At 41.4% G+C, this 144,179-nt stretch overlaps 2 protein-coding genes across 2 annotated transcripts; one reads left to right on the plus strand and one right to left on the minus strand.

The window, feature by feature from the left end:
- The first annotated feature begins 13,771 nt into the window (after window positions 1–13,771).
- Window positions 13,772–86,762, plus strand: TAOK1 (TAO kinase 1). Its single transcript, XM_063450004.1, has 20 exons — window positions 13,772–14,099; window positions 48,928–49,155; window positions 51,357–51,428; window positions 52,834–52,935; window positions 53,415–53,460; window positions 54,314–54,410; window positions 56,949–57,062; window positions 58,992–59,083; window positions 59,851–59,944; window positions 62,580–62,661; window positions 68,888–69,055; window positions 74,114–74,317; window positions 76,201–76,335; window positions 78,381–78,617; window positions 78,875–79,003; window positions 79,862–80,065; window positions 80,271–80,510; window positions 82,325–82,537; window positions 83,233–83,415; window positions 84,162–86,762. Exons 2-20 carry the CDS (start codon window positions 49,024–49,026, stop codon window positions 84,621–84,623), a joined length of 3,006 nt encoding a protein of 1,001 aa, XP_063306074.1. The 5' UTR covers window positions 13,772–14,099; window positions 48,928–49,023; the 3' UTR covers window positions 84,624–86,762.
- An 18,034-nt stretch (window positions 86,763–104,796) lies between these two features.
- ABHD15 (abhydrolase domain containing 15) lies at window positions 104,797–116,666 on the minus strand. Its single transcript, XM_063444234.1, has 2 exons — window positions 115,725–116,666; window positions 104,797–105,322 (listed from the first exon to the last, which is right to left on the minus strand). The coding sequence occupies exons 1-2, from the start codon at window positions 116,579–116,581 to the stop codon at window positions 104,803–104,805; spliced, it is 1,377 nt and encodes a 458-aa protein (XP_063300304.1). The 5' UTR covers window positions 116,582–116,666; the 3' UTR covers window positions 104,797–104,802.
- Window positions 116,667–144,179: the final 27,513 nt, after the last annotated feature.

Raw genomic sequence — 144,179 nt, forward strand, 5'->3', positions numbered from 1 at the left:
CACAATCCATAACGGTACTCGCCAGGGATGCCCACTTTCCCCAGTGCTCTTCGCATTGTCCCTAGAACCACTCCTACAAACCCTCAGACTTAATAGGGACATAAAAGGAATGAAAATACGTGAGTAAGAATATAAAACGGCGGCATACGCAGATGACCTGCTCCTCACAATTACAGAACCAGCAACATCTCTGCCACCACTCCTAGACGCCCTAAAAGCATAAGCCGAGGTCTCGGGATATAAACTCAACATCAACAAAACAGAGGCTCTCCCAATACACATAGACCCCACCACCAAGACAGCCATACACAACATATACCCATTCGACCTTACTCTTGATCATATCAAATATCTGGGTATAACCATCCCGGCAGACCTGTCCCTCTGCTATGACCTGAACTACACACCCACGATCCAAAACATCACCCGCGACATAGATAGATGGCAAAACATGCCGATATCCTGGCTAGGACGGTTGGCGTCTGTCAAGATGAACGCCTTACCGCGACTTTTATACCTGTTCCAAACTCTCCCGATCCCAATACGCCCCACATACTTCAAACAGCTGCAGACAAAGATTGATAAATTTATATGGGCCAACAGACGTGCCAGAGTAAAAAGACAGACCCTATACGTACCTAACAAACAAGGAGGTCTGGGCCTCCCGCACCTCACTCATTACTATCAGGCTGCACAGCTATCACAAGCACAGAACTGGCACGTTCCACCAGGGGTAAACAGATGGGTCGACCTGGAACATGACATCTTCGGCAGGGATTTCCCCTCCATGTATATATGGCTACCCAAACCAGCGAGACCCCCCCTCCCTCAAACATCACCCGCAATCCTAAATACTATCAAGGTTTGGGATAAAATCGCACACAAATGTGGGCTGACAACCCAACCATCTCCGCTAACCCCCATACTCCGGAATACTCAATTCCCACCGGGCATGACGCCCAAAGATTTTACCCGCTTCGAAGATAATGACCTCACTAGGCTACACCACTTCTACAAAGATGGCCATCCGATCCCATTCACAGAACTTCCGCAAAACACTCCTTTTCGCACCTTTGACATGTTTCGCCACATACAAATAAAAAGCTTTCTGGAAACTCCGACAATAATACGGGGGGGACCAGAATGAAGACGCACTTTGAAAAACAATGCCTACAAACACCAGCACGCAAAGGCCAAATTTCAGAGATATACTCATACATAATACAACACATTAAAGACGGAGCACTCACATACGTGTCGGCTTGGGAGAGGGATATAGGCCAGCAGAAGACCCATCAGACTGGGACGATATTTGGGAAGCTACAGCTACCATCTCAATATGCGTTAACCATAAAGAACAAGCTTACAAGACGCTCATGAGGTGGTATCTCACCCCCTTAAAACTCAAACAGATGGGCAGGTCAGACAACAACTCATGCTGGAAGGGCTGCGGACAGAAAGGAACGTAACTTCACATGTGGTGGGAATGTCCCCACACAGCACAGCTATGGCACCAAATAGCTACCATGGTTTCACAGGTCTTGCACACAAACATCCCGCTGGACCCATGGATATGGCTCCTGTCCAAACCCTTGGCAGATACTCCACGGGCCCAAAATAAACTCATCGCCAAAATTGCTCTGGCCACTAGAAGAGCAATTGCAGAAAAATGGGGGAGCCCGGATATCCCAGTAATGGAAACAATCAAGCGGAAAATCAAAGACACCATAAAAATGGACGAAATGTCCGCTTTAATTCATGACACAACAAAACACTTCAACAAGATCTGGGATCCTTGGTTCTATGAATTCCCAACCCTGCCATAAGTAATAGGAAGGGGAGAACCCCCACACGCTGGCACAACATACACACTCACCACCAGTCAAGGGCCCTCCCATAACACAACCCTCAAAGCACAACCTAACCCACCACTCACACAGCTCACAAACCACCCCCACGGAGGGTGACTAATTGATAAAGACCTACACTCGAAACCACAAAAACAATAACAAGGGGCGCACTCACCTTGGGTCCACGCACACAAAAGGGGGAGAAGCTGAACTCACGGAAAGGACCACTCAGTGCACACGACAAACAACCACCCACTAACCAAGGGGGATCAGGGCAAAAAGGCCCACCCCAAGGGATGCACAATGATACCACAAAACACCCCAAATCGAAACTCCAACACAAGCCAACACCCACACACATGACTAACCAACAACATAGACGACTACACACACACCTTCCAAAATGCTACACAAGCCCACCACCGACGCAGAGACAAACAAACAAACATCAGACACACCCCCCAACCCAAACCCTCCCACACCCACAGACACCAAAGAGAAGTGCTACAACCTAACAACCTAAACCAACCCCCCGCAAATTCACACACACAAAAGGTACCAGACAAACTAGACTCAAAATCCAGTAAGAGGATACGACATCAGAGCAAAGACAAAAGGGCAAAACATCAGGATATCCTACCCCCCCCCTTTTTTCTTTCTGTACCCCACCCCAACCAATAGACAACGGAATGACGATACAGAACACGAATGAAGCAATGGGCAAACAAACACATAAAGCAAACGCCCAAAAAGATCTATGTAACCAGATGTATTGAATTTCGAACGACAAGAACAACCAATGCAAATGTTGTATGAAACATAATTGTCTACCCGTAATTGTCTACCCCCCTTTTTTCTCTTCTGTACCCCTACCCCCCCAAAAAACTGAATCTTCTACAAATAAAGAATATATAAAAAACAAAAAAAACAGAGCTGCAATAAAGGTTGTTTTTATGGCAGTTTTAACTATTATTAAAAAAACAAACTATTATTGGTGGCTCGTACTGTTGGTTAACACGCTCGTGTGCATTAACATGTGAACGGCGAGTGCCGTTCGGACGTACGAATGTACAAATGTTCTTTTGCCCTTTTCGAGATTGCCCTTTCTTTTCAAATTGCGCTTGCGCTGATTCATCAGATGGGCTGTCCCTATGCGTTCCATGGAACAGGAAAAGCTTTTGTGCGTTCAACTTTACCGGATGTATCTCTTCTTTGCCTTACCAAGCATTTATTTGTATTTTTTTGCTTTTGTTTTGACTTTTTTATTTTATTATTGTCTCCTGTCTCTCCCACCTTTGACACACAGAGGTAAGCCATGGATCATTGTATGTATAGACATTGTGTGTAATCTGTATGACTAGTGTTAATTACTTATGTTAATGAATTTTAATTAAGTGAATTATTAGTTAATTTGTTTGCACTTTTGATATATATACACTTAATTTTGCCTTGTGGTGTTAGCTTGAAAAAAACCTCTTCGGATGTCGAAACGTTGTTGTTCTTTTTTGTTTCATTAAAACTGCCTGCTTCTGTAATACTTTGTCTTGGAAATATCTTTGTTGCCTTCTCAAAGAACGTGTCACAAAAATGTATGGATATCACACAAAGAAAGTAACACAAATGAGTGAGCGCTATAGAAAATTGGGTAGTTTTATGTTAGAATAATTATAGGGGACATATTTACCTGACGTGATTTTCTACTCGCCAGAGCTAAATTTTCACTCTGCAATGGCTAGTGGCAAGGGAAATTTTGAGCCTTGGACATAAAGTCATAAAAAGTATAGAAATGAATAGCTGATAGATCTCAGCCAATGAGCTAAGACATTTGACAATGGCAGTATTGGAAGGGAGCTGTGCTTGGCGGTACCCAGGTAAGAATTCAAACCATTCATACACTGCTTGACTCCTTACAAAAGGGGAAAAATCAATGCACTCTTTGCGTCATACCCACTAAAGCAAGTTGTAGTGTTCCTTCAAATCTGCTGCTCTAGGTCTACTGTTGTCCTACTGATAAGTGTTTTGCTGCTCTAGGCACCATGACCACTCCAGCTTGTTGTAAGTGGTTACGGCACTGCCATACTGTCTCTGTAGTCTTCTGTTTAGTTTTATTGTGACAAAATAGGGCTTTAAAGCACCTTGTAACTCCACCTTGCAGCCCTGTCTAATATATGTGAATTACACCTCCAAACATGTAAAATGAGACTCACAGGTGCTGATCCCTGGAAGCAAATGCTTGCATGTCCAAAATGCATGCCTGTCTATGTAATGACTGTTGCTGGGGAATCACTTATAATCACAAAGTCTTGCAAGCACTTGGGCAGTGCCTGCAAGTCCCTCCATGTCTGCACTGACATACAAACTCACCGGTATGAGTTAAAATGGCTCTGCCAATTTTAGGGACTTGGCATACTTTGAAAAACCTCAAAAGGCGATATGCCACCTTGAGGTATCATGATCTTTTTTTTTTTCTTTTAAATTGAAACATAAGACTACAAGTACAGTATAATACAACAATAAATGATATGCTAAAATGGCTATGGTGCCTGGAGTTTCTCTTTAAGAATCAGAATGTCTAAATGGACCATACCAAACAGGGCAAAACCGAACTGAATATGGGGCCAATCGGACTGCAAAATCTGGACATTGTTGATGGTATTGAATTTGGTCTGGATTTCAGCCATACCAAATGCTTAAATCCGGGCCCAGAACTTCAGTTGCACGACCCGAAAAATAAATAAATAATTTAAACGGTCAGAGCACTCTCGGTCATCATATTGCATGGTGTTGGAAAATTGACCACGATTTGCGATAGCTCTATAGCTTTCCCTGCTTTCAGAGCTCCTCACTATTATTAGGGTGGGGGAGCAGCGACGTATTTGCTGCAAGGCAAAAACTACCGCCCCCAAATGCCCAGGCAAATACCTTGTTTGCCTTGATTTCTGGGAGCCCAAGAGCTGGTCAGCTGGTCACCTTTGGGCTCCTCCAGGGCGGGCGGCGAGGGAACACTTTCCCCTGAGCTCTCTGCTCAGCTCCCTTGCGCAATCCGCAATGATGCTGGGAGCAGGAATATGACGTCATATTCCGGCTCCCGGCTTCACTCTGCGGCGCGCAAGGGAGCTGAGCAGAGAGCTCAGGGGAAAGTGCTCCCTCGCCGGCCGGCCGCCTGTACATCTAGGCGCCTCTCTGCCCAGCAGCCCCACTGGACCCCAGGTGAGAAATCCACCCAGCTATACTGAACGTAGGGAGGCTGGGTGGATTTATATGTAAAAAATAATAATAATAATGAATGTGAGTGTGTGTGTGTGTGTGTGTTAGTGAATGTGTGTGTGTCAGTGAATGTGAGTGTGTCAGTGAATGTGAGTGTGTCAGTGAATGTGAGTGTGTGTGTTTCTGTCAGCGAGTGTGTGTCGGTCAGTCTGTGTGTGTGCGTCTGTCAGTGAGAGTGTGCGTTTGTCAGTGAGTGTGTGTCCGAGTAAGTGTATGTATGTCTATCAGTGTGTCAAATCAGTGAGTGTGTCTGTCATTGTTTGTCAGTGTATATGAGAGTGTGTGTCTGTCAATGAGTGTATGCATCTGTCAGTGAGTGTGTGTCCGAGTAAGTGTATGTCTGTCTATCAGTGTGTCAAATCAGTGAGTGTTTGTATGTCCTTGTTTGTCAGTGTATATGAGAGTGTGTGTCTGTCAATGAGTGTGTGCGTCTGTCAGTGAGTGAGCGTCTGTCAGTGAGTGAGCGTCTGTCAGTGAGTGAGCGTCTGTCAGTCAAAGTGCGACCTTGACAGGAAGGGGTGGGGAAAAATTAAATGGGGGGGGGGCTCCACACCCCTATTTGTATTTTTATAACAATCAATAAAACTGGGATGTTTTACATAAATTAAAGTACAAGTTAACATTTGCTTCAATTTATGGGCTCCCCTAAAAAACATTTTGGGTTTCTCCACTAAAATTGGAGCTATATCAGAGTCCTGCTTTAAAATGTACCCGTGTTTATTTATAATATGTTTTAGCTGTTTATAATCCTTATTATAATTACAAATCATTGAAGCCGTTTCGTTCTCTTTAATTTTACTTTAAAGGTCTGTTTTATAAGTAAGAAGGTAGACCCTTTCGTGTTGTCTAACACTCTGAATTTCTTGGTTTAAGTGCTCTAGTTTATAGCCTCTATCTAAAAATAGTTTTTTTAAAAAGTTCCGTCTGGATATCGAACTGATCCACATCTGTACAGTTCCTTTTTAATCTAAGGATCTGTCCCTTAGGGATATCATCCAGTCAAGGTCGAAAGTGACAGCTATTTTTATGAATGTAGCTATTCACGTATACGTTTTTGAAGAAAGTGCATGTGTCAATTCGATCACTTTCGAGATAAATCTCCAAATCCAAGAAATTAATTATCTGTTTATCTATTTCACTAGTTAAGGGAATATTCCATAGATTATTATTTTAAAAAGATAAAAATTCTGTGGGTGGGGTTTGACTCTCAAGATGACTGAATGCGTTTGCTAGCAGCTCCTGCTAACTTGAGCTTTCAAACTGATTAAACTACCCAAGTTAAAACTCTACGCGGGCGGAGCCTAGCTGCAAGAGCGAGCGGTCGCACCAAAAGAGAGCTCCGGGCTCAAAGATAATAAACGGGGGATTATACCCTCTAAACGGACCTCCAAAAGAAGGCAAGGGCCCCCCCTGAGAGCCCCCATCGACATGGGACGAAAAAATAGAAAAACAATCACGGACAAACCGTCCTCAGGGCTTACCATCGGAGACATGTGGAGGCAGGCGCGAGGCCCAAGCGGATCTAACATGGCGGCGCTCCACGGAGGCTGCTAAGATTTCTCTGAGGAAGAATCTGGAGAGGAGTATCTGACAACACCTGCTACGGGACAACCCCCACAACAGAACAAACCTAATCCGGACTCCGCTCCGGTAACTACAGCGGTCTTAAAACAACTGCTAAACGACCTCCAAACGACACTGCAAAAGGACATCACAGCAGTGCGAGGAGACCTAAAGGGCCTGACAACCCGCATGGGCGCCCTTGAGAAGACATCCACTAGCAACACCAAAGATATAGGGGAACTTCAGCGGGCTGTAAACGACCTGCAAACAAGACAGCGGAGGCAAGAACTCCGCCTTGCGGAATACGAAGATGCTAGGCGGAGAACCAACCTGAAGGTGCGTGGGGTATCTGAGGCCATACCCGATGCGGAGCTCCCGCGAATGGTTGAGAAATTGCTTGCTAATATATTGGCGCCCTCGAACACCATCACCGTTAGCCCTGAGCGCGTCTTCAGGATTCCCAAGCCACCTAAAGCGCCGACCGCGGCCACCAGAGACTTAATTATTGTCTTTCGCAACACCCGGGACAAAACGACAATCCTCACAGCCCTTAGGGGTAAGACACTCTTTCAATTCAATAACACAACACTAACCTTTTTCTCCGACCTCTCAAACGAGACCCTGGCATGGCGACGCTCCTTCCAGACGATCACCGCGCTACTCCGACAGCATGACCTACAATACAGCTGGCGGCCTTCCCACATGCTCGTAGTACGGCGAGGAACGGAATCCCACAGGCTACAAGACCCAGCACACTCGGTGCAACTTTTGCAGGCCTTGGGCCTACCCACAGACTCCCTCAACCAGGCAGCCCAACAAGGCACTGACTCACCACACCACTCCTGGGACCCGACAAGAATAGTCCCATTCCTACCTCAAGGACAGACACCCGACCCATATGTAGCGGTCACTACGTGAACGGTGTCCGGATATGTTACCAGTCGGAACATAGGCGATCTTGATCCCTGACACCGACACAAGGCCGGAGATCCTCATGTTATCCTTAGTTCATCACTCCTTACTGAAGATACCTCCACTGAGCTCCTGTTGAGCCATACCACCTCACTATGGAGTTGGCCACAATGCTTTCACAGTTTTTCTTTTGTGTTTTTTTTTTTTCTTCTCTTTTTTCACCTGTTTCAAGACGCCTCAGATGAGAGACTTTACTTTCTCTCACCACAGAATCAGACCTCACTGAGACATATACGAACTGTATGTACTACCGACCCTCTCAGATCATTTTGTTATTTGATTTTTGTACTTAGGTTGACCCTTTCCAGACTGCATAACTAACTGTGATTAACTGCTAATGCCTTTACTCACCAACAAGTATGTGGGCGGGAGTAGCTAAGATCCATTGTATTGCTTGGTGAAGAGGGCCAGATTTTGCCATATATGTTTTTTCTCATATCTATCTAATTGTATTGGCAGCCCGACGACCCAAACACTCTATGACATAGTCTTGAACGTTTAAAGATTAGCTTTATGCACACGGAAGCGTAGAAGCGGCTAAACCAGCAGTGAACCCGGTCTGCCACTCTTGCCTAGCTCGTATTTAGTAGATTGCATGCACACTATGCTCACATGCCCTATCGCAACTTGTGCGCCATGCTATCATAACATGGCAGGCTGCCCTATACCTTAGACAGCATAGATTAATATTGCCCCATGTTATAGGACGGACGTAACGTTGCTGACAGTTTTCTACCAAGTCATTACCTATAGGAGCTTGGTACACCCGGCCACACATTGTATACCAACCAACCATTACTCTAATCACTGGTACCTATGGCCCATGCCTTGAGCTAACATGCCTGCCCTTTCTCGGGCGGAGACCAGTACACCGAACCGATGGCAGAACGCCTTGCTAAAAAGTCGTACCTTACCAGTATAGCTATCACCTCACGTAGGAAGATGCAACGATAACCAATAACTCGATAGGGGACCACAGCAAATTAAGGGGAATGTTTCACTAGGCAACAATCAAGATGTTTCTTGTATGTCTAGCATTGTCCCTCGCCTCCCAACTTCTGTACCTAGCGGGGCATTTAAACACCTAAGCAGGTCGACTAGAACCGCCAATAACACACTCATTACCTTCACTGACCAACACTGACATAGCGACTGACAGGTCCCATTGTAGAGGACTACGAACCAAACACCAGATGGCATGCCTAACATAATTACAGCCGCGCTTACCGACTTGTACTCACTGTCACATTCTACTCAACACCTTATGTTACCTCATGCAAACGAAAGTTTTCTTTCCATTTCCTTTGTTCTTACCGATAGCGTAATTGTTTTGTTTAAGCGTGATATGAACTGTTACACGCACCTGGACTGTACCCAACACCCGATAGGTATTAGCTGAACTGCTATGGGCACCCGGCAGGCATAACAGCCATCACGCTGCCATGGGGTTAAATGCCTGCCTCCAGCACTGATCCCACATCTCACAGCAAGATGCAACCTAACAATTAACACCTGAAGCCCACCTGCACTCGATCACCTGTAACAATACAATGTCGTACCTATCTAACATACCTCCTACCTAGGCTTAAACATTTTTACTAACCAACCCAGCATGTGCTAAAACTTATTCATTTGTTTACACCCTTTGTGTAGTCAGTCAGTGTAATCAGGCTAGTTTTCTAAACGCTTTGTCCCTCCGCTGACCACTTTTCTTACTAATATAATTGAAAAAGCGCAGTTTAACTACTATACCTTTATCATAAAATAACGTTCAGTAAACTTGAATTTAAACGTAATGTTATCTTTAACTGTTTCTGATGTCATATTCACTGTTTATTCATAACATAAAAAGAGGCTAGCAAATATTTAGAGATGATACACTCTGCATTGTATTACTCCCGACTTGTATGAAACTTTATTGTATCCCTTCTTACATTCTGTACCCACAAACTCTTATGCCTCAATAAAAAAAGAGATTTACAAAAAAAAAACAAAAAAAACTCTACGCGGTCCAAGGCATGCAGCAGACTACTATGCGATCTCAGACTTTGTTTACAGCCCTGAAAAGCACTGCTCTGGAGCGGTAAATTCACCTACTTAGCCTGTGGACCCCACGGCTGGGAGAGGCGGACGATCTCCTACCTGGGACAGTGTAGCTCACAGCAACTGTCCTGGTACCCCGTAACCGGCCCCCTCTGGACCAGCGGGGGATAGCCCGATCCCCGCCAGGGAAGCTTACTTCTGGTGAAAACTGACCTGACTTAAACCAATTTTGAAACCACATGGTGAGCACAAGATGGCCGCTAAGCAGAAGTCTGCATTTTACCTCCCTAGTGCAGAAAGCCAGAGTTGGGTGAGACACTTCAAGGCAAAGTTTGACAAGCTGTGCCAGGAGTTCTGTCACCGTGTAAGATGCCACCAACATCCACCCATTTCCACTTGGGTTTTGTTTCACTGGCACTGTTAGTTAATAACTTCATGTTTTTTCACCAAGATGTGAATTGTCAGGAATTTAAAGTGAATTTGAACTTTTAAGTCAAAATAGCCGAACATTGTTGATTTTCTAATTTAGCCATTGTGACCTAAACATTTAAAGTAATTTTGAATTCATGACACTTTAACACGGTGTGAGGAAGCAGTTAGTTTCACCAGATTTCATGCAGCCCCTGTGCAACTAGAAACGGCAAAGAAACTTAAGCACACATTTTATTAGTTGCCCGCTCTCCAATTGGTTCAGCTTTAGTACCCAAACATGTAAAATTTACTTTGACTTCCTGATAATTCACACTTTATAGAATAGCATCTTCTGAGCAAAGCCTGCATCACCTCCCACCTTTAGGATGTATTAATTCTGGCTTGGCCTAGTACCACTGACAGTTGTGCTGCCAATCTCACTCTGGTTTGCCCATGCGCACAACACATCTAACAAAGTGTTTTATGGGCACTTGATCTCTGGTGTCTCCATAAGTAGGATCCCGAAGACCAATCATGAACCCAGAATCTGGATGTATCTTGAATCTTGCATGTATAGCTTGTCTTTCTAAAATTACACATAGCTGGCCCCCCTATTGTACAGCACTACAGAATATGTTGGCTCATTATAGATAATAAAATTACCAGTAACATTTTCAACTGTTCACTCATTTCCTTCTAACCACAGATTGCACCCTAAATGAATGTTACCCCTCATCAGTGACAAACAGCAGTACACCCTTAGAGAGCACCCACTGTTTTAGTATGTCAGGCCCTGGCTCTCACTCAGGCTGACACAGATGGCAGTGTACACTCATTGAACACACTCTGTGTCAGTAAGTTAGGCTCTCACTCAGGGAGGGGACACTCAGGATGACACAGATGGCAGTGTACACTCAGTGAGCACACTTTGTGTCAGTAAGTTAGGCTCTCACTCAGGCTGACACAGATTGCAGTGTACACTCAGTGAGCACACTGTGTCAGTAAGTTAGGCTCTCACTCAGGGAGGGGACACTCAGGCTGACACAGATGGCAGTGTACACTCAGTGAGCACACTGTGTCAGTAAGTTAGGCTCTCACTCAGGGAGGGGGACACTCAGGCTGACACAGATGGCAGTGTACACTCAGTGAGCACACTGTGTCAGTAAGTTAGGCTCTCACTCAGGCTGACACAGATGGCAGTGTACACTCACTGAGCACACTTTGTGTCAGTAAGTTAGGCTCTCACTCAGGCTGACACAGATTGCAGTGTACACTCAGTGAGCACACTGTGTCAGTAAGTTAGGCTCTCACTCAGGGAGGGGACACTCAGGCTGACACAGATGGCAGTGTACACTCAGTGAGCACACTGTGTCAGTAAGTTAGGCTCTCACTCAGGGAGGGGACACTCAGGCTGACACAGATGGCAGTGTACACTCAGTGAGCACACTGTGTCAGTAAGTTAGGCTCTCACTCAGGGAGGGGACACTCAGGATGACACAGAAGGCAGTGTACACTCAGTGAGCACACTGTGTCAGTAAGCTAGGCTCTCACTCAGGGAGGGGACACTCAGGCTGACACAGATGGCAGTGTACACTCAGTGAGCACACTGTGTCAGTAAGTTAGGCTCTCACTCAGGGAGGGGGACACTCAGGCTGACACAGATGGCAGTGTACACTCAGTGAGCACACTGTGTCAGTAAGTTAGGCTCTCACTCAGGCTGACACAGATGGCAGTGTACACTCAGTGAGCACACTGTGTCAGTAAGTTAGGCTCTCACTCAGGGAGGGGACACTCAGGATGACACAGAAGGCAGTGTACACTCATTGAACACACTGTGTCAGTAAGTTAGGCTCTCACTCAGGGAGGGGACACTCAGGCTGACACAGATGGCAGTGTACACTCAGTGAGCACACTGTGTCAGTAAGTTAGGCTCTCACTCAGGGAGGGGACACTCAGGCTGACACAGATGGCAGTGTACACTCATTGAACACACTGTGTCAGTAAGTTAGGCTCTCACTCAGGCTGACACAGATGGCAGTGTACACTCAGTGAGCACACTGTGTCAGTAAGTTAGGCTCTCACTCAGGGAGGGGACACTCAGGCTGACACAGATGGCAGTGTACACTCAGTGAGCACACTGTGTCAGTAAGTTAGGCTCTCACTCAGGGAGGGGACACTCAGGCTGACACAGATGGCAGTGTACACTCAGTGAGCACACTGTGTCAGTAAGTTAGGCTCTCACTCAGGGAGGGGACACTCAGGATGACACAGATGGCAGTGTACACTCAGTGAGCACACTTTGTGTCAGTAAGTTAGGCTCTCACTCAGGCTGACACAGATGGCAGTGTACACTCAGTGAGCACACTGTGTCAGTAAGTTAGGCTCTCACTCAGGCTGACACAGATGGCAGTGTACACTCAGTGAGCACACTGTGTCAATAAGTTAGGCTCTCACTCAGGGAGGGGACACTCAGGCTGACACAGATGGCAGTGTACACTCAGTGAGCACACTGTGTCAGTAAGTTAGGCTCTCACTCAGGGAGGGGGACACTCAGGCTGACACAGATGGCAGTGTACACTCAGTGAGCACACTGTGTCAGTAAGTTAGGATCTCACTCAGGCTGACACAGATGGCAGTGTACACTCAGTGAGCACACTGTGTCAGTAAGTTAGGCTCTCACTCAGGGAGGGGACACTCAGGATGACACAGAAGGCAATGTACACTCATTGAACACACTGTGTCAGTAAGTTAGGCTCTCACTCAGGGAGGGGACACTCAGGCTGACACAGATGGCAGTGTACACTCAGTGAGCACACTGTGTCAGTAAGTTAGGCTCTCGCTCAGGGAGGGGACACTCAGGCTGACACAGATGGCAGTGTGTACACTCATTGAACACACTCTGTGTCAGTAAGTTAGGCTCTCACTCAGGCTGACACAGATGGCAGTGTACACTCAGTGAGCACACTGTGTCAGTAAGTTAGGCTCTCACTCAGGCTGACACAGATGGCAGTGTACACTCAGTGAGCACACTGTGTCAGTAAGTTAGGCTCTCACTCAGGGAGGGGACACTCAGGATGACACAGATGGCAGTGTACACTCAGTGAGCACACTTTGTGTCAGTAAGTTAGGCTCTCACTCAGGCTGACACAGATGGCAGTGTACACTCAGTGAGCACACTGTGTCAGTAAGTTAGGCTCTCACTCAGGGAGGGGACACTCAGGATGACACAGATGGCAGTGTACACTCAGTGAGCACACTGTGTCAATAAGTTAGGCTCTCACTCAGGGAGGGGACACTCAGGCTGACACAGATGGCAGTGTACACTCATTGAACACACTGTGTCAGTAAGTTAGGCTCTCACTCAGGGAGGGGACACTCAGGCTGACACAGATGGCAGTGTACACTCATTGAACACACTGTGTCAGTAAGTTAGGCTCTCACTCAGGGAGGGGACACTCAGGCTGACACAGAGCTCCGCCCAGCCCGCTGTCAGTGAGCCGGGGTGCTGGTGAAGGGCGGTGTGAAGTCTCGCGAGGTTTTCCGCGGTGGGGCGGACCGGGAGTTGCCGGGCGCTCGAGACGCTGTGTGGCTACTGAGGGCGGACCAGCGCGCGCACAGAGAGAGAGACAGCACGCGGGCACCGGGGACAGGGAGCGCGAGCCGGTAACGAGCTTGGAGGAGGAACAAGAAGAAGAAGACGACACGACGGAAAGTGAGCTCCGGGGAGGAGGGGGAGCCGGGCGGGTCTGGGCTGAGGTGAATGTACGCAGCGCTCCCGTGCTGCCCGCTCCCCGCCATCTTGGCCGCCCCCCTCTGAGTGCAGGAAGCCCGGTCACCTCTGCAGGCCGCTGCCGCCCCCTTGGCTGAGGGTCCCGCCCACCGTTCCTGCCCCGGGCCGGCCTTTGTTTCCGGTGCTTGCAGCGCCCTCTTGCCGCCCCTCCCCAGGACCCCTCAGGATCTGTCCTAGGCCGCTCGGACCGCATCCCAAAGCAGGTACAGCAAGGGGACCGGACCCACCCGGCTGGGCATGACGAGGGGGAGCAGGGACTGCCAGGCACAGGGTGAGGCCTGCTCGCTGCCAGTGGGAGCCTGGGATAAACATGTCCAGAAAATGGACAACTCATGACATGGACAGCCAGGCCTCTGCCCTCTCTACCCCTCACACCAAGACTGGCTGACACCCTCTGCCCCTCACACCAAGACTGGCTGACACCCTCTGCCCCTCACACCAAGACTGGCTGACACCCTCTGCCCCTCACACCAAGACTGGCTGACACCCTCTGCCCCTCACACCAAGGCTGGCTGACACCCTCTGCCCCTCACACCAAGGCTGGCTGACACCCTCTGCCCCTCACACCAAGGCTGGCTGACACCCTCTGCCCCTCACACCAAGGCTGGCTGACACCCTCTGCCCCTCACACCAAGGCTGGCTGACACCCTCTGCCCCTCACACCAAGGCTGGCTGACACCCTCTGCCCCTCACACCAAGGCTGGCTGACACCCTCTGCCCCTCACACCAAGGCTGGCTGACACCCTCTGCCCCTCACACCAAGGCTGGCTGACACCCTCTGCCCCTCACACCAAGGCTGGCTGTCACCCTCTGCCCCTCACACCAAGGCTGGCTGTCACCCTCTGCCCCTCACACCAAGGCTGGCTGTCACCCTCTGCCCCTCACACCAAGGCTGGCTGTCACCCTCTGCCCCTCACACCAAGGCTGGCTGTCACCCTCTGCCCCTCACACCAAGGCTGGCTGTCACCCTCTGCCCCTCACACCAAGGCTGGCTGACACCCTCTGCCCCTCACACCAAGGCTGGCTGACACCCTCTGCCCCTCACACCAAGGCTGGCTCACTCCCTCTGCCCCTCACACCAAGGCTGGCTCACTCCCTCTGCCCTCTCTACCCCTCACACCAGGGCTGGCTGACGCCCTCTGCCCTCTCTACCCCTCACACCAGGGCTGGCTGACGCCCTCTGCCCTCTCTACCCCTCACACCAGGGCTGGCTGACTCCCTCTGCCCTCTCTACCTCTCACACCAGGCATGGCTTGATACCATCTCCCCTTCAAACCAGGGCTCGGTGACACCCTCTCCCCTCTGTACCTCTCACACCAGGCATGGCTTGATACCATCTCCCCTTCACACCAGGGCTGGCTGTCACCCTGTGCCACCTGGCAGATTCCTAACACCAGGGGTAATTTACATTGTATGCCTGAGAATTCAGACTTCAGTGAATAACCCTGTCACTGCCATGGAATTGTAAGGAAGTATATTGTGTACTTTGATTCCATAAGTCTGCATAACATTATTATTATTATTCTTTATAAAGAGCTAACAAATTCTGTAGCACTGTATAATAGGTGGACTAACATGTAATTGCAACAAGAGTTGGACACACAGGAACAGAGGTTGTTGATGGCCCTGCTCAAACCAGCTTACATTCTAGAGTGAGTTTTGTTCATCTAAGGCATGGGTGGTAGAGCATCATTGGAGTTGTAATTCTACAACGACAGGGCGATTGTACCATGTGGCCAACCCTTATCTAAGGATTTCAGTGGGTGACTATTGATCCTGCCGTTGGTTGGCATTGGGTAACTCTTCCTGTCAAAAAGCATTGTATGCTTAAAGTTTGTAGTGTCCAGCTATGTTTACTAGGCCACCGATTGCTTGTGTTCAACATTTCTAATTAATCTTGTTGTCTTGAATACAAACTTCTTTGTAAAAGCCCTTGGATTACTGGTTAGAAGGTACAATAAAAATCCCTCAGGCATTAATGGCTATTTTCTTTCTAGCAGAGTGGTTTTTAATCATAAGCTATATTAAAGAACCATTTTGCTGACTGGGGTCTGCAATGCAGCAAAAGAAAATGGGTCTCTGACATGAAGTTAAGCATTGTTGTTAAGTTGCTGCAAGTCACCATTAGTAAAGCCTTGTGGCAATGAGCTGACTGATAGAATTGTTTCACTGCCACTTTTAGATTAATAGAGATAACCAGTGATTGGCAATGGCTCTTTGGGTATTGGGAAGGAAAACAGCTAAAGTCAGCCTGGCCAGGAATGTTTCCTGCCTCCTTTTTTTTTGCTTTCTATCTATTTCTGTGTTTGTATCCAAGTGCTGCAATGCTGCAGAGCTCCACTATCCTTCCCTGACAAACACAGCCTGGATGTGTGTTTGTTACTGTAAATGTTATTGAATGGGAGGAGGGGAAGGCCTGAAAAGGCAAGCGGAAGGAGCTTAGAGGAAGGTTGGTGGCTCCACATACTTAAATTTAATAACAAAGAAAATCATTCTCATTGTTCTTATCCTTACTTGCTTTCCAGCCCCACCTAATGTACACACAAATGTTTTCCTATAGTAAAATTAATATGATGGCTGCAGTAAGCACATTTTTAAATTGCTCGTGGTGTGAATGTTTTAAATGGTATATCAATATATGCTGTGTTTGCGTTCCATGTGAAATCTTCTCAATATCTTTTGTTCAGAGATCAGTGTTATAAGCTTGACAAATATGGCAATAAATATGTTTGCCCTGTTAGCTGAATGGAATTAGTTTTCACGGGGATATCACTCATTTGCCAAAAAGGTTGACTATTTTCATTCCTCTAGTTGTTTTCCAGCATGCTTTTTAATACATGTTCTGGAAGTTACAATGTGTTTTATCACTGTAGAACCAAATATCTTCTAGGGGGTCCTTAACAATGTGCTGATAAGTGTGATGGTTTAAGATTCTAATTACACTAGAGTGATATTTAAAATAAAAATGTAAACGGCTAAATGTTCATGGAGGAAGATGCACGTAACTGGTCTTACATCAGATGATGAGTTTGTAATTGCATTATTAAGGAGACTAAGTTGAATAATGTCAAATTATGTATAGACTAAGTAGTAAACCAAATTCCATAAGTGTGGTTCATTGACATGTCTGTATGCAGCTAAATTAACTCTTTTTTTTTTTTTTTTAACTGGAAACAAAAATGTATTTGTCATCTCTATTAAAGAAAAATTATACAATTTTGTTTACAAAAAACAAAAATCACTGGCTTGATGACAATTTTTTATTATATTGTAGCCTGGCCCACTTTTCCTTTGTTTTATGATATTAATCCTTTCATGACTAGAGGTCACTCTTATGTTGCCCTGCAGGTCAACTGCCTGTGAAACAGGTTATTCAGTTGCTGTAAATGCACGCTGCTTGTGCTTTACTGATAGACACTTGATGGTTTTGCTTGCTCATATGGGTTGTTTGTGGCATTCGTCAACGTGTTGTGTAGAAAAATTAGCCATTGTTGTGTACAATTTGCTTTTCACTATTTAAAAAATATATATATTTTTCCATCTCAATGTTCAAATATTTTTCTATATGACCTTGAGTGATAATCTTATATCAGAATTTGTTTTTTTCATTTATTAAAATGTATTTTATTTTTTTAGAATAAAGAATCCTACAATAGTAAACAAGTATTTTCTTACATAATATGCATTTATTATGCCAAAGGTACATTCCCTCAGTTGTTTCAGTTAACAGAATATTTAGCAAGTACTATATCAAATGTTTGATTAGTTCTTTCTTCTCATTTGTAAACTGATTAGTTATCCCTAAAAGAATTAAACATACAATTAAAGGGGCATTTAAGAATTTGAACCACTACCACTAAAAGGGACACTATAGTCATCAGAACAACTACAGCTTATTAAATTTGTTCTGGTGAGTAGAATCATTACCATCAGGCTTTTTACTTTAAACACTGTCTTTTCAAAGATAATGCAGTGTTTACATTACAGCCTAGTGCTAACTTCACTGGCCACTCCTAAGATGGCTATTAGAGATCCTTCCTGTGTCATGGCTGCCTAAAATGCATCCAAACATTCAGTATCTCCTCCCTCTGCATGCAGACACTGAACTTTTCTCATAGAGATTCATTGATTCAATTCATCTCTATGAGGAGATGCTGATTGGCCAGGGCTGTGTTTGAATCATGCTGCCTCTGCCCCTGATCTGTCTCTTTGTCAGGATTGGATCAGGCCACTACTTCTGATGATGTCAGCAGACTGCTTGTTTTTTTTTTGAGACAAACAGCATGCAGAGTTACAGCTTCAAGCTTGAATACAGTAAGATTTTTACTATATTTATGGAGGCATGAGGGGCCCAGGGGGGCTAGATGGTGATTTTAACACTATAGGGTCAGGAATACATGTTTGTGTTCCTGACCCTATGGTGATCCTTTAAGAGGTTAACAGAGTGTCCCCTCTTTCTCTTAAATTGTACCTTCCCCAGCTGTCAGTCAGAAAGCTAAGAGGATGCTCTTCCTTATGTGACAAATTACTCTTGGAGGGCACTTTGGTACTCTTACCATAACCTCTACAGCCGGCAGCAAAATGGAAGTGCAGCAGAGGCAAGTAAATATATATATTTTTTCCCCCTTACCTCCATTGTTTTATTCACCCCGATCAAGCTCTGTGTTGGGTTGGTAAAGCCTTTTGTTGATCTAAATTGCTGAATTGACAGCACTCAGGGAATACAGGGTTTGGGCAAATCACAACTGCATGTTTAAATTATTTGGCCTTTATTGTTCTCTTTGAGTGTTCTTCTTTTGGTTTGTTATTGTTACTATGTACCGAACTTATGAAATGTACAGGTCTTCCAAATATGTTAGGGCTATCATAATATTTAGTTCATGCAACACCACCACCTGCATACCATTTAGTGACTGAGGCTTTTCTGAAATTCCTTGCATTCATGACTAAGGCATTTTGGAACTTTTGCTGTTACATTGTGCTTTCCTGTTAAGAGACACAATAGGCACCCCAGACCACTTCATTTCACTGAAGTAGTCTGGATGCAGTGTCCCTGTCCCATTAAAGTGGCACTATCACTGTCTGGTGACTTTACAAAATTTGTAAAGACCCCTGACTGTTACAACACTGCTAGGGTCTGGTGGCCGCGCTGTGGGGAAGGTAAAGCTGAGGTCTACTTGCCAGAACCTGTCCCTTGCTTGCGTGGCCATCTTCTTCTGGCAGGTCTTCTTCAGCTCCTGGTACGGGACTGTGGGGACAGCCTAATGAGCTTTAGGTTCCCCCTTGGTCTGATGTTGGAGGAGGAGACCGAGCTAATGCAGAGGGACTGGAATTCGTTTAAATGTTTTAAGGGGTTATTAATTGCCATTTTGGGGGGGGGGGGGGACAGGGGGTGAAGCAGAGGAACACTTTAGTGTTAGCAATACAGCTTTGTATTCCTAACACTATAGTGTCCCTTTCCCTAGTTAGATTCAGACCCCTCCTTGCCATTAGAACAAAGGTTTTAACTCGCCCTTATCCAGGCTGCCTTGGCTGCTCACCTTCACCTTCCCTGGCATTGCTTCTTCTGCTGATGCTTAGCCTAATTCTTGTCACAGAGGAACATTCGGGGACCTGATGCGCATGCACATGCATCCCATTCTTCTCATAAGAAAACATTAAAAAAAATTCACTTATTGGTCCTGTTTATTAAATTGCTATACATTTTGTTAGGAGCTCAGTTAATATTTGGAAATTATAGGACAAATATTGCAGAAGCAAGTTATGGTTTTAAAGCTAAAACTTTACAAAATACAATCTGCCGAGACTATAACTTTAATAACGGTCTAGGAATCCAAAACCACCTCCTCCATTTATACCTTTTAGTATACAAGATCCTATGGGAAAGCATTGTGATTGGTTTAGATCAGCATTCCTGATGATGTCCACCAAGGAGGCAGATCAGGGGCAAAGCCAGCACCAGCAGACTTGAATAAAGGTAAGCTTTTACTAGATTTAGGGGGTTAAGGGAGGGTGGGCAGAAGACTAGATGGTGTTTTTAAACACTATGTGGTCAGGGACACATGTTTTGGGATCCTGACCCTATAGTGTTCCTTTAAATCTGCCCCTGTTACCTCACTGCCCAGCTGCACAAATAATTTGATTTAGCATGGCCATCAAGTTTACCAGTCCTGCAGTCCTGCCCAAGAATATGCATAGCATAGAGAAGCAGATCTTGATTCATGTGTCTGTTGCGTTCTGACTTCTTTACAGGAAACCATGTGTTCTGACCATTAAACAGCTGTTTAAAGGAGCAGTTTATGCACCATGACAGTTATACTCTGTTTGAGTAACTGGTACTGGTTCTGTGTCAAATATTGGACAGTATTTATTAACTGAGTGTCAATTGACACACTCAATTTATTATTGTCACTTACTCATTCACATGTGGCAAGTGAGTGGTCAAGTTTGGTGCATGTAGTGGCACTAAGCTTGGGTCAATTCTCTCAAAAATACACACACACACAATTGTGCCGGTATGCTGTTGGCACAATAACCACGATAATTGGCTGTAAGCTTTTTTTAAGCTTTTGATGTCTCCTTAGGTAGGTGGCAATTCCTCTGCATACATATGACAAAGAAGTCTTATTTCTTCATTTGTTAAAGCAAGCTAATAAAATGGTATACAGACACCAGCGAATCCTGAAATTTCATTTGCATTTTGATATCGTGTATGTATGTATATGCACATATTACTGAAAGCTGACATGCCACTTGTCTGTTTTGCATTTTTATGCAATAATAAATGTCCATATACAATTAAAGGAAAACTTTAGTGTTAGGAATACTTCTTTGCATTCCGAACACTAAAGGGTCGCTCTACCCTCCTCCCCTCTGGTGTTAAGTAAAGGGTTAAATAACCCCTCTTTTCACTTCCTGATTCCAGCGCTGAAGTTCCTCAGTGCTAGTTAAGGCTCCTCCTCTGCCGATGGGTGAGACCTAATGCCCATGCTCCGCGATTGCTGCACGCACATTAGGCTTTTCCCATAAGAAAGCATTGACTCAATGCTCTCCTGTGGGGTTTTAGAAGATGCTGGACATTCTCATGCAAAGCAGTAGGACATCCAGCTTCATTTCACTGAGTCAGCTGGGAGACCGACACTAGAGGCCATCTTATCCCTGCAATGTAAACATTGCTATTTCTCTGAACCTGCAATGTTTGCAGCTGCTGGGATAGGGACAGTGCACCCAGACGACATCAATGAGATAAATTGGTCTGAATGCCTATAGTGTCCCTTTATTTAACTGCGGATTATTCACTTACGGCTGGTATCTTTATTTAAAAATGTGGCAATTTTTATTAAAATTGTATGCCAAAGGGGTGGGGCCTGGCAGCCAAGATGGCCGGCTGCACATCTCATGAGCTCCTGCAATAACAAGCAAACTCAAGCAATTAACGAGTGATCCACTAATGCCAGAGGCAAACGTTGTTCGGGAACCAACTCAGCGGACAGAGAGGCACACGATGATACCGGCCCGACACCGATACGTGACTGCAAATCCGGCACCGGCAGTGCGGCCTAAAAGGGAGCAGGGCCTTAGGTCCGGAGGAGACATCCGACCTCCTGACAGGGGCCAGACGCCCAAACGGGAACCCATGGCAGCCCCGCTACCCCCCCCCCCCCCTTTGGACCGGCGGGGGATATCCCGGTCCTTGCAGGGGAGGAATGCCCCTGCAACACAGCAGGACCAAGCGACATTACCTAAAACAAAGCACACTCGCCAAGGCCCACCCAAGATGGCGGCACGGACGAGATCCACAAAACAATGTGCACTCATCAAACTTCCCAGACACACATGGGAGTTCCACAAGCGGCTCGGTGACAACCTCTGGACAAAGCTGAAAACCAGGTGGCAGTACAACAAGCGGCTGATGAGACAAATGGCGGCGTGGATCCGCCCGGCAACCCGGCGCCAGCTAGGTGGGTACACCCCCCGTATATCTAGAGCAGCTCCCAACGGGAATCGGAACGGAAACAAAGCACGGATGGAAACAGTGCCTTGTCTCCGGGGTGCTGGAGTTCGCGCTCCCACGCCCCAAAGTGGATCCCTGCTGCCATCAGGGAGGGTGCAGAGGCTACGTTTCCCGGATGCGAGCTCCCACCCACAGCTGTACAACGGCGAGAGTCCCGCACAAGCCACTCCTGCGAAGCACTCACCAACCCAGCCTCTCAGTGCCTGGCGCAGAATAACCCGACCTCCCGCCACCAGCACTACCCAATCGAGAGGCAGAACGTCAGCGTACCCTCCAGGACGCCATCAAAGCTGGATCCAGATGCGGAGGCACCTTGCCCAGAGTTCCCAGTAGAGACACTTGTAGAGGCGGCGGCTGGGACTTCCCGACATCGGGCATAGGCTGAAAGCCCCAACGTAAAGCCCAACAAGGACAATGCCTCACATCAACTGATGACTCCATGTTTTGTTTTTTGTTTGTTTTCTGGTTTGTCCTCTATATATAGACCTATGTTGTATGATTGGTAACAGTGGCTTTTCAGCTCTGAAGCGGCCACGTAGCCGTAACTATGGGGAGGCAAAAGCGCCTGCACGCATGCTTAGCAATTACCTGCTTCCCAGTATAGGACTTACCCTCTTTCCGAAGCGTATCTTATAGCAAACTCTGTTTTTACTTAACCACCGACATGCATAGCTAACCTATACCGAAGGCAGAATCCATAGCATCACACATTCAGACATACATGTATAACCTGGAACCCAACTATAGAACAACGGTACTAACACTGAACTGTATTTTAAGCTAACACTGATATACTATACCATAACAGGCATACTTCTCCAAGAATCTCACTGTGACTAATCCACCCTAGGCTGTCAGTTAAAGTATCTAGAGCCTAGCATTTGTAGAATTATCGTTTACAGACATAGTTTAAAATATCATCTATTTGTGCTATACCTAAAGATATGCCTAGCTAGACCCAACGTAATAACAGCAACCAATGCGCAGGTTGTAGCGACTCATAGGACTTAGCCTGTAAACCACTTCAAATCGAAACGCACTAGTCTGTTTAAACTGCTATTAATGTATGTATGCAACCCTGTGTTGTCCACTGATTGGTTCAAACAATGTTTAAGCATACCCACAGATTGAATCTACTCTCACCAATTGAATATATGTGCAACTAATTTTATATAAAAATGTGCCTGATAATCAATTGTCCCGCGTGTTTAGCGGAGTAAATGCTTGAGGACTGCTTTCGGGGCACCTCATGCCTGCCTGTAACCCTTTATGCGCACTACAAAAATAAAGAATAATAAAAAAAAAAAAAAATTGTATGCCAAGATAGCCAAATTGAGGGGTAAAATCGCCATGTCAGCTATTTTTTTTCCCAGTTCAGTTTGACTGACAAATTGCAAGTTTATTTTACAATTTCCTTCAATTTGCACATTCAGAAACTCTTTCAGTATATTTGAGCCAATATGTCGAAAAAATTAATTTATTTTTAATGTTCAAGTGTTTAGTAGATATACATACATGCATATTTTCATGTATGTATTCATTGGGAATATAGTTTAAAATAGATTACAAAAGCTGCAGTTCTTGACTGTAGCCCCTGTAAGCCCCTGCCCCTTTCCCCCCGGAAGAGACTTTCAGTCTCTTTACAAGGAAATAACCAATCAAGCTGACTTGGTCCCTTCATGCACGCGCGCCGGCTTGTGCACAATGTTCAATGTACATATACCGGGCAGTGTGCGGCTGTTCGTGCACACATGCGCACCCGGTCTCAAGTGCACGTATGAAGCTGCCGAGCTGATCTGAGGTCTGTGGGGGAGGCAGGCACACTCAAGTAAAGCGTGCCTGCCACTTCTGTTGGTTCAGGGGAGCTAACGGAAATAGGAAGGAATCCTCCAAGGCTGTTTGACAGCCGGGGGGGAGTTCCCTGGTTAATTTATAAAAGTGCAGATTTCTCATAGAAATCAGCTCTTTTACAAACTGAAGTTCTTTTGGGGGGGGGGGGGGGGGGGAGTGGTCCTTTAATAGTTTTAGATATATAGAGATCCCCCACCGCCCAGCTAAAAATAAAATAAATAAAAAGTGTTAAAACTAGACTTGAATGTAGAAATCCATTAAATTAATCTTGTTGTTTCATAACTGGAATAATCCACTCCTCTCCAGTGGGCCACTGTCAGCTGGATCTGGGAGTCATGGTAAATAGAGTAAGCACTCACTATGGGAACACCAATTATGCAGTTGACCCTCCTTGGGAACACTTACTGCAGGGCAATCACCCCCATGAAATGGACATTGCTTCATTGCCAAAATATCTGCTTCCGAACGGTGTGTCATTCTATTCTTCTTTTACCCCAGCAAGCACTGCACATACTTGCTAAAGGAATATCAGTGAAATAATAGCATAATGTGCTGTATTTGCTATTCAGCAGAGCACCTTAAAGGAGGGCTCTCCTGGTCTCACCATCAGTCCTCGTATATATTTTTAGGTTGTTGGCATTAACCTCTCTGTTGAAAATTGGTTGATAGGTGTGGCAGTCACCACATTTTTATACAGTGTTTTATTCTTCAAATCTGCAAGCATTTTTGTGAGCATATTGTAGAAATTACATTTTCCAACTTTGACAAAACAAATTTGTTTTATTAGAACAAATTGGTATCAACTTTTCCTCTCTAAATGAGTAAACCATGCATATTTTATATATCCGTCTCAAATTCATTTTATGTAACGGGATGTGAGCACTGTTCGTGAATTGTGTATGTGTCGTCTATATAATGCAATACCTTTTGATATTTATTTATACTCTCAATATTTGTCAGCCTGTAATTTAGATGTATAGAGGTGGGTAGGTGATGTAATACACTGTCAGTTTGGCCTGTAGCCATGTTTTGGGTGTGGAGATAGGGTGTACTGCAAACCTTTAGTGTTTTACTAGTTTATTAAAGTTTTGCTAATTGTTGCTTTAGTATATACTGTTCTGTTGGTTTTAGGAAAGAACACCTTCCCTGATTCTTCCCTGCCCCAACACTCAAATGGTATTTGGGATTAAATGTGTATGTAATCTTGTATTTTATGGTGCTGTTTGCCATATAACAGTATAACACTTATCTAAGTAACATATAATGTGACTAAGATAGATGTATATATTTTTTATATGAATGCCCCCAGGTATATTTTTTTAGGTACAGTCATTTCATTGTGTGTTTTTTTTTTTTTTTTTTTTTTAATTAACCCCTTAAGGACACATGACATGTGTGACATGTCATGATTCCCTTTTATTCCAGAAGTTTGGTCCTTAAGGGGTTAAAGGAACACTATAGTCACCTAAATTACTTTTAGCTAAATAAAGCAGTTCTAGTGTATAGATCATTCCCCTGCAATTTCACTGCTCAATTCACTGTCGTTTAGGAGTTAAATCACTTTGTTTCTGTTTATGCAGCCCTAGCCACACCTCCCCTGGCTATGATTGACAGAGACTGCATGAAAAAAAAAAGGGTTTCACTTTCAAACAGATGTAATTTACCTTAAATAATTGTATCTCAATCTCTAAATTGAACTTTAATCACATACAGGAGGCTCTTGCAGGGTCTAGCAAGCTATTACCTTGCAGGGGATAAGAAAATCTTAATTAAACAGAACTTGCAATAAAGAAAGCCTAAATAGGGCTCTCTTTACAGGAAGTGTTTATGGAAGGCTGTGCAAGTCACATGCAGGGAGGTGTGACTAGGGTTCATAAACAAAGGGATTTAACTCCTAAATGGCAGAGGATTGAGCAGTGAGGCTGCAGGGGCATGTTCTATACACCAAAACTGCTTCATTAAGCTAAAGTTGTTCAGGTGACTATAGTGTCCCTTTAAATTTTTTCCCTCTGGCGTCGTGATGCTGAGAGGTGTGGATGGAGAAGGAAGACATACGTACTTGAAACCCCCAACTCTTAAAGTTCGCCGCTGACAAAAAGGCTGTATAATGGGAGATAGTAGAAAAAATAGTTACCGTGTAAGATTTAAAGACTGTGTGATTCTCAGAGGAATTTTAACAGCCAAATTAAAGGAAAATTACCTGAAATTTCTTTAGCAAATTTAAAATATTGAGTGAATTGACTCCTGTAACTTTAACATGTGCATGTGCTTTTCTGCTGTATATGTGGCACTTACTGGATTAATTCTCTTTTAAAGATGACCCAATCGCAGCTAAATCCAAAGGCCCCTATTCCAAACTAATTCTTCTTGACCTCTTTGCTGCCTTTGACACCATTGATCATGCTCTCCTTCTTCAAACTCTTCAATCACTCAGTCTCTGTGACTCTGTATTCGCGTGGTTTTCCTCTTATTTCTCCCAACGCTCATTCAGTGTCTCCTTTTCTAATTATACCTCCTCCTCTCGTCCTGTCTTGGTTGGAGTCCCCTAAGGCTCTGTCCTTGGTCCCTTTCTATTTTCTTTTTATATTGCCTCTCTTGGCAGACTTATTACCTCATTTGGATTCCACTACCACCTGTACGCCGATGACACCCAGCTCTCTCCTACCCAGAACCGCTGTCCTGCAACATGTCACTGCTTGCCTTTCTTCCATCTCTGACTGGATATCCTCCCGCTTTCTGAAACTCAATCTCTCCAAAACTGAACTCCTTGTCTTTCCTCCTCCTAATACTGATCCTCCTCTTTCGCTCTCCCTTCAAATTAGTGGTATCCACATCAGTCCATCCTTGCAAGCGCACTGTCTTGGCGTCATACTTGATTCTGGCCTCACATCCAGTATGTTGCCAAATCCTGTAGATTCCATCATAAAAGTTCCGCCGGAGCTTAAAAACAGTTTTATTTGATCAGGCGTATGGGATGACATGACATTTTTAACTTGGTTCAAATGCATGCGATTATAATGCTGTTGTTTTGCTGGATATTGTTTTGTCTGTTTTTATTGCTGGTATGCGCATCGAGACCCTATGGGTAATAAGACTGAGTTTTCTTAAGAATTTTTAATAAATAAATAATAATAAATAAAAACATAGCCCACATCCGCCCCTTTCTTACGCAAAATGCTACCAAGGAGCTTGTCCATGCTCTAGTAATTTCCCACATGGATTATTGTAACCCTCTCCTAACTTGTCTTACCAAAAGCTGTATTGCCCAGCTACAGTCTGTAATGAATGCTGCCGCCAGACTGATTTTCCTCTTTTCCTCTCTCACACCTCACTTCTTGGTCAGTCCTTACATTGGCTTCCTGTATCCTATAGGAGTCAATTCAAAGTGCTAACCCATACCTATAAAGCATTGAACAATTCTAGCCCCTCTTATCTCATCACAGATCCATAGGTATGCCCCTTCCCGGTCTCTCTGCTCTGCACATGACCTTCTCCTGTCCGCTGCTCACACCCGTACGGCCAACACGTGCTTGCAGTCTCTTGCTCTCTCCTAAAGAAGAACACCACTCTTTCCTCCAGCTCTGCTTCACTCCCACCTTATTTGATTGCTATTTCCTGTACTTATGTGTTTTGTGGTTTTTTTTGTCAATCTTTGTTTTTGTTGAGGCATATGATAAGACACTACAGAAAGTAGAGCAAGGAGTTAGTGCATTTAAAACATATGGTATGCATAACATAGAGAAAGCAATGCTGGCACTCCCGTATATAACAGCTTATTTTTTATATGTGTTGCAACAATGTATTACTGTGTAGGTTAAACAGGTAGAAACAATTTACCTCCTATAGACTGTAAGCCCGTTTGAGCAGGTTCCACTTCAACCTATCGTTCTTGTAAGTTTTCTTGTAATTGTCCTATTTATAGTTAAATCCCCCTCTCATAATATTGTGAAGCGCTACAGAATCTGTTGGAGCTATATAAATGGCAATAATAATTAACCCCTTCAGGACGGAGTCAATAGTGCACGTTCTGATCAAAACAAAACGTAAACAAAAACTGGAATTTGCGCTATATGTCTGTTCACCCGTAGTTCCCCTCTTTCATATTATATGCACCCACACTTATTATATATCATTTTGTTGAGGAGAAACAGGGCTTTAATTTATCATTAACTATTCATATATGGAACATAATTCATTATGAATAAAATAAAAAATAAAAAAATTTTTTTTTTAAAATTTGTATTTCCGTCTGACATTTTAGCTGTGAATGTCATAATGCTGTTGGGTTTTACTGCACAAAAATGCACATATTTGTAATCAGCGATGCGTGACGGCATGCGTGACGGCATAGAACGTCGTAACGGCGGGAAGGGGTTAAATAAATAATTGAGTGCTTTTTGAGCTGCACGTTTCTGCTCTAACCAGCTTAAATTTGTTTGCATATGCACAGGTAGGGCGAGGATGTTGTAGGGAAACTATATAGACACCAGAACCCCTACAGCTTATTGTAGTGATTCTGCTGGCTATAGCACGCTTTTCAATGTAAATGCTACCTTTTTAGAGAATATTTAGTGTGTACATTTACATAGTAACACCCTCTAGTGGCAATCACTCAGACGGCCACTAGAGTTGCTTCCTACTTCAGTGCTGTAATTTGTGCAGCACCTGCGTTCAGCATGGAAATTGTGAACATTTCCCATAGAAGTGTTCACAATCTCCAGTGTTTTGTTTTTTCTTAGCTCTGTGAAATTCTGTGTGGGATTTTTATTCTTTTAGAGTGAGTCTATTACCCTAGAATTAGGGTAATAGGAATTTCTGTGTAAGTCTTTTTCTCTCATGCCCCGCAAATATATAAATAAATATATCATTTTTTTAATTGTGTTAAAATTACCTTTAAGCAACAATTTTAATAAAAACTGTCAAACCTTTAAATGCTTGAATATTTTACAGACTGACTGTATCATTTGTATCTGAGTATATGAACCAACCACATTCCTCCCAGTGTCTCCTGCTCGCTGTGGCTATTTTTATCTACACATAGAAGTTGTGGGCGGGGTGGATGCTTGTTTGTGGCTCACCCGGCGAGTAATTACATAGGTTTTGGTTGCTGTGTGTCAGTTGTTTGCATAACGTCCTGTTCGAGTTTTCATTGCTTTAATGTCGGTTTGAAGAAGCAAATCAGGTACTTGTATGTCTTGTCTTCAATAAATAATTTTCTGAGAACAGGCGTATAACTGTCTAAATATAGGGATATTTTACAGTGGTAGTTCATTTTAAAAAAAAATTTAAATATATTTTGGGTGTGTTTTTCATTTATTTTTTTAAAAAAATGTACAATTTTTTTTCCTTTTGAGTGGTATATGAGTCAGTCATACAAATTTTATTTTATTACTGGCATTTATAAAGCACCAACATTCCGCAGCGCTGTACAATTGGGAAAAAGACAAACACAGTAAGAACAGACAGATACAACAGGACCCTGCCCGTATGCTTACAATCTAAAGGTTAAAACTGGTGAGATGAGACAAGAGAATTTGTATGTGATGGCAGCGATAAATATTAGTATAACCATGTTATATGGAGAAAAAAAAAACACATGCAATATAGTAACATATCATGTTGCAGTAAAGTAAGCATGTATAAACTGTTTGATTATAAAATATATCGCTAAGAAACTTATTTTATGTATTTTACTTGCATGATAATGTAGGTTCAATGTACCAAGTCACAGCTTAGACGAAAACAATGGAAATAAATGAGTTTGTATTCCTAATGTTATAGTGTTCCTTTAATGAAACTACTTCCAAATGTTAAACAACATATCACCTGGGTAGGATTTTATTTTTAATTTGAAGAAATGTGAGAAACTGAGCATTTTTATCCCTTTTCCATTTTGTGGAAAGGTTGCAGAATGCAATGTATTAGAGAAATGTAGTTGAATAGTGCATCATCAAAATGTCTTCAGGTTGAATGCATATGCCATATGATTTCTGTCAGTTACAACTAAACTTGGAGTAGCTTTAAAAAAGTCTTTTAGTAGTTAAAAATATATCTTTTAAGAATAAAGTTTTAAATTAATTTATGTAAGGAAAAGATTAGCAGCTGTGTTGCTTTAATAAACCTTTCATCTCTACTAGTTTGCCATATTGAAAGAGAACGAAAGTGTGCTGTAGGTTACCAACCCCACGGTACATCAGAGACATCCTGGATAGCAGATACAATACAAAGCTGGAGAGAAAGGAATTCAAAATAACCAGCCATGATTAAGGAAACAAAGAGAGTAAATTCCCCAACACTAACTACAAACTCAGCTCCTGAAAGAAAAGAATCTGACAAGAAAGAATGACATCCATTAAACCTAATTATTTACCAAAAAAAAGCAGTCCGTGCATAATAGAAAAGGGCCTTCATAACAGGAAGATCGTCTTGGTATAAAACAGCGGTTCCCAACCCATTCTTCAATTATCCCCTAACAGTCCAGGATTCAGGGATTACCCAGTTGTGTCAAAGGTGCTTTTAGAAAAAACAACAAAAAAAAAACACTTTAGACACAACAGGGTAATCCCTGAATCCTGGACCGATAGGGGGACTAGAGGACTGGGTTGGGAACCCCTGGTATAAAGGGTCACTTTTGCGGTCTCAAAGAAGTGGCTTTGGTGCAACTGTCCTGTCATTTTACCCATTCACAGTAAAACCTTGCCGTTTTGCAGAAACCACAGTGTTTTTGCAGAAACCGCAGTGTTAAAACCATTCCAATAAATGTTACACTGGCAGCCACTGGAGAGGCTTCCCCTTGCAATTGTCCTGTAAAACTGTTATGTGATGTTTCAACCCTACTGGAAAGCATTGATTCAATACTTTAATAGAGGTAGCTTGGATGAGTGTGCCATTTGCCTCTATGAGGGGCACTGGATTGGACAATCACAGAGTTGGTCCTGCCTCCTGTGTGATGTCGCGGGAGGAGGTTTAAGCAGTGTTCAGGGAGGCTTGAGGCTGGAAAAAGGTAAGCAAAAAGCTGTATATTACTATTTTTATGGCACATATGGGGAGGGGCAGACACTTCTGTCACTACAAACAGGGACACTTAAAGGAACAATATAGGGTCAGGAACACGACCATGTAGTGCAAAACCCACCATTTAGGTGGCTTGCTCCCTGAAAAGTTAATAAAACCCACCTTATTTCAAGCGCCACGCGGGTCTGCCAGTGCTGGCCCTGACCCCGTCCCGCCCCCTTGGTGTCATCAGAATTGGCGATTTTTAGCCAATCCAATGCTTTTTCATGGGGAAAGCATTGGATTGGCTAAAATCGACACGGGGCGGGGTCAAAAGTTGTTTTGGCCAATCAGCATCTCCTCATAGAGGATGATGATGCTGAATGGCAGTGCTGCAATGAGCCAGGAAGCACCTCCATTGGATTGGCTTCTGAGGAGTGGCCAGTGTTTGCATGAAAATGCCTGCATGCAATGATTATACTCACCAGAACAACTACATTAAAGGACCACTATAGGCACCCAGACCACTTCAGCTCAATGAAGTGGTCTGGGTGCCAGGTCCCCCAGGCTTTAACCCTGAAGCTGTAAACAGAGCAGTTTCAGAGAAAATGCTTGGTTTACACTGAGGGTTCATCCAGCCTCTAGTGGCTGTCTCACTGACCCATGGGCTGTTTTAATGCGCGCCCGGCTTTTGCCGGGCATGCGCATTTGGCGCTGACGTAGGCAGGAGCAGGGGAGTTCCCTGGCGCTGGAGATGGGAAAGTGTTTTAACCCCTTCAGCCCAGCGGGACGGGGGCCATGAGAGTAGGGGGAACCTAAGGACTACATAGTGCCAGGAAAACGAGTTTGTTTTCCTGGCACTATTGTGGTCCTTTAACCCCTTAAGGACACATGACGTGTGTGACACGTCATGATTCCATTTTATTCCAGAAGTTTGGTCCTTAAGGGGTTAAGCTGGAGTTGTTCTGGTGACTGTAGTGTCCCTTTAAGTATACCTTTCATTTGGTATATTGATGTTATCAGTGCAGCTGCGGGGAGAGTTTGGGTGCTGTAGAAAGCCCCTTATTTCCTGCAAGAGAGTCAGCAGCACCAAACTCATAATAAATATTTAATTGAAAATAAGATTACCATGTATAAGACGAGTTTTTCAGCACATTTTTTGTGCTGAAAAACACCCACTCGTCTTATACTCGAGTGAGTGCCTGTATTATGGCTCATTACAAGCCGGGCGGTCCTGTTGGGGGCTGGCAGCGAGCTGTAACTTACCTTCACAGCAGCTCCTGTCAGCTCCCTTCTCTCTCCTCTGGTCGGCTCCCTCTGCAAGTCTCGCGAGAGCCGTGGGGTCAGAGCATTGCCATGGGTTACCGTGGCAACGCTCCGCGCGGCACTCACACCGCGAGACTTGCAGTGGAGCTGACCGGAGGAGAGAGAAGGGAGCTGACAGGAGCTGCTGTGAAGGTAAGTAACAGCTCGCTGCCAGCTCCCCTCCTACAGCCCATCCACTGGACCACCAGGGAATGAGAGCCCCCCTCCCTGGCCATGTATCAAACAGGGAGGGGGGACGAATAAAATATAAATAAAAATTTAAATAAAATAATATATTAATAATATTAAAAATAATAATGGAAAAATAAAATATTATATATAAAAAATTAAATTTAATATTAAAATAATAATAATAAAAAAAAAAAATGCCCACCCCCCACCAAGGCTCTGCATCAGACACACAAACACACTCTGCATCACATACACAAACACACTCTGCATCACATACACAAACACACTCTGCATCACATACACAAACACACTCTGCATCACATACACAAACACACTCTGCATCACATACACACACACACTCTGCATCACATACACACACACACTCTGCATCACATACACAAACACACTCTGCATCACATACACACACACTCTGCATCACATACACACACACACTGCATTCATATATACACGCTACACACACTGCATTCATACACACACACTACATTATTTACACATACAAACACACACACACTGCATTCATTATATATACACACTGTAAATAAATATTCAATTAATATAATTTGGGGGGGGGGATATAATTTTATTTAGAAATGTACCAGTAGCTGCTGCATTTCCCACCCTAGTCTTATACTCGAGTCAATAAGTTTTCCCAGTTTTTTGGGGGTAAAATTAGGGGTCTCGACTTATATTCGGGTCAACTTATACTCGAGTATATACGGTAAGTAAAAATACTGAGTCCAATCTACAGATAAAGTGCACACATAAAAATATGGTGAACTACATTTTGTATGTGTGCGCTGTTCCTTAATCTGTATATTGTATAAAAGTTTGGTCTCTACTGTAGCACCATTGCTGAGAAATGCATGTTCCGTGTGTGCCCCAAATTCCCCTTTCCTCTTTAAAATCCTGAGCCCAGACTCAAGACAAAGAGGAAAAACATCTCTATTAAAGAAACCTGACCTCATTATCATAAGTCCTTACACAATCTTGCTTTGCTAAATCCTGAATCATAGCTAGCAAACGACAAATATATGCCTGCCAGCATGTGAAATTGAAATCAAGAGATAAAAGACAAAAAATAAATTGTCAGAAAACCAAAACCATTTTTTAATGTTTAGCACTGAGGTGAAATGACTGGACATGACCTATAACCAGCTTAGTATATAATCTGAATAGTGACCAGGTCATGTTTTATAGTGCATTTTCATGAATTCTAAAAGTGCCATAGTAAATGTAATTAAAGCGGCAGTGTAATGCCTTACATTCTTTTTCCCCAATCACTTCCTGTTTCCTACTGGGTCTTACTTTTAAATTTTTCATATATTTCTAACTAAAAACATAAGACAAAGTAGGGACTACTTTGTCTTATTTATATTAACTATGCCTAAAACTTCTAGACGTTGGGCAGAGCTACCGTGCCCTTGAAGTGTCAATCCCCCCCAGCAGTCACCAGTGACGGCTTCAGGGAATTCGCTCTGTCTATTTATCATCCGCAATAACATTGGCTCATTGTGCTGAAGCTCCAGAAGCTGAAGAGGACCTGCCAGAAGTAGACCTAACCTTTACCTGCCCCGGAACCCCAACGGCGATGTCCCTGTCGGGGGCCAGTTCCGGCAACAAAATATATTACAGCATTAGCCTTATCTAAGCCCTGAGGGAATCTCTTGTGAAAAAGTGTCCTAAGTCTGTATCATAAAAATATATCCATCACTACTCACGACAAATAGCAAGTGTTGCCGCTGTAATGTAGGTATTGGTTAAAAGGTAAAGTGGCTCTGTCACCTTTTAAAGGTGTTTATATATTTTGCAAAGTCCCCCAATGGTGAGATCACAGCTTGGTGGAGGGGGTGTTTAAACCACCCGGGGATCACCAGGGCATCATGGCACCTGACACTTCATCTTCCAGCACCCACATTAGTGCTGCACTATGGGTCCTCCATAAAAATGCCTTTTTCCTTTACAAAAGCTGAAGGCAAAAACCACAAGACAAAGTCCCTACTTTGTCTTGTGATATCATTTGACTGCATTGGCATTTTAATGAAATTCAGTCAATGTATATGTTTGAAATACTCAATTTTTTTTGGGAGGAGTTACGACATCAGCTGCTTTAACAACAGAATAGCAAATAAGATCCATGAATAAATATTTCCCCTGTTTTTTTTTTACTATTGACCACACCAGAAATGTGTAAAAAAAAAATGACATCTCTCTTAAAAAACAAAAACTTATTTCGGTGAATATTATATTCATGTATTTCTGCAGCTGAGCAAGTTTGAACATTACTCTACATGAGCCTTCTTGAAAATGTCTGGCAGAGCAAGTGGCTTCCCATTTGGAAACTAAACTTAAAATGAAGCAGTCCAGGCATTGACTTAAGAGTTAATTTGGTGGTTCTTGAAGAGCAAGCTTAATCATGTAGGAAAAAAACATTACTTTTGAAACTACTATAAAGAATACATTGTCAAACTTTCACTTGAGTGAACCTGTGGAAACGCCTCTCTCAGGTACTTAAAGGAACACAGTACTTACTATGAGAACATTTAAATGAAGTTATAATGCCTGATGTAGTCCCCATGTGTAACTGAAATATTAAAAAGAATTAGAAGGCTTGGAAGTGCGGCATCAAGCCACGTCCTTTGGTTAGTGTGAATTCCCGCTCTCATACCCAGGCATACTGAATTACTGCATTTAATAGAATTTTATAGAGGAGCATGGAATTAGACCATCATCCTGGAGGAAATCACAGCAGTAAAATGTTTATTTTTTATTTTTACACAACTCACCAGATTTGTATCCCTAGTCCCTTCATACAAACATATCAAAAGTGTATTGAATTCATAAATAGTGTACATTTGTATTGTATTTGGGGGGCTTGTGGGTGGCTATATTATTATTATTTATAAAGTGCCAACAGATTCTGCAGCACTGATGGCATTTTTTTTTTTTTTAATATAGTATTCATGAAAGGGGCAATTCCGATACTTAAGTAGGAGAAACAAACAAAAATATACATCAATGAATTTACATCCGTGAAGTCTAAAAATTATTTAAGTGTATATTTCCTTAAGACAATGTTCTGTGCTTGTAGTGGCAATCTACTCTAATTTCAAGTATAATGTGGTTGTTAATCGGGGTTGCCACAATGAGGCCTATCTGCCAAGCTCTGACAGTAGGGAGAGTGTGGGCATTGAGGGGTTATTAGTACACTGCCTCTGGCTACCAAATCCCTCTACCTCCACAAAGTAATAAAGTAGCACCAAATTAACTCTCAAATCCACCCCAGATTAAGTTCAAAGACATGCCACCACCAAAGAACTTTTGATAAGTGTACTCTGGGGTACCCAAATGTTGTTCCAGCTATACATCAAATACTTTAAATGAATCAATCCCTTACAATTTACATTCTGGTAATTTGAATTGCAGCCTTGTCTCTACAGGTTTGTGAATTCAGATACTAGAGCCCATAGGCAGAATTAGATTATTTTAATAATGAAAAGACAAATGTTACACAGTGCAAATTACATAAAGCAAAATGCATACAAAATAAATGCAAAAATCTGTTCTTGAAATTAAATGGAACTAAAAAACAAACACAGAACCTTACAGCAGGCAAGTTGCAACTCCTGTTACGATTTTCATCAAATAAATTCAATTTGATCTGGCCTGGAATTACCTGATATAAAACACAGTCTATCTTTCTGTACTCTGAAAAGCCAGCCTCCCGACCACAGTTCCTGGTCCATTTAGATTGCTGATGTGAACCCATCTCTTTGATTCAGATATGGAGTCCATGATGAATATCTGGTAGCATTCCTGCACAATTCTGAGTACGATCACAAGGCTGCTCAAGGTGTTAATGGACCACTATAGGCACCCAGACCACTTCAGCTCAATGAAGTGGTCTGGGTGCCAGGTCCATCTAGGGTTAACCCTAGATTTTTAGAGAAACTAAATTTTTTTTAGAGAAACTGCTATGTTTATACTACGGTTAATCCAGCCTCTCTAATGGCTGTCTCATTGACAGCCGCTAGAGGCGCTTCCGCGCTTCTCTCTGTAAAAAATCACAGTCAGAAGACGCTGGCGTCCATAGGAAAAGGGAGGAGAGTTCCCCAGCACAGAGGGAGCCCGGCGCTGGAGAAAGGTAAGAGTTTAACCCCTTCAACCTGGCGGGAGGGGGGCCATGAGGGTGGGGGGGACCCAAAGACCCTATAGTGCCAGGAAAACAAGTTTGTTTTCCTGGCACTATAGTGGTCATTTAAGTCATTCAGCTCCAACAAGGCTATTTTGATTAACCCCTTCAGGACGGAGTCAATAGTACACGTTCTGATCAAAACAAAACGTAAACAAAAACTGGAATTTGTAACATCTTACTTTTATTCAAGTCTGCAGCTCCTGGCTCTGCCCCTGTGAACCTCTGTCTCAGAACAACACTTTTGATGTCAGCAGACAATCACAATGCTTCCCCATAGGATTGGCTGAGACTGTGAAGGAGGCAGATCAGGAGCAGAGCCAACACAAGTCAAACACAGCCCTGGCCAATCAGCATCTCCTCATAGAGATACATTTAATCAATTAATCTCTATGAGGAAAGTTCAGTGTCTGCAGGAAGAGGGTGGAGACACTATATGGCAGTGCTGCTTACTGTGCCCAAGGAAGCAACTCTAGCAGCCATCTGAGATGTTAACGGTGGGGTTATCACTAGGCTGTAATGTAAACACTGCATTTTCTCTGAAAATATAGTGTTTACACCAAAAGGCCTGAAGGGAACGATTCTACTCACCAGAACAAATGCAATAAGCTATAGTCTAGTGACTATAGTGTTCTTTTTTTTTTTTTTTTTTTTTTTTTCATTTTAATTTTTTTTTTTTTTCCAAAAATGTATCACAATAGACAGTACACAGTACAGGACTTATTTAAAAAAAAAAAAAAATATATAGACAATAAAACAATAAATACGTTTCGACAGTACTAGCCCTCTAAGATACTGAATCTTTTAGTTTATTACCCTTAATTATCCTCTTAATTATAAATTGAACAACATACCAAATTTAGAATCTTTAATTCAACTTGAGAGAACCTTAAATAGCTATTTACTATCTATGATAGACCATGTTAGCATAAAAACAAAACAAAACAAACATAGTCACACTGTGCCGAGATCTATATATCCTGATAGATAATACCTTACTATTTTCCCCTTTACTTTTTCCTTTTCTTCTACTTTCTCTTGTACGTTATTAATAATGTACGTTATTAATAGCCAAGAAAACGGCTTTATATAGAGATGCAAAATATAGAAACATTACAGCCCCAAGACGTGTCAACAATGTTAGCTCTGTAAGATGAAGAATTATTAAAACATTTTTCTGATCTGTCTATATTCATAAGTCACAGTAAGTTTATCATCTTTTATTCTTCTCAAAATAATTTTTTTTTTTTTTATTGTTAGCTACATAGTTTTTAACAGTAGTGTCCAATACTCATACTGTGCTACAATCAAGTAATGGATACCACTATTTTCCTTATGTAGGGCTTAACTTTTTTACCCATTCCTCCCATTGTTCTATTCTAGGATTAGTATAGTTGTCTTGTCTCAGGATTCCAATCTCCATTTTGCAATGGTTCAGGACCTCAAATTTTATCATGTCCCAAGAGGGGGAATCAGATAATTTCCAATATCTCGCCAATGTTGCTTTAGTCTCCGTTAGAATGTGAATCACTATATCTTTTTTGCTTCTTGAAATTCTGGCCAACCTAGATGTAATACGAAGGACTTACAGGTAAAGTCAAGATCTACTTTTATCACCTCTTGACAAAATGTTGCTACTTTATTCCATAGTTGCCTTAGGTTTGGGCATGACCACCAGATGTGGACATAGTCTGCTCTAGATGAGCCACATCTCCAACACTTATATTGAGAGGATGGGTATATTGAGAGGATGACTATAGTGTTCTTTTAATGCTATCTGTGTGCTCTGGAAGTTAATAGGCATTGCCTGTGCAACAGCCACCTCTTTTTAAAAGTCCTGCTTATATAAGATTGCTGGACTGCAATTCAGTTCTGCATGGCAAATGTCAGCCGTTATGTATACAAAGTAAAATCTGCAGACATGCAGCATGTCTGCTATTAATGTATTTGTGGCTTAGCAGACTGCTGTCAGTGGGTATTTTGGCAACCAGCAGTGCAGATTGCTGACTGATTTCACTTTACTCTGCACAACTAACTCTTAGTAAGCAGCCCTGGCAACCTTAATTGACACTGCTAAAGCCAAGCTGCATAGATTATGCTCTATAAATTTGACTCTTTCAGTTTTAGTAGTGGAATCACTGCTGTAAACTGGGTTGTCCAACTGTTGGCATGAATACAGTTTCTTCAGTTGCTGATGCTCAAGTTAAATGCACCCCTCATATACACAGAGGCGTTTCACACCCTGCATTCACACACAAATATTTGCATCTACATATTCAAAACTGCACAAATGCACGTTACTGTTTGAGGTGGGGTAACACATTTTAGCCCTACAAAGTAGCTACACAATATATAGATATAACATTTTGAAGTTCATGGTTAAAAACATTTGGACAATTTATGAATTTGTTAGAAAAATAGATATAGATTTATACGCTTATTTCTATATTAAAATGTTAATCAATTTTCCATTTGTGTGTGCATTTGGCTCTGGTGTGATTAGAGAGCGTTTATGTACTTAAGCTCCTTTGGAAGTTCAGCGTATTATGTTGATGCTAATCTGAGAAGCTGATGAAATAGTCATGCTTCTCACTGAAAGAACAATCTACTACTTTTGCTGTACTACAAGATTTTGGCTAAACTCACAGCCGTGCGTAACGGTTCTCTTTAAGGCAGAGATGTAATTTTCCCATTCTATTTTCAATGTTAGTGAAACGCTTACTGGGATGAGTTGCACAGAGGAGGCAAGTGAATTCCCCTCTCCATTACTGGCATGTCCAAGGTGACATCCTGGTCCTATGATCCTCTGGAGTGCAGTGAAATGCAGCACAATGTTATTTTTTTTAATTTTATTTTTTTTAGTAATGTGCATCTGCATAGACCTTGGGGGGCCAGCCACACTTGGTAAATTAAAAATGTTTCAAAACTGTTTTAGCGTTAACAGCAGAAACCCTAGGTAACCTTTAGTAAGGCTTTACAGAAATCTTTGACAGTTTTGCTTTAATAATATATTTTGTTAAATAAATTGCTAGTTAATTTTTATAGATCTTGTTGGTCCGTAGGTTGCAAAATGTACTAAAACTGGAATAAAAATGTTCAGGTCCTATGCTATTAGCCTCGTCTTAAACGATATTTGCAGTTTAAAACCTGGGGGTCCATGGCACACTCACTATTGGTTATTTTCTGCTAGCTAGAGGTAAATGTTCACTTGCCATTGACATTTCACTGCAGTGAGTTTTTCAGATATAAAATATGGTAGGGTTTTGATTAGAGTAACCCTTCCTATCCCAGTCTTTCCTCCTAAAACTTTAAAGAAATAATCATAAGCACACCTCTGTTCCACCACTGAGGCAAATTTCATTGTTTTCTCAACCTGATCTTTCTCCACAGACGTCACTCCCCCTAGCTGCAATAAGAGGTATCTTGGTAAACATGGGTTTTAGCGATCATCGCACATACACATGCACATGCACATGCACACCATACAAGTACTTGTCTAAGAAGGGTGAATTATCAACTTATTGCACTGACATCACTTGAAGGGATGGGGGGGGCTTTTATCTGCAAATAAGATGCCTTGTTCGGGATATGGAAACAGGAAACCCTATAAGCTATGCAAGGAACATAAGTTGTATACTATTAGTACTTTTGTCACTTTAATGAACAGAAGCAGGCAACAGTGATCAATTTTGAATGAATGTGAAATACTTCTATTATTTTACTGTAACTAATGTAAATTCTGTTGTGATACTTGTATACAGTTGACCACTTGCTGAACTTCTGTATATCAGATTTATCAGAAAGCTCTGTACTTTTTGTGTGTGCTTTGCTTCTTTAAGGGTAACAGCTGCACTAAAATAGATTTGGAAAGGGGAAAAAAAAACCTTTCACGCAAGGATATTCATTAATATAGGGTGTGGTAGCTATTGCTACACAAGTCTTACTCATTTTTGGAATGAAATCTTGACTCCAAGACAGCGTGTATAATCAGAAGGATTCCAGATATGTCCCACTAAACAAGATCATAAAAATAGACTAGTTAAATACTCCATCATTATTTATGTGGAACAAAACAGTACACCGATATTTAGATAATATTTTTTTATAATCCTTAAAGGAGAACACACGTGTTAACCTACGTATTTTTTCTTAATTTTTTTTTTTTTTTTGTAGATTGGTGTCCACTATTTAATAATACATTTAAAAAAACAAAAACAAAAAAGGCAAGAGTTCTTTAAATTCACCTGTAATACAGCACCGAGACGGTGTCTCCACAAAGCAGTCTCTCCACCCATGGTACAATTATCCAGAGATATATTGCAGTTACATAGCACGGGTGGCAATCAGAGAAGCATTGAATATTATGCTTCTTTATGAAAAATATTCCAAGCGTTTGGCAGTATCATGCTGTGCATGATGACACTATATGTGAAGACCTGTGATATTCAAATACTGTATCTTTGTTGAGAAAGGGCCTGTAGTGTCTGTCAGTCTGACAGCCACTAGAGACTTGTTTATAGCGAAATGTGAACATTGCCAGACTGCAAGCAAAGGGTGCATCATAACCAATTTCTTTAAAGCATCTCTGTCGAGCTCTCTGCCCCAAAATGAGAATTTCAAGATAAAATCTCTATGAAATGCTCAAAGTGACTGTTTGAATTTCACTGCAAAGATAGAATAAGACATGGTATGGACTAGTTTGTCTTATGTATTTTTTCTTCTTCAAAAAGGCAGAGCTACTGCTATGAGGCCTTCAGCTGACACTAGTGACTAATAAGGGGAAAAGGGCTCTGTCTACGGAGGATCCTGCAAACTTGCTGGAACCTCCATAGACATCAGTGTTGTATTCTCGCAAATGTACAAGAGTACAGCACTGACGATTGCTCCACATAGATGAAGCGCCATTAGCTGAACAGTATCTTGAAAAAGTAGATGGCGGTGGCCCCAAGGGACAGATTTACAAAAGTAAAAACTACCTTCCATTGCTCCCCCATGCCACCGCACTGCATGTGGCTCTCTGCTTTGGAGTACATAACGTTGTTCACATTAGAAAACTTATGCAAATTATTTCTTTCATTGTTGAAATGCCTTATGTCTTATTGTGAGCTAAAGCTTTCCTCCCCACATGTAGACTGTAACATAACGTGCACTCTGTATGTCCATGAAAGTAATTGGGACCTGGTATGCAGGTGTGCTCTCATCTTGATTAGTTAAATGTTATCATGTTATATTTGTGTGACTTGTCTGCTGCTTTTACACAGTTTATTAAAGTTCCTGTCATTAACACTTAGGTTGATTACCTGGTGCTGATGTTTTGTAGTGCCTTATCTTATCATCCATGTTCATAATGTTTTTCCCTTATCTAAAATGCCACACTTACTGTAATGTATAGATTCAAGACAAGGTCACTTATGGAGTTACCAATTACTTATTTTAGGTCTTGAAAAATTTCACAAATAGTAGATAGGGATGCACCGAAATGAAAATTCTGGTCCAAAACCGAAAATTCAGGATGCCCTTGGCAAAAACCGAATGACTTTTTCCCCCAAACGATTTTACAAATTATAATTTTATTAATATTAGCGTTTTTAATTAATTTAATCTAATATGAAAAACGTCCCTTCTCTTTTAGTGCCCCCCCTTAGTGTTCCTCTGTCCCCCTTAGTGTTCCTCTCCCTTCCCTCTTTTTTAGTGTTCTTTCCTCCCTCCTCCCCTGTCCCATAGTATGCTTCCCCTCCTCCCCTGTCCCATAGTATGCTTCCCCTCCTCCCCTGTCCCATAGTATGCTTCCCCTCCTCCCCTGTCCCATAGTGTGCTTCCCTTCCTCCCCTGTCACATAGTTTTCTTTCCCTCCTCCCCTGTCACATAGTGTTTTTCCCCTCCTCCCCTGTCACATAGTGTTTTTCCCCTCCTCCCCTGTCACATAGTGTTTTTCCCCTCCTCCCCTGTCACATAGTGTTCTTCCCCCTCCTCCCCTGTCACATAGTGTTCTTCCCCTCCTTCCCTGTCCCATAGTGTTCTTCCCCTCCTCCCCTGTCCCATAGTGTTCTTCCCCCCCGCCCCTGTCCCATAGTGTTCTTCCCCCCCGCCCCTGTCCCATAGTGTTCTTCCCCCCCGCCCCTGTCCCATAGTGTTCTTCCCCCCGCCCCTGTCCCATAGTGTTCTTCCCCCCGCCCCTGTCCCATAGTGTTCTTCTTCCCCCCCGCCCCTGTCACATAGTGTTCTTCCCCCCCGCCCCTGTCCCATAGTGTTCTTCCTCCCCTGCCCCTGTCCCATAGTGTTCTTCCCCCCCTGTCCCATAGTGTTCTTCCCCCCCTGTCCCATAGTGTTCTTCGCCCCTGTCCCATAGTGTTCTTCCCCCCCGCCCATGTCCCATAGTGTTCTCCCCCCCCACCCCTGTCCCATAGTGTTCTCCCCCCCACCCCTGTCCCATAGTGTTCTTCCCCCCCACCCCTGTCCCATAGTGTTCTCCCCCCCATCCCTGTCCCATAGTGTTCTCCCCCCCATCCCTGTCCCATAGTGTTCTCCTCCCCCACCCCTGTCCCATAGTGTTCTCCTCCCCCACCCCTGTCCCATAGTGTTCTCCTCCCCCACCCCTGTCCCATAGTGTTCTCCTCCCCCACCCCTGTCCCATAGTGTTCTCCTCCCCCACCCCTGTCCCATAGTGTTCTCCTCCCCCACCCCTGTCCCATAGTGTTCTCCTCCCCCACCCCTGTCCCATAGTGTTCTCCTCCCCCACCCCTGTCCCATAGTATTCTCCTCCCCCACCCCTGTCCCATAGTGTTCTCCTCCCCCACCCCTGTCCCATAGTGTTCTCCTCCCCCACCCCTGTCCCATAGTGTTCTCCTCCCCCACCCCTGTCCCATAGTGTTCTTTCCCCCCCACCCCTTGTCCCATAGTGTTCTTTCCCCCCCACCCCTTGTCCCATAGTGTTCTTTCCCCCCCACCCTTTGTCCCATAGTGTTCTTTCCCCCCCCACCCCTTGTCCCATAGTGTTCTTTCCCCCCCACCCCATGTCCCATAGTGTTCTTTCCCCCCCACCCCTTGTCCCATAGTGTTCTTTCCCCCCCACCCCTTGTCCCATAGTGTTCTTTCCCCCCCACCCCTTGTCCCATAGTGTTCTTTCCCCCCCACCCCTTGTCCCATAGTGTTCTTTCCCCCCCACCCCTTGTCCCATAGTGTTCTTTCCCCCCCACCCCTTGTCCCATAGTGTTCTTTCCCCCCCACCCCTTGTCCCATAGTGTTCTTTCCCCCCCCCACCCCTTGTCCCATAGTGTTCTTTCCCCCCCCACCCCTTGTCCCATAGTGTTCTTCCCCCCCCACCCTTGTCCCATAGTGTTCTCCACCCCTCCCCCACCCTTGTCCCATAGTGTTCTCCACCCCTCCCCCACCCTTGTCCCATAGTGTTCTCCACCCCTCCCCTGTCCCAAGTGCAGTATTCTTGACTTTTCATATTATCATTCCTATCTTTCATTGTGATATATAATCATCTGAATTTTTAATGCAATCATGTCTGTTAAACTATGCACTACAAATATTAAAATTTATTTTTATTTTTTTTGTGGATAGGCCCGTTTTCGGACTAAATTTTAGAGCATCACTAATATTAGAACTTTTTGTCCAGGAACAAAAGTTGTGAATCGGGAAAATGTTTTATCTTACATAATGCACTATAGGTCATAGATTTAACTGACCAAACTCACAGCCATAGCACATAATCCTCTATCATACACATTCCAAACTAGCTGCTTGCACGTAACTAGCTACACACACAACTAGCCCGCTCACATTTGAATATAAACAGACACAAGTACACACATTGTAGGGTTATTTATGAACTTATCGCTAGTGTCCAGGGGCTCTCTACTTGATGCAGTGGAAGTGACGGCTATCCTCGCACCACTCATAAACTGAAGCAACAAGCATCAAGATACCTCCGTATGACTGACACAACTTCACACTGATGGCAACACAATTCCTTACTAGATGCCAGGGACTGGGTTCATATTTCCGTCACACCACGGCACGTAGACCGCATACTTCATTACAAGATGCTGAGGGCAGAGCTGCTGATCTACCATCTCCTCTTTTTAAACACCATGACGTTGCAGTGTGCTTGTTTTGTCCAGGATAGTGTAAATTTTTACTAAAATAAGATTGCTGAACAGTTTTGTACAGGAAACTGAGGAGGACGTCAGCTACACTAAAATGGCAAAATGTTCCAGGTGATTGGCTATATTTTGGCTCTTCTGGAGGGGGTCAAATACTGCCTAATGTATCCCTTTAAAAAAAAAAAAAAAAAAACACTCCAAGCATCATAACCCCAAACAATTGACTATGTATCATATGATAATGTGGACACCGGGCATGGGTATGATGTTTGGAGCGTTTTCTTTAAAGGTGTGTGTGTGTGTGTGTGTGTGTGTGTATATATATATATGTATGTATGGACAAAAGTATTGGGAAACACCTCTTAATTTATTGAATTTATGTGTTTCATTGACACCCATTGTCACAATTGTGTAAAATCAAGCACCTAATCATGAAGTCTGCATTTATAAACCGTTGTGGGGAAAAATGGGTCTTTCTGAAGAACTCCATGAATTCAATCGTGGCTCTATTATAGGTTGTTTGCAAAAAGTCAGTTTGTGAAATTTCATCCTTGCTAGATATTGCACAGTCAACTGTAAGTGGTATTATTGGAAAGTGGATGCGTTTAGGAACAGCAGCAGGAACTCCGCCACAAATCTAAAATCCATGTAAAGTCACAGATCGGGGGGTCACTGTGTGTTAAGGCACATGGTGTGTAAATGTTGGCAACCGTTTGCTGATTCCATAGCTAAAGAGTACCAAGCTTACACTGGCATAAATATCCGCTCAAAAGCTGTTTGGTGTGAGCATCATGGAATGGGTTTGTATGGCCATGCAACTGCCTCTCAATACTGAGTACAATGCCAAACTCCAGACTGAATGGGGTAAAGCACGCTGAAACTTTACTCTGGAGCAGTGGAAACGTGTTCTGTGGAATGGCGAATAATGCTTCTGTTTGGCAGTCTGAGTGGCGAGTCTGGGTTTGGTGCATGCCAGGAGAACATTGCATGTCTGACTGCATTGTGCCAACTGTAAAGATTGATGGAGGAGGGAAAATGTTATGGGGCTGTTTTTCAGGGGTTGGACTAGACCCCTTACTTCCAGTGAAAGGAAATTATTCAGCATACCAAGACCTTTTGGGCAATGCTATGCTTTCATCTTTGTGGGAACAGTTTGGGGAAGTTGATTTCTTATTCCATCATGAGTGTGCCACAGTGCAAAAAGCAAGGTCCATAAAGACATGGCTGACCACAGCCCCATTTAACACCTTTGGGATGAACTGGAACAGAGATTGCAAGCCAGGCCTACTCAATCTACACCCGTGCTTTACTTCACAAATGTAGTATACATAACTTGACTATAATATATGATATTTTAAATTACTGTGTAGTTTCTACAGCAGTTACAAATAGTTTACTACTGATGTTATGCATATGTGTTGTTTTATTCTGCTCCCCATCTGATACTGGATTGTTCTCCTGCTCTTGCGACATCATAACCTTTATCTGACTTTCATTAATAATGTACCCCGCATGAGAGGTTCCACTGATCCACTATATACGTTTTACACAACCTGATAAACTGGACAATATGCACTGATCAGCTCCCACTCCTGGGAAAAGGGAGAGAAAGCTGTGCATGTGACATGCGCGTGCAGCGTCTGCAAATTAGAAAAAAATTACATTGGTAGTTGGATCTGAACATTCTGTCTATTTGACTGACTATTCTGAGAGTCTGTCTTAGAGCTGCAGCAATGTTTTACCCGTTACTGTAGTTCTATCTTCGTCTCAGAAATTGAGAGAGTTGGCTCTGGGTGCTAGATGTACTGTCACTTTTCTAATTATGAAAAGTTGTATTGTAGTTTTTAGAGTGACACTTTAAAGTCACTCCAAATCTCGCGAGACCCGCGGCCGTCAGAGCTGGCCGCGGGTCTCGCGAGATTTACACTGGGGAGCTGGAGGAGTTGCTGGGAGGTGAGTAAACGCTTGCTGCCCGCCCCCCCCAGGACCGCCGGGCTTGTAATGAGCCTGGCGGTCCTGGGAGGTATTATCGGCAATATCGGTATCCTTATTGGCCGATACCGATATTGCCGAAAATACCGAATATTGGCCGATTATATCGGTAAAACCGATAATCGGTCGATCCCTACTGCAGAATGCTGCAAAAAATAAATAATTATAATAATATTTTTCTTCTGGGTAGCTATGTATTTTGCTTTGTTACTTGTAGGAAAAATACATAAGACAAGTAGTTCAAACTTTCCCCTAATATCTTTTGACTAGGTTTATATTTCAATTCCATGACAAGTAGAGAAAGGAAAGTCCAGGCAAACCCCAGAGCTCTAAAGGGCATATTTGTTTGGAACACAGTATCCAGCAACATTTCAACCCAAAACGAAACGTTGGATACTGTGTTCCAAATAAATATGGTCATTCTTAGAGTAACCCTATTTAAAAAAAAAAAAAAAAACGAGGTCACAAACGGATTCCTTCTGTCATGACCACTTCTACTTAAAGTAGAAAGGAGTCATGGTGTTTAGAGTAACACTTTAAGAAAAAGTATTCATAGTTCGCAGCGTAAATTAATGAGCTGTGTGATACCCATTTGCAAACGTTTTCAAAATTAGTTATTGCTCAGTGTTTCTGTTAAAACCCTCTGGTTCAGGGTAGTACCTGTATTATTAAGATTTGCAATATCCCGTTTTCAAAACATCTATTTTCATCTTCAGTCAGAAAAGGGAAACCTGTATTTCCTTTCTCAATCAAAACAGACTTTTTTTTCCTTCAGCTTTATGGAGATCTGAATATCGCATCCCGAAAACATTGGGTTAAAAGTAAAGCATATTATATATTTGCTCTCTTTATTAGAAGACGTGTGTATTGATATTGGGGTGTGTTTAGTTTTCTTTTTAAATAAAGGTTTAAAACTTCTAATGATAGGCTTCTTTCCAAATTGTGTGTTAGAATAGCTCCTTTAAAAAAACAAAACAAAAAAAAAACCAGGAGAGGTATTTGAAACAAAATACACTTGGGAAGATGGTGGATCAATAAAGGAAGTGAGGCATCCGTAACCTTTATAGGGTGTGCACAGGGTTACAAAATTAAAAATAACAACAACAACCTGGGTAGGTTACAGTCACATTTTTCATGCATGATGCCATGGGAGTGTGTTTTTGGTGTATATGGTGTTCGACTGGAATGGAGGCATATTTCTGTATAGCAGCAATTTACTAGGGTGTTGCACACAGCAGTAGTAGGTAGATATTCTTTGATTAGTGCCATCATTTCTTTGTGATGTCTAGTTCTGAGCATTGCAATCACTTGCAAGTTATCACTGTATACGTGAGAATCATTGCATTCACTTAAAGAATCTATAAGCATTGTTAGATTAATAATTTGTGGATATTTGCAAAACTACTCTTTTTTTTCTTACTCTGTGTAAATTATAAATGCTAGTGTCACTTTGATTGTTTTTTTTTTTTTGTTTGTTTTTCTGGGTGCTGTGATTTAGCAGATGTAGAATGTGATGCATTATGGGACTTTTGCATTTGCAGTTTTAACAATGTCCTTTTTGTTATAATCTCATGTTTCTTAAAAGATGGAACGGCATGACATAATCACTGTTCATCTGAAGAACATTCTTTCAGCAACAGAGTATTCAGTGACCCTCTGCTAGCTCCCGCCAGCTTCTTTTTGTTGTTGTATTTCTAGATTTATTGTCTATTGTTTTTTTTGTTGTTGTTTTTTTTACATTCTGAATTTGGAATAGGTTGTTTGAATGCAACATTTCCTATAGAAAGGAAATGTTTAAATTTTGATTCTTCTGGTTCAACTACATTTTTAGTTCTGTATACCGTACTAGTATATTGGCCTATAACTGTTTTTAAAGATAATAATATTTACGGATGTCCAATGTTGTCAAGTGTTTGCAAAAAAATAAAAACATAGGAATAAAATAAACATTTAGAAATCTGTCAATACATCATTTACCTATAGTCTTCTTTCTTCTCTGAGGAATGGTTTGTCCTATATGTGGCCATGGAAAGCAATTTTTCTGTATCAATCTGAGGCTAGTGTTTGACTAATATATTTTCTTGGTTTCAATTAAAGAAAAGGGGGATAGAGCCTTTTTGAACTTTTCAACAAAGGACAAATAAAAAATAGAGATTTAATTAAAATGTGAAATGAATATAATATTACATGTTCAGTACTTGGATTGAATTGGGACTGTAGATGTCTTCACAGCACTGTTACATTTGACAATTAGTAGGTTTCCCTTCTATAATGACAAATATAGTTTGTATTTCTAAATTTCTAACATGATATATAGTATTCAGATACGGTTAGATCACTGATGGCTCACATTTTTCTTTCAGTTATCCATGCTGCAGAAGTGCAGTCTACACAGATGAACCAAGACTTGCGTCAGAACTGCAAGCCCAGATAGTTAGACGGCAGACTGCTCAGGCAGGATGCCGTCAACGAGTCGAGCTGGAAGTCTGAAGGACCCAGATATAGCGGAACTCTTCTTCAGGGAAGATCCAGAAAAGCTTTTTACTGATCTCCGTGAAATTGGCCATGGGAGCTTTGGAGCAGTCTATTTTGTAAGAATTTTTTTTATATATATATTTTATTTAAAAAATGTACCCTGACATCACAACTACTTTCTCATTGGTTAGACTGAAAAAAAGTTTCATGGCTATTAACACCTTGGTGGTCTAAAGGAATTTTTGTACCGGCTTTGGAGGGTTTAACTCATTGGCTGAAAGTGTCGGCTGAGCACTCTCAGCCAATGAGATAAGCCTGCTTAGGATCTTAAGTCTGCTGACCTCTCTGGCATTATTAGTGGAAGTGGTGAGTAGTGTACAGGTGGTGCAAGGCGTAACTTGTTGGCTTACAGCATCAGCTGATTGTACTCAGCCAGTTATTTAAGCCCCTTTAGGAACGTCTGGCTTTTTCGGCAAAAGTAGTGCTTTCCCCGGCTGACCTCATGTCAGAAACAGTTTCCCTACTTACTATGGGAGGGTGTAGGTGGGTTGCTAAGCCATTCCTGACATCATAAACGGTACAGCGAGCTTGGTGTGTTTATTTAAAGGGACACTGTAGGCACCCAGACCACTTCAGCTCTTTGAGTATTTAATGAGTATTGAGGTTTTACTACATCTACATTTTCAAAACATGTTGTACACATACTCCTCTATTGTACAGTAACTTGTCACTATATACCTGAGCTGATAAAACCTGACATATCCCATCTGAGCAGGGATTATATGACCACAATGCTTGCAATAAAAGTATTGGTGAATAGCCAATAAATCACAGCCACTTGTGTTCCACAGATCTGATTTGTAGCAAGCACACATCAAGGGGTGGTTTTAATTTAATTTTGCATTGTTATTTATATAAATGCACTAATTTCTATGTGCTGGAAATGAATCAGTATCACATATCTCTTTATTTATTTTAATTGTATTTTTTTTAAATTGAGATATAACCAAAGGCCTTGGTTCATCATGCAGTCGTGTATCCAGGCTTACCCCTACAGGATTGCCACTCATGTTAATGGTACCTTGAGCTAGTCTCTTTTTGTGGTTCCCCCTTCTAACATTTTTAATTCAACAATTCTGCTTCTTCTCCGTACATCTCTGCACTCAACCCCTATTTTTTTTTCCATGTCTGTAACCCTTGCCCATCTATCCAAGCAGCTTCAATTGTCTCCCCATCTAAGTTCACACTTCTATAATCATCGCAATAATACTCCTTATACATCATATAATTATTTTACTTTGAATAATTCATTGTTTTTCCTTGCTTAACCTTGAACCCCTTTCTCACAAAGTTCAAAACTGTTGGACAGAATAGAAAGTTTTCCTCAGCCCCTACTGGGGCCCTTTTCATTTCACAATTTAGTCATTCCTTACAAAGTGTTTCATTGTATTAAAGGACCACTAAAGGCACCCAGACATCTTAGTCTTAATGCAGTGGTAATTTAGTTTTAACCCTGCGACATAAAGCATTGCTTACATTACAAGGTTAAATATGCCTCTAGTGACTGTCTTGCTGACAGCCACTAAAGGCACTTCCACTGAGATCTGGGACAAACTTGAATCTCCAATCGGAGGACAGCACTGTCACAAATGCGCTTTTTGCCCCCATTTCTCAAGAGTTAAACCTTTTTCAGAGAGTCTCTTAATTGTAGTCTACATTTCTAACCATAACCCACTGTTCCACAAATTTTATTTTCCTATTCTATCAGTTCAATAAGTCACGCACATGTTGGTACGACAAGCTGTCTCCCTTCTGGGCACATGAACTTTTTGTGTAATTTATGCCTCCACTCTTTTGAGCAGACAAAATTATCATGATACCCACCAGGTTTTTCACTAAAATGTGAAATGCCTAGAAATGCCCATGTCATCTGCAAATTGTAGGCCAAAATAATCACTCTAGAAAATGTGTCCATGTCCACTTTTTAAAATATTTTTGCATCAATATTAAAAATTATATTTTAATCACTGTCAATCCATTCTTTAGTGAATAACCCTATGAAAATATATACATTCGAATGTGTATAAACAACTGAGACCTTTGTAGCTATTTTCGACTACAATCTGTACAAAGATTTATTTTGTTTTCTTATAAACTAAACTTCAGTAAAGGCTAGATGAGCAAATGGCAATGAAATGTTATAATTTGTAGTAGGTTTGCATTAGTGTATAGTATACAACATATAAACAAATATGCTAATTTGAAATTGTGGTGTGTGTTTTTTTGCTTTGTTTTATAATTAAATATTTTCTTTTAGGCACATGATGTGCGTACCAATGAGGTGGTGGCCATCAAGAAAATGTCCTACAGTGGAAAGCAGTCCAATGAGGTATTTAGAGTTTTCTAAAGTGTGTTAATTGTAGACTTTTACTTGCATTCTCATTTCTAAATTTGTGTACATATTTAGTCGCTGGCTAATAGTTTGGGATTTTAAAACAAAAATTGAGATATGTGGGGGAGGTAGGGACATGACCAAAAACTGTTAAAAATACAAAATAGTAGTGATACATGGTATTGGTTTTACTTAAACATTTCAGCAAAGTTTGCCAACCTGTGGTGGATGGGACAGAAAAAAACTATGCACAAAAATAAATCATGGAAGCAAACATGACTATCTGTGAGAAGTTTTATGCGAAAAGGGGGAGGGGGGAATAAATAGGAAAACTTGACCAAAATTAAAGATCTGATTTTTGCAAAGTAACTGAACTATAATTTCAGCAAAGTTCATTGCCAACTTTTGCTAATTGCTGTAGCAAATTGTAGCAGCTAGCTTAGAAGCTTTATCTCTGTTGATAGGTCTAAAAATGTCAGTTCTTGAGCCATTTGTTTAATTCATACTGTGTCCTCATTGAGCTGTATGTACAATTGAGAAATTAAACTTCAGCATTATCATAATGGCAGCCAATAAGTCATTGCATAAAGCTCTAGTGGTTTTGGCGATTAGAGTGTCCATTTAACTTCAGACTTTAGGTGTATGTATAGCTAGTGTCATACAATTATCAATCTTTCTCTTAAGCTTGTATTCAGTATAAAGTTGTCCTGTTCATTTCCCCTGGGCCATGTTCCTTTGAGAGCTGTAAATGAGAAATAATCACCCTGTCAACAAAACATTTGTTTTATAAATAATATTTCCCTGGCGTGTTGAATAGACTGTCAAACTGCAGTCCTGAAAATATTACATTCAATTTTCAGGGGGATTTTTTTTTTTTTTTTGCATTAAAATACAAAATGCTGGTATACAGTAGAAAATGTAGATGAAATGCTGCCACAGTAGCTCATATGAATGATTTAACCCAAATGTTGTAAGGAGAAACAAGAATTAGTGTTGCACATATTTAACTTTACAATGGGCACTCTAAGCACCATAACCACTACAAATGATTGTAGTGGTTAAAGCCAAAGAATCTGTGGGTGCTTCCACTTTGCCTTCCACTCCTAGCTTATGTTCAGCAGAAATAGTAATAACAGCCACTTTAAGCATCTGACCTTTTAAGGAACATAGCACAAATGCGATCACAACAAGCTCCCCATAAATTTACTTTCCTAGTTTGCAGTTATTGGGAAAGGACCGCTCACCGCATTCACTCCCAAATTCAGGCCAAGTGACCCTAAGTTGCCAAAATTTTAATTTTACGCAAAATTTTAAATTCATATGAAACCGTTGTGAATTTGAGGAGCTCTAAAACACACTGCTGTAATTTTCGGTCATTGAGAAATGTGTCTATCCTTTACAGAAATGGCAAGATATCATCAAAGAAGTGAAGTTCCTCCAAAGGATACAACATCCCAACAGTATAGAGTACAAAGGTTGCTATTTGAGAGAGCACACAGCATGGGTAAGGAGCTTTTCATTCCATTGTGTTTCAAGATTTTGCTGGGATTTAGATTGTTTTGGGGGTTTTTTTTATGTGCAATACTGGAAAAAAGGGGGAAAATATGTAACCTATCCGTAATTGAGAATTGCATTATATAGAACTTAAAAATTCCACACTGAAAAAGTGTGTTTTTGAATTTATTCATCTGTACATGTGTGCAAATATAGTACTAAAATGTGAACACATTTGCTGCTAGCCAGGCCTTAATTTCCACTGCAAGCCATAGTATACTCACCATGGGTAGATATCTACATTTTCAATAACCAAATGCAAATGGTGAGTGGGAATTCTAAGCAATGTATATTCTATTTTCCGAAATGTAGTTATTGTGATTAATCTTAAACTATTCATTGTACTAGGAGATTAGAAAATTGTAGCACCACTATCGCTATTAGTATTTGTGGATTAATGTATTTTTCTTTTTCTTTTTCGGTTCTTAGCTGGTAATGGAATATTGTCTAGGGTCTGCATCAGACTTACTAGAAGGTAAATATTAGTAGGATTTATTTGTTTTTGTTTTATTTACACAACAGTAGAAGTGGACAAAGACCGTTCCTCAGCTGTTGCAGAACTTCAACTCCCATGATGCTTTGCCACCTATTTCCTCAAAGGAATTGTTGCTATTTTACAACAGCTGAGGATTTATCTTCAGCAACTGTTCCATCAAATTTCCCTACCCGTAAAAATCCCCTACCCTCGTCACTTCCGGGGAGGGAAATCAGCTGGATCCTGTGCTGCACAAGCGTGCTAGCACTGTGCTACTCCTCCACAGCAAGGTACTGGAAGGTAAGTAAAGCTAGTTTTACACTTTCATTATAGTTAGTGCATTCACCAAGCTTAGGACATGGGACATTTAGGGTTAATTTAAGGGTTTAAATTAGGGTTAGGTTTAGGGTCTTTTGTTTTTTTAGTGATATTTCACATTAGGGGAATATCTATAAATTGGGATTTTTCAAACTTTATTGAAACCCTTACCCCAAGGGTTAGGGTTAGAATAGAGTGTTAGAGAGGTTAAAATAACTTGCCTAACCCTAATTTAAACCCTCACTTAACCCTAAATGTCCCGTGTGCCTAAGCTTAGTGAATGCACTAACTATAATGAAAGTGTAAAACTAGCTTTACTTACCTTCCAAGACCTTGCTGTGGAGTAGTAGGAGTGCTAGCACGCATGTGCAGCGCAGGATCCAGCTGATTTCCCTCACCGGACGTGACGAGGATAGGGGATTTTCACTGGTTAGGGGATTTTGATGGAACAGGCACAATTACTTTACCTGAAATGGATATTCTGACACATTGATGCATTTTAAATGTTTCAACTTTAACACTTTTTGTTTTTCAGTACATAAAAAGCCATTGCAAGAAGTTGAGATAGCCGCTATCACACATGGGGCACTGCAGGGTTTAGCATATTTGCATTCTCATAACTTGATCCATCGGTAAGTAATGTCTGCCCCTATGGAAATTAAGATTAGTTTTCTATGTCTGCCAAGAGTTTGGTGAGCCAATATTGCAATTTCCTTTCTTGTTGAAGCGACAATAAAGGCTAAATAAAACTCTTTTGGAAGAGTAAGCATCTTACCTATTGATGAAGACGTTATCAGTGCTGTCCATTTAAGCAAGCTGCAACGGTCTCTAATGCGTGATTTTCCACAACTTACCTTACCTTACCTTACTTTTTCTATTTGACATATGCAGTGTAGTTTCAGTGCCTCCACTTATGGATGGGACTAGGGCATTATGCTCTTTAGACCTCAGGCAACAGCTCACAATATATATATTTGCTGTTGTGGCACATTCATCCCCAGTGCATTGGAGATCACTTTGATCAAAGCCTAAAGAAGGATGTTGACAGATATGTCATTATATCACCGTTAACAATGTGTCAAAACTGATCCTCTCATATTTAATGTGCATTACCTTTCATCACTGCTTTGCAGTTGTATAAATAGTTTTTGTGCGTTTGTAAACATAGATACACGTTTTCCTTTTTGTTTCTTCAAACAAGCAGTTCTTACTCTGTCATGTACTTGTCAGCCTTCAACCAGTTTCTCTTTTGGAACAAAAGAGAGTGAAGCAACAATTGTGTGTAGTAGAGAGAGCAGACGCAGTGCAGGGATTTGAGTGCTCCCAGGTAAACTCTTTAAGGGAAACCAAGTAACAATGGCAGAAAGCTGCAGTATTAAAGGGAAAGGATGCAGTCCATGAATATTAAATGCAGAGTATGTCAGGCAGTTAGAGTATATAGCCCTTATAGCACGCATTGACAAGATGTGAGTTTCAAGTTAATGGTTTCTTTGTTCAGTAGTGCTCACCTGCAGGAGAAATTATAAAAAGAAAGATAGCTGACTAATAAACCGACATATGTGCTGGAGTACTAATCACCATATATATTCCTGGCTGTCCTTTGATGCATGCTCTGTCTCACTGCTGTCAGTGGGTGAGTACGTACTTCATGGCACAGGGCAGTCCAGGAACACGGTGTAAAAAAGGGGCTGGCTTATACTGCAAAAAGGTGCAATTCTTTTTTTTTTGTTTTTCTTTGCTTATACAAAGATAAATATAATTTTGAATGACAATCTAATAAGTTCTGTTGATGCCCATAATGTCCCTTTAATGTTAATTGTAATGTTTTTGGTTGTCAATCTAATTTTGTGTGCCTGATTTGAGACTCTGTGAAAAATGAACTGCTTAAAGGACCCCTATAGGCACCCAGACCACCTCAGCTCAATGAAGTGGTCTGGGTGCCAGGCCCCTCTAGTTTTAACCCTTCAGCTGAAAACATAGCACTTTCAGAAGCACTAGAGGCGCTTCCGCGATTCTCACAGTGAGAAGACGCTGGACGTCCATAGGAAAGCATTGAGTAATGCTTTCCTATGGGCGGTTTGAATGCGTGCGCATGCACATTCGGATCTGACGTCAGCAGGGGGAGGAGAGGTCACCAGCGCCGAGGGAGCCCGGCGCTAGAGAAAGTTAAGTGGCTGCAGGGGATATCACCGCTTCAGCCCAGAGGCATGGGGGCCCTGAGGGGGTGGGGGGGAGGAGGGACGACCTAATGACCCTATAGTACCAGGAAAACAAGTTTTTTTTTTTTTTCCTGGTACTACATTGGTCCTTTAACTAATGCTATCTTTCATGATGATACTCTGATCCCATAATAAAAATGTAAAAAAATGCTACAGTATTTGTATTATGTTCAGTGTAGCTTGAAACATTAGCAACAAAAAAAGTAAAGCTATCCACATTTATTGTGCATTAGTTATGTAACTTAGTATGTATGTAACCATCAGGTGAATAATATTCATTGTATTATCTCTGTTAATTGACTAAACATATGGCTACTTATAGAAACACCATAACCAATAGGGCACCTTGTAGTGGTTATGGAGCTAGTAGTGCCCCCCTTGTTTTACTACTTACATTGGGTCCACCAGACACTGCTCACTGCCTTTTGTGGAGAGCAAAAATCTTAACTTTTAGTCTCTGATAGCTCTCCTGAGTTAAGCTCTGTACTGAGCAGTGACTGGTGCCAAGCAGATACCAGGTACAAGGTCAATCCATTAGCAAACAGTTTGACTACTTACAATAAAGGGGTACCAAGACATTCCTCACACCATAACCAGTACAGCACTAGTTATGGTTATTGTAGTGGTTATATACTTGGTGTTTACCTTTCGGGAGCGTAGCATTACAGAGAAATAGGCATTAGTCTTCTGATACCTGTTGTGGTGTTGAGTACATATTAGGATATGAGGACTCTTTTCCACAGATGGCAGCAAGCGCGAAAAGGCAGAATCTGGTGGAATTTAACTTTTTTCCTGTCTTTCCTCTTCTAAGCACAAAAGCACAAGCTCTATTTTGATAGATAGATATACACCACAATATACACCACAATTGTATTCATCAATACGGCATGGAGAAACATAGGCCGGCGTGGTTTACTTTTCACCATTGTAACAACAACATTTCCTCCTTAGAGATATCAAGGCAGGTAATATCCTTCTCACAGAGCCAGGACAGGTGAAACTTGCTGACTTTGGATCTGCATCAATAGCATCTCCTGCCAATTCATTTGTTGGGACACCATATTGGTAAGTAATTGAATGTATTTTATCTATTTTTCCTTAACTGTGACTAAATGTAGTTATTTGTAAGACTGTTTGATGTCTGAGCAGCCTACAAATAGTAGTCCACTGGAGATGATATTCAAAGAGTTGCACATTTAAGCTATTGTACTAGTATTGCTTTAACCCCTTAAGGACACATGACATGTGTGACATGTCATGATTCCCTTTTATTCCAGAAGTTTGGTCCTTAAGGGGTTAAAGGAACCACGTACAGTCTATAGTTAGCTACATTTGCACATATTTTTTTCCGGTTACAGTTAGTGAATGGATGAACTATATATTATGAGTGAGGCATTATCCTGCTAGTTATCAGTTAATCCTTATTATTAAGTGTTCTTGCATAGCAAGACCACTTAATGTTATCACACATATATATTATTCTTATTATTATAGCCACATTTACCACCCTAACTCCTCCCACAGTTTTTACACTACATAGACAAAAAATATACCAAAACGTGCGGATTGTTCCCGATTAGTGTGCTATTACTTTGTGGAACGTTTCGCCGAATGGTTCACGGAATATCGTCGTTCTCGAGGCAAAATTGGTCCCATAGGAATGAATGGCAAAATGTTCAAAGCTAGAGTGGGAGCTGGCAAAAGCTGAAAAATCAGGACATGATTTCTAAACTGCCACCACTCCCTCATTTTCAAGCCCACCTACACAAATCTTATATCAAAATTTCAGCTATAGTCCTGATAGTTTTCACAATATGACCATTTGTTTGCAACTCACGCCGTCCATTGACATTCATTAAAACTCCACTCTGCAAAGCTCACATTTGAAGGGCAATTTCTAAACTGCGACTGTGCCTTCATTGTTAATATCTCAGAGACATACTATGCATCAAAATGTAGGTCTGGGTCTTGTGATTCTCACAATATAAAGCTCTTCGCTGTAGGATTTAGTTTTTAAAATACGACCGTTTGAAGATTGCAACCGCAAAAATACTCTGACCTGTGTCAGGCTGCAGCAGCAAGTGATGTCATAGACAGGGCCTTTTGTACACCTGCTAATGTTTTTATAAATGTATGTTTTAATGTAACTGTGAAGCACTTTGAGCAACAACGTTGCAATTAAATGTGCTATATAAATAAATAACAGTTACCCCGCCCACTCCAGTTGTAGACTACTGGTGGAGGCAAGAATGCTTCACACAATTTCCCCAGAAATTGTAGCTTTTCTAGTTGTTTATGTAATCCTGATACCTTTTATACATAAAAACCGTGGAACAGATTTTGAGCCTCCCTTAAAAAGGTTCACAGCTAAGTCAGGCTGTTGGCTATCCTATGGACCGTTCACCAATAGGCTCTTATGAACCCTGTCTGCAATACAGCCACTTGCTCGTCATTCGATATGTTTTCCAAATATTTTCATTTTGATTCTCACACTGCTTTTAGCTGGAAGGTGCTCCAGGAGGCGGTAACTACTGTTCAGTCACCAACACTACCCACCCTATGTTTTTGTGATGGCTTCATGTTCTGACCTGCTTAAGTAGAAGATCCCATAGGACACAATCTGTGGGCTCCCACCATGCAAGGAGGAAACAAAGTTTGTGTTTCACCTGACAAATTTCCTTCCAGATTCCACTTTGGTTTTATTCCATTCCTTTCCTCCTCCTTTGCTTGACTATACATATAACTATGACTTCTAGGGGAAGTACTAGACAGGAAAGAGCCCCCTGAAGTGGTGCATTATAGGAGTTTCTACATCTAGTTGGAAATTACTATTAATGTAAAAAACTGTATTTCATTTCAGTCATTCATAGGTTAATACAATATTAATATTATTTCAACTTATTAAATCCATTATTTGCCTACCTGAAACAAAACAACAATATGGGGCACTGTTATTTTTAAATCAAGAACTACTAACTACCATTTACATTTTAGGATGGCCCCTGAAGTAATATTGGCCATGGATGAAGGACAGTATGATGGAAAAGTGGATGTTTGGTCTCTTGGGATCACTTGTATCGAACTAGGTGAGTCCTAATGTACATACAATTAACTAAAGGCAATATAAATTGAAAAATGTATTTAAATAAACTATTTACTTGTGCTCCTAAAATGTATGCAAAATTATATCCTAGTATACAGTAGTCATTAGTGTAACAAACAAGTGTAGAACATATTTTGCCTTTAACTTTTGTTCATATACAATTCTGAAGAAATTAGTCCAAAGGTGTAAATCATTTCTGCAGCTATATATCTGCCTGACTAGCACTAAAACACACCTGCAAGTATTTTCACTTGAAAGTGGCACTGTCATGATTATACACCCTTCTCCTTGCTAACAACCTATATTTTGTTACTGGCACTGGATCTTATTATCTAGGCACTGATGTTTTGTTCTTCTCTGACCATGATGTCTACAGTTTTCCTTTTTTGGGATTCTTTTAAATGCTGGATTGTGTAAATTAGCTTAGCAGCTGAAATTGAACATTGCATATTTCACCATTTGCCAAACATTGGCTACAATCATTCCCCATAAAATAACTACTTTTCTTTTTTTTTTCTTTACCTTGAAATAAGTTTTGAAAAAAAGAGAGAGAGCGCAATACAGGGACCAAACATTTTTTATTTTAAAAAAACAATGACAGTGCCACTTTAATTGCAACCAGTAATCTTCGTTTTTCCCTTACTTCACACGACGGCTTTTGATTTTGATGATCATTTTTTTAGCTTGATAGTTATTTGTTAAGAAAAGTATTCAAAATTGAGTCATATTTATGTTTATCATATTCCACAGCGGAACGGAAACCTCCTTTGTTTAACATGAATGCAATGAGTGCCTTATATCATATAGCGCAGAATGACTCTCCTTCACTTCAGTCTAATGAATGGTGAGTATTCCACTTGATATAAAATCTCATGCTTATTAGATTTGTTTATGAAATAAAACCATGAATAACTTCATTAACAGATCCACAACAATTATTGCTCACTTTAGTGGTTATGGTGGAAAGCGTCTGTTGGTCCCATCCGATTTTATATTAAACCATTTTCAAGTAATTTGACAAAATGTTGGGCTATAAAAGGATGCCCAGTCCAGCTCCTCTAATGCTGCTTGACTTATGTTGATTAGCTCAGTGCTTTCAGCCTATCACTGTTGCCCGAGGTTGGGCTTGTTGGGAATTTCACCTGAACTTTTGGACATCAGTGGAGTCCTGGCATTTGCCAAATGACTTCAAAATGATGAGCATTAATAATTCTGGTGCTTAGTGTCCCTTAAACTCAACAACATATGTCCACAATTGTGAGAAAATGTTATGTATAGACGTGCACCTAGAGAACTGTTCAACCAGGTACGCCGCGCAATATAAATTATCAGTAGTCTTTCTTTATATATCAGCATGCAGTTATATGGACTTTGCAAAATAACCTAGAATAACATGATCATCACTGCAGGAAAATAAAAATTTCCATTGTGCTACCACACAGCAGACTACAGCAGTATAGTACAGATTTTACATTCAGATGGGTTAACTGGCCTAGTGAGATCTTTTAAAATAAAATAGAACCATCTATGGATTCTGTTCTTAGTAAGTTTCATACAAAATACATGGGTTTTTAGAGCATTATATACAGCGTACAGACCTTCTTTGTTTCATGTCTTTCCATTAAACTTTATTGCATCTAATCGGTGTTGGTAATCAATGTGTGAATGGATGACACCTATTTCTTGAAAAACATATTGTGCCAAGCTTGCATTTCATAACTTTTTCCTGGGGTGCCAAGCTTCCATTTCATAACTTTTTCTTGGGATCAAGATTTGCACATGGTTTTACTTAAAGGGACACTCCAGGCACCCAGACCACTTCTGCCCATTGGAGTGGTCTGGGTGCCAACTCCCACTACCCTTAACCCTGCAACTGTAATTATTGCAGTTTTCATAAAGTTTTCTACTAGACAGCCACTAGAGGGCACTTCCTGATTCATAGTACAGGCTTTCTGTGTGAGGACCTCCAGCGTCTCTCAATTCCCGATAGGAAAGCATTTTCTATGCTTTCCTATGGAGAGCTGTAATGTGCGTGCGCAGCATTGCCGCGCATGCGCATTAGGTCTCCTCAGCCGGCGGGCGGGATCAGTCTCCCCCGCCGGCTGATGTGATGAAGGGTAGGAGCGGCAGCAACCCGAAAACCACCGCGGGACATCGGCGAGGGTCTCAGGTAAGTTACTGAAGGGGTTTTCACCCCTTCAGGAACCGGGGATGGGTGGTGGGAGGGAGAGGGGACCTGCAGTGCCAGGAAAACAGATTGTTTTCCTGGCACTGGAGAGTCCCTTTAACAAAGTGCATCTAAAAGTATTGGTATGTTTACCTAGTAGATGATTGTATGAGAAGAGTGCTTCAAGCATGTCTAGGTTGTACGCTTGTTGAAGCAGAACCCTTATTTCCTTTAACATTGGCAACAGTTTGTCTCCCCTATGACCGTTCTATACCAGTAATATGCGGACTATAATTTCCAGTAATAATAATTACATGCAAATGTACTATATCTCAAGCAGTATACTTACATAAAGAAATGTAGATAACCATATTATGTACCTTGTTTATTATTTTTCTTTTATTTTTGGTGCTGAAACACACTCTCACTCTTCCACTCACAGTCCCAAATTAGAGGCAACATGTTATCCCTTCATTGAGAGGAAATGTGTAGTATTTTATTTTCTTTGGTTTGAAATCTAGTCACCACCCAGTTAGTGTTCTCAAGTGCGCTCCGAGCTGCAAATACTCTGCCAGCCAGCCTATCCTTTTCCTGGAAGTATGACTGTTTGTAACATTGCCTGAAACATGAACTTATATCCTCAGTATGACATGTTAGCTTAATCTTTGCTGGCAAATTACAGTGTGTGCTGTTAATCTTAAAATATCAACACTGCTAAGCACTGTAGTTCTTTCAGGTGTCTTGCTCAGTTCCTGGCAATGTAGATTTTTTTTTTATGCATCCCAAACACCACCTCTGTACTTCTGTGTACATTTTTTTTTATTATAAATCATCCTTGGTTTATGGTGTGAAATTGTGACATTCTTAATTATTTTGTATTCATTTTACAGTTTAATTTGCTTAATACAATTTTTATTTTAGTGTGACCCATCTTGTAACGTGCCCATTACATGCATATTTTTGAACTGATGTGCTTGTTTATGGGTTATTTACTGTTAGATTTTACGAGATTATATTTAGATTTTTGCTAGGTATATTGTCTTGCTGCCTTCTGTCTACTATACATTGTGCTATTACACAATGAACAGATTTTCTCCCATACAGACTATGAGGTAATGGTGAAGTGGCAGAAATGAATCACAACTTCTCTCCTACATCCTAATTCTAATAACACCTTCTGAAAAGTTAATCCAGAGTGCAAGTTGTGTTTTTTTTTTGTTTTTGTTTTTTATATATGTATGTCAACTTTGGTTAATTTATCTTTTTAACTTGTTTGTTTGTTTTTGTTTTTTTATGTATTTTACCATTCAAGGTCTGACTACTTCCGGAATTTTGTAGATTCGTGTCTTCAGAAAATTCCTCAAGACAGGCCAACATCAGATGAACTGCTCAAGGTCAGTATGTCCAACATTGCAATCTGCTTTTACCAGGTTATTCAATAAGCAGTGAATTCTGCAGGGAATTTTAGGACAAAATGTTGAATGACAAATTCCCTGTGTCCTCTATGTTGCTATATACATTTTAAACTCCTTACTGCATTTCCAACACATCTTAATTTAGAGTAAACCTGATAATATTATCTTTTACTGATCCTCTTGAACTGCTTGATTGCTATGATTTTAGCAACAACTGCAGTTGTTGTTTCTTCTTCTTAGGATCTTGACGTATTTACTCAACACCTCTCCACTTTGGGATTGTGGGTGGCCTTTCTAGCTTACTTAGTTTAGAGCACAAGCACTATGCAATCCTTTGCTTCCACTGAAAACGAAGAGGAGAAATTTAGTATTTTAACCGTAGCATCAGCTTTTATAGCTAAAACAATATTTTATTCATAGGACTTTCCAAATTCTTCAGAATGGCAAGATATTAGATGTTCGTTTAACGGTTTATTACATTTAAGATGTTATTTTTACTTTGCATTATCAAGTATTTGCACTTTCTGAGCAGTAGAGTGCAATAAGAATTAAGCGCTTGCATTAACTCTTATTGCCTAAAGGGTTAATAGGAGTTCAGCACTGTTGAATCCTGCTAATGCAAATTAATAGTTTGGTCAAATAATGAGAAAATTAGACTTAATTTTAATGGTTGACATAAAGATGTGTTTTGAGTACCAGGAAGATCCATGTTCAGCTTGCCCGAAATGGAGTGAATGAACCCCATAGCCTATTTGCACTGTAGGTGTTTGAACTTTTCTGTAATGGTCGCACACTTTAAATATTTAGATCAGGACATTTTGCCTTAATTCTTGACAGTTATGTATAGATTTGGCAGCTTGATTGTAGAAAAGAAAGCAGCATTTTGTTTTTGTCTGGTGAAGGCACATCTTGGTTTTAGCAACTTAACTCAGCTGGCCTAGTAGTGCAAACGTTTGATGTTGCAGAATCCAGTGTAATCTAATAGTGCACACATATTTAAAATAGATAACTTGTGCACATGTTAATGTCTTTCGTGCTACCATAATGCACTTCCAAATGAATTTACAAATAACTTGGGTACTGGATGTTATGCTTAATAAAACTGACCAACCAATTATTGCAAAATCATTAAACTAAATTACAAACTGCATGTACCTACATATCCCACAAGGAATCAAATTTAAAAGAACAAAACCAATGTAACTTGGTAATAGATATGGAAAAAAGGGGTCTTTAAAATATGTCATGTGCGGCATCGGCATGATATGTGAATACGCTAACACAACTTGCAAAGATCGTTTAGAGTAGACTGAAGTGAATACCTGGTGGCATAAAATAGTAAGATTATCTTGTACTTGGAAGCTATTTAATTTTCCAGAATAATTTCTTTCCCTTCATGGTGACAACGGAGTAACAAAATTCTGATGTAGTGGTTGTAGAAATGTGGTAATATTTTTTTATTGTTTCTTGTTTTTTTTAAAGCGGTGGGGGATCATCCTCTCACCTGGGATATTGCAGACCTGTGAGCTTGACATCTGTGGTGTAAAATTATTTGGAGGGCCCCTATGGGTAATATGCAGCAATCTATATTAAACAGAAATAGTAGGAGTCTGCTTATTCTGTGAAGATACAACTTTTGAAGACAGTAGTAAAAGTATTGCTCATAGTGTTGCTGTAAGTGTATTTTGTTTAGATGTTGCGCAATTATATAACTTGATTTTGCATAGAAAGTTGCTGTACTGGAATTGGATACTCGATAAAACAAGAGAAGTCTGTGGATTTTTAATGTAAAAATGTCACACTGAATAAATATAAGCCTCTGAGTACTACTGTCTTGGGTTCAGTACAGATGACGTGAAATACTGAGTCTGCTCTGTATGTTTTCTCTGCAGAAGGTGAACTAGAGACTGGAGAGGCAAGGTGGCATTGATTACATTGTAAAACAATATGTCCTTATTTACAATATATTTTACTAGCACAGGTGTATTTTACAATCTTTTGAATATAGAAAATAGATGGAAAAACATGAATAAATATTTATATTTGCATTTTTTTACTTGACATTTAGTAAGTAACAATCGATTAACTGATGTTTATGAATTTGTTGATCAAATACTGATAAGTCTTCAGAGATTATTAAATGTATGAGTCTGCATCCTCATATCATATCAAAGCTCAAAGAAACTAAACTGTGCCAAACATATGCACAGCAAATGTGTGTGTATATTTATGTATGTGTATATATATATATATGTATGTGTGTATGTATGTGTGTGTGTGTGTGTGTGTGTGTGTGTGTATATGTATGTATGTATGTATGTGTGTGTGTGTGTGTGTGTGTGTGTGTATATATATGTATGTATGTGTGTGTGTGTATATATATGTATGTGTGTGTGTGTGTGTGTGTGTGTGTGTATGTATATAAAACGTATTGTCCCGCACTCACTGTTCCCGGTCTTGTCATATAATGTAACTAAATCCCAATTTTTTTGCCTAGATTAGGTGTTTTTAAATAAAACTTTTACAAACTAATAAAATCTGTCAACATTGAAGTTGCTGTTTAGTAGATAGGAGAGTGCGCTGGATCTTGTGTATTGTTTATTGTATAATATGGCCCCCAGCAGCACCCCATTTAAGCATGTTTAGGTGAGTGCAACCATCCCCCCATGTTTCCTATATATATATGTATGTATGTATGTATGTATGTATATAAAACGTATTGTCCCGCACTCACTGTTCCCGGTCTTGTCTGTTGCCCAGGTGCAAACTTCGACCTCCAAATATATAAATCCTTGTTTGAACTGCACTCACAGGACTCAGAATTATTTCAAATCGTGCTGTTTATTCAAAGCATCAAATTTCCAATAAATGGTGTCAACGTTTCAGTCCTCCAGGGACTTTTCTCAAGGTCTTGAGAAAAGTCCCTGGAGGACTGAAACGTTGACACCATTTATTGGAAATTTGCACGATTTGAAATAATTCCGAGTAGGGATCGACCGATATTGATTTTTTAGAGCCGATACCGATATTCTGTGAACTTTCAGGCCGATAGCCGATATAATTTGCTGATATTCTGTACATTTACCATTTTGGAAAATAAAAAACTATTTCTAAAGGTAAATGCACAAAATATACATGCCATGTGTAGTGGATGCAGTGTGTTTAGACAGGGGAGCTGTGTATGTGTGTGTAGTGGATGCACTGTTTGTGCAGTGTGTGTGTAGTGGATGCAGTGTGTTTGTGTAGTGTGAGTGGTGTGGATGCAGTGTGTGTTTGTGTAGTGTGTGTGTTGTGGATGCAGTGTGTGTTTGTGTAGTGGATGCAGTGTGTATTTGTCTAGTGTGTATATAATGAAAGCAGAGTGTTTGTGTAGTGTGTGGGTAGTGTGCGTAAAGTGAATGCAGTGTGTGTAAAGTGAATGCTGTATATACTAAATGCAAAGTGTGTGTGTTTGTGTAGTGTGTGTATATAAGGAATGCAGAGTGTGTGTATTTGTGTAGTGTGTGTATAGTGAATGTAGTGTGTTTATATAATGCAGAGTGTGTGTAGTGTGCATTATATAAACACACTGCACAAACACACACTGAATTATATAAACACACTACACAAACACACTGTGTATATAATGCAGTGTTTATATAATGCAGTGTGTTTGTGTAATGTTTATATAATGCAGTGTGTTTGTGTAGTGTGTATATAATGCAGTGTGTTTGTATAGTGTGTGTATATAATGCAGTGTGTTTGTATAGTGTGTGTGTGTATATAATGCAGTGTGCTTGTATAGTGTGTGTGTATATAATGCAGTGTGCTTGTATAGTGTGTGTGTATATAATGCAGTGTGCTTGTATAGTGTGTGTGTATATAATGCAGTGTGCTTGTATAGTGTGTGTGTATATAATGCAGTGTGCTTGTATAGTGTGTGTGTATATAATGCAGTGTGCTTGTATAGTGTGTGTGTATATAATGCAGTGTGCTTGTATAGTGTGTGTGTGTATATAATGCAGTGTGCTTGTATAGTGTGTGTGTATATAATGCAGTGTGTGTTTGTATAGTGTGTGTGTATATAATGCAGTGTGTGTGTGTATAGTGTGTGTGTATATAATGCAGTGTGTGTTTGTATAGTGTGTGTATATAATGCAGTGTGTGTTTGTATAGTGTGTGTGTATATAATGCAGTGTGTGTTTGTATAGTGTGCGTGTATATAATGCAGTGTGTGTTTGTATAGTGTGTGTGTATATAATGCAGTGTGTTTGTGTAGTGTACATTATATACACACACTATACAAACACACTGCATTATATATACACACACACTATACAAACACACTGAATTATATACACAGTGTGTTTGTGTAGTGTATGTGTATAATAATAGAGTGTATGTGTGAGGGGGCATTTTTTATTAAATTATTTTTTTTATTTTTATATTAAATTATTATTTTTTTATATATTTAATTATTATTATTTATTTTTTGTTGTCCCCCCTCCCTGCTTGTTGCCTTGCCAGGGAGGGGGGATATGTTAATCCCTGCTGGTCCAGTGGCATTGGCTTAGCTGGGGGAGGGGCAGCAAGCGTTTACTCACCTCCCAGCAGCTCCTCCAGCTCCCCAGTGTAACTCTCACGAGACCCGCGGCCGTCAGAGCTGTTATATATGCATAGTTAGAATTAAAAAATGAATTTGTTCACATTCTAATATACAGTGTGTTTTGTGGTTATCCTTTTAAAGCCTTTGACTACCCATCAATATATTTGTGCACATTGGTGTCTTTTTTAGAAAAAGTGGTTTGGCTGTTTTTGCTCATTTTTACTTTGCAAAACAGTTATTTCTCTGTCATAATGTTTATTACTGGTAGGCTACATACCAGAAGTATGTGGATTCAGTGTGTTCAGCTTTACCCATGAGCATCCCAATGTTGAGATATGAAATCTGGTTGGGTGGGCCCTGCCAGTGACTATTGTACATAATTGTAGATTTGAAAGTAATGCGTCATTGATAATGGTTCTATCCAGCCTACCCTTTGACAAGCTTTCAATCCAAGTACATACATGCCAAGGGCCTGTCATTTAAAGAGGAACCGTCGCTTATCTAGAAATTAAATCTTTGAATAAAGCATTAAATATCACCTTTGACCTGTACACGCGTTGCTGTTTTTTTTTTTTAAATGTTATTAAATATTTTGCAATTGACATAATCCAGTTCAGACTAGATACTGTTTGCAAATGAGGAGGTGAAATAGAAACATATTTTCATTTCCCTTCCATTTTATATTTTCTTGATGCTTACAGCCTAGTGAAAAGCACAGCGTTTATAGCAATGATTGTCAGGGAGCCATGGCTGAGGAGCCCAGTTCAATGATAAAGAAGTGTTGATTTAAATTTGTTTTCACACCTCACACACATAATTGTTAAATATAAGGAAACATAATATTAAAAATACTTATAGTTGACAGTTCCTCTTGAAGATCAAGGTTCTTTGCATCAGCATAAACGTTTAGCGAATTCTAAATCTACGTCTACAGAACTGCCTTGTTATAAATTTCATTCATAAAATAACTGTTTAATAAAATATCTTCATTAGAATATGTTGTTCAATGATGGTTACTTGTTTCTATAATAAATTCCAGTGTGCCTTTATGCGTTATTGATTGTATTCCATCTATTTCCAGGGATTAAACCAGAGTGGTGAACCTTGAGTGATGCTTGGTGACCACTGGCAACATTTGAAGTTGACGAATAGTTTCTGTTATCATATAATACACTTTGTGAATTGCATGTGTGGAGTCTCAAAAACATTGGACTGTGCCCACCATATTCTTCATTAAATACTTGCATATTTAGAATACAAGTTCACATTTAAATACGTGAAAATCATAACTGCATATTTTGTAATAACCTGAGCAATGCAGTATCCTATATTCAATACTGCCTTCTAGTGGTGGAAGTTTATAATAAGTCAACATAGAATTAAAAAAAACTATCTATTTAATAATGAGTTGTGTGCCATATATTTTGGTATCATTTATTAGTTTAAAAGTTAAGTATTTATTTTTCTTCCTCACTGCTTAGCATGTAAAATAAATGTATTTTCTGTAGAAGCTTACTTGATGGTTTATTTACAATTATTTTAGATGTCTAATCTATATATCTATTGCTTTTTATGCTGTTTTTTTTGCCAAATTTTACAAAATGTAATTATTTCCTACAGCACATGTTTGTTCTTCGAGAGCGACCTGAAACAGTGTTAATTGACCTAATCCAGAGGACGAAGGATGCAGTCAGAGAATTGGATAACCTACAGTATCGTAAGATGAAGAAGCTGCTTTTCCAAGAGGCTCATAATGGTCCTGCTGTGGAAACACAAGAGGAGGAAGAGGTATTTCACTTCATCCAGTCATGTATAAGGTTATTAATGGCAGACATCGACATGCAAAAAGTTTCAGCTTTTTTCTGTGATAATTACCTAGTTAGAAGTTTGGGAGCTACAATAACTATGATGCTGGTTTAGAATATGATTATATGTGGTATCATGGTTAACCATCACTGTACTTAGCCATTGATTTATGAGAATATATAGATCATGGTGGGCTATATTATGGTCCATTTGTGTCATTTGCATTATTGTTAGTGGGTCACTCCATGCCCATTTCACATTTTTGAAGTGGTCATGGTGCAAGTACCCTGTATGTACAGAATTTCAGTATGAAATGCTGCACATAGATTTTTTTTTTTTTTTTTATGCCGGGGATGTAAATCCACCACTGACAGCTATCTTTAGCCAGCCCGGAACGTGACTTCTGAGCTTACAAATGTGAATTCTTTATATATTCTTTGCATAGGTTTTCATTCATTGGCTTAAAGTGCTCTACTGACACTCTCAGCCAATGAATGAACAGCAGTAGCTGGAAGTAGCTCAATGTACATTCTTGGAGGCTCGACACTTGTCAGGACCCTTCTTGTTTGCTCCATACTGGGGAATAGTATTATTGTATTCCTGGCTCCATAAGTACCTACAGCAAGCTACAGTGCTTGTGATGCTTGGAATAACCCCATAATTCTTAAGTATCACATAAACCGATAAACCTGTAATAGTAAGTATTTGGTTTAAAAACATGAATCTAGCGGTAAAATTCGGAATAAATTAATTTGAGAAATCCTTAGTAGTAAATTAACCACCCATCACAATACCCATTGGTAACTCTCTAGATAAACATTGTCCACGAACCAATTCATAACCACGAGAGCAAAGCATAAATTCAAAGCTATCAATCTATATTTCTATTGTAAGCCAATATATTAAATTCCACTACAACCCATCTTGCAAAGGTTTATGTGACGAAAAGGTTTATAGATCTGACAAGTGGAACTAAGAGTGAGACTGAACTAATGAGTAAAACTGCTCAATAAACTGAGAGCAGCCACACCTTGGATACCGTTGGCCTATTCACAACCCCAGTCACTTTGATCTCCGGAGTTATTGACCGTACGTGCACAAAGCTGTAGCTCAGAACTAGAAATGGAAGAGATTTGCTTAAAATGCACATGCCTATCCTTTAATATGGGCTGATGATGTGTTGCAGAGAAATAAGAAAAAAAAAAATCATGTTACTGAGAGAAGGAACAGTCATTAAAGCTGCAACAATTTTTACAAATCACTGTGGATAGTCACATAGAAATTTCTATGTGATATAACCTCTTTAGTGAGCATATGTTCTCCTGATGTTTAAAAGGATACTTTTAATGAAACATATTGGAAGTTCATCACTACTGGTAAAATTATCTGCAAAATCATCTACATCATAATTGTGTGGTGGTTTTCTAAGGATTGCATACATTTGTAACAACGCTTTGAATAGGAAGCTAGTCACTCACGGCCTTTTAGCAGTACCAAATTCCTCGGACATTGGCAGAAGCAGGTCAACCAGGCCCCGTCTTCACAGCTAAAGGGGTAAACCATTTGTAAATGATTTAACCCGTTATGGTAAGATGGAGACCAGGACCTCCTGGCACTATAACAGTTTCATTGAGAAGAAATCGCTACGGTGCCAGGAGTGTTCCTTTAATTGTGTTTGCTATGTATCATTGCACTTTTTGTTTTGAATATTGAGTAAGCCATTCAAAACCTTATTGATGATTGTGCTTAATCCAACTAAAACTCTTGCCTCAGAAAAGACAAACAATTTGTGTACAGCAGCATAGGTGTGGGATTTTTTTATTTCGATTTTATGATGTTGAATAATTGTGTTGTTGATATACATATGTATATAAATAGTCACCTTGTCACTCTGTTAGTATCTGGCAAAGTTGTGTAAGACTTAGGTTAGATGTATATTGTAGTTGCTCCTTGGTTCATAATTTAAGAAAAAAAGCAGGAAAGTATGACCAACTGTAAAGACACAAAAATGTGAAGTGTATGCGTCTTGGCTAAGGCACTCAAAGATGCGAGACAAGCCACTTTTATCTCCAAAATAAAAACAAGGGGGACATCTCATAAATTCCCGGATATTCTTAGGGCATGCCAAGAGTTTTATACTGACCTCTATAAAATACGTACTGCCCGCCTACTGTTACTGAATTGGAACAATATCTCGCTCCCCGAATCAAACAAACCATGCCCACCGACCTTTTACAATATTTAGACGCACCATTATTAAAGCTTCACTGTACAGGACAGCAAATCCAAGGTGGCAGCCTTCGCTGATGACCTTATGTTTGCAATTACACAGCCATTCCTGTCTATGCCACAGATTTTGGAGGAAATCTCCCTATATCACCATGTGTTCAACTTTAAAGTCAATTTCACAAAAAGTGAAATCCTCCCATTGGTGATCAATGATCAAACTAAGACATCTATAAAAAAAAAAACTCCTTTCCTAGGGTCGTCCACGTCTGTTAAATACTGGGAATACATCTGCCTATACACCTATCAAAACTCTTATGACCTGAATTTCCCGCTCCTATTGCAAACTATTTCTCAAGACCTTACTAAATGGCACAAGCCACACTTCGGCTGGCTATGCCGAATAAACATTATAAAAAATAACATACTCCCCAAAATTCAGTACTTATTACAGACAATCCCTATAGCTATACGCAAAATGTTTTTCTCGCAATTTAAAAATATCATTTACTCACTTCATCTGGGCACACACCCACCCCAGACTTCCGTTTAAAACCCTCACAAGCTTCAAGGTGGCCTGGGCCTTCTAGACATTGAACTGAACTACCAAGCCACTATGCTCAGTAGAATATATGAATGGACTGTAAACACTGGGTTTTTTTGGAGAGAGGCGCATTCCAACAACTGCTATACACTATTCCATGGCAACACATGGGTAAAGCTTCCCTCAAACCAGTTTATGCAACGCACCCCACAGTAATACCTACTCTTAAAGTATGGACCCAAGTTAGGGAACTACAGAGCATATCTCCTCACCCATCCCATTTATATCCACTTACACACAATCAGAGGTTTCCGCCAGGCCTCCATCCCTCTTCATTCACAGCATTCCACTCCTCCCAGTACCTCACCCATCCTCATAACTGAACGACCAGGGCCTTGCACATCTCAGCAGCCTTTGGACCGATACATCACCGTCGGCATTACAACAATACAGGTACTTCCAGCTCACTCATTTTATCACATCAACCCCTAACCTCCTCAAAGGGAACAGACAACTTACAATATTTGAAAACCACTGTACTTCCAGCAACATTAAAACTAAACATCTCAATAATGTATAAGCTATTGCAGCAGGAAGCAGCTCCCTTCCTTGCCCAAATACACAAGCTCTTGGGAGTCTAAGCTCAACTTTACACTAACACAAAAGGACTGGAAACGCATATTCATTAATCTACATAAGTCCAGCATTGGCGCACACACACTCAAGAAGGAAACTACAAAAGATTGTCCAAATGGCATCTAGCGCCATCAAAAATACAAAACATTTTTCCAAATGCATCAGAAGCCTGTTGGATATGCTCCCACCCTTAAAGGGACATTATAGTCACCAGAACAACTACAGCTTATTGAATTTGTTCTGGTGTGTTGAATCATTACCTTCAGGCTTTTTGCTGTAAACACTGTCTTTTCAGAAAAAATGCAGTATTTACATAACAGCCTAGTGATAACTTCACTGGCCACTCCACAGATGGCTGTTAGAGATCCTTCCTGTGTCATGGCTGCCTAAAATGCATCCAAACATTCAGTATCTCCTCCCTCTGCATGCAGACACTGAACTTTCCTCATAGAGATTCATTGATTCAATTAATCTCTGTGAGGAGATGCTGATTGGCAAGGGCTGTGTTTGAATCATGCTGGCTCTCTCCCTGATCTGCCTCTTTGTCAGTCTCAGCCAATCTTATGGGGAAGCATTTTGATTGGATCAGGCTACCACTTCTGATGATGTCAGCAGACTGCCTGTTTTTCTGAGTCTAACAGCATGCAGAGTTACAGCTTCTGGCTTGAATACAGTAAGATTTTGCTATATTTCTGGAGGCATGGGGGGCCCATGGGGACTTAGATGGTGATTTTAGTATTACAGGGTCAGGAATACATGTTTGTGATCCTTTAAGGGACAACAGATCATATATGGTGGACCTGCCCAACTATTCGCGAATACTGGTCCAAAATTGTAAAAATTATTCGCTTAGTGACCAAAATCAAGTTGCCTAACACACCGGAACGTGACTCTTCTTTCACTACCCGAACCCACTTCACAGAATGACACAATCGCTGATCACACATCTGCTCACAGCAGCCATTGCTCTTATTCCAGTGAACTGGAAAAAATTAAGAGCGCCCACGATCCGGGAATGGATCAATAAGGTAGAATCCATTTGCCTCCTGGAAGAGGTTCACTTTTCCTTAATGCGTACATATAGCACATACTAAAAGCATATGGGGCCCATGGTCGCTCTCTCTCAACACCGGACGAGTCGGCAATCAGTTAGCACACCCAATGTAATGGTATACATTAAGGGCTTCAGATACATTTTTACGCCAGACTAAAAAGTTTAAATTTGTTTCCAGTTTCTCCCAAATGTTCCTATCTTGTTTTAACCAGCACAAGATTATACTACACAGGCAGGAATAGCACCAGCCCCTCAATTCCTGTTTCGAATATGCTGTAATCCTTTTAGGTCAAAGAAATGTAGTTACATTGTATTCCTCCAACAGAATGTTTGTTTGACCATGTGTTTACAACAGCATTATACTTTGTTCCTAAGGTACTCATACACTGTAGTGTTGCAATGCCTGTAACCTATGTCAATTCAAATTTGAAAACTCAAAAAAAATTAACAAAATATGAATTGTAATTTATCAAAATAAATCTAATTTTAAAAATAAGTGCATTGTTTATTGCACTTTATTATTTATTTTATTATTCATTTATTCTTACAAAGTGCTAACATCTGTTTTGTATCTTTCTAGGAGCAAGAACATGGAGTTGGCCGGACAGGGACAGTGAATAGCATTGGTAGTAACCAGTCCATTCCCAGTATGTCAATCAGTGCCAGTAGCCAAAGTAGTAGTGTGAATAGTCTTCCAGATGCCTCGGATGATAAAAGCGAGCTTGACATGATGGAAGGAGATCACACTGTAATGTCGAACAGCTCTGTCATCCATTTAAAACCGGTAAATATAGAACAGAATATTTTATTATTTTTTTGTTTTTTTACTGTTTTGAAACACACTAATATTTGTGTTCAGCGAAGTCTCCCGAGTATAACAGTACCCCTCATGTACAGGTTTTATGGTGTTTTCAAAAGTTACAGAGTCAAATATAAGGCTTGCGTTTCAGTTTTTTCACATTGAAATTCGCCAGGTTGGTTATGTTGGATTTGAGACAGTATGGTGGCCCAGGAATGAAAATTACCCCCATGATGGGATACCATTTGCAATAAAAGACGACCCAGGGTATTGCAAATGGGCTATGTCCAGTCTTTTTTAGTAGCCACTTAGTCACAAACACTGGCCAAAATTGGCGTTCAAATTAGGTTTTTGCATTTTTCACACACAAATATTATAAATATAGACATCGCTGAATACAGATGTGTATTTTATTGCAGTAACATCAAACAGTATTATGACATTCACAGTTAGAATGTCACGTAGAATTAAAAAATGTTGTAAAATTCATATTTTCTCCTATTTTTTTTTAATTTTTTATATATATATATATATATATATTATTCATATTAAATTGTTTCATACCTAAATATTTGATGTTAAATGAAAGCCCGGTTTCCTTTGAATAAAATTATATATAATAAGTGTGGGTGCCTATAATATGAAAGAGGCGAATTACGCCTGAACAGACATATAGCGCAAATTCCAGTTTTTGTTAACGTTTTGTTTTGATCACAACGTGTACATTTGGCTCAGTCCTTAAGGGGTTAAATACAATGTAGGTGTAACATTAAAAATCATGGGAAAAACCATTCCCTTTTTAGGATCAATTAATATTTTCAGTAAAGTTTTATTTAGCACGGCAAGTAATATAAAATGAGAATAAAAATAGAGAGTTTTAAATATGGCTTTAATAACAGTTTATAATAGTGCATTGAGATAAACCTCACTTGGTATTGCAGTAAATGTAGTACTTTTCTAACATTAATTGTAGAAGAATTAATTTGTCAGGTTTACTTGATAGTAAGTCAAATAAAACTAATTGTTTTATTTTTCTGGTAAATGTCATTATTGTGGCCCACGCTATGTTTCTTCAGGCATATTGACACAAGTTTTTAGAAATCGTATACCGCTGAATTAGCTGTTCAATTAAGTTGTTCTAACTCAGCAGCTATAGTGGAATCCTGCACATCTTTGCAAATGTCCATTTCAGTGCCTTGCACAATGAATTGCCAGAATTGTACTATCCTAAGTGAATATACAGCATATGTACCTTTTCAAATATAAGCACAGTTCAACTTTTCATTTGCTGTGAATCCATAGCTGCCCAGCTTACTTGAACGTGAACATACATTTTGAAAATTGCTAAATTAGTATCTTACTAGTGCTTACTAGTTGCCATAAAAAAGCTGCTCATGTCGATTTATTCTTGTGGTGACATACAATAGCATGTCATCTTTTAGTTCACCTCTAGTTCTAATTCATGTCCAGACTTATGACTGGAACATTGAGCGTTTTCTGTTTAACCACTCATATTATTGTTTTTACACTGTTTTTTTTTTTTTTATTATTATTATTTTCCACATCTTTGCTACAAGCTTGGTATTTGGTAAGCTTTTCATGTAGCGGTATTTGCATTATTTGAACAGAGATATTTTGTCAGGACACTTTTTCATAAAATTAATTTTGGGGGTATGAAAAATTCCACCTTTTACATTTTCCTGAATCTTGAGGAAGTTTTATTCATTGCAGTGAAGTCACCTCTCTAAGTTAGACTTAATGTTTCATTGTTTTTATACAGTTTTGGGAAACCCTCCCACCTTCCTCTCATAGCGGAATTTACTTAGGCTTTTCTTGAGTATGATTTTTTTTCACCTGTTTGTTTTAAGGAGGAAGAAAGTTACCAAGAAGACCCTGAACCAAGAATGCGGCCATCAGAACCTCAGTCCCCTCCCCAGGTTTCTCGTCACAAGTCTCACTACCGCAATCGTGAGCACTTTGCCACCATACGCACAGCCTCGCTGGTAAGTTGTCAATTTCAATTAAAACATTGGGTACATTGTGTATGTTTGTTTTTTTTTAAACATTTATGTTGTTAAGCGGCATAAGCTTAATAATGAAGTAACAATTTTGTTCAGCGCCATATTTTTTTTTTTTAGCCTCCACGTTTCTTAGCCTGGCAGCAATATTTATTCCCTTCCTTTGCCTGTCCTACTTCTTGCATGCAAATCTGATCTTGCATATGACTTTTGCTCCTCTTGCTGTCAGCCTCTGGCTTTGCTTATGACTTTCGTAGATTTAAGTTTAAGATCTACGTGTTGTGATGGCATCCTTAGATGCATTTCCATTTGCATGTTCCTACTTGCGACCCATAGAGTGTTTGTTTCTCTGCTAGTAGAATAGGAATTCCAAAGTTCTCTAGCAGTTCCTTGAATTTGCATTTGTAATCCTTTAACCCCTTGAGGACACATGACGGAAATATTCCGTCATGATTCCCTTTTATTCAAGAAGTTGTGTCCTTAAGGGGTTAATGTTTTTTTATCTATTTCTTCTGCAAAGAGGGATTATGGCCTTTTTTTCTATTGCTAAACTCCTCTTTTGGTGTTTTGAGGTTGTTGGTTTTTTTTTCTTTATGGGGGTTTATTAGTTTGCTTTTTGTTTTTTAATGAAGTTCATACAGTAGTGAGGACCTAGTGTTCGTTTTTTTTTTTTGTTTTTTTGTTCGTTTTTTTTACAAAATGTGTTCTTCTCCATTGATGTCAGCCAGGAGATTGTTGTCCTTTCTTTTGCTCTTCATCCCTGAATAACAAGAGCTTGTTACGTTGTTTGGATGTTTGTGCTCTCAAATATTCTTTTGGGGCAAGTAGTTCCTTTATAATGTGTCCTTTGTTTGTTTGTTCATATTTATGAACCCCATTTGGGTCAAAAGGCTCCAGTCATCACTGGTGTCAAGTGGTTCAAGTCCATGATGTGAATGGCTTGTGCTCTGTCTAACAAGCGTTCCCTGGACAAGGTTACTGCTAACTCAACTCATGCATGAAATCTCATGGCCCTTTTCCCAAATCTGCAAGACAGATTCTTGGTCGTCTTTGCACACATTTTCTAAATTTAACAGTTTTTATTTTTGTGTCCATTGACACTGCTGAGAGGTTCTCCGGGCAGCAGTTCTCATTTTGTCACCAAAACAAACTGCCCTAGGGTTAAAGTGCCCTTGTGTCCAGCTCTGCTTTGTGACTTGTGAGCTGCTGTCACCATCCAAGAAAGCAAAACATAGTTTTGGTTTTACTTAACAAATTCATTTTGTCAGATTCAATGCGTCCATATGTCTTCTGGGAGGAAGAAAGAGAAGTAATGATCTAGTGGAAGGGCTAGAGAGGGATACGCGTGCTTTAGCATTGCATTATGCGTGTTTACTTATCCAGTTGGGAGGGGCATATATGACAATAAGTGGGCTCTCACCATCCGAATGGAAAGTGAAGACAAAATATTGTTTTCATTCATGTTTGTTACATCATTAATTTTAATACATCAGCCTGAGGAGGTTATCAATATCTTATGATTACTAGATATGACCTTGTAAATAGAAACTGTAATGCCTGATGGTTTCCACAGAAAGTCACACTTCATATTTTGCATTTAACCTAGATCCCATCAATCTGTATAAGAAGAGTTCACTGAAATTTCTTGTAGAATTGACATAACATGGATTAACCATCACGTTTTTTGTGTTTAACAAAGTAGGCACATTTGCTTAAAGGGACTCGAATGTTCTCAATAACAGTGTATTTTATATTATCAGTGTTCCTGGTGTCACTGGATTTCAGGACTAATGGCAATGCTTATGTTTGTCTTGGGACAGCATCTAGACACCAATAATCCTACATAGAGGTTTAGTGCTTTTGGTGCCTAAAGTGTCACTTTAATGACATTTCATTTTGGATTACCAAAATCCAGTGCCCTTATAAAATGATTTCCACACATTGTCCCATAATTTAACTTTTTCACTTGATTATACTAAAAACAATTCTGAACATGGTAATATAAAATGTATTGGTGTACAAATTTTTAGGTGACGAGGCAAATTCAGGAACATGAACAAGATTCAGAACTGCGGGAGCAGATGTCTGGTTACAAACGTATGAGGCGGCAACATCAGAAACAGCTGATGGCACTGGAGAACAAACTAAAGGCAGAGATGGATGAGCATAGACTTCGACTGGACAAAGATTTAGAAACCCAGAGAAACAACTTTGCCGCAGAAATGGAAAAACTTGTTAAGAAGCATTCGGCAGCCATGGATAAAGAGGTGAGAACTTCTTATGAGATAATAAAAGTTCTGTTATTGCTAGCAGATAGATACAATATACTCTGAAATATTTTGTTCCTTCATTTTTCCTGGCATAGCGATAAAACTACAAATGGTATATTTGTAGATGCAGTGGTCTCATTTGTTGTGAAGGTCATATAACTTTTAAAATCTAAATACACTGGCTGTGTATTTTTAAATCTTTTCTTTATATCACTTTAAACTGCAAATGATTTGACGATGTTCTCTTATTGTAGTTAAAGTTAATGGCAAATGAGGAGAAAAAATTCCAGCAACATATCCAGGCTCAGCAAAAGAAAGAGTTGAACAGCTTCTTGGAATCACAAAAACGAGAATATAAATTGCGCAAAGAACAGCTGAAAGAGGTGAGGTCACGGTCTTTGGAAATAATACAAAACTGTGGCATGCTTACTCAAGTATTTATCACTTCCCTTACTAATGTTCAAGCAAACGGTAAATGTAAATCTTCTTTAGGGAACATTCTAAAGTTTAAAATAAATATATTCAATATGCATGAAGACATCAGTAACAACGACTTTTGTCTAATCTAATGCTGGGAAAATAGAGTGCACGTGCAGCAGTAGCAACTCAGACAGCGAAATATTTTACTTGATGAAACCAAATCTGAGGCCTTAAAGAGACTTTGCTGTTGAGAGCGAACAGAAGTTCCTGCTTAGGAGCTTCAGCCTCCCTATCAGAAGTAGTGGAAGCAGGGAACAGTGCCCAGTAGACTCAGTGGCAGATCCAGGGAGGTGTGCTGCTGGGAGCTCATCAGAAAGCCCATAGAGAGGGCAAACCAGACAAACAGACCGGGGCCCGGTCGGGTGTGCGGCCTTTTAGCAGCACAACCGGGCCCTTTGAATATGTGCAGAGAATGCTGGGAGAAAGTGCTACAGTTAAGAACTAATATTTTTCAAGTTTATTCTTTACTGAATGACCTGTTAAATGATTTTTGTAAACCATTCACTTTCTAAATCATTAAACACTAGAAAGCAAACCTTTTTTAAAGGGTTACTCTAACCTCCATGTGACCATTTTAGTGATCTGAAGTGGTCATGGTGTAGGAGTCTGGATGTGCAGCGGGGGGTCAAATAAGATGCATAATTGCAATGAAAGCCTTTGGAGATGATTTTCTTACAGTTGAAAGCTAGCATTTCTATTCTGATTTGACTTCTCTGGACTTTGCTTTAATTCTATTGATGTTTGTATTGTTTCTTGACTAGGAGCTAAATGAAAACCAGAGTACCCCAAAGAAAGAGAAACAGGAATGGCTATCCAAGCAGAAGGAAAATTTCCAGCATTACCAAGCTGAAGAAGAGGCAAATCTTCTACGGCGTCAAAGGCAATACTTAGAGTTGGAATGTCGCCGATTTAAGCGGCGTATGCTGCTTGGCAGACACAACCTAGAGCAGGATCTGGTCAGAGAGGTAAACGACAATAGCTGCTTTGCTCAAACTATAGACTCTCCATGAAATGTTGGGACCCAGGTTTTGTTCCTGACCCATGTGCTGGGAACTTCTGACTTGTATACAATAGAATGTCCTATATTTGACCCATTCATTCAATATTTTTCATAAGGTATTTATTTTTGCACTTTTATTTATTTTTAATTCATCTGCGCCTTTTCTTTAGGAGCTAAACAAGCGGCAAACTCAAAAGGATCTTGAGCATGCAATGCTTCTGCGGCAACATGAGTCTATGCAGGAGCTAGAGTTTCGGCACCTCAACACCATACAAAGGATGCGTTGTGAGCTGATTAAGTTACAGCACCAAATAGAACTCACCAACCAGATGGAGTACAACAAGAGACGGGAGAGAGAACTAAGACGCAAGCATGTCATGGAGGTCCGACAGCAGCCCAAAAGCCTCAAGGTACCAATAGCTTAGGATTCTCCCTATCCAAGTAGTTTAAAGTTTAATTGCAGCAGTTAGGTTTATGCTAGTCAGTGGTGTGAGGATGTGTTATTTTATTTATATTTTTGTGGTTGGATTTTGACATGTGTTGAGCTATTGGTTTTGCATTGAACACATTCTCACTGTCTCTTTAGTTTTCATGCAATTTTTCTACTCCTCTTTATTCTGTTAAAAGAACATCGTGTCCTTCAGTCCAGAAGACCCATTCTTTTGATGGATAGTGGAGCTAATTTTTTTTTTTTACAAATATACTCTCAGGAAGTCTTGGTGTCTTGCTTTCCCTAGCAATTTAGATTGCAATTTGAGCTCTTTATTCTGCCTAGTCATGAGCAGTTTCCTTTGTACAATGACAGATGTTTTGATTGCAGCACTGTTATTAACATGTTTTGTACTTATTTGCTTGGATTTTGTTGGATATTGGCAAGGCAGCTGTCTCCTTCTCTGTGCTCTAGGCTGATTAGCCTCTTATATACGAGGCAATAATCCATCTGCCTACAAGGTCTATATTTCTGCATGCCCAAATTAGGCAAGAAGCATACTGACGTGTAACTTTTCAAGGAACACTCCTCTGCTCAAATACAAAAATATAAATCATTGTTTAGTAGATATATTTTAAATGAAAACATGCATGCATAATAAGCCATTTTTTTATTGGGAATATATCTGAAAATAGCTTGCAAAAGCTGCAGATCTCTTCTCTGAAACTTTTGGAAGCCCTTCTCTTTTAACTTTGCCCAGACTTTATGTGGCTGTCCCATAGACATAGACTCATAGACATCCCAATGCAGCTCAATGAGAAGTCTTGCAAGCCAGATGCAGTCTCTGAGAGCTTCATTCAGAGCATTGTCATATCTTCTCCCCAGCACTGAGTCAGAATGCAAAATGGGAGTGCAGGGGATAGCAAAAAAGCGGTCTGTGGTATCGCATCAGACCAATGGCTCTCTCCCCTACTAACATAACAGACAATACACAGACCTCCAGTCTCCTCTCGTTAATGGCCTGCTGTGGTGAGCAGCTGTGGAGAAAAGTTGGAAAATAGTTAAAGGGGTCAAGTTGTGAGTGTTGGAGGAGATATTTTGAACAATGAGACATTGTGTGGATTCCAGCAGCCATTTTGGTATCTCTATGGCACTGAAACTTCTCACTTTCCTCATTCCCTTCATTGCAAAGGTATATAAATGATTCTGTTTGACTGAGGTTACACAAGCAGATGACAGCTCATCTGTGTCAATCACGCATCAAACGCACCCTGTACATTCCCATCACGCATCAAACGCAATACCTGTACATTCCCATTTCACATTATTTTTCTCATTTTATATTGTTTAGAAAAAGCAGAAACCAGTGTTAGTTTGAAAAATCTTGCTACTATGGCCACCAGTGGGGCTTGTAGTGATTGTTTAAAGCTACATGGTAATTTAAATAGATATGTTCTAGAGTTGTTGTCTGTCAGTCTTTCCTACATAAATTTGCATTATGTTGATAAACATGTGTTTGTTTTTAATTATACAGTAAAGTCTATTTACTATATTTCAGGTTTTTTTTTTCTGTATGTTTGTGGTATGAAGTTTTGTATTCAGCTAGCATAGTCAGTGTCAGTATTTTTGATTTTTTGTTTTTGTTTTATATCGTGTTCCTTTAACCCCTTAAGGACCAAACTTCTGGAATAAAAAGGAATCATAACATGTCGCACGTGTCATGTGTCCTTAAGGGGTTAAAGAAGAAAAAATAAATTTAAATGTTAATAACTCACAGCATCATTATTTGTTCAGTCTAAAGAATTACAGATTAAGAAGCAGTTCCAGGACACTTGCAAGATTCAAACAAGGCAGTACAAAGCTCTACGAAATCACCTTTTGGAGACCACACCAAAGAATGAACACAAAGCTGTCCTCAAGCGGCTGAAAGAGGAGCAAACACGCAAACTTGCCATATTGGCTGAGCAGTATGATCATAGCATTAATGAGATGCTGTCCACGCAAGCAGTAAGTTTCTGGAGGCAGGTCAACAGAAATACTGTTACCTGTATTGGGAAGTATTTCCACAAGCGATGCCTATATTCAGCTTAATCATCTGTAGGTCAGTTGTACAGCATTAAAGGGTTTCTACAACCACCATGACTTCTTCTGCTTTTGATTGCTGTCACAGGAGCACAAATGGGGAGAGAGAATTAGGCCTCACTGAATCAAGTTTTTCCCTTAATCCTTAAAGTTTTTTGGTTTGTTTGGGGGGCAAGGGGTTTGAGTAACCCTTTAAGGAAATAAAGTTAATTTTGTATCTATTCTGATGAATTTTTACTCAAAGGTCGATTAAAGATTCAAAGATGATGTAACCTTATTTTTTTTTTTTTTGTTTAGTTATGAAAGTTATTAAAGTTGGTTCAAGCAGGACTTTGCTTACAGTTTAAAGCTGTTTAAAATGTAGATATTTCTATTTCTGGTCGAAACACATTACTTGCCTGGCAGTGTAATCCGGATAGAATGAAACACAGTGGCGAAAGTTTACTAGGAAAGTACCAGAGATCGATAGTAGCATTTCTCTGGTACTCCACTTTCAGTGTTTTGGCTCATCCTTCATCTTGGAATTTGTATATCGTGTTTTCCTTCTTATCCAATATTATATTATCTCCTTTAGTATCTTGCTTTGATGAGTTACTTTTCAATATCACCTGGTTTTGCAGTTGCGCCTGGATGAGGCACAGGAAGCAGAGTGCCAGGTTTTGAAGATGCAGTTGCAACAGGAGCTGGAACTACTAAATGCTTATCAAAGTAAAATCAAGATGCAGGCAGAAGCCCAACATGAGCGGGAGCTACGTGAACTGGAACAGAGGGTTTCACTCAGGAGGGCCCTTCTTGAGCAGAAGGTATAGAATGTTAATACTTCTACTGTGCTGTGCTTCTCAAACTTATTTTGCCCCACAGTAGTCCTAATTATGTTTCATTATGGTCCCCGAGGTTATGCTTAAAAGTGATGGGGATTTGCCCTGAATTTAAAGTGTGGGGAAATAGGTAAAATTAGTCATGACAGTCCTTGACATTTACCTGACAATTATTCACAATTGTAAGTTGTAGGGTTCATTTTTTTTTTTTTTTTTTTTTAAACATCTTTTTTGAAATGGTATTCAGGCGCAAAAGTATGAGAAGCTCTTTGCCCCTATGAAGTAACATGAGAGTAATACCCAGACGTTCCTACTGTTGCAATACATTTCTTTACAGTTGTATGTCATTGGTGAGCTTTGCTCTCTTTCAAAAATATGTCCAGTGTAGAATTTAAACATGTGATTTCCATTTGGTAATATGGAATAATGTAGATGCAATGTGATGGGATGTGTTATAAAAATAATCATATCAATGAAGAATTTACTGTACATTGCTTAATTTTATTGTGTACCACTTGTTTTGATCTTTATCTTGTACATATATCCGTCTTTATTTCATTTCAATGTAATTACTTATCTTAAGATGGTGAGAACATGTAAATCAAAGTCTTAGTCTGATGGAATAATACAAAATATCTGTAGTTTTTTTTTTAACAACTTTTTTTAATTATTATCCCTGTTTGAATAAGTTATATGTTGGTTTTCTAATGTTTTATGTCCTCTTGTTTTAGATTGAGGAAGAAATGCTGGCTCTTCAGAATGAGCGTACAGAGCGAATACGAAGTTTATTGGAGCGCCAAGCACGGGAAATTGAAGCTTTTGACTCTGAAAGCATGAGGCTAGGCTTTAGCAATATGATACTTTCTAATCTCTCCCCCGAGGCGTTCAGCCACAGCTACCCGGGAGCTTCTGGCTGGTCCCATAATCCCACTGGAGGCCCTGGACCTCACTGGGGTCACCCCATGGGAGGCCCACCTCAAGCCTGGGGTCACCCAATGCAAGGTGGGCCCCAACCATGGGGTCATCCTTCAGGGTCTGTACAAGGTGTCCCTCGTGGTAGTACGATGGGGGTCCGCAACAGCCCCCAGGCTCTGAGGCGGACAGCTTCTGGGGGACGGACAGAGCAGGGAATGAGCAGGAGCACAAGTGTTACTTCACAGATATCCAATGGTTCACATATGTCTTACACATAACTGCAAGAAGAACTTGGCCATTCCTTATGATCATTCAACACAAACTGCCTACAGATGTCCTCACAGCAGCTTTCTCAATGGTACTGAGCAGCTGCAAAAATAAGGCTTCCTACACATGCTGTATTTAATCAGTTTGTACAGAGTTACATGTCTGTGTGTTATCCGATGTATAGCTGCTGGATTTCTAACAGGAAAATGTGGGATTGAGAAGGAAAGGAAAGCATGTGATTTGTGCTGAGAGTGGATTTGGGCAAAGTTGCTTTTAAGTGGTATTGAAAATTATTAAAAAGCTGCAATCCAATGCAAATTCACCTTAAAAGGAAAAACAAAAAAACCTTTTCTGCACATTAAGAGCTTGGTACATTCCCTGGTTCTTACGTTGCCTGTCTATTCTTACAGAAGGGTAGTGTTATTACTCATTAGTGAATGATAATCCATTGCTAATGTGTGTGAAATCCTTTGCATTCTGTATATCTTTGGTGCAGAATTGCTAAAGACCATTGATTAGGTTTGTCAAACATTTGCAAATATGTGAGATTAATTTTAGCTCTAAATGGGTCAAAATGTTTAATTTAGACAAATTTGCTGCCAGAACCAGCCAGTGGGTTTGTCATTGCATTCTGTTATGCCAGAGGTGGGACTACCTGTTGCTCTTTAGTGGCTATTGGACTGCTTTTCTTGTTACTAGCTGTTGATTATGGCGGTGAATGACATGAAATGTAGATGAACATCTGTTACATAGAGCCACAGGTTTGTCATCCCTGTCAAGTCAGCTTATTGAACTGTTTCTCCAGCTCCAGAGTATCATTTTCATATTACTTTGCTTCTCCATTTGATGCACGGCAGTAACATTTTTTTACTTATTCCATATGCAGTGATTTTATCCCACAATAACTGCAAATGTGCCCATGCACTTGCAAATGTTTGTGTTGGACCTATTCATAGATACTGTCTATGATACAGTCCTTATTTATTTCTAGATTGGCTGTCTATGTTGACTGCTTGCAGCTTTCTAGCCTTTCAGCCTAAACTTCAATATGGAACATTCTGTATCCGTTGATTGTTTGTTTTATTACCGTATTTCATTCCTTTGTTTGCTTTGAATGTTTTACCTTGACTTAATATATCGAATCGTGCTTGTCTGATAGTGTTTATCAAAGCATGAATTGGAGTGAATTGAAAACAGAGTTGCAACAATTTGGCTAGAACAGCTGCTTTGGAAATAAATATCCAACTCTATTAGGACACCTGGACTATTTTAGTCTAAGTTTTGCTATTTGGTTTTTCATACACAACAATTCCGTGTTTAGAGAATAAAACCTTGTGTATTGTCAAGATGTCATGGTTTTTTAGATGAAAAAGAAAACCACACATTTACCTTGTTTTAAATCCATATCAAGCATTAGTTGTTGTTTTTTCTCTTCATAATTTTTCATTTTGTTCTGTTAGTTGGGTTTCACCCACTCATATGTATTTCATGCCATCTTCTCTTAAGCATCATTTGCTTTTTTATGTTACAAACCTCTTGCTGTGCTTTTTGCCATTGCAAATGCTGAATTGCTGTTAATGCCTTTTCATTCCACTTTCAATTATATAATTGTAGGGCTTTGACACCAATTTCCTTCCTTTGCTGCCATTTTTTTCATTGATTAATAGCATGTGATCGAAAATGCCAGTAAAATAGTGTCACGTGCACACCTGTTTGAGTCAGGTATACATTGAAAGAGATTTAAGGAAGTTAGTGTTTTGTTTTATGCATTTTAGTTTTTTATATGCTGGTGTTAGTGCCAATCGCTGGGAATTTTTTTCCTTTAGATCCTCAGATTGTGATGATTTAGATGGAAGGTTATAAAGTGAGAATTCCGTTAATGAATGGACAGGTTCTACTATGCACGATTGCAGTAGTGCTGTGGATATTGCTGTACAAAGATAGGTGAGGCTGCCACATTAAACCGAAAAATTAAGTAAATAGGTGAATTGTCTTTACATATGTTGATATATTAATATGGAGATAGTGGGATACCGTATACATAAGTGCTGTCATTCGGTTGTGTTTTTTAATTCTTCATAGTATAAGCTACCGCTTTTGTGCAGAGACCAGGAGCTTGCCTACTGTGCTTCATTTGTTGTGCTGCACAACAAAGCATGAGTAGGAATTAATAAATCAATTTTTAATATTTATTTTATTTTTATAAATATCTATTGGTATGCCATACTTAACCTGGACTAAAGGTATATGCCAATATCCCCTCACAAATACAAATCTCATCGTTGGGTTTACATATGTAATACCTTTTGTGGCCATAAAATAACCACATTGTATTCATTGCTCATCACATTTTAGATAATATTACATCAGGGCTTTTCAACACTTCAGTAGAGAGCATGTGTTTTGTCCCTTGGTGTACTTAAAAGATATTTTAAGTAAAGCATCTCTTATTTGTTATTTAAAAAAAAAAACTATTGTTTTTTCTCCTTTGAAATATGCCCTGTTGAGCTACAGTACATTGTAGTTTTTTTTTTTGTTTTTTTTTGTTAATTTGCCAAGATGCTGCGATTTCAGTTTGCAACTAGAAGTGGTTGTTCCTCGTTCCCTTTTAAGTAAATGTTAATGTAGTGTTTTTGGAGGTGAATAATGCAGCGGAAATCACCACTTACCACCGCTGCTCTTCAATTTTTATGGTGAATACCGCCTCATGATGCATCAGACACTCAGACTTTTACAGAGCAGTGGCATAGGGGTACTTGGCATTTCTTCCGTAGTGATGCACATGCGGCGCTACATAAGGTAATTTAATTTGCATGCCATGACCTGACAGGGTAGTTTAAAAATAAAATCTAGAAGAAAATAAAATGGCACAACCAATAGCTAACTCAATAGCTTTTTTTTAATTTGGCTGTCAGCTTGTGCATTTAATTCTTGTTTATGGTGCAGAATAGTTGGATTCTATAAAATGCCTATTTTTGGCTGAGAGTATTGAAATATCACTGTTAATTTTAGAATTTGTATATTCATAGCCTTCTTTTGTTCATCTCTGCGTAACGCTTTACCTCCTCCCCAAGCACTTGTGAGCAGTAATGGAAACCTTGCTATTGAACTTTGCAATATTTTTCTAAAAATCATATGATAATACAACATAAGTCCTGGACTTTCTTAAAGGTTGATTGCCTCATGCTTGATTAACATACCTAATTAATATTATGATCAGAGGCCACAATGCAAAATAAAATGCAGGTAAAAATACACATATACACACAAAATGAATAGATGTTACCACTTTCTGTGTTTACGTAAGCATCTGAAATACATAGTCCATAGTATAGTATATAGATAGCTCTTAAATAACAACCCAGCTACTCATAAGTTATGCTCTCTTATTTCTGAGGCTCGTATAGTTGCCTCAGACTCTGAAGGCCTTTGTTACATAACCCTTTTGTAAAGTTCTTGTAGTTGTTCCAAATGGTTACCTCACAACTGCTTCCAATGCTGTACCCACAATGTAACCAAAAGAGGACTTCCAATATTGATGGTTTTAACACTTGATTTAGCCCAAATGATAAGCAGCAAAGAAGGATAAAATCTAACATGCATGAATGAATGAATGAATGAAAAAAAAAAAAACTCACTGATGTGATTCGACCACTAATCAGTCTTTTTCAAAGTGCATAAAATTAGTCCCAAAAGTCTTTCCCCCCCCCCCCCCCCAGAGACCACAATAGTTTTTAAAAACTGAATAAAAGAAGAGACCCTAAGTTTGGTGCAATAACTGTAATGTTCACTGAAGAGGACAGACAGCTGTGTTGTTTTTTTTATTTTTCTAAATCAGGCTGTAAATATTTGATGGGTCTATAGAGATGTACACAATTATCCTAGAGGAAGTGACATTTTTATTGGTAATCTTAGTTGGATATCACTTTATTGATGCTTACTATGTAATAAGAGCTATGTAACTGGACTTTATGCTTTCAACATAATCCATCTATCAACACCCAGCTGAAAAACTCTTGCTTACAAATGTTTTACAGAATCACATTGAGGTCTACTCTGACATTTAGTGCTTTAGTGCAATTAAATGATTGAAGACATTTATGTAGAATAAATAAATATGCAGAATTTGAGGGGAAGGGTAGGCTTCTACAACTATGTCTAGAAGGAAATCCTACACCCTGGTAGTTTGGCGCAAGGGAGAAACGGAATCTAGTAATGGATGCAGGAACTATAGGATATTCTGCACTTTTAATCATTCTTCTGAAAAGGGACAAAATAGGGCAGGGTGATGGCTAAATGCTCCCTTGCACTGCTATCCCTAAATTTGTCATCCTAGGAGATTCCACCTACCCAGGTATGGTACAGTGGAGAAAAACACTGCCTCGCCTCCTAACCTAAACTACTATGGATGTTTGTTGCTGTTTTACTGAAGCACAGATACAGATACAGATAGTAGAGTATGCAACACTATGATTTAAACACTATAGAATTAATTAACACGGTCTCTCATTGTAGCAAATGAATACAGGCTAAACCACTATATTAACCTGATAGGTTTTATGTATATTCTTTCCTTCAATTGGTTAATAATTATGTTTCCGTAAATAATACTAGGTCAGTGCAACACTATAATAAAACAAAATTATTATTGTAGTACACTATTTAGACTTACGCAGTGCAATTTACTAAATTTGTTTGCACTATGTTATAACTATGTTATAACCCCCAAAACATAGATACTGTTATAAATGCCACTGGATTTATCACACCATTCGTTGATTCCTGCTTTGATATGTTCGCTCTTGTCCTTTTTCCTTTACTGTTCACTTTAATACTCCATGCTGGGTAAGACAAGCTTGGTGAAACAATGTGCCTTTTGAGGCAATGAGGAGTAAAAAAAAAAAAATCCTGGCAAAAGGTGGCAGGAGTTTCAGATTTGGAGTGAAAATTTTAATAATTGGATTAAGAGCTGGTCCTCCATGCTTTACTGGGCATTGGATGTAACTATAGGTTTTCAAATTCAAAATGAAAGAATCCCCCTCTCTCTCCTCCAGTGTAAGGCAATTAAATGCCTTTTCCAGTTGGGTTAGGTGCTATGTTTTGTAGCCTTAGAGGTTTATCCATTCTTATTGAATTTGTCACTATGTCATATAGTCCCTCCAGTAACTAGCATTATGGCTTGTGGGATGGTCTACTAAAACCGCTGTCCTTTGCTGTTACAAAAATAGCTTCTCCATTGTTTCAAGGTCAGATTACTTTAATAAAAATCTGAGCCTTCATATACATGCTTGAAAGTGAGACGTGAAGTAAACACTTCCAAATAGCCAGCTCGCAGAATTCTGTTAATTTAAGCAGGCTGTGCTCCACAACATTGATACACATTGTAAAATAAGAACTATACCCAATTATGCATGGGCTTCTCTGCTGCCGTTCTGTTTGATATAATGTATATTCTTTGATCCGTTAAAGAAATAGGGAATAATGTCCACTTACATCCAGGTTTTAATGCTTGGAATCCAGCTATTGCACCTGTGACCAACAAAACTGCAGGTGATGAGACACTACTCATTTTATAGTTGTAATTGTTTCGTGCATAATGGGTATAATTTCCTTCTATATCATGTTGTACCATTGCTGTAGGTGCACTTAAATAAGCTATTTATCAATTAAATTGATCCCCTTTCCTGGTACTTGATACTATTTTCAGTGTGCTAAATCTGTTGCATATTTTTAGGAATCAAAACCTGCCAAACAGTATTATTAAAGAATCATTGCAAGATAACATATTTTATATCCCTATCCTGCACTTTTATACACTTTTTTTTTTTTTTTTTTTTTTTTATGTTTTGTGATGCTTTTGCCATGTGATTAAAACTTACTGGACCATACTGATAATCGAAATTCTTGGAAATACTTCAAACAAATCAGTTGTTCTGCAATGAATATAAAGATTTCATAAGGTTACTATGTCACATTAAGGCATATCTTAAAGGACAACGGTCACCTCAACTTTTTTTTTTTTTTTTTTTTACAATAATAAACCCTTTCATTAGGTTTTTTTTTTAATGAATTGTATATAAAAAGAAAAAAAACAATAAACGCATTTGGTTAGACAACAGACACTTGGTCTCTTTAGTCTTCTCTGCTTCAAGCCTTCAACCCCTGCACAGAAGCAGGAACACCACAGAGACTAAATGCCAGTTTTCAAACAATATCCGACCCAAGATGCATGTATAGTAAGGATACTGTCATATGCTAAAGGTAGGGATGTGTTTTTCGATTTTTATAATTTTTATTTTTACATATATTTCTGTAAATAAAAAATATATTCTCTTTCAAATCTTGATGAGAGAATTATTATTTATAAGAAATTGTTTTGAGGTAACAGTTGTCCTTTAACGATGTTCATTTTATACATTTTATTATTTTAATGAATGCCAGCAAGGCTACTTAGATTTTGTTACAGGGATTTTACCAAGGTCCCATTCATTTGTGTTACATTTGAATTGTGAGTCTTCTCAGTGTATTGTTTTTCCAATTGCTATGTTACAGTATATGGCCAATGATTTAATTCTCTCTACTCTGAGAGAATCTGTGATCATGAGCCAAAGGGATTAAACATGATGGTTCTTATGTATACGGCCACTGGAAATGCATTTTTTTTTTTTTTTTCACAATGTAATTTAAAAAAAATCATATTTGCTAAGTAAATAATAATCTTCCCTCAATAGGTGTGCCAATTTTGAAACTACCTTTGCAGAATAATAGAACACTTTTCTGTTGTTAGATGCCATTAAATTCTAGGTATAGCTTTTGCATGATTTGGTTAAGTATGATATTGCACTTTTAAGCAGCAGAGATTTAGAGACCCAGAAAAAAAAATCCAATATTATGGCTGGGTAAAAACCACACATTCAATTATTACAGTACATGTTGACTCAGTCCTTAATAAATATATATATATATATATATATATATATAACAGTTTAGCAGATGCATGGAGGTTAATAGTTTCCACGAGGATGAAATTTGCATGCTGCCCCCACTTAGTGCTCCAAAATAAAATAAGTCAGGCAAAGATCATTAAGAACCTTTCTTCACCCCTCTCCCCCGTTAAATTTTTTTTTTTTTATATGTTTAAAATCTACATGCATTTGTATAGAGATGTAGTTTACACATTCCTAAATTTTAAAGGCCATTAAATACTTCAGATTTTATATATTAATGGTGATCGTTAGTTATGATATTCTTAACTGGCTAATGGTTGATTCTGGGCCTGCACAGTGCAGGTGGTCTGGTTTGTATAAAGTTTATAAATGTTGGCTTCTTATTTGGGTATGATCTTTTTAAGCTGCTGTAATGTTTGTCAGTTGGACAGTTTCAGTAAGGGAGTGACACATGTTGTCGTGCTTCTTTAAAAAAATAAATAAAAAATATTTGCCTTTTAAAAATGTCATTCCCGTCTGAGTTCCAACACCGTTCAGTACATTTAACGTAACCTAGCCTCAAGTGGGTTTTCATATTTCACATAATGAGGCATGAACATTTTAAGGAGGCACGTTCCATACCTAGTTGCCATATGAGATATTCTCAGTCTTTATTGGCACTTGACCCATGACATGTTTTTTTTTCTTTTTCTTTTTTAATTATGGGTTAAACCTAAAGATAGGCCTTACATGATAAAGAAGGCAGTTATATCACATGTAGGATGTTTACTGGTGATCAGTAGAAGAATTGAAAACTATATATATATTTTTTTTTTTGTGCAAGAGGGCAGGTTTTGCCAGGTAGATTTTTTTTTTTTTTTAGTACCACATAATTTTTGTCTATCACCATTTCTCAGCAAGGATCTAGAGGAGGATGGTGAGATGGCAGTGAAGACACTGGTGTAAATAATCAACCTTAAAAAAAGTATTTAGTGCATATTACATAAAGATATATTGACTTAATAAATTGTAAATGCTAGAGCCTTTTTATTAACACTTAAGTTGCTAAAAAATAAAGATCTATTTATAAGAGTACCCTTTGCCCATTTCAGCAAACCAATTAAGAGTGACATAGCTTACAGGACTAACATAACTGCCTGATTTGCAAGCTCATAATTAAAAACTGCAGTGGGCAGTGGGTAGAATTGTGTATAATGTACATTATAAAAATTGCTTGCTTGTATTGTGAAGATAAAATCATAAAGGCCAGAAAAGTGGAAGACATTATGAGACTTGTATAGTCTAATACAATTAACACAAAATCTAACAGTGGCCATCAAATAATGCCTTCCTGTTCCTTTTTGTCAAACTTTTTTTATACCTCCCATATTGTTTTTACTTTTATTTTTAAATGTCCAGATCTAAATAAATAGCATGAAAAGGGGGTCAGGAATGCACCGTAATTCTGTTAAAATTGATACCCCTGCCACTCTTCCAATTGTTTATTCTCTAAACTGTGTGCAGGATTTGACATACAAGATGCAAAATGTAGTTCAGAATAGCGGGACTTCTAAAATAATAAATAAGTATAAAAATATACAACTTGTTTGTTTGAAGCTTGATTGTGAATCAACTGTTTGAATAAAAGTAATCCCTGCAGTTTTTGATCAGATAATTAAACCACTTGATTGAAGGTTATTTTGCTGGTCTTTGCTTTTTCTTGCAATGCATTCCATGTACCCGGTTGGCGTTAGCCAGGAAGAAAACATGGCATTTAAAAAGCAGTTTGTAAGTTTTAACTTTATATCTTTATTGCATTTGAGGTTTATTTCATGCTCCCAGAATGATTTAAGAACTTATTTGCACATTTGTAGATGTTACATTTATTTTATTTTTTATTTTTTTATCAATTTTAATCTATTCACTTATTTTGCATCCCTTTTATTCTGTATGCTCCGCCTGTTTGCAACATAGAAAAATGAAAATAAAATCACCAGTCATCTGAAACATTTTTCCCCTTGGTGGAAACAGTGTTTTTAAAAAAAAAAAACGCAGTAAGAATTTGAATGCACACCCGCAGACATTGCAAAAGGAACCCACAACTTAAGTGGTAGATGTAAAATTTAAAATACAAACTAGAAACGTTATCAGATTCTTGCATTCATGTATATTTGCATTTGTAAGTTGACTTCTTCAATAGTATGTGGCGTTGACTAACAGAAGCCTGTATTGAGCTGGAATTGTGGTATTTAATGCTCAGGGCCTTTTGTTTTATATAAAGTAGTTGTGTGTGTTTGGATATTGGGAAGAAAAGTGTCTACATATGTAGACACAAGTTCTCTTCCTCTGAAAATGATTTGATATTTTCAAATTATGCACGCTGCTAGTCTTTCTGCATTTTGCGCCAATCAAAATTTAACAGGCTAGTCTGATTGAAAATAATATATTTGGTTGATTCCCAGCCGCCTGGGAGTAGAGGTGTAGAATATTCAAAAAAGAGCATTATTTTTGGCAGCACTTTTTTCAGAGGACGTACTGCACCAGCAATAGCCCATTTCATTTGCCATTATGAAATGTGAGCGTTGTATTTGGGTCTGTTTGACATAATAGAAATACATGCGCAATATCTTTTGAACAGTGGACATGCTGTGTAATATTTTACAAGACCTGTATGAAGAGTTGTAAAAGAGAAACCCAAAGTGAATCTATGTCCCAAACCTTTTTCTATATATATATATATTTTTTTTATTTTATTTTTATTTAAGTTGAAACATGTTATTGCTATTATATCAGGGCCTTCGTATGATTAGTTCTGCAATTACAGGTTACTGTGTTGCAGTAGACATTTGATACTCAACCCCACTGCCGTGCCTTATAACCTTTGTGCATAGCAAAAACATTTTCAAGGTCATGATTGTAACAATGTTATGGCACATGTGTGTACCTATGTAATGACAAGTGTGAACCAAAACGTTTTTCATTATTATTATTATTATTATTATTATAACGGCCAGAATTATTGCAGTGGCTCTAGCTGATGTTTGGGATGTAGTCCAGAGTTTAAAGTGACTGTCACCTCAAACTTACCTTTCCCCTATTGTTTCCACCTCTCCCTCTTTTCAGAATCTGTTCTTTTCTTCATTTCTTATCTGTCTGTTTAATACATAAGACAAAATATGGACTACTTTGTCTTGTGTTTTAAAGAGCAGAAGATCAGAAAACGCAGAAAAGAACAGGTTCTGAAACCACAGCAAAAAGGTATGTTTGAGGTGACAGAACCATATTAAGACATGTTTTAACATCTGTGCATTCTGAGAAGCCCTGGCTCTTTTTAGAGACATTACCACCATCACAAACTTTACTTTTGTTTATTTTGTGTCATCCTTGCACATACGGTCACATTGCTTTCTACACTATTCTCATTTAGCCAGTATGAACAAAATGAGATTTATTTGTATTTAATGCAAGGAATTAATTGTAACTTTTTTTAGGACTGCAATGGTGGCACCTAAAGGGTTAAAATGCAGTTTTTTTTCTTTTCTAATTTTGCCCTACAGCTTCCTGTGTATAACGTTACATTGTTTGTGAATGCAAACTTCCTTTCAATTAAAATTTTATCAGCACAAACGTTGAATCATATTTCCATCCCATTTAGCTGCGGGTGTGCATTTATCTGCAGTGTAGTGTGTTCACACCACTGCTGGGTGAGGTCTTGTACAGTGAGTTCTCTTGTACAGTGTGATGTCAGTATTCTGGTATTCCTCTGGTTTCACAATATATTCTATAACCTGTATTAATTGTATAGATTGTGCATTTAAAGCTGTTACCAAGTTGTCAGAAAAGGAGAGAAAATAAATCCTATGTAATATTTTGTTTGTAATTATCCTTTGTATCATAGCAAAGGAAATGTTAAAAAAAATAAAAATAAAAAAATCAACTGTAATAAAGTAATTTTAGTACACATGGAGAGAGTTTCTTCTACTTTTTTAACACTATTAAAAAAAATTTTTTTGAGTACATGAATTTACCTTTTCAACTTTGTGTCCCTAAATAATTGCACAATTTTAAAGTATGTCCTGTATAATCTATCCAATTGCGTGCTAAAATATTAGGCAGTTATGAGAAGTAGCCATACATTATCTGCCGTTTTAAAATAGCTTGTTAGTTTTTTGATTAAACATTTAAGAAACTTTTTTTTTTTTTAATCATCAATCAGTACTCCAAAGGATTTAATGATAACAGAGGATTTCCGTGATTCATTATTTTTCCCAGAACTCTGAAGTGCATGTGTTCTCTCACGGTTTCTTGAATACATTAGCTTGATGCAGTTTTTCAGAGTATCATTACATGTTAATTATTTTGTGTAATCAGTGTTAAACTACATTTACAAATCTAGTAAGGAAAATGTATTAATACATAACATACGTTTGTTTCTAGAAATATTGTCGGTTCTTCACTTTACAGCCAGAGGAGCAGTTGAGTACATTCTAAAAGAGAGAAAAAAAAGGGAAAGAGAAAGGAAGCTAAAGGAACACTCTATAAGGGGTTAACCCATAGACAAAAGCGATAAACAAACAAGAAATGAGTGTCCAATCAATAAAATATAACTTTTAATAATTCTGATAAAAATAGTGAATTAACAAGGATAGAATATCCAATTATCAAATATATGTGAACTATTATTCAATATGGTTATATACCAATGTGCAAATTCCAACTATTTAGTAGAGGTTAAAATAGATCCCATTTCAGGATATTTGAAATCATTTTCCAATAAACTATTAATGCAAAACCATGCATCAAAATTTCCTCTAGGGTCGGGTTTAGTATGTAAAGTCCTAAACTTTCTGATGCAATGATTAAAACGCAAAAAAATTGAAAATTCTAGGTAAGAAGGTTAAATAACCATAAATCCAAAAATATTTTCAAAATTGGGAGGTTCTGTTCTAAGGTTTTCAGAAACTTATTCCCAAATACATGTGCAAAACATAGTTTTGCAATTCACAGTGGTCAAATGAAATATCTATTGCTGAATGATTAGTGCAAGAATAGTCTCAATATTGCATTGTTACCCGTCGGTGAACCAATGCAATGTTACAATTCAGTAATCTCTAAGTAGAAACTAACATCCCTTCATAATTGTATCGAATATGGGTATTCTGAAATAGAATGTTTCAAAACACAAAAATAAAGTTGTCTACCTTAAGAGGTACAGTAATGCCGCCTCTGTAGATAGAAAAAAAAAAACCGTGATTGCTGTGGGGACAATAAAAGGGCTTACTGTTTTGAATTAATATCGAGAATAGCAAGATGGCTAAAGGTATATTGAAAAAAAGCCCTAATCGTCTGAAGATAGCAATGACGGTTAGAAAATGTGTATTCAGGGCTCGAGCTAGGTATAATTAGGAGATTCAAATGAATAAATGTCTAAACAGCTCGAAGTCCCCGAGTGCCCCTGACGTGCGTTTCGCCCACAACTCATCAGAGGGGAACCGATGTGTGGGGAATGACTGGGATTTTAAAGGAAGGTAGCCATTCTGATTGGTGAATTCAAACATCGTCATCATTCTGAGTGCCAATAGGAAACAGCTCAGAGAGTGACGAAAAAATGGTTGGGATTAACCCTTATCAAGATCTTTGGAGGGGATTTAACCCTTTATAAACTGATTAATAGGCTTAAAGATGAACTCTGAGTGGGAACATTTATTGTCGCAACAGCGCTCAACTTCTGAGAACTTTTATTTTGCTTAATTAAAAAGTTTCTCTTTTTTTGATTTGCACGCATCATATTTTAATTTCCAAAATATTCATACAGGCAAACTTTTCCCCTTCTCTCTCCCTCCTGTTTTTCTAAATAATCATCTTTGGGACCGCTAATAGAAAGAAGCAACAATATGAACTATACACCACTAACGGCAATCTCCTTGTCGCAATCTAAGTTATGATATCGGCATAGAAATCATTAGTACCTTTAGCTTCACACCACTGGGATTTTGAAATACCCTCTGTGGACTAACTTTTACTGTGTCGGTACTCTCTAAATCGTATTTTCAGTTTGCGATGTGTTCCCCGCAAATTGCAAATCACATGTAATAAATATTTCACAGACGAGGTGTTGCAATTAATGTAGGACTTGATAAGTAAAGTGTCTTTATTCACCATGGAACGGATGGAAGTACAATTCCAATTTTTTTACTTTTAAGGTAAGCGAGGGTACCCTATCAGGTAAAACAGCCATCTTTTCCCTTAATTTTGTCGAAGCCAAGATAGTTTTCAGTTTAGGGGCCTTGGTAAACGTTACCCTAGGGCTTTTTGCAATAGTGCTCTAGGCTAGAGTGTACCAGACACGGGTCTTTAGTGAGTACAGGCCACTGGCTCTTAAGGATCTTGTTGATCTCATTATACAGCACATTGTATCTGGTTACAAAGACATAATTTATATGCTGTTGGAAGGTAAAGGACGTATCCTGTAATTGTTTCAGATTACTGTAGTAATATGTTACATCTTGATCTCTGCAAAGGTGACTATTTTCCGTTTGTCAGGATCGGGACAGGGATCCAACACGCAGAGTACAAACAGTAGCCAGATATGTATACCGGACTTTAGAGTGGCCGGACTAACGTAAGTAGTACAGTAGAGAATAGTCAAAGACAAGCCGAGGTCGAGGGGAACAGAAGACAGGTAAGCGATAGACAAGCCGAATCAAGGGTAACAGAGATAAGCAGAATAGAGCAAAAAAGCCGGATCAAAACTAGAAAACACGAGCACTGAGTGACTAGAACAAGCTAGAACCACGACAGGGCAATGAGCTAATGAAAGAAGCACTGTTAAATGCCCTGTTCAGATAAGTAGACACACCTCCGACGAGTCCTGATTGGTCCTGAACCAATTGAGTGACAGGTCGTTCCGGGTTGACGTCCTGATGTCGACCTCCGGGCGTCATGCTATAAAAGGGAGTCACTCCCTCGCGGCCGGCTTTGCATGACCGGATGGACCGCGAGGAAGAGGGAAATCAGGCCGTCCGGATGGATGAACGACTAAGTCTCTACCTCTCTCGGAGGTAGAGACCTCAGGTACCCTGACACCGTTGTCTGTTGTGTAATAAAGTTACATTTGATCACTCTCCTCCTGGATTCATCCTTGGCTCTAAGGCAGCAGTTCCCAAACTGTGACGGGCACACAGGGGGAGCCGCAAGTTATTTTCCCGTTGCTATGATGATAGCACCGGGAACTGTGCTCTCCCCTGCCGGCTGTGGGGGACCGTAGGGGAGATCAGCGATCTCCCTCTGCAGCCCACTAGCACTTTGCTGACGGGAGGGAGGGAGGGAGAGAGAGGACCCGGGGGAGCTCTAACATGCAGCGTTGCCGCGGTTACCACAGCAATACTCCAAATCTCACAAGAGTGAACTCTAGCAGCTACTGAGACTGCTAAAGTTCACTGTCAACACCGATTGCAGGAAATGTCCCCCCCTGCCAGGCAAAGGTAAGCAGGGAGGGGGGGGGACATCATTTTTATTTTTAATAAAATCTATATATTAATTTGTTCTCCAATCCCCACAAACCCAACACTGCACAATAGCTCACACAACCTGCCCATACACACACCTCATGCACAAACTTACACACACACACACTGTACACATCATGCACAAACTTCCTTCCACATACACACACTCTACACCTCATGCACAAACTACCCACTCCACACACACACACACACACACTGTACACCTCATGCACAAACTTCCCCACATACACACATTCTGCATCCCACACACACACTACAGCCCCTATCTTGGCAGACCCCCAAGTAAGTTGTCAAACTGTTCTTAAACAGTTTGACTACTTACCTAGGGAGGGCACTGCTGGCACCATAACCTCTAAAACATAATGTGGTTATTGTGCCTGGATTGTTTCTTTAAAGGACCACTCTAGGCACCCAGACCACTTCAGCTTAATGAAGTGGTCTGGGTGCCAGGTCCTTCTAGGATTAACCCATTTTTTTCATAAACATAGCAGTTTCAGAGAAACTGCTATGTTTGTGAATGGGTTAAGCCTTCCCCTATTTCCTCTAGTGGCTGTCTCATTGACAGCCGGTAGAGGCGCTTGCGTGATTTTCACTGTGAAAATCACAGTGAGAGCACGCAAGCGTCCATAGGAAAGCATTATGAATGCTTTCCTATGTGACCGGCTGAATGCGTGCGCAGCTCGTGCCGCGCGTGCGCATTCAGCCGACTCGGAGGAGGAGAAGTCTCCGCCCACCGCTGGAAAAAGGTAAGTTTTTACCCCTTTCCAGAGCCGGGCGGGAGGGGGTCCCTGAGTGTGGGGGCACCCGCAGGGCACTCTAGTGCCAGGAAAACGAGTATGACTAGAGTGGTCCTTTAAATAATCTACCAGTGCCACTCCCAAGATTAGGGTCCCGGTATATGCCACAGCACTGTACATATAGACAACCTAGAAAATAGTTTTGACTTGGGGTGCCTTGGAAAAATATTGAAATATTAAGGGCGCCTTGAACCTAAAACATTTGGGAACCACTGGTCTAAGGTAATCTTAGATTATTAAGAGGTTGCAGCCTTTCTCTAGCAATCTATTTATTATCACCACTTATTCTTTATCAATAATGCTGCAAAAGATCCTGGAGAACTTGCCATATGGTATATTATTGATCCATTGTGGATGATGTCCACTATCGGTCTGGAGACATCTATTAATGCCTACAACTTTGTGGAAGGTTTTAGTTATGATGTTAATTTTCTCAGATAAGAGAAATTCCATTAAAGACGGTTTTAAGTTCATGTGGGCCTTCCCATATAATTAATGTCATCAATGAAATGGTGATAGAGGGCCAGCTGCTACCTCCATGGGTTATTGGTCCATATGAACAGCTCATGCCAATAACCCATAAAATGGTTGGCATAGGAAGGAACAAAACTGGCTCCTCATTTAACACAAGATGAAACTCTTTATTTTGCTTGAGGATAAGCGAGGTAAGGTCAATGTGATCAATGAAGAGATTCAATTAAAGCCTTAACTCTTGCCTGAATTATCAATCTCTTAACAAACTTGGCAACAAAATAATTTAAATGCTTGAGTCGGGTTGTGTTGGTGATAAAGTTGAACATCAAGAGATATTTAAATTGGGGTTTTGAGAGAGGCTACGGTTAACGGGTAATGGGGTTAAGGGATGCACAAGGGTGTTTAAGAGTCACCAGGGTTTAAGGGGGGTTGCCAAGAGACAAAGAGGAATGAAGTTGGACAATAAAAATAAAGTTTACAATTCTGGCAGTGCCAAGACAAGATTCCACATGGTACATCCCTTCTCCTTCACCCCTCATGTATCTTACTATCCTTTTTTTTTTTTTTAATACACCGCAGCTGTGGTCCACTACAGAAACAGTATTGGAATGTTGTTGAGGACGACGACAGCAGAGGGTTTTCGACGGCTGCAGATGGGATATACTTTCAAGTCCCCGCCACCTCCATTCAATGCTCGCTGTTCACAGCTCTCTGCCAGACCAGGCAGCATAATGTTGAGGGCAATGTGTAGTTATATAGTTAAAGGTCACATTTAGCATTGGGGGAAAGCAGTATACTTGTACACATGGTATCATAGCAAAGAATATAGAAATTAGACTATTCTGATTAACCAGGATGTCATTAGAGAGAGATTCAAATCTTGATGTTTCCTGCAGATTTAACACCTAAAATTAAAAAATAAATAAAAACTCGAAAACAAAGACAAGATTTGTAAATTATATACTGGTGTGTCCTTTTAATGCAAAACAGAAAAAAAACATAGGTGACCTTTTGTGATTGACTTTGGCATCTATTATTCACATGTTACTAAAAAAGTTTTTTTCTGTTAAACTTTAGTGAATGTACTAATGGTCAATTTGACTCAGGCTGTTTCCTTTAAAGGGATACTATAGTCAGCACAATGACTTTAGCTTAATGAAGCAGTTTGGGTGTATAGATCATGCTCATGCATTCACACTGCTCAATTTTCTGCCTTTTAGGAGTTAAATCACTTGGTTTTGGTTTATGAAGCACTAGTCGCACCTTCCTTTGCTGTGACTCAAACAGCCAGCATAAAAAGTCCCCACCCCCTCCATTTTCAATCTGCATATTGTGTTTATTTTAGAAGTTTTTGTCTCCTGCTCTGTTAATTGAACTTTATTAACTCACATAAGACGCCTGTAGCTTCTACTTGGCATGGGGTAGGCAACAGTCGGCACTGCAGATGTTGTGGACTACATCCCCCATAATGCTGGCAAAGCATCATGGGAGGTGTAGTCCAAAACATCTGGAGTGCTTAAGGTTGCCTGTACTAGGCTATTAACAGAGCAAGAGATACGCAATTTGAATTTAAACAAGGTGTACAATAAAGTTTAAACATTAGATCTTTACAGGAAATGTGTAAAAATGCGTGGGTCACTACCTGGGGATGTGTGGTCTGCATGTACAAGGTGATTTGAATCCTAAATGGCAGAAGATTGAGGCTTTCGACTGCAGGGGCTTGATATATACACCAAAACCATTCCATTTTATCCATGTCATTTTGGTGCTTATACTGTCCCTCTAACACTATATTAGATTGTTATCCCTAACAACTGATTTATTAGAGAAATCTATTTATATACTCAATAGAGTGCAGCTAAAAAAAAATGTTTGTGTTCCCTAAAGGAACACTCTAACAGCCTTAACCACTGCAGCTTACTCTAGTGTTTATAATTACAGGAATGCCATGGTGCGCTGTAGTGGTTTGTGGTGCTTGGAGCTTTTCTTTAATTCTTAATGCATTAAAGAAAACTAGAATGCATCATATGTAGAAGGGTAATCCTTAGACAGATTTATCAACTACTTCTCAAAAATTTGTAACACACAAAAGAAACTATGGATGAGAGAGCATCTTTATTAGCGATGTTGGTATAGTGCATTCTGACATTTGGGGGGCCGTCCTGGCCACGTGAAGTCTCAGGGAACATATCTAGTACTTACATTTCTTGCCAGTCTCCTGATACAGTAGTTATTCCCCACAAACAGTCGAATCGTCACCCGACGGATTAAGAGAAGAATGCCACTGGGTCTCTGTAATGTCAATTATTGGACGTCAGAGATCCGAGTCTCCGCCCTGAGCATCCCCACGTAGATACACTTCTTAACGTCACAGATGACGTATCCATCGCCCATGCCTGTGATTGGTCAGATGACTCAGATCAGATTTAAATACCCCGGGTTTCTTGGAGACGGCTTCTAACCCCTGACAAAGGAGTCTGTGAACTGCGAAACGCTCGTCGGGTCTAGCTCGGCACGTTGGTATCCCACTTAGAGCACCAATTTATGCACTTATAGGGAGATGTTGCCTTTTTCACTCTTTGCTTTCAGTCTTGTCTTATAATTTAAGTATGTGATATAGAACTTGGAGTCTATTCTATTGAGGTGATAGACATAGGGACTTGGGATCACGGGTTTCAGAGATAGCCTTAGTTCAGAACACCCACAAAGGTGTTAACAGGAGATTGCAGTGAACTAGCACAGCGGTATTAGTAGTAGTCTTTCCTATGTAACGATACAATAACCGTTCAAACGCTATATTTCTTAGGGGTGCAACAACTATTTCACAAGGACTTATTTAGAGTCATTATAGAGTTGATACCTCTATTCACGCTCTCTCTACTAAGGCACTCTAACCGGTTTCCCAATAATCGCTAACCGTTAAGATGATCCCTATCTAATTAATAATAGGGCATCTACTAGCCTGTCTATCTACCGTGAATAACATCAGGGAATTATATCTCTCAGTGTGTGTTCCCCTTATGCTTATATCTTAGGCTCTCATTGCATTCACTGGATATGTACATAGCAATGAGTTACCCGTTTTTTTTTTACTTTTGTGTAGCATTTTCAGGGTAAATAGCACTTACTGGCACTAGGATGTGGATAACTGATACTATTGTATCCTTCTTTTGATGGAAATTCAATAAAGTGATTATTTTCCTTTTTTGAGGATACATGGTCTCGTATCATCAATTAAAATTTAATGTGCTCCTACCATGGATTTTTAATTCTTCTCCAAGTCAGCTTACTAGGTATTTTTTGATATTATATTTTGTTCCGTTGGAATTTATACCAGCACTTGAGAGCTCCCTCTAGACTCTAGAGGGTTGCTCTCTCATTCATAGTTTCCTTTGATTGTAACAGATACCACATCAGGGTTTAAGCGCAGTCTGGTGGAGCTGGTACCACCATCCTGACCAAATTCCCCACTTCTCAACCTAAGTTATTGGTTGAAAAGAAAGGGGACATTTGTTTATTTGTACTTCTCAAATATTAACATATTATTCAGCTAAACAAAATGTGACATCCCCCCTCCATCCCATGAAGTCCTCTACTGAATGAATATTGATTGACCAAACTGAAATGTAGTATGGTATATGATACAATAATAAAATATAGGACTCCAGCTGATAAAAGGTGCAAGCCATGTAAAAAAAAGGACAGGCAATGTTTCTACACATTGTGTATCTGTATCAAGTCATAGTAAAGTGCAATATACAGAGCTATTTATCAGTGAACAGTTTAATGAGAAAGTCAATCACAGAAAGGTGCAATTAAACAATTTTAGTGGAAAAAAGTATTTTTAGCATAAGAAATTATTTCTTATAGTGCTCCCAAATTGTTATCAACACTGTGATGAACTGTGAAAATAGTTTGAACAGAATTATTGTACATATTATAATTATTTATATATTACACTTTCTTCATCCTATATGTCATTAATGAGGACGATGTTCTTTTAAGAAGTAATAGAACACACTTTTTTATGTTTGACACTTTTTTAGAAGCAGCAATGAGATGGTTAACTTTTTAATTACAACATTGTTTTTTTTTCTTACTATAATTGTTAAATTGCACCTTTGTGTGATTGGTTTGCTCATGAAACTGTACTGATAATTAGCTCTTTATAATGCACTTTACTATGGCATGTTTGGTATGATTGATAAAAACACACTGTATCAAAACATTGCCTGTCTTTTTTTTGATGACTGAATAAACGCACGTTGCACCTTTCATCACTGAGTGCTGGAGTATTTTATAATTGACTCCTTTGCATCTCTTGGAGCAAGGATTCTGACCACAGCGCAGGTGCCGAAATTTGGATTTCAACAGTGCCCTTTCTATAAATCTACGTCTCCATGGTTAATGATACAATGGATAATTCCAGTAACTGTTAGACATTGATAGATGAGCCATTGCTCATTATCTAGTGTATGATCTTTTCCAGTTAAATATCTCTTCAAGGCCTGTGTATGATGTTTCGCGTTTTTGTAGTGTTGGTCTCCTCCGCCTGTTTAACATATTGGTGCCCCGATTCCTTGTGAGTCCCCTTGTTTTTTCTTCTGTTCGAAAAAATTCTGTAACAGATCTGAAGTACTCTAAAGTAACTTCATGACTCCATGCTACGGGTGCCCCATTCAGAAAACCACAGTGTCCACCATACTTTGTCAGCAGTAGAAAAAAGTAAGGGTTTGTCCGAAAAAGCTCGATCGGAAGTGTGCTCTCCGGACGCCCACGTATTGGATCATCTTTGCTACAAATGCACAAAATAGGGATGGCAACTTCATCCACATCACTCAGAGGGTCGTTACACTCCCAGTAGTAATCCCAGCTGGTTGTCTCAGTCTTGCTTTGGCAAAACAGTGTCTTGTGAAGTTCTCGCAGTGAGCTGCTAGCAAAAATCTTCTCAGCTGGCAAAACTTCTGCAATAGCCGTAGAGTATCTGCAATGAATAAAACAGAATAATGTACAAAAATTATTGAATATTTAAGGCAGGGATCAACATTCCAAGTCGTGAGCTACTAGCCATGTATAGATGATGGAAATGCATTCAAACCCTCGTCCTGAACTCCTGGGTGCAAACTGGATCAGCCCCAGTAATAAAAGGTACCAAATATCAACTTAAATGTAGAAAAAATTATCCAGGCACTCCAAGATGTTCCAAAGAAAATAGGCAATTTTATTGGACCCAAGCACCAAAGAACAAGGTTTCAACCCCTTAGGGCCTTTATCAAGCTCGATAAAGGCCCTAAGGGGTCGAAACTTTGTTCTTTGGTGCTTGGGTCCAATAAAATTGCCTATTTTCTTTGGAACTTCTTGGAGTGCCTGGATTACTTTTTCTACATGTGAGCTACTAGCCAGGCCTAATATTTACTCACTACCTTAAAACGCACATGAACATCATTTTTGGTTTCATATATTTCATATTCATGGCTTAAAAGTGTAAGTGCGTTGAGTTATATTTGTTTATACTGTCTGTGTGTGAATGCAGGGGCATGTTTGTGTGGAATGTCTGTGTGTGCACGTAGGATTATATTTGTGTGGAGTGTTTGAATGCATGGGTACATTTGCGTGCAAGCGCTGGCTTATGTTTGTGTAGAGTATGTGTGAAAGCAGGGGTATGTTTGTGTGGTAAGTGTGCAAATACAGAGTGAGATTGTGACCCCCTTCCCCTGTCAACAAAACCCTTTGCTTCCCTCTTTAATTTCCCCTTCTACTCATCCATGCTCACTATTTACAACATGACCCTTAATCTGCCTCTTCACTCCCCTTTCAATGTAGCCCTACATGTATTCATCCATGACCCTTTATTTAATAACTTCTCTCCCATAGTGCTAGTCTTCCAAGCTGTGCTTTCATTGTGTATGAGGTCTTCTTCTGATTGCTTACTGAAGAGGTGGGGCCTTATTCCTGCTGTCCAGTGGTGTTAGGCAGCGTTCAGGAGCTGAAACTGAAGGCTTCCTTATACCAGTCAGTTTCAAGCATTGTGCAGCCAGGGGGTTTTAACATGCAGCTGCTCACACCGGCTCAATTTCCACTTGCCTTTTGCGAGGGGGTGAGTGGAAATTTCAAGCCCCGTTTAAAGAATATTATGGCACTAGAAAGAGTGCAAAGGCAGGCTACAAAATTAATAAAAGGAATGGAAGATTTAGACGGGAAGAAAGAAGATTAAGTCTAAGGCAAAGGAAAGGGTTTTTTACCATAAGAACAATAAGGATGTGGAAGTCTCTGCCTGAAGAAGTGGTTTTATCAGAGTCCGTACCTATATTTAAACAGCAACTAGATGCATAGTTGCAAAAAACATGATCCAAGGATACATCTCACTGCAATTCTGCTCCCAGTGCTTTTGTCCTATTCATTAGTGCAGCAGTAATTTGATCAAAGTTTTCTAACTATAATGTGCTCTCACTACTCCGTGACAAAAGGCAGTGGTGGCGAAATCAAATAACAGTGCTCAGACAGCAGTCAGACACTTACCTAGTTACCTAATATCAGCAACACAAGTGCAATGAAACATAAAGGGATAATCCAGGCACCACAACAACTTGATCGGAATGTAGATAAGATCTTAGGCGCTGGCCTACCTCAATTGGTTAAACTGTTAACCCCAAAGTGTTCAGTCCAGTGCTCGTCAGCTCTGCCACTCCACTTATGTTTGAGTACGAGACTTCCTGATACATAACCTTTTCACTCTGTTTTGTGAATGGCAGCTACTGATGGTGTCCGCTGGTGCTTTTAGTCTACCAGCTGTGTCCAGTCCAAACTTCCTGAATGAAGCCTCAGACTCAAATTGAAATTTGGCACTGGACTGAAGACTTTGGGGTTAAATCATTCATTAATGGTTTAACGGGTGAAAGTAAGCCAGCGCTTGGGACCTCCTCTCACCATAACAACTTTATTTTAATGTAGTTGTTATAGTAGCTAGATTGTCCCTTTAACAGTGAACAAAAAAGAGCCAGTAATAATTGAATGTGAATTATTAAAGAATTCTAAGCCCTGCTGTAGTGGTTATGGTGCATTACCAATATCACTTTTGTCCACGTTTGGATGTCATTCCAGCAGTCCAGCTGATGCTCTCCACCAATGAATACAATCCAGACAGATGGATATTGCTAATGTGGAAGTGGTTTGACACAGAACTGGGTGAGAGCTCCTGGTTATGGGGCTCAGAGTTCTCTTTTAAGAGTGTGCAAGTGGTTCACGAAACAACCAAGAAAATAGGGATGTGCATGGGCAAAAAATTTTGGTTCGGTTTGGTTCGGAAATTCGGGTAAGTAAAAAAATTTGTCTGCTTCAGCAATTCGGACCTATGGCATTCGGTTCGGCAATTCGGAAATTTGGAACTTTGGTAATTCAGTTCGGCACTTCGGAAATTCTGCAATTCGAACTTCGGAAGCATTCCGAATGTCTGAATTGCACGAAACTAATCTGAATGTACATTCAGAACGAAATGAATTGCACATGTCAACAAGAAAACTACCTACAGCAGTCTATAATCATCACCACTAGATGGCACACTAAATGAACATATTTAACTGCACAACAAACAGAACAAATGATTGATAATGGAGATTATACAAACAAAACAATTATGAGACCAGGTTTATCATCAATTTACACGTTTCCTGTGAGCCGTGTCACGGGTGATCTTGGCAAGTGGTATTTTATACATGATTGGAGAAAATTAATGACTGGAGTCCAAAAGCATAGCATTATTTTTTTTAGGTAAAGTCTGTGCCCTGGATAAAATTGTGAGTTCCTTAACTGCAGTAAGATAAAATCAAATAAACAAGCTTTGATAGCCATGTTCCAAGCACCATAACCACTGCAAGTTATTGTAATTGTTAAGGAGCAAGGAACCTGTTTTTTTTTTTTACAGAGATTATCCAAGCAATATAGGCTTTTACAATACACTGCCAAATTTCTAGTGCTTAAAGTGTCACGTTAAGAAGGACCTGAAATGCATTAAATCTATAGCATCTCTTGCGTTATTCTCATAGCAAAGTTGTACGGAGACCAAAAGGTTTTCTTCCATGATCTCATATGGAGAAGTTAGGTAAGACATTCTGTTCATATGTCCTTATGAAACATGTTGAAGTATAGTAAATTATCTAATTTTTATGTGCTAATGTATTTATGGCAATATCATAGAATACTACTTTAGTGCAGCAGTGAATAATGATTCTAAACCAATTTTCTAAATAATAAAAAGAATAAGAAATGGTACAACATCTGCTTTCTTTTTGTTAATAGATGGTTATCGAGTTCAAATATATCACCAGTTGTTTTTTTTTTTGTTTGTTTTTTTATTCTTCAATTGCTGCACATTGGTAGGGCGCAGGTTGTGATGGGAGCATTTATTTTTAATATTTACCACTATATCAATATCAATCACTTGAGCATACGACTAACATTTTTATTTTAGGACTCGCAATGGTTGAATACAAGAGAACTGCAACTCTTGCAAGCTGTCTTTAAATATAACTCCAATGAAAAAATTAATAATTATATGTATGCATATGGGGTTATATCTACTAAATACAAACTCTACTAAATAGGAACTTTTGTAGTTTTTTTTTTTTATTTGGGCAGTGGAGTGTCTCCTTGAATCCACTAACATTAAACTCCCTGTGTAAACTACTTCAGAAGTTAATCCCTCTCTAATCTTAACATGCCACTTCACCCCTTTACCCTAACCGCTTCTAACATGCATTGCATGCATTTACACAGTTGTACTCACTATATTCACGGTTGAAACGCAATACATTATGACCAGGGGTCAAGTCCTGGGGGAAAAAGTGTGGGAACTCACCCAAGATCCCCCCCCCCCCATCTCCTATACATATAGTGCAGTGTGTGTATAATGAATGTAGTGTGTTTGTAGTAAATGCAGAGTATGAATAATAAATGTAGCATGTTTGTAGTGAGTGCAAAGTGTGTATAATGAATGCAGTGTGTTTGTAGTGAGTGCAGTGTTTATAATAAATGTACTGTGTTTGTAGTGAGTGCAGTGTGTATAATGAATGTAGTGTTTTTGTAGTGAATGCAGAGTTTGTATAATGAATGTAGTGTGTTTGTAGTGAATGTAGTGTGTTTGTAGTGAGTGCAGAGTGTGTATAATGAATGTAGTGTGTTTGTAGTGAGTGCAGTGTGTATAATAAATGTAATGCGTAGTGAGTGCAGAGTGTGTATAATGAATGTAGTGTGTTTGTAGTGAGTGCAGTGTGTATAATAAATGTAATGCGTAGTGAGTGCAGAGTGTGTATAATGAATGTAGTGTGTTTGTAGTGAGTATAATAAATGTAGTGTGTTTGTAGTGAGTGCAGAGTGTGTATAGTGAATGTAGTGAGTGCAGAGTGTGTATAGTGAATGTAGTGTGTGTAGTGAGTGCAGAGTGTGTACAATGAACGCAGTGTGTGTAGTGAATGTAGTGTGTTTGTAGTGAGTGCAGAGTGTGCATAATGAATGCAGAGTGTGTATTGTGAATGTAGTGAGTGCAGAGTGTGTATAGTGAAAGTAGTGTGTTTGTAGTGAGTGCAGAGTGTGTAGTGAGTGCAGAGTATGTATATTGAATTTACTGTGTTTGTAATGAGTGCAGTGTGTGTAGTGAATGTAGTGTGTTTGTAGTGAGTGCAGAGTGTGCATAATGAATGCAGAGTTTGCATTGTGAATGTAGTGAGTGCAGAGTGTGTATAGTGAATGTAGTGTGTTTGTAGTGAGTGCAGAGTGTGTATATTGAATGTACTGTGTTTGTAATGAGTGCAGAGTGTGTAAAATGAATGTAGTGTGTTTGTAGTAAGTACAGATTGTGTGTAATGAATGCAGTGTGTGTATGCTGAATGATGTGTGTGTGTGCTGGATGATAGGGGGGAAGCATTTTTTTTTTTAATTTGTTTTTATATTCTTACCTTGCCAGGGAGGGGGAAGATCGCCTGGTGGTCCGGTGGTATGGTGGAGAGAGCCAGCCGCTGCACACGGGGGCCCAGCAAACTCTGTGTTCCCTCTCCAGGCCCTTTGTATATCTCTTTCTTCCTACCTTTGTGTTTCTCTTACTTCCTCATCAGCCCCTTTTGTGTGTCTCTTTTCTCCTCACAGCCCTTTTGTGTCGCTTTCTTCCCCCCAGCCCCTTTGTGTGTATCTTTCTTTCCCCCCGGCCACTTTCTGTGTCTCTTTCTTCCCTTAGCCCCTTTCTGTGTCTGTTTCTCCCACCACGAGCCTCTTTGCCTGGCTTTTTCCTCCCAAACCATACAGACATAGATATACAGGTACAAATACATACATGCACAAAGGCACAACCATACAGGCACGTAGTCATAAAAGGAACACAAACAAACACAGTCATACAAGCAACCAGTCATGCACAGACACACATACAGTCATACACAGACATACAGGCAACCGGTCATACAGAGACACACAGACGGTCATACAGAGACACGCAGACAGTCATACAGAGACACGCAGACAGTCATACAGAGACACGCAGACAGTCATACAGAGACACGCAGACAGTCATACAGAGACATGAAGACACAGTCATACAGTGACAGAGATACAGTCATACAGTGACATACAGAACAAGGCATACAGACACAGTTATACAGAGACATACAGACGCAGTCATACAGAGATTTACACACAGTCATAAAGAGACAAACAGACGAAAGGCATACAGAGACATACATAAACAGACATATACTGCTAGTGATGAGAGGAGGAGAGGGATGGCTGCTAGTGATGGGAGGGAGAGAGGGGGATGGCTGCAAGTGATGGGAGGGAGAGATGATGATGAGAGAGGAAGATTGCTGTTAGTGATAGGGGTGAGAGTAATGGCGGCTAGTGATGGGGAGAATGTGTGGCTGCTAGTGATGGGGGAGAAGGGGATGGCTGCTAGTAATAGGGGTGAGTGAGGTATTGCTGCTAGTGATGGGGGAGAAGGGGATGGCTGCTAGTGATAGGGGTGAGTGAGGTATTGCTGCTAGTGATGAGGGAGAGGCGAATGGCTGCTAATGATAGGGGAGAGGAGGATGGCTGCTAGTGATGGGGGAAAGGGGATGGCTGCTAGTGATGGGGGAGAGGGGATGGCTGCTAGTGATGGGGGGAAGGGGATGGCTGCTAGTGATTGGGAATAAGGGGATAGCTGCTAGTGATGGGGGGAAGGTGATGGCTGCTAGTGATAAGGGTGAGTGAGGGATGGCTGCTAGTGATGGGGAGAAGGGGTGGCTGCTAATGATAGGGGAGAGGAGGATGGCTGTTAGTGATGGGGGAAAGAGGGTGGCTGCTAGTGATGAGGGAAAGGGGATGGCCGCTAGTCATGTAGAGAAGGAGATGGCTGCTAGTGATAGGGGTGAGTGAGGGATGGCTGCTAGTGATGGGAAGAGGAGGATGGCTGCTGGTGGGGAGAAGGGGTGGCTGCTAATGATAGGGGAGAGGAGGATGGCTGTTAGTGATGGGGGAAAGGGGATGGCTGCTAGTGATGAGGGAAAGGGGATGGCTGCTAGTCATGTAGAGAAGGAGATGGCTGCTAGTGATAGGGGTGAGAGAGGGGTGGCTGCTAGTGATGGGAGAAGTGGATGGCTGCTAGTGATGGGGAGAAAGGGATGGCTGCTAGTGATAAGGGTGAGAGAGGGGTGGCTGCTAGTGATGGGATAAGGGGATGGCTGCTAGTGATGGGGAGAAAGGGATGGCTGCTAGTGATAGGGGTGAGTGAGGGATGGCTGCTAGTGATGGGGAGAAAGGGATGGCTGCTAGTGATAGGGGTTGGGTGGCTGCTAGTGATGGTGAGATTGGATGGCTGCTAGTGATTAGGGTGAGAGAAAGCATAAGAGGAATAGAAGTGAGGTGGCACTTTTGGACCAATAAAACACAGAGCCCCACATGAACTACAAGATTTAGCTCTGTGGAGCTCTGTGCTAGATACATTATTATTGCATGAAAAAATAAATAAAACATTGCTGCTTACCGTTGGTGGTGTAAGTAGCTGAAAAGAGATGTTCTTCCTCCTCCCTGCTCGGTAATCCTCTAGCAGGGCCTGACAGGAAGTGAAGTAAAACGCCCCGCCCACTGTCTTCACTGAGTCTTCACTCCTCAGTAAACTACCGCGGGGGAGAGTAGTGTGAGCAGGCACATCTCCTGCATCTTGACAGCCATCAGACCACCAACAGCAGACAGTGCATTGTGCTGGGTACGGGGAGAAATGAGCACAGCGACATTGCGCCCCCTGGGCAGGTCCTGCAGGATCACTAGCGGGAACGGCGTCCCTGCTTTGGAAAAAGTGCAGGAACGCCGTTCCCATGCGTTCCTGCAGGACTCGAGCCCTGATTATGACAGAGTTGTGTAAAAAGACAAAGAAATCTACTTGTCCAAGACACTAAAGCAGTAGCCCAATCAACTTTTTTTGTCATGATCACTTGGCTTTGCACACAAAACCATTTCAGATTAGGGCACTTGCATAGATCCCTGGACATTGATAGGGTTATCCACTAAATTCTGAATTTTCAAGACTTATATCTGAAGGGAAAAACAGATTTAAAAAAGCTGATATGAAAAAAATCTCTAACACCGGTATGGTGATAATCTTTTATCTTAGTTTTGCCATTGAGATATAATTTGTGAAAATTCAGAGTGTGTCAAACTCCATAAGTGTTCAAACATTTCAACCTCACATGAGATACAAATGCACTAGCTAAATGGTGTCTTTTTTTAAATTTTTTTTTTATTCTTTATTTTCTTTGTGCAATGATGAGACAGGCATGGTATCAGGCCACAATAATAAGATCTTGTGTGACAGTCATATAAGAACAGTGGTAAGTTGGATTTCTGCACAGTATTTTATGTTAATTAATACTCGTTTATGTGGAATATGTCAGCGTGGGGTGCGCATAGGCGTGTTGCAATGTCAGCTAACTTTGGAGTATACAAGGCTTTATGTGTAATACACCCTGTACGCTTAGAGCCACAAGGTGAGGTGTGTTGTTTGTGCTGTGCGAGTGACGTTTAAGTCCCTCACACTGCAGGTGTGCTAAGAGGCCGTCTATGTCTGTGAGCACAATGTACCTATGTGGTCTGTGAGGCGTCTTACTCTTATGGTATGCGTCGCGCACAAGGTGTGCAGCTTGGTATTTGGTATGTGTCCTGGACTTAAGCTTTGGCATGGCTAGTTAGAGCCGTGGATTGTCTCCAGAGCTCATGGCTCGTAATTGGGTCAGCGTATGGCTTCGGTAGGGTATGTGCGGTGCCAGGGGCTAACATACCAGTTATGTGAGGCTATTCACGTCCTCTAACCCAGGAGGACACGGGGGGTGGGGGTATACTTAGGAGCGCTTGTGAGAGCGTAAGGCTCCTGCGTGGTTGGATTAGCCCCCTGCTGTGGAGCCGCTAGTTATGTAGAGTGGGGGTCGTCAGCGGGTATGTCGGTCAATAGGTCAACTTTATACATGGAAATTGGGAAAGGAGAATTAAATGCTGAACATTAACACTTTATAACAGGATAACAGCAAAGGGGACATGTCCTTGCGGTGTTCCGGTCATCCAGTCCCATCTCTCGTGCCGTCGCCTCCTCTGGGGGTGAAAGGAATTATTTGTTCTGGGTCCCAGGTTTGTGGGGTAGATGGAGCGGCCGGAGTCAGGGTCTGCGGCGGTAGTCCCACTGCCTGGAGGAAGGAGTGGGACCCCTCCGGTGAGGTGAGTTTCACCACTGCGCCATTCTTGGTGACTGTTAGTTTCCTAGGGAAGGACCACCTGTATTCAATTCCCGCCTCTCTAAGCCGAGATGTCACCGCGCTCAAGGATTTTCTCCATTGTAGCGTGCTTCGGGTTAAGTCGTGGAAGAAGGTAAGTTGTGCTGCCTCGAACTTGAGCGGGGTTTTCCCTTTCAGTGCGTTCATAAGTCGTTGTTTGTCCAACAGGGAGTGACACCTGATGATTACATCTCGTGGAGCAGAGGATGGAGCCTGTTTGGATTTGGCTATGCGGAAGCAGCCATCAAGTTCTGTCTTTTTGGCCTGAGTGTGCGGCAAGATTGTGGTAATCAGCCGTCGGATGTATTGTGGCAATTCGGCCGCGTCAGTGGAGTCCGGGATGCCCCTGATTTTAATGTTAGCACAACGGCTGCGGTCCTCAGTGAGGTCGGCTCTCATGAGGAGTGCAGACTGAGTGGTCTGTACGTTTTGCAGGGATTGCCTGAGTCCTGTCACCTCCTGTCGTAAGTCTGCAATATCCTCTTCTGATGCCCGTGTGCGTGCTGTTACCGCCTGGACTTCTGTCCTGATGAGATCCAGGTCGGCATTTGATGATTGTCTCAGTTCTCGCAGGAGGTTTAATATGTCCTGCTTGGTGGCCGGTGCAAGTGCATTTCTCTCCGCTTCCTGCTCTACTAGGGACACGGTAATAGCATGAGTCGGTGCCCGGTTGTGTTCTGTGCGTGTGTCTGCGAGATCCGCGCCTGTAGCTTCGCGGGCCACCATCTTGGAGGTCGAGGAGCGCTGCAGCTAATTGTGCAAATTCAACCAATTTTAGTGTCTGTGACCCATATTGTATAGTTCACATTAATGACTGATCTTTGTAAAAATGTGTTGAATTTACACTTTTCATTATGTTATTTAAAGATTATCACTTAAAATAATAGATACAACATTTAAAATGTTACACATAACAACAAAATATAGGCACTAATTATCCACTTTTAATGTACAGAGGAAGTTGTGGAGCTCTAAGAGGAAAATGTGGAATGTTCAGAGGAAGGATGGGTGGTAAACAAACATATGTGCATCCTTGACAGGAAGGGGTTAGGCAAATTTTGAGTAAAGGGTGCCCAAGTTTAGTCACGCCTAGGTCAGCACAAAACCAAAATAAACCAATGCTCTGTTTACCCATAGCATGCTTCTCAACTATCCCAGTTCCATTGGAATAGTCCCAATTTTTGAATCCTGTATTTCCATTCCAACTTTGTTCCCCGGTGTCCCACTGTTTGGGGACACCAGAAGTCCCCAACAAGCATAGACATATGCTTGCTATATTGAGGATAGAAGGACTCTGCAAGGAGCACTGAAACAGTGCACCCTGCATGATCGGTCTTTGGTGGCCTGACCAACTTGACACTCTCAGCCAATCACTGCCACCCATAGCTGTTCAGGCAAATGCTTCCTTATTAGCCCAAACAGCAGGGACTTTAGTTTGGCATTAAACAATTAAAAACAATTTAATACTGAACAGAAGGATTGCGCCAGGCGATTCCAGACACTATAACCACTTTTATGAGACAGGCAGTTTCTGGAGATGATCTAAATAACATGAAAATTCTCAGTGTTAACACTAAAACAGGCTTGATATCCTTTTACACTTACCTGCTGAGAATCACTTTTTGATACAGGAGCACAATCCATTCATATAACCACGGCAGACCATTATCAAACCACTCCTGAAAACGGAAAATTGGAGATATACTGCATGCGGCTGTGAGATAGCTAGACGATCCACACTCTCCTAGATAGGAGAGGAGTAGTCCCGATCCCAGGCCCTCACTCACGGCAAAGAGCATGGAAGATGGATGCCTGTAACGCACATAACTGACAGCCTCCTTTAAGTCTGCAGTTTCCCCAAATGGCTGAAATTTTACAGTAGTTAGTGGGCAATTGTTTTGTCCCCTCCTGTTAAAAATGATTGGGTAATATCCTTTTTCTAAAGCCAGTAAACAAAGTTGCTGGATATTTCTGGTCAGCCTCCCAAAGGTATTGGGAATAACCAGTAGTAAAGGTGGGTTACTTATTGCATTTGTGCCTCTCCTAGGTTTCGAAGCGGGCCTAGGTCCCACCACCCAATCCAAGGCTACTATTCCACCATCTGTCATCTGGAGAAAGTCCCTTGCCAACTCCAATGTCCTGTCAGCTGGTAGAACATGCTGAATGATTGTCTGGAGATGTGGCCATGTCATCAGCCAATAATAAGAAGATTCAATTTGTGACAAATGTTTTATATCCCTCAGTAGCCAGTTGGCAAGAGTTGATGGTTTACAAATCAGTTGGTAACCTCCGGGGTTGGATTTCAAAGAGCTTTCAAAAACATCTCCACAACCATCACCCTCTTCATCTCCATTGTTGCTATCCGCGTGTCTTTTAATCCATCCACATGTTTTAAGAATAAACACCAGTAAAATGATTGTACCTGACCATATTTCCCTGCAAACTTCGGTCAGTGAAAACATATTCACTTCATAGGAAGACTCAGATTTTTTTTTTCTTTGTTTTTAATCCTTTGCTTTTGAACCTTTCATCAGTAATAAGCCTATCTTCTCTCTAAGTTACTTAGCAAATGATTTATTTATTTAAGGTTTAAGTTACCTCCTGATTCACTTTGTTTTTTGTTATTTAAGTTTGAGTTGTTCCCGAGGCACACACTGTTTAAACAGTGATTCATGTATTATTTTTAAATGCGGCTTGCCATTACAACTTCTGTGCCAATGCACTGCTGGGCTTTGACCCATTGTAAGAGGTAATGCTTCAAAGTATTGCAATTCTAAAAGGTATACTGAAGAAAATTCCAACACGGTTCTGTGAATTCATTATTTGTTTTTTAAAGTTTAGGCAATGTATTGCTGAGACAGCATGTATGAGATAAATGATTGTTCACTTCAGCCTTTCCTGTTGATAATTATCAGGCTGTCCTTGGGGAAGAATGAATGGAACCCCCAGCCCTAAAGTTTAACCCCTTAAGGACCAAACTTCTGGAATAAAAGGGAATCATGACATGTCACACATGTCATGTGTCCTTAAGGGGTTAAGTGCTTATTAGTATATTTTAATCCTTTTTTGGTGCTGCAATCAGGACAATATATGTACAAGTCAGTGTAGTTGGAGAATAGAAAACACACATCGGTTTAACTACCAAGAGGATTTTACCTTCAGAGAAGCCATACTGATGGTTAAATCCCCTGTCAGATGCTAAATGTTATTTCAAGAAAGGAATAAGGCAATACGATATCACTTGAAATTGCTAACTGCCTTGAGTCCTTACTTATGTCCTGTACACTTTTCGAAAGCTTATCTTATATCCCCTAAACATGTGGATGGCAACCTTTGGCACTCCAGATCTTGTGGACTACATCTCCCATAATGCTCTTGCAGCCATAATGCTGGCAAAGCATCAGGGGACATGTAGTCCACAAGATTGGGAGTGCCAAAGGTTGCCAACCTCTGCTTAAACTCCTAGGTATAACTGGATTTTGATAAGTCACTATCCCTCTGAATTTAGTGATACCATTTTCATAGATCACTTTGTCCCTCTGTGGCTAGTCATACAAGTTTTACATCATAACCAAATAAGTATGAAAGATCAGCCACTGGATATAAAATTAATGACAACCGTCACAACAGATGCACATTGTTGGGCCATGGTATCTGGAGATTAATGTAAGTTGTAGGTACCTACATTGATTTCTAAGAAACACTTCCCAAGATGACCTCAATAAGAAAAGCATACACAAGCCAGCCCACTGAGGACAGACAATACAGAGGGTACAGTTTCATTATTTTATGGTTCTATTACCATTAACCTCATGCTAGTTTGTCTAAAGAAGCGTTAGTGCTGCTGTTTTTACAGTTTTTCAGTAACTTGTCCTGAGAGGCTTTGAAACCCTTCTCGATTCCTTTCCATGGGTCGCATCCCGTCTGGTACATGAAAACGATCACCGTCTGGTCGAACCTGGGGTAAACGTAATTTTATCTGCAGCATGGGTCATGGGCATTCTTCCCTAAGATGTGCATGTACCACCCGGTCTAATGGCTTGCGCATCCAGAAGAGGACGAACTTGGCCAGGTGGGTCAGCAGGTTTCATTCTGAGGACCATGGATGGTGGATGATCCGCGGATCAAAGAGAGGACAACATTAAGCATCTAAGAACAGCCCTTCGCCTTCCATTGTGAGCATCCTCCGCGAAAGATTCCTTAACATATTTTGATTCCAATTATGGAACGTCTTGCCAACCACCTTCGTCATCCGAATCAGTGGTATCCGCTTGCCATGCGTCGATGATGCAAGATTCTGAGGGTAGACTTCATCCTCCTCCGAAGGAAACCACCGGTGGGGGTAGTTCTTGCCTTGCCTGCCCCATAGCTTGAGTGGATATGTTACGCGGAACTTGTGAAAGCATTTTGGAGAACGCCTTCTCCATGGAAGCCGCCCTTGCAGCGTTTATCATTGCCTGAAAATCATGGGTTTGTTGCGGGGAGTTCATCATGGTATATGTAGTTGTTCTATAGGATAGAGAACATAGGTGTTAGATCCCCTGCCTAGTCAAGGCCTGGTGGGTAGACCCCTTGCTCATTGCAACTTGGGGTTTGCCTGGTATATAGGTGTATACAAACACCGCCGCTAAGTATGCTGTGATGTGAGCGTTCAGACACCTTGCCGGTCATATTGAGCAGCTTATTATAAAAGAGGAAGATACCCTTGTAAATTATGGGGAGGCTTTAAGAGACTCCAATAGCAAAAGGGGGAACCCCTAAGTCCTCAGTGGGGAGGTACCGTATACACGTGGGTAATCATAATCTTTGTATGTCTCACATATTTAATTCCAGGAATGATGTTTGGTAGGTACCACAGTCTGGGTTTTACCCCTAGTGCTCATGTAGGGCCAGGCCCATAGAGCAAATCTGTAGGGCATGTGGGTTTACCACTTATCAGTAACAGGGGGTTCACCCCTGTATGCAGCTGTGGCAAGCAGTCTGCACCCCAGGCATATCCAGCACATATACAGAAATTGACTGTAAGGTTAATAGTCTGGCATGTATTTATAAGCAACAATTAACCAGCATTAGTTGTATAGAGTGAAAATGAATCCTTTGTAATACATCCTGTGCCAGCGTGTAGTAATTGCCCATACAGAATGTAATTATATATAGCTAGACATCATTGTGCAACAGAAAAACTTGTATATTGGCTGCAAGTTCACCTTTTGTGATAGGTCTTGTGTTCCTGAGTGTGTTGGGAGTGACAGGTGGTGTCTCCACTTGCGGTTAGTTGCAGGCCGGATTACCGAGTGCCTTTTAGAAAAACAAAATGACCACCACAAATCTTGTGATCCCGCGATATCCAAGATGGCTGCGGCGCGGGGACCTGGCGGGAAGAACTCCCGCGGTTCCGAGAGTGAGTCCCACGTTTGAGAAGTCCTGACAGCCCCAGAAGTTAGTATGTTAGTCTAAGAGGCCACCTATGCCTGAAAATGCCACGGGCCGATGCCGGCCGTGAACGGATAGTATACAGTACACAGATTGGAGAGGAAGAGGCAAGGGAGCCACACAAACAGATATAGGCTCACAGGGAAGGCACAAACTCAATATAAAGCTGTTAGATTATTAAGTACAGGAGTAAAACCAAATAGAGTAGGTTAAGCAACCCTATAGTGACAGCATGAAGTAACTAAGTAAAGAAAGTCAATGCAAAATATGAAGCCTCCTGTCAGATGGTAAAATTCTAAATTAAATCAAACTTCATTTTAAATTTAAGGCCGAAGTAGCTAAATTAGAAGCACAAAATGTTCCTAGTTCTGCTATTTTGACCTTAAATTGGAATTCACTTCAAATTCTTACTTTAATGAATAAGTGTGTGTGTGTATATGAATTGTGTACTTGCACGTATGTCTGTCTATGCATGTGTGTGGGTTATTGTGTAGGAAACTGTGTGTGTGTGTGTGAATGTAATCGGGTATTAATATGAACGTGAGTGGGTGTTTGCAGGTGGCTGTATATCAAGCATGTCAAACTCAAAGTCTGAGTCGGGCCACATAAACAAGGTTTAAGTTTATGTGGGCCGCAAAAAAATACCATAAATTTTCATAGAAACTTAGGTTTATTTTAAAAATAAACATCCCTTTCTACTAAACCACAGCACCCCCCTCTACTAAATCCCAGCCCCCCTCTACTAAACCACAGCATCCTGTGCCAAATCTGATCCTCCTGCTGACACACACACATATTCACTGACAGACACACACATACATACTCACTGACAGACACACACACACTCACTGACAGACACATACACATACTCACTGACAGACACACACACATACTTGCTGACAGACACATACAGACTCACTGACAGACAGACACATACTCACTGACAGAGACACACATACTCAAAGACAGACACACACATACTCACTGACAGACACACACATACAGACACACTGACAGACACACACAGACTGACAGACAGACAAACAGACACACGCTTACACATTCTTGCACACACGTACTTTTTTTTTATTGCTCCTTACCTTATGGAGCCGATGTGGGGCCTCACCCTGGGGTCCTTCCTGCTCCTCACAGCTCCCTCGCGCGGTTTAGTGATGCCGGGTGCTGGAATATGATGTCATATTCCGGCGCCCGGCTTCACTTCAGACGGCGCGGGAGGGAGCAGTGAGGAGCAGGAAGGCTGCATCCACCGTCCCATCCTCCCCGGCCGGGTAAGTGTTAGCAGAGTAGGCACCTTCAATGTGAGGAAAGCAGGTGCCTACTCTGCTATAACACCAGCATGTACTCGCGGCTCGCCGGGACGCAAAGATGGTCCTTGTGGGCCGCATGCGGCCTGTGGCCCGCGAGTTTGACATGCTTGCTGTATATGAATGTAATTGCCTGTAAATATGTGTGTATATGAATGTGAGTATGTGCATATAAGTATAAGCATTTTACGTGCAAGGATAGGCAAGACCACCTGCTCCAATAATCCGACCACATTGCTGGTGTCTGTATGGATATTAAACTGTAGTAATAGAGTGCTGTCTGATTACATCAGTGAACACAATTCTGTCTGTTATTGTGTTCTTTGCTGATTTGTTTACGGTACAATAGGTTAGTCTTGCAAAAGGCTAATCAGTAATAGGAGGTTCATAGGACAGGCTAAAACAAACAATTTGAAGGTCACATTTAAAAAATGTGTCCCTAACAACAAAGTTTATCTTCAAATGGTTGCTCTAAAAAGCAAGGCTGACCCTTTTCTAGATGTGAAACGCTCTCCCAAACAAAGTAGTCAATATGGGGGATTTAATTTGTACCTAACCCAAAATAACCGTGATATTTATCTGCACGCTAAATGGGGAAATATAATTTCCCAGAAAACAGAATATTATTTACTTATCCCTATATTTAAAGGACCACTATAGGCACCCAGACCACTTCAGCTTAATGAATTGGTCTGGGTGCCTGGCCCAGCTAGGGTTAACCCTTTTTTATATAAACATAGCAGTTTCAGAGAAACTGCTATGTTTATATTAGGGTTAATCCAGCCTCTAGTGGCTGTCTCATTGACAGCCGCTAGAGGGCTTGCGTGATTCTCACTGTGAAAATCACAGTGAGAAGACGCAAGCGTCCACAGGAAAGCATTGTAAATGCTTTCCTATGAGACCGGCTCAATGCGCATGCGCATTCAGCCGAGGAGGTGGAGAGGAGGAGGAGAGCAGGAGGAGAGCTCCACGCCCGGCGCTGGAAAAATAAGTAAGTTTACCCCCTTCCACTCCATCCAGCCCGGCGGGAGGGGGTCCCTGAGGGTGGGGGCACCCTCAGGGCACTATAGTGCCAGGAAAACGAGTATGTTTTCCTGGCACTATAGTGGTCCTTTAACAAGTATGTGGGTGTGAAAAAGAAAAGTCAATGCAAAATATGGTATCCTGCAACTGGGCTCCTCATTCTCTCCTCCCTGACAATTGTTATAACCTCTGTCCTCTCCACCTGGCAGTCACCATAGGGAACAAATACAGAGAGCAAGGCCCACTACCACTCCTTGTCATGTCACCATATGTCCCATATTAATGATGCCAGTAATGTGTCCTTAAACTACGTGTATATATGTGTTTAGAAATCAGTCTGTGTGATTAAGATACATTGTTCTTGTTCTAAATTGCACATTAGATGCATAAATTGTTATTAATAAGTCACCTAAAATTTCTCAGAACAATCTCGCCCCTGGCCACACCCCCCACTCACACCTTTAAAATTAAAGTGTTCCTCTATGTTCCTTTGAAATGTTGAGAGGTATGTGTCAACTGTATTTGTCAAAGGTCTCCTGTTTTATTTCCCAATTTTAATATTGTAAAGTATTGTGTAATTTCTTGGAGCTATGAGACACATGTTAAAGTTAAAAAACTTGCCCGTTATGTATTATTCTGATAATTCGTGCTGCAGGGAGTGTGAGAATAGAAAGAAAATTAAACTGGAACCGTGTATTCCTTTTGAGGGTTTATTCCAGTGGCAGCTGGTGCAGTTAGAAAGTTGGTTTGGTGCTAGACTCCACAACCTCAATTTGACTCTGCTTCTTAAAGGAACACAATATTGTTAGGAATACAAAACTGTTTTCCTAACGCTAAAGTGTCCCTCTGCCTCCGTGTGCCCCTCCCCACCCCCTCCTGTCGTGTTGAAATAGTAAAAAAAAAAATTCCATTACCTCATTCCAGTGCTGTGGTCCATCTTAACTGGATCTGTCTCCTCCTCCCACAACATCATGCTGATGGGGGCATTAGAGTTTCCCCACAGAAAAGCATTGTATCAGTTGACACTTGGCAAATTTCTCTGCAGAGTCTATCAATTTCCAGTTGGGTGTGTGATGGGAGTCATCCTTTTAGCCATATTCTGTATGTATGATGATATTGGTATAGTAGCAGACCAGATAAACCCCAGCCCAGCTCTAAGTGATATTACCACATCTATAGCAAAGCTGGTGAGCAGCAGTTATGGTGAGATGTATATGAGACGAGTGACTGAACATGCAACTGACAGAGTTTGTTAAAACCGAAAATGGGGTTTGACCAGGGAATTGCACGTTTGCCCAAAATAAAAGAGCCGACTACATTACCAACAGTTCCCAGTTTAGTAAATAACCAAGATTGGGCAGTCAGAAATGGGCAAGAAACTTCAAAAAGACAACTGAGGAAGATGAATCACAAGCAGACAAGGATCAGTAAGAGGGACTAAGGATAGGGAATTATGATCAAAGCAAAGGACCAAAGGTTTTACACAGCTCCATAGTAATGTGCAGCATGTATGGGTGTAATACATATTCCACTACATCACTACTTTTACTGACAACAATTTGCACAGAGTGCACATGTCTTTTGATGTGCTTGCGCTTACTGATTGGGGACATTTCCCTGGTGTGTCTTGTATGTGTGTCTTATGTATGTGTCTTTGTATGTATGTATGTGTGTCTGTCTGTGTGCCTGTCTGTATGTATATGTCTTTGTGTGTGTGTGTGTGCCTGTCTGTGTGTGTCTGTCTGTATGTATGTGTGCCTGTCTGTTTGTATGTATGTGTATTTGTATGTATGTGTGTCTTGTGTGTGTGTCTGTCTGTATGTATGTGTGTATGTGGGCCTGTCTGTGTGTCTGTATGTATGTGTGTGTGTCGGTCTGTATGTATGTATGTGTCTGTCTGTTTGTATGTATGTGTGTATGTGTCTGTATGTATCAGTCTGTCTGTATGTGTCTGTCAGTGGGGAAGAGGGAGGGGGGAGAGAAGGGGAGGGGGCACGGATCAGTTTCTCACTGGAGCCCCAGGGATTGTGTGTACGCCATCCTTATTTTATTATTCATACCCCTCTTTTTTCTTCCCTTTTTTTTTTAGCAGGTATTAAGATTATTATAATTTTTTTTTATTCTTTATTTTTGTCGTGCACAAATTACATTACAGGCATGCCTTGATACAACAGCATTGTGGTTGTGGGTCTGCCCAATTTTTATATTTAGTAAGAACATAAGGTGAGAGAAACGGGCTAATAATTAGAAATCAACAGATAAGGTCTAGAATAGACCTTGATTGCAGAGTATATAGTACAGCTAAAGGTAAACCCTCAACTGAAAAATAGAAAGGGATTCCACTAAATATCCCTATTAGTGCAATAAAGAAAGAAAAAATATTAGATAATAGAAACAATCTAATATAAATTCAGGAGTGGTATATACCTTTAAATTTTAAATCTTGTTGGGGGGCGTGGCCGACCAAGAGACTGAGCGGACGCCTAAGTGAGAGGCTCCGGATCGAACTACAGCAAAACCGTAATTTCGGCCGTTAAAACTAAAAACAACTGGACAGAAACACTACCCCCCACCAGAGGAAACAATGGGGCGCAAACACAGGAAAGCTCCGAACCCAGAGACAACCCGCTTACCCGACATCCGACTCTCCTTTGAAAGGCCCATACCGCGGATGCCAGCTAAGATGGCGCCCGAGGCCAGAGAGGAAAACATACTGTCGGAAGAGTCTCCAGAGGAAGAGGATCCCTCCACGCCGCAACGGTCAGGCGGAGATTCAACTGCATCAGAGTTTGATGAAGACTCAGCACCCTCCACGAAGGGGGACATAAAGAAACTCCTGCTGGATCTTAGGAGAGTGTGGAGAGAGGACCTGAAAGTAGTACAGGCCGAGGTGGGAACAGTCCACTCCAAAGTCCGAGCTCTGGAAGAGAAAGAGAATGCCAGAGATGCACAACTACAAGAGACCGTGACAAAAATGGGGGACCTAATCACACAGGTACAGAGTCTAAATCGCACTGTGACAGTGATGGAAGCTCGACATAGGCGCAGGAATATCCGCCTCAGGGGGATCCCGGAGGCGATTGGAAACGAGAGGCTATTACTATACACTCAGAGCTTCATAGACACCCTGGGTGCTGAAAGGGTGGTATACCGCCGCTAATAACCTCGGCATTCAGAGTCCGCAAATCCCCAGCAGCACCAGAAGGGACCACCAGGGATGTCATAGCGGTAACACGTGACGTAAGGGTCAAAAACGCAATCATGAGCCGTTCCAGAGCGCAAGGGGCTATAGTATTCCAGGGCAGCAACATAGCCATCTATGGAGACATACCATTCTCCGTACTGGTGGAGAAACGGAAACTGGCACTGGTGGCCAGGAAACTTAGAGACTGTTCCATAAAGTACCGATGGGGAATGGAGGGGTCCCTAGAAGTGACAGTGGAGGACACATCCCACACCTTGACGTCAACAGACGATCCCGAGGCGTTCTACAAAACCCTGGGACTGCCACCCCGGCCCGCAACAGAGCCACCCTCCAAGCAACACCAAGTGGGCGGATCAAAGACCGGCCCCAGTAAAGTACAGAGTCTGAAAAGACCAGAAGGAGGAAGAGCCTCAGGGCGCTGGACCCCAGACACTACAGCATACAATTCGAACCAGTCCCGCCCGAACCACAGACAAAGAGACCACAACAACCCCTAGGCCAGCTTGAGCCCAGATAGCCGTCTGTGTCCACACAGACACACGCCCCTGCCCAATAGCCACCGGTAGACCCCACAGCGAGCTCCTCGCAAAATTGCCCCAGGAAAGGGACTGATTAATGGACATATGCATACTGATTACCTATACAATGGAAATGATGTATATCACATATGATAACTCAATAAAAATTATAAATACATCATATAGCTTACATTCAATGATTAAAACATTTCACAGTATTTTGCTCAGATTTTGCTTAAGTCCAATGTAAAAAGTCTCTGAATAGATACAATTTTACCACATGACAGGAGGCTTCATATTTTGCATAAACTCTCTTTACTAACTCCACATAGCAGTAAAGAAAAGTGAAAACATTAACCAATCAAAAAATAGTAGGAGGTATAGTATTCACAGTGATGAGGCTCCTCCCCCTCTTTCTTTACTGCTCCATCAGCAGACAGGTCAGAGTTTCAGGCTCTTCCCTTTATTTATATTGTATTTCTATTTATATGTTATTTTTCTATTTCCTTACATTCTGTTTTCTTATGGGAATCTTCTCCCTCCTACCCTGGGGGTTTTTCCCCCCTTTCATTCTATGTTTTATTTTCATATGTTTTTCTGTCAGATTTTCTATGTGATATTTCCCATTATTTCCCTCCGTTTTTATACCCCTTCGTTTCCGCTGGCTTCCCAGCTTGTTTTCCCCTCAGGGTAACGCTCACCCTGTCCCTAGTACTCCCTTGCGGCTCACCAGCCGCATTCTGTTTTGACGGCACACCGGGAAACTTCTTTCCCGGTTCCCCGGCGGCCATCTTGGATCTCGCGTCTCGCGAGATTCGCGGCCGCCATTTTGGGAGTCCCACGATCTCCGCAGTGCCGGCCTCCGATCACACTCATACAGTCGGCTATATCTTTCAGCTGCTTCTAGTTATTGCTCTGGCAGGGGTCACAGGCGTTTTTTCCTGTAAGGATTCAGAGGCTGCTGGCCCTTCTCAGTGGTGAGTCCACTGTTATTTTACTATTCCCTACTTACTTACTGGGTGGATTTTGTGCCACCTTCTATTACAACAGGGTGAAGCCCTTAATGCACTGCTGCCATCAGGTGGATTTCGTGCCACCTATATATATGTATATGTTAAAGGGGCATTCCAACCCCATATTGATATCACATTAAGGTGGATTTCGTGCCATCCTCACTGATATATATACATACATTTCTGGGTGCGGCCCAGCAAGAAAACCCAACTTACCCTGCTGGGGTTTCTGGTACTATTACTTGTACCTATACTACCACACACCCTGCTGGGGTGTTGTTATTACCGATTTTATTATTATTAATTTTGAGTGCATATTATAACCACCTGACCCCTAGCCCACCTACCCTGTGCCAACACCATAACCACTATGGAAGCATCCCAAACCCCTGCGGACTTCCAGTCTATGATTGCAGAAGCCATCTCCGCCTCTATGGAGAAAGCGCTGTCCAGAGTTATGTCGGCATCTACCGACAAACCCAAAAAAGCCACGCTCACACAACCTCAAGACGAGGACTCTGAGGCCTCAGAGTCACACGTACTGGCGGACCCACGCCCCGCCAAACGTCACTGGAAAGGTGAGAAAGCAGGCGATACACCAGCCAAGGGTAAGGCACCCAAACGCCATAGGCCAGCCCCACCCACTCCTGCCCACTACTCCTAGGATGAGGGGGAAGAACACACGCGCTCTATGGCCGTGTTGGACGAGTGGCAAGCCGCGGACTCTGATCCGCAAGATGACAATTGGGACTCGGACTCCGGCTCCCATACGGGCCTCTTACGAGGCACCTTCCTGGATCACAGTCAGTTACCAGACGACCTCACACCTACTCAGGAAGAGGATGCCATCCTAGACCCCACAGGGCAACGTCTTTTTGACCCTCGCAATATCCGCCACCCACGCTCTGGGGACTGGACACCCCCCGACCACCTCTCCCAATTTATGCACCGCTGGCTTCGCAAACCACTTGATAAAACGGTGCGCAACCGTCTACGCTCGGAATGCCCACGCCCCTCGCTTCCCGACCATGTAACTCAAACCCCAGAGTTTGACCAGGTGATGAACACCTTTATGTCCCGGGGTGGCCGCGACCCTCGACGGGGCGTGGAGAGGGGATTCCACGGGGTCCAAGACAAGCTGCTGGACGCCATCGGCCCACTCTCCCGCATATTATGCCTGGCAGATGATGCTTTCACTAGAGCCGATCAATTTGACTCTAGCATGGTCAAGGAATGGGCACACGACATAAGAGAATGGGCACAAAGGTGCTTCTGTTTCGTTGGCAATACCAACGTAGCCCTCTCCTCTGAGAGGCGCAAGGCAGCTTTACTCCGTATTGATGGAAAACTGGTGGAGTTGGGCACCAAGGAACTGGGACCGTTGGCACAGGGCAAACTATTTGGGGAATCCTTCTTAAAAGAGCTGAACAAGCATGTCAATATTTTTACGTCCCTGAATAAAGCTCAGACATCCATGAAGCGAGTCTTCAGAGGTTACCCCAGTCGGGGTGTTTTTGGACGGGCTGGTCACTACAGGGGCCGCGCAGCCAGCCGATTCTGGCCTTCTGGCCCCCGGTCACACAGACCACAACCCTTCTACCCAGAAGTGGGCTTCAGACAACCCTTCTCCTATACCCGAGGAGCAGACCGAGGCAGAGGACCTCGTAACCGTGGCAGAGCACGCTTCCCCACAGGTAAGCAACATCATGCCTCTTGTTTCACTTTCCCCTTATACCGCAGGCCGTATTGCTCTGTCTTTTCAGAAATGGATAACCATCTCCACGGACGCATGGATCCTCCAGACAGTTCGGGGCTACGTCATCGACTTCGTAGAACCCCCTTACCAGCTCACTCCTCCGCATCCCATGTGATAGCACATCTTCTATCTCTATTGTTGGATTAACGCTATAGTACACACCTTTTGTATTTCTTTATAACATAAACCAAACCTTGAGACATGGCCCCACTTACCGTACCAAAATTATTCGATGTGACTCGTTGCGAACATACAAAATGGGTGGGGAAACCTGAATAATAAACGTGGGTGGGACAATACTCGCCTCCGTGTCTTTAATAAAATCATGACTTTTCGTCATGTAATGGCAAAATCATGCAATTTTATAACAAGACACGGAGGCTCATATTGCAAGTTTAAAGCTGATTAACTACTGCCGTAAAAGTATGTGGGGCCGGGCGAAAGTAAAATTCACGGAAAGTAGATTCCCTAGACCAGTCGGCTGTCCTCATAATATCTTCCAGACGAGCCCCTGCGGTCATCATCGAGGATGCTGAGGCCCCCCGGACCGAATGGGCGCCGAAGATCGTGGTATCGATGCCCGCCTGATCCAATAACCATCGCACCCAGCGTGACAAGGTGGTGCTAGAGACCGGTCGGAAGGGTGGTCGAAAGGACAGGAACAGCTGTGGGGATACATGTGAACGATGACGTTTGGTACGATCTTCGTATTCGCGAAGGCAAGCCACGGGACATAATGCTGGAGAGGCAGGAAAAACTGGATAGGACACCGACTTGATAGAGGTTTTTGTCCGGCGACTGATGTTGAACGTGACCCCGTCTGGGGTGTATGACTTGGCATCGAAGTCCAGGGCTCTAACGTCCGAGACCCTCTTGCAAGATACGAGGCAGAGCAGGCAAACCAATTTGGCAGAAAGTTGCTTCAGGGAGAGCGCTGAGTTAGCGGGCCACGACGAGATAAAGGATAGTACAACGGACACGTCCCATGACGTGGAGTAGCGAGGCCTGGGTGGTCGGGAGAATCGCGAGCCCCGGAGGAGCCGTCACACTAAGTGATGTTGACCCGCTGGGCATCCATCGAAACCTTGATGAATTGCAGAGATGGCTGACCTGTAAAGGTTGATAGTCCTGTAAGCCTTCCCCACCTCGAAGAGGGACGTCAAAAATTGCAGGACCATGGTTACAGGGGCCGAAACGGGATCCGCGTCCCTAGCCATGCACCAGCTAGTCCAAGCTCGCCAAGCTGACCCATAAGCTCGTCTAGTTCCTGGGGCCCATGCCTCCGCCAACAGGCCTCTAGTCGTGTCCGAAACTCCTTGGATTTCCCAGGGTCCCCGGAGATCCGCCATGCCAGGAGTGGGAGGGAGCCGTCCAACTGGAGCGGGTGACACCGTCCCATCGGGTCTAGTAGTAGATTGTGATGTGACGGTAGTAGCCGTGGGTAGTCCATCGTCATCTCGAGAATTTGGGGGAACCAAGACTGGGTTTCCCAGAATGGGGTCACCATGACTAATTCTGCCCGGTGTCTGCGGGTCTGGAGGAGGGAGCGTGGAATCATGGAAAACGGTGGAAAGGCATATAGGAGGTCCCTGCTCCAGTCTTGCAGGAAGGCGTCTACTGCCTCCGCCATCGGGTCTGGTCTCCAGCTGAAGAATCGAGATAGCTGGGTGTTGAGTCGGGAAGCGAAGAGGTCGATAGAAAAGGGACCCCAGAGAGACGATAAACTGGAGAACGCCTCCGTGTCCAACTTCCAGTCGCTGGAGTCTGAAAGATAACGTGACCCCCAGTCCGCTTGGACATTGTGGAGACCAGGTAGATACTCCGCTTGGACCATCAGGTTCCGTTCCAGGCAGAATTCCCAAAAGTCCTTCGCCAGGGCGGCCAGCACTGCTGACTGTGTACCCCCCAGGTGGTTGACATATCTCACCGCTGAGACGTTGTCCATGCGCAGACGGATGCAAGTTAGGGCTCTGTACCTCGCGAAGCTGCGGATGGCGAAGGAGCCTGCCAAAAGTTCCAGTGCGTTGATGTGTAGCCGTGACTCGGCTGCCGACCAACGGCCTCCTGTAGAAATCCCGTCGCAATGGGCCCCCCATCCGTGGAGGCTTGCATCGGAGTCGATTGTGAATTCCGGTTGCGGGCCGAAGATCGCCTTGCCGTTCCATGCGGACAGGTTGAGAATCCACCAACGCAGTTCGTCTTTCGTTTCGGTGTCCAGTGACACCTGGTCTGCGTAGGATGCACCGGCTCTCAGGTGTGCGATCTTCAGTCGTTGCAGTGCCCGGTAGTGTAGTGGGCCCGGGAACACTGCCTGTGTAGATGAGGCCAGTAGGCCGATGAGCCGTGCCAGCTGTCGCAGGGTGAGTTGGGGCCGTACCAGTGCTCTGCGTAACTCCTTGCATATGGCGAGTATCTTGGACCTTGGCAGGCTCAGAGTCGCCTCCCCTGAGTCCACGAGGAATCCTAGGAATTCCATCCGCGTGGCGGGGGTTAGGCATGACTTTTCACAATTGATAACGAAGCCCAAGCGGGAAAGGAGGTTTATGGCCAGCCGTAGGTGGGCAAGGAGAGTGGAGTGATCTTGAGCCATAAGGAGTATGTCATCTAAGTATACGATTAGACGAACTCCCGGCTGTGTAGCCATGCCATCACAGGGCGTAGTAGCTTTGTGAAGCACCACGGTGCTGAGGAGAGGCCGAAGGGTAGGCATGTAAACCGCCAAGCCTCGTGTTGCCATTGGAAGCGTAGGAGGTCTCGGGAGTCCGAGGCAATCGGCACCGTCAGGAATGCATCCCTGAGGTCTAGCTTTGCCAGCCAGTCTCCGTGAAGGAGAAGGTCCCGTAGTAGGTGAATACCTTCCATTTTGAAATGGCGGTATCGGACTATGGCATTGAGGGGGCGCAGATTTATGACGGGCCTCAACTGTCCGCCTTTCTTTTCCACCAGGAAAATATTGCTTACGACCCCTGTGGGTTCGGGAGGTGCTTTTTCTATAGCCCCTTTGGTAAGAAGGGTGGAAAGCTCCATGTCGATCCGTCTGCGATCCTGGAGTGAAAAGCAGATCGGTCGAGGAGGGGGAATATGTACGAAGTTGTCTATCAGTTCTATGTGAAACCCTCGAATGGTAGTCAGTACCCAGGGGTCTGAGGTAATTTGTGACCAAGCTGGCAAAAAATGTTGGAGTCTGCCCCCTTCACAAACATGAGAAAAAACATGAGGCTTGAGGTAACTCACCGTAGGGTCGTCTCGAACCAGATTGTTCTCGGAAGCCTCTAGATCGCCACGGGCGTCCTCGAGATGGGAAGAAGGAGGGGCAGGTGTTAGCCTCCTGGTATTGGGAGCGTTGGTGAAAGGAGCCTCGTCCCGTGCCACGGGACTGGAAATAGTTCCGGCCGGACAGACGGCTCCTGGATCTGCCGGCCCTGGTAGAGACCCGTCCCTGCAAAACTCGCCTCATAGAGGATTGAGCCTTATCCAGGGCAGTAAATGCCCCAACAAATCGACCCAGGTCCTTTATAAAGGAATCGCCGAAGAGGAGGCCTTGGGCGTCCCTACCGGCTTCTGTTAGGGCGAGGTTAGCCAATTTTAAGGCGGATTCGAGCCCCTTACGGGGATTCCAGCCTAGCTTGGTAAGGAATTGGGTCATCTTGGGGTCTACCTCGGGAGTGTCGCAAACTTTGTTAGGCACAACAGGCCTTGGACACTCTGCCCTCAATTTGTTGCGTGCCGCTTTGCTAAGTGGGTGTCGCACCCACTTCTCCAAATATGTGGCAACGTGGTCGGCCGGGAGCCACTCTGCCGATCTCGGATGGTGTAAATCATCCGGGTCGAAGAGTGGAACGCCCGACGGATCCACAAGGGCGGTCTCCGCGGCCGCGGAGTGCCTAGTCCCTGGTTCGCCCCCGGACGTCTCTGCCTGGGCAGAGGGAAGGAGGTCAAAACCTGTATTAGCGGCATCCGCTTCAGAGTCGCTGTCGGACTCGATCCTAGCCTCCTCACTTGACCCGATTTCTGAGTCTGAGTCGCTCTCTACCTGTGCTCTGGCACATTTCCATAGCCGTGCCCGTTCTGCCTGGCGCGGAAAGGCTCTCTTGCGTGGTTGTGACACGCTTTCAGGGGCGACCGAAGGTACGCCAGTCATGGTGTTTCTGGAGGCAGAGGGACATCTAGATTTGTGGGTAGCTTTCCTGGGTAAATCTCCCGGTGGGTCCACAGGAGGACGCGGCTGAGGCGTCGTGATGCCCGAGTAGCGCTCGTCCAAAGGACGTGGCAGGAGGGCCTGGGAAATGGTGTGGGAGAGAGTAGAGGACATGGACCCCATGGCTGCCATAATGGCGTCTGTCACTGAGCTCTGTAGCGCTAAGAACTGAGTCCCATCTGAGTGGGTAGTTCTGTCGGAGCGAGCAGGTGAATTACCTGAAGTGACAGGGGCTTCTCCCCTGCTGAGTGGGGCATCAGACTCCCCAGAGGGAGGTGAACCAGAATTTAGTCTGGGTTTAGGCATTTTAGATAGAGTGAGAAATAGTTAGTGAATCAATACTAAATCTCAGGAAAACTGACAAGGAACAGATTTGGGTTAGTCACCCAAAGTACTAACAAGCAAAGAAAAAACGATCTCACCAGGGCCCAGACCAGTGCACACTCTGACAGGGAATAGGGAAGAAGACAGGAAGTTTAGAAAAATGGCCGCCGAGAATCTCGCAAGATTCGCGGCAAAAATGAAGTAAGGTGAATAAAGAGAAACAACCGAACGTTCGGTTAAAAGAGGTGAATTAGATGAATACAAGGTGAGTATAGGACAAAATACGAAACTGACGAACGGGCCGTTCGCAAGAAACAGGCGAACGCGGCAAACAGCCGAATGGCCCTAACTGCCGAACGGTGAGCGGTTTGTGTGCATTATGAAAGACAGTTTGAGAAAAATCGTGCGCAAAATGGCGCCGATGCGGGAAAAAGCAATGAAGAAAGTAAAACGGAGAGTAAGAGAAAAATAAAGGGGGTCTGGACCCTGGGCACAATAGCAACTACCAAGTATGCAGAGAGGAAAAACAATTAAAGCAAGAAGCAATAAGGTAAATCAGGATAGAATAATGAAAATATAATATTAATAAAATATTAATAAAATACTAATAAAATTAATAACAATAATAAGAATATAGTAACAATAGCTAAAGGTTATATAGAGTAAACAACTAATAATACTGAGAATAAATGTAAAACGGTATTGAAAGAAATAACTATAAAGGCAAAGTGACATGTACTTATCTTTGATAGCAGCAAAGAAAGAGGGATATGGAAGGGAAGTGCTGCCTAATATACCGGGACCTGAGCAGGGAGGGGCCTATGTTAATGTATGTTCTTAATTTTTTCATTATGTTTGTATTCTTTGCTGCTATTGGTGGACAGTAAAGAAAGGGTTATGCAATATGAGCCTCCGTGTCTTGTTATAAAATTAAAAATTACACTCACAATTTGGTAAAAAACTATTTGCCAAATTGTGAGTGCAATTAAAGGTATATATCACTCCTGAATTTATATTAGATTGTTTCTATTCTCTAATATTTTTTCATTCTTTATTAGGCTAATAATTAGGTAGATCACTGTGTGTCATGCTCCAAATGATAAACACAGCGATCTTGATGTGGCTTGTCCTTTTCCTTTGGCTTAGATGAATGGGGTTTAGAATCCGTCCCCTTCTGATTTCCCTGAAATGTGGATCTCTTTACACTACCATGATTCTGGGAGATATGCTCAATCTGTGTCTCTATCACATTTGCTTCCTTCATGATTTCTGTGAAGTCTAATAAGTCGAATTCTGCCTCACAGACAACTGGTCAGCGCTGAGGCAGTGGCATCATAAAGTAGTAGTGTTTCCCTTAAAACTTCTTGTCGCCTATACTCGGCAAATTGTCTGAAGCACTTATCCCTTACTCAAACAGCTTTCCCAGCATTATTTCCAAACGGACAATGTTTGAGGTAAGTTTTTCTTTTTCATGCGGAACAGTAGCAGCCTATTGTAGCCATTGCTCCTCCTCTTCAAATTTCTCTCCGTAAACATTGAGTAGTGTTTTCCAAATATCATTTATAGAGGCAGTTGGAAAATGTAATCAGTGGTTTCTTACTATTTCAAGAAAAGATAGTTTAGGACTCTTGATCAGCCTAAGCCGCTTAGCCTCTTCAGTACAATAACACTTTCTCCAAGCTTAAGTTACATTACACTTTTAGAAATTGTAGAAACCTGGTACTGGTACGGTATCAGAAAATATCTTTAGTCGTTGGTAGTTATGTTCAGTGGAGGCCCTAACCACACTTTGTTATAGAGAGACTCTTCCCATCCTTTGGTAAGATGGGGGTTGATGGAAGCCTCTGACATGACTTGTTTCAAGTTGACAATACAATCAATAAGATACCAAAATATACGATCACTGTCTCTACCATTAGAGTCTTCTTCATCATCAGTTTCTTCCTACGCATAAATTGAGAGATTGGTGTGCCAGGAAACTGTACACACTTCATATTTAACCCCTTAAGGACCAAACTTCTGGAATAAAAGGGAATCATGACGTGTCACACATGTCATGTGTCCTTAAGGGGTTAAGGGACCTTACGAGAGCTAAGAATTAGGGGGAACTGCTCCAGCCTGTGTACCTTTTGGATGACATCATCAAAATGTATATGGCCACAGCTTGATTGGAAGGAATGGATATCCTTATTGCCCTCTCCTTCACTTCTTTGGAAATGGGTTATGCAATTTTATAATAATTCTACATGTGTCCAGACTCATCACAGCAGTGCCTCCATCTGTAACCCCAACCTTACCTGCATTTGGAAGCAGGCAAGCACAGGCAGTCAAACTTTGACACGAACAGGGAGTTAGAATATCCACCAAAATCTGGAGATCGGAACATCTTACTATAATAAGTGCCTCCACTCAATGATTCTGCATTCAAAGAAACCCACTCCAACGAGTAAATGGGGATTCCACTTTAAATAACCATTCTCAAACACAGAGGGTTAATGAAATATATACGTGCAAATAATATAAATAAGATAATATATATAAAACCCAAAGTCTGGCACTCCATACTTTATGTGTTAATCCAGAAACTGCCCATGGTGCTATAATCCAGCAATGTAAAGCAATCCAATAAATGAGCACACTCACGGGACTTGTACAAAATTGTATTTCAAAATTAGTACATTAGTAAATTAGTGCTAAATGATGAACCTACTACAGGCAATAATTGTAACCCTGCTTACGTATAGAATAAAAATGTGCGACCGTGCCAGTCACTGTCATACTCTTTTTATATGTTGATATATGTTGATATAAGCTGTTGTGGTGTTTGTGAAAACTTTGTACCTACCCGCACAACAAAAATAAAGAGTTTAAAAAAATTTTTTTTTAAAAATTAGTACATAGACACTGTCGTCAACATGTCTAGGGCCTTTTTTAAGACAAATATACAGTGTGATACACAAATATATAATCAAAGTAATTAATCCATGTGTGTGAGAGAGAGAGAGAGAGAGAGAGAGAGAGAAGAGTGCTCCCGAATCTCTGATCAAAAAAGTGACTTAGATTGCCCCAGGTGGGAGATCGTCCGTCTCTCCCCTCCACAGGTTGCACCAGGCAGCAGGTCACTCAGTGTATTCGTCGGGAACGATTCCTCAATAGGTGAGTAAAGCATGCTGATAGAGGTTAGTATCAAGGCCAGAAGTCGATTGAAAATACTTATGGGCAAATAACAGCCCTTATGTTCAGGCCGTGAGTTCTTTCAGGACACGTCTAGCAGGCATGGCAGTCAGACCCAGACAGACAGGATTTTATCACCAAGATTAAAGAAATCACTTTAGCACTTGATTCCAATCATTCTTGCTACTGCAGATGTCAAGAATCTGTACAGTATGATTACACATATAGAGGGTATTCCGGCTATGCGCATGATGCTATCTCAATCAACTTCCTACACGGGTCCACCCATTGAATTCCTATTAGAAATGTTGGACCTGCTACTCACTTGCCGTTATTTCAGATTTGAATAGTAATTTTATTACATGACAGGAGGCTTCCTATTTTCATAACTTTCTTTACTCATGCCTCCAGCAGCACAAGTCAATCATTAAATTTTTTAACCAATCATAAAAAAACACATAACCATATATAAATCCTTGCTTGTCACATGACTTCCTCTTTCTTTGCTGCTTCCAGCCAAGGCACAGGTCAGAATATTATGCTCTCAACAGGTTTTATTCTACAGTGTAATTTTAATTTGTATTTGTCCCTTTAAGTGATTCTGTCATTGTTTTTTCTTTCAATCTCCCTGTCTGGGGCTTTTCCTGCCCCTTCTATCCATCTCTGCTTCCCTCATTCCCTCCTCTCCCTGGACTGTATGTTTATTCTTGTTACCCTGTTTTTTCCACTTCAGTGTAGGTTTCCCTGTCAGCCGGTCTTGACTGGTGACCCTCGCGATTTGCAGCATTTTACCGCAGTCGCGCGGGACCAGCAGACCTTATTCAAGGTTCCAGGGTGCTGGGGGGTGGGAGGGGGGCACGGGGGAGTACCGACCAGTACCGTTGGGCCGCGCGGCAAAATTTTGCGCGCGAACGGCGGCCATCTTGGATCTCGCGAGATCCTCGGCGGCCATCTTAATTTCGCCAGTTCGTGATTCACACGAACTGGCACTAGAGTTCAAGGTTTTTTATGGATAATTGCACATATTCATCTCATAACACAGTGTAATTAACCCTGCAGCCCTGGGATAGGGAGCCTGCAGGAGACATAAACTGGGACTGTTTTGGAATAAACAAATTCAACACAGGACAACTCTAATCAGGCTCAGGCTGCACTACCCAATTGGGTGAACGCTCACAGAGGACAGTGGTGATTACCCACACTGGTGGAAACACTGAAACAAATATAAACAAATATACAAACAAACAAATAATAATTAAAAAAAAAGTGTATATATATATATATATATGTATATTTATGCAGTGGAAATCTGGCATTGGTCCTAGTGACAATTCTTACAAAGGGTGACCACCACGCCCACTCAGGGCATATAACGAAGTACGCTTTATTGTATGCGGCACCTCCATGGTACAACTGGGGTGATCCACGCAACTCACAGTGGCATAATTACACAAAAATTTCATACACAAGGGTAAACCCCTTACAAAAGCATACTGAGGTCTTTGATACCTCCCATTACCGGGCTTACATCCCGACCATTAACGGGCTTCGTCCCAACCATTACCGGGCTCCATCCCGACCATTACCGGGCTCCGTCCCAACATTAATGACCGTTTCACCCCGGTCGATAGGAGGGTGACCCCCTCTACAGACCACTACTCAAACTCCTAGTGGTTCTGATTAAATGGTACCTGGGTGACCCCCAGTTGTACGTGGAAGCCACTGTGTAGAGACATACGCACTGACGTATACTCTGTCTTCCCACAGACAGGAAAGAATAAGCTGCCAATATGTCAGACACTCCTCCATCCTCATCTGTGGATTTCCAGGCCATGATCAATGCCGCGGTGTCGGCTTCAGTAGAAAAGGCTTTGGCCAAAATCATGACACAGACACCGCCGGAGATGGCGGATACCACACCTCCGTCGAAGAAAGAGGATAAAAATCCTGCCGAAGCTAGACCGGAGGCGGGGGCGTCCAAACGCCAATGGAAAGGATCCAACACGACCCTTTCAAGATGTGAGGGGAAAGTACTGAGGAAACGGAGCCGCCAGTCGAGGCACCTGGGCCGCTCTCCTCCACAAAACCCCTCATCAGGGGAGGAGGAACCATAATCTCCACCCTCACTGGAAATCATGGATGAATGGAGGGCGGAGGATTCTCTCTCGGAGGAGGAGGCTTGGCAAGATATACCTGGGGAGGTCGGAGAATGCAGCCAAGAGCCAGAATGGGCTTGCCACTCAGGCAGCAAAAGAACACGGGCATCGAAGACGGAGGTAGTCGAGGACGGGGTGTTCCTGGACGAGACAGGCAACCCCATGTTCGATCCACGCCAGATAAGACACCCCAGGTCACCAGAATGGAACCTGCCGGACCACCTGACTCAATTCGTACATTTTTGGCTACGGAAGCCGATGGACAAGGAGGTCCGGGCCGAACTCAAAGCAGAGTACCCACGTCCCATGTTTCCCGACAAGATTGCCATCACCCCAGAGTTTGACACCACAGTGGGGGTGTTTATGTCCCGCTCAGGCAGAGACCCGCGGAAAGGTGTCGAGAAGGGCATGAAATTGGTTCAGGACAAAATGCTGGACATGTTAGGCCCACTAGCGAAGACCCTATACTTCGCAGATTTGGCACTTACTCAGGGGACGACCCTCGAGGCACACGACATTATAGAATGGGCAAATCGGTCGATCTGCCTCCTACGTAACTCCAACGCCGCCATATGCGCAGAACGACGCAAAGCGGCCCTAGTGAAGATAGACTCCAAACTGTTGGACCTGGGAAAGAAGGAGCTAGGTCCCCAGGCAGACAGACTGCTCTTTGGAGAACCATTCCTGGCGGAACTGAAGAAACACGTTGGCCTATTCACTACGCTGAATAAGGCCCAATCTTCCATCAGACAGGTCTTTCGGACCCCACAAACAAATCGAGGTGTTTTTGGCAGGGCTGGTCGGCAGAGGGGTCGGGCCACCAGCCGCTTCTGGCCATCCGGCCCCAGTCATCCATATGCTTCACAACAGTTCTTTCCATCTGAAAGAGCCACCTTCACAAGGGGATCATTCCGTACCAGAGGCATTCGGAGCAGAGGACGGGGACGCTTCAACTCAGGTGAGCATGAACTGTCTTCCGTTATGTCATTCAAGTATAACCGCTGGCAGACTGTCCCTTTTTCCACAGGAATGGGAACGCATCTCCACAGATGCATGGATCCTACAGACGGTACGAGGGTACGTGATAGAGTTTACCCTTATGCCAGTTCAGACCAGGCACCCAGCACCCATGCAGGCGTCCGCGAGCCAGATACGCCTCATAGACACGGAGATACAAACCCTGTTCGCAAAGGGAGCAGTGGAATTCGCCACAGACGACCAGGGTTACTTCAGCAACATGTTTGTCGTCCGGAAAAAGACGGGAGACTACAGTCCAGTCATCAATTTACGAGAACTCAATGGATTTGTAGCTTATCACCATTTCAAAATGGAAGGTATTCACCTTCTGAGGGACCTACTCAACGAACACGATTGGTTCACACGTCTAGACTTAAAAGACGCATACCTGTCGGTCCCCATGGCAAGAGAGAGCCGACCTTTCCTCCGTTTCACCTGGAAGGGCCGCCCCTGCCAATTCACATGTCTACCATTCGGACTCAGTTCGGCCGCATGGTGTTTCACGAAACTCCTCAAACCAGTAATGGCCCATCTGAGAGGAAAGGGAATACGCTGTCTCGTGTACCTGGACAACCTGTTGATCTTCTGCGAATCCAAATCCAGAATTCAATTTCAGACGAGATCTACCATTCACTTAATGGAATCGCTGGGGTTTATAGTGAACAGAGAAAAATCAGCGTTGACTCCATCCCGGGTAGTTCAGTTCCTCGGGTTCAAGATAGACTCCAACTCGGGCGTACTATGCCTCCCCGCATCCAAGATAGCGGCCATTCGGAAGGAAATCCGACGGATACTCAGGAGAGACACCATACCTCTCCAACTGCTAGCGAGGATAGTAGGCCTACTCTCCTCATCCATACAGGCTATCTTCCCAGGCCCGCTCCACTACCGGGCCATGCAGAGACTGAAAGCTCAATACCTACGAGCAGGACACACATACAATCACTGGATTCCTGTCTCTGCAGAAGCTTGGACGAAACTTCGATGGTGGCTACTACACATGGAAGCCTGGAACGGCAAAGCCATTTTCGGGACGAACCCGGACTTTGTAATGGAGTCGGACGCGAGCCTTTGGGGCTGGGGTGCTCACTGCGCCCACGGGTCCACGGGAGGTCCATGGTCCCAAGAGGAACAGGGTCTCCACATCAACTGCCTGGAACTGATTGCGGGATCATTTGCGATTCGCAGTCTAGCCAAGGACATGGCGAACTGCAGCATCCTATTGCGCATGGACAATGTTTCAGCGGTCCAATACATAAATCGCCTGGGGGGAGCCAGATCAAGAAGCCTGACAGAGGTGACAAACGACATCTACCAATGTTGTATTCCCCGCAACATTACGATCAAGGTGGAATATTTACCGGGAATCAACAACCTCACGGCAGATTGGTTTTCTCGACATTGGCGGGACAGCAGCGACTGGCGACTGGACACGTCAGTATTTTCAGAGGTGAAGGACCTCAGGGGCCCTCTGGCTGTGGACCTGTTTGCGTCTCGGACGAATACACAGTTACCAAGATATTACAGCTGGCTCCCGGACCCTCAATGCGAGGTGGAAGATGCCTTTCTACAACAGTGGCCCCCGAAGGGAGCGTACGCATTCCCACCATTTTCGATGATAGCGAGAGTGATCCATCGCATCAGAGCGACCAAGATTTCGATGATTCTCGTCACACCGTTATGGAAAAGTCAGGCGTGGTTTCCGGAATTATTGGCTCTAACACAAGAGCACCCCCTACTTCTTCCTTTGTTCCCCTTCCTACTGACAGATCTGCAAGGGGAACCACATCCATTAGTGATACAGGAGAAACTAGAACTGGTAGCCTTGTCCGTCGAGGGTCAATCGCAACCAGTTAAAGACCTCTTACGGGATTCATGGGCACCGGGTACCCAACGTAGTTACATATCAGCGTGGAACTCCTGGACCCGCTGGTGTGTGGGAAGGGATTGTGATCCCTTTACAGCACCTACCACCATGGTGGTAAATTTTTTGTCACACCTCTTCACGGAAGGAAAATCCTATTGTTCCATTAACGTGACACGCTACGCGATTTCAGCGGCACACGTGCCAATGCAAGGCGCTCCGGACGGTCAGGACCCTTTGGTATGTCGCCTGATGCGGGGCATCAAACTATCCAGACCACCGGAACCCAAGTATAATCATATGTGGGACGTAGAGGTGGTCCTCAGTTTCCTTAGAAATTGGCCAGACAACACAGAGTTATCCCTGCGTCAGCTTTCGGCAAAACTCACTTTGCTTTTATGTTGGCTATCCTTTCGACGAGTTTCGGACGTGCGAGCGTTCGACGTGGACGGTTTCTCCATCTCACCAGAAGGGGTAACCTTCACGGTGTCTTGTAGAACTAAAACAAATTCAACAACTATATCTTACCCTTTCTTCCCTAGGGTTCCCCGGTTATGTGTAGTGTCCACACTCACTCGATATGTGGAGGTTACTACAAAACTTCGAGCTTTTAGTAGAGGGCAAATACTGGTGTCTTACACCAAACCCTACAAACCGGTTACCACCACTACACTGGCTCGATGGGTGTGTTGGATCCTATCCTTAGCAGGAGTGGAGACGTGCTTTGGGGCGCATTCGGTTCGGGGCGCGGTCACTTCGCGAGCGTTCTCGGCGGGAGCGGCCCTAGCGGCTATCCTACGTTCCGCAGACTGGACACGGGAAGATACCTTCCAGTTATTTTATTTTCGTCAGACCACACACGCATATTTTTCACTATTACCTCAGCATTAGAAATGCAAAATAGGAAGCCTATCATGTAATAAAATTGTCATGTAATAAAATTGTAGATTATGCTAACGTAGTATACCTATAATCTTAATTTTAATAATGACAGGAGGCGAGTATTTTCCCTCCCTCCACTCCCGTTTCTATGGGTTGTCAAATGTCACCGTTTATCTTGAGCAGTTATAACTTGTATAGTTTATATAGAATATATGAATAGGAGGTTGAGGTAATAGACGAGTACTTATTGATATTATGGTTTAATGCTAGTATTTAAAGATAGATTATTATTATTATTATTATTTGTATAGAACACGGATAGATACAGTAACACTGATATCATGTAGACATAAGTCTATTTCCATCCTCTTACACTTGTTTCTGGTTTTTGCAGTGTGATGGCCGTTATCAGCCCCGGAGGGGACACATCGGATGTTGGATCTAACGGATCAAGTTTCATTTCCGACATACGTTATCAGTTTGAAGTTGGGAATCACATGGAGCAAGTTTGGACTGCTTTATTGTTACGAACTTTGGGTTTATTCCTTGGCATTATATAGACTAATCTCTCATCAAAGAAAGAGGAAGTCATGTGAGAAGCAAGGATTTATATATGGTTATGTGGTTTGTTATGATTGGTTAAAACGTTTTATGATTGACTTGTGCTGCTGGAGGCATGAGTAAAGAAAGATATGCAAAATACTTGCCTCCTGTCATTATTAAAATTAAGATTATAGGTACACTACGTTAGCATAATCTACAATTTTACTTTCATACAACTGGGAATGATATGTATGGCAATTGCTACGTGCATTTTTTTTTTTAAACCGAGTGGATGAAACACAAATTTGGCGATAAACTTTTATAGTATCATCATTTGGCTCAGAACAGGTGGTTGTATCCTATTCTCCACCTTGTGCCAAACAAATTGTTGAATATTCTGTTCAGCCTGGACAAGATATCAGATTTGTCCTTAGTGTTGCCGGGGACCCACTCTGCATCCACCATTTTGGCTATGGCGCTGTAGTTTATAATAGCCATTGTGGCATTGCCTCCAACTCCCACTAGGTCAGGGCAGTCTCCCAAGGGTGGCTAGGGATCATCCCCACCAATCTGAGGGGCTCCAGTTGTGAAATCAGCGCAACTTAAAGTAGCATCCTATGTAATGAACTAGCCTACTGCTGTTTCTGTGTTACTTAGCTTGCTACATTTGACTGGGTGGTAGCTTTTGTGGGGTGAAGCTTTATACATGGCAGAGTAACTTATAGTTTAGCTCATTACAATTTCCAAGTAGCTTGCCCAACACTGTGTATTATTCATATGTAATTCACCATAACAAAAGTATACCTCATGTCTCATATCCACCCCACTTACTTAAAATAAAGGCAACAGAACATCTGACTTTAGAATGGTTTTCACACAAGCACAATTTCAACAAATTTGGTTTATTATCAAAACATATGCATCAAAATAGGAGTTTTGTTGAAGAAAGTTTCTAAGAAATGTAAAGGAAGAAAATTAGCTTGACCTCCTTTGTGAAATGTTTTTGTGTAGACTCTCCTAAATCTTCTGTTTTCATTTTGAAGGTTTCCCAAAGACAAAGATGTGAGGAAGAAGTGGGAAGTGGCTTTGAGAAGAGAAGCAGTCACTGCAAGTGATTCATAAGTGCTTTGCTCTCAACATTTTAAGCCGGGTGATTTTTATAGGACGGGTCAGATTGTCAGACTCAGTGATGGTGTTATTCCATCTGTCTTCAGCTTCCCGGTTCACCTACAAAAGGTAGGTGTATCATCATAAGGCTATTAACATTCATAAATTGAAATATTCTATTATCAATCACAGGGCAGGGTGAGATACTTATCCGTTTATATATATATATATATATATATATTTGTGTTAGGTGCTTATGATAGTACAGTGTGAAATACCATAATTAAATGTAGGATAGTAAAAAGGTCGGTTGTGGTGTGCAGGAACCAACGATGAGGTAGGCCTGAGAAAGAAGAGGGCCTACCCAGGAAAAAGAAAATAGAAAGGAAATAAATGTTAAAATGTGGTGTGGTGGGAGGGTCATTCAACGCTGACCTCGAACGGTAAGGAGCAAGTTAAGGGGAGTGCCTTAAGTAGGCTAGGAGTGGAAACCAGCACCTCCCACGAATCCAGGCAAAATCG

Source organism: Pelobates fuscus, chromosome 1 (genome assembly GCF_036172605.1).
Source record: "Pelobates fuscus isolate aPelFus1 chromosome 1, aPelFus1.pri, whole genome shotgun sequence".
Taxonomy (NCBI): Eukaryota; Metazoa; Chordata; class Amphibia; order Anura; family Pelobatidae; genus Pelobates; species Pelobates fuscus.

Coding starts and splice junctions, on each gene's coding strand:
- TAOK1 (XM_063450004.1), top strand. CDS start 49,024: ATGCCGTCAACGAGTCGAGCTGGAAGTCTGAAGGACCCAGATATAGCG. Junction 51,429..52,833: donor GTGGAAAGCAGTCCAATGAG/GTATTTAGAGTT, acceptor TATCCTTTACAG/AAATGGCAAGATATCATCAA. Junction 57,063..58,991: donor TTTGTTGGGACACCATATTG/GTAAGTAATTGA, acceptor TTTACATTTTAG/GATGGCCCCTGAAGTAATAT.
- ABHD15 (XM_063444234.1), bottom strand. CDS start 116,581: ATGTTTTCACTGACCGAAGTTTGCAGGGAAATATGGTCAGGTACAATC. Junction 105,323..115,724: donor CAAAAAGTGATTCTCAGCAG/GTAAGTGTAAAA, acceptor TATTCATTGCAG/ATACTCTACGGCTATTGCAG.